The sequence below is a fragment of the Chiloscyllium plagiosum genome, unplaced genomic scaffold (assembly GCF_037043375.1).
Source record: "Chiloscyllium plagiosum isolate Xiang-an unplaced genomic scaffold, Cpla_swu_hap1 HiC_scaffold_1, whole genome shotgun sequence".
Classification (NCBI taxonomy): Eukaryota; Metazoa; Chordata; class Chondrichthyes; order Orectolobiformes; family Hemiscylliidae; genus Chiloscyllium; species Chiloscyllium plagiosum.
This window is the reverse complement of record NW_028270139.1, coordinates 157234122-157378300: the sequence shown is the minus strand read 5'-3', so window position 1 is coordinate 157378300 and position 144179 is coordinate 157234122. Positions and strand designations below refer to the sequence as shown.

Here is a 144179-nt window from a genome sequence, read left to right as displayed (position 1 = left end):
GAGGTGTAATGGTGGAGGTGAGGGGCAAATGGGAGAAGGTGAGGAAAAAGAGGTGAGAAGGGGCTAGTCTGCCCAGATGGAGGGGAATGAGGAAGCAGGGCATTAAGGAGGATGTAAGAAGAGGAGAAGAAGTGAAAGCTGGCAAGAGGGGAAAATTACAGCAGGACAAAAGCCCAAAAAACAAGTTAGATAAAATAATGATCTAGCGTCATACAGTCATAGAGATGTACAGCACGGAAACAGACCCTTCCATCGAATTCGTCCATGCTGACCAGATATCCCAACCTAATCTAATCCCACCTGCCAGCACCCGGCCCATATCCCTCTAAATCCTTCCAATTCATATACCCATCCAGATGCCTTTGAAATGTTGCAATTGTACCAGCCTCCACCACTTCCTCTGGCAGCTCATTCCATACATGTACCATCACCTGTGTGAAAATGTTGTGCCCTTTATATCTTTCGCCTCTCACCTTAAACCAATATACTCTAGTTCTGGACTCCCCACCCCAGAGAAAAGACTTTGTCTATTTATCCTATCCATTCCCTTTATAAACCTCTATGAGGTCACCCCTCAGCCTCCGGCGCTCCAGGGAAAATAGCCCCAGCCTGTTCAGTCTCTCTCAGTAGCTCAAATCTTCCAAACCTGGGAACATCCTTGTAAATCTTTTCTGAACCCTTTCAAGTTTCACAACATCCTCCAGATAGGAAAGAGACCAGAATTACACGCAATATTCCAACAGTGGTCTAACCAATGTCCTGTACAGCCGCAACATGACCTCCCAACTCCTATACTTAATGCTCTGATTAATAAAGGAAAGCATACCAAACGCCTTCTTCACTATCCTATCTACCTGCGACTCCATTTTCAAGGAGCTATGAACCCACACTCCAAGGTCTCTTTGTTCAGCAACACTTCCGAGGACCTTACCTTTAAGTGTATAAGTCCTGCTAAGATTTGCTTTCACAAAATGCAGTAGCTCACATTTATCTGAATTAAACTCCATCTGCCACTCCTCAGCCCATTGGCCCATCTGATCAAGATCCCACTGTAATCTGAGGTAACGTTTTTCGCTGTCCACTACACCTCCAATTTTGGTGACATCTACAAACTTACTAACTATACCTCCTATGTTCACATCCAAATCATTTATATAAATGATGAAATATAATGGACCTAGTACTGATCCTTGTGGCACTCGACTGGTCACAGGCCTCCAGTCTGAAAAACAACCCTCCACCACCAACCTCTGTCTTCTACCTTCTATATGCAATGGCTAGTTCTCCTGTATTCCATGAGATCAAACCTTGCTAATCAGTCTCCCATGGGGAACCTTGTCGAACGCCTTACTGAAGTCCATATAGATCACATCCACCGCTCTGCCCTCATCAATCCTCTTTGCTACCTCTTAAAAAAACTCAATCAAGTTTGTGAGACATGATTTCCCACGCACAAAGCTATGTTGACTATCCCTAATGAGTCCTTGCCTTTCCAAATACATGTACATTGTGTCCCTCAGGATTCCCTCCAATAACTTGCCCACCACCGACATCAGGCTCACTGGTCTATAATTCCCTGGCTTGTCTTTACCGCCCTTCTTAAACAGTGGCACCACATTTGCCAATCTCCAGCCTTCCTGCACCTCACCTGTGACTATCAATGTTACAAATATCTCAGCGAGGGGCCCAACAATCACTTCCCTAGCTTTCCACAGAGTTCTTGAAGCAGTGCAAAGAGCTAATATATCAGAAAAAAATGGAAGCTGCTGGAAAAGCTCAGCAGGTCTGGCAGTATCTGTGGAGAGAAATCAGAGTTAATGTTTTTGGGCTGAGTGACCCTTCCTCAAAACTTTTCTGATGATAGTTCAGAAAATGTTGGTGCAAGCTGGAAGAACAGCATCTCATTTTCCGCTTGGGCACCCTACATTCTTCCGGACTCAACATTAAGTTCAACAACATTAGGGCTTGAGCTCTCCCATGTCCTTACCCCAATCCCTACACACCAGGCCTTGTTATCACATAATCTGCCATTACATACTGTCTATTGTTAGCCACTAATGGTCTCCATTAACACCAACCACCCTCCTAGCCAGATCATTATCTACACCATGGTCTGTCCAATTGTTCTTCCCTCTCTTTGGGCTCTATTCTCACCTATCATTTACTCCTAACCTCCTCCCCCTTATCCCCCTTCCCACCCCCCATCTGATCTTCTGCATATAAACCAACAGTGTTCTAGCTATCATCCATTTTGAGGAAGGGTCACTTGATTCGAAATGTTAACTCTGATTTCTTTCCACAGATGCTTCCAGACCTGCTGAGCTTTTCCAGCAATTTCTGTTTTTGTTTATGATTTAACAGCATCTGTAGTTCTTTAGGCTTTTACTGAGCTAATGTGGTAATTAAAGAGCTGAGATCCTCCAGTGATAGGTTGGCACTTCCAGATTACGGAATTGCTCAAGTTGACCTTATACAAAGAAGGATTAGCATGGGGGAATAAAAAATAGAAAATACTGGAATTACTCAGCAAGTAGCAGTTCACACTAACAATGTGGTTATGCAACTAGATTAATAATTTCGACAGGTCAGGCAGCATCTGAGGATCAGAAGAATCGACGTTTCGGGCATAAGGGCTTATGCCCAAAATGTCGATTCTCCTGCTCCTCGGATGCTGCCTGACCTACTGTGCTTTTCCAGTGCCACACTTTTCAACTCTGGTCTCCAGCATCTGCAGTCCTCACTTTCTCCTAATAATTTCGACAGGCTGGTTTCTGTTCCAGAGTCATGAGTTCAAGCCACACTACATCATCTGAGGAATTGCACTTTTATGACTTAAGTAAGTCTGGAATTTTAAAAGAAGTCAAGGAGTATCAGTAATGATGAACCTGAACAGTAGTTTGTTCATTGTCACTGGAATTTCTAGTGTCCCTCAGAGAATGTGATCAAGGATAGTCAGCATGGTTTTGTGAAGGGCAAGTCGTGCCTCACAAACCTTATTGAATTCTTTGAAAAGGTGACGAAGGAGGTTGATGAGGGGAAAGCGGTAGATGTGGTATATATGGATTTTAGTAAGGCGTTTGATAAGGTTCCCCATGGTAGGCTACTGCAGAAAATACGGAGATATGGCATTGAGGGTGAGTTGGAGGTTTGGATTAGAAATTGGCTGGATGGAAGAAGACAGAGGGTAGTAGTTGATGGCAAAGTTTCTTCATGGAGTGCCGTCACTAGCGGTGTTCCGCAAGGATCTGTTTTGGGACCATTGCTGTTTGTCATTTTTATAAATGACCTGGAAGAGGGGTTAGAAGGTTGGGTGAGCAAGTTTGCGGATGATACGAAAGTCGGAGGAGTTGTTGACAGTGAGGAAGCATGTGGCAGGTTACAGCAGGATATAGAGAAGCTGCAGAGCTGGGCAGAAAGGTGGCAGATGGAATTCAATGTAGCTAAGTGTGAGGTGATTCACTTTGGGCAGAATAACAAAAAGATGGGGTACTGGGCTAATGGTCGGATACTTGGTAGTGTGGATGAGCAGAGGGATCTTGGTGTCCATGTACACAGATCTCTGAAAGTTGCCACCCAGGTAAATAGTGCGGTGAGGAAGGCATATGGCGTACTGGCTTTTATTGGTAGAGGAATTGAGTTTCGGAGTCCTGAGGTCATGATGCAGTTGTATAAGACTCTGGTACGGCCGCATCTGGAATATTGTGTGCAGTTTTGGTCGCCATACTATAGGAAGGATGTGGAGGCATTGGAACGGGTGCAGAGGAGGTTTACCAGGATGTTGCCTGGTATGGAAGGAAAATCGTATGAGGAAAGACTGAGGCACTTGGGGCTGTTTTCACTAGAGAAAAGAAGGTTTAGGGGTGACTTGATTGAGGTGTACAAGATGATTAGGGGGTTAGATAGGGTCGACAGTATGAACCTTTTCCCGCGTATTGAGTCGGGTATTACAAGGGGGCATAGCTTTAAATTAAGGGGGGGTAGATATAGGACTGATGTTAGGGGTAGGTTCTTCACTCAGCGAGTCGTTAGTTCATGGAATGCCCTGCCAGTAACAGTGGTGGACTCTCCCTCTTTATGGGCATTTAAGAGGGCATTGGATAGGTATATGGAGGATAGTGGGTTAGTGTAGTTTAGGTGGGCTTGGATCGGCGCAACATCGAGGGCCCAAGGGCCTGTACTGCGCTGTATTCTTCTATGTTCTATGTTCTATGTTCTATGTAATGAAAGCAACGCCAACACCTGATCTGTTCCACAAATTACCACAGACTGAAAACAATGAAGCTGCTACCAACAGCTGAAATTTCTTTCCTGGCATTCCTATTCATAAAGAAGATGCCTTATCCTCATTGAATGTTTTCAAAGCTAAGATAGATACTTTTTTTGGACAGTAAAAGAATTAAGGGTTATGGTGAGCGGGCGGGTAAGTGGAGCTGAGTCCACGACAAAATCAGCCCTGATCTTATTGAATGGCGGAGCAGGCTGAATGGGTGAGATGGTCTACTCCTGCTCCTAGTTCTGCATATTCTGCCCTAACCATGCCTCCCCTCCCACTGCAAGTCCTAACAAAGGGGAGGTGTTATCGCTGGACTATTCATGTCAAAATGAGGGTGTGGTGCTGGAAAAGCACAGCAGGTCAGGCAACATCCGAGGAGGAGGAGAATCGACGTTTCGGGCAAAAGCCCTTCTGCAAGGATGAGGCTGTGAGCCAATGGGGTGGTGAGATAAATGGGAAAAATTCTGGGAGAGTGTGGCCCTCAGCTGAGACAGGGCTGACTGTAGAGGGAGTAAGTGGCAGCACACGGCTGTGAGTGTGGAGCGAAAGATCCGGAAAGAGAACCTTTTCTGGAGGTTTTGAATTCGTACTATGTGCGGTTGTCCTGTTCAGATCCAAATGGTGTTGGTCTGAATGTAGTCTGGAGTCCATGAGGGATCAGTCGGTTCTGTAGGCAGGTGATGAGGAAGGAGATGTGGCTGTGGTAATGGGTCTGTTACAGGACGTGGCTGAAGACCTTCAGGGCAGAGGAGATGACCTGGGGGGTGCAGTGAGAGAGAGAGACTCACTGAGATCCTTGTAGAGGGAGGAGGAGAGCTTCTTTAATGTAGGCATCCTCGGAAGAGGCTTCGCAATAAGGTTACAATCAACTCGGTGAAAGTGAGGACTGCAGATGTTGGAGATGAGAGTTGAGAATGTGGTGCTGGAAAAGCACAGCAGGTCAGCCAGCATCCGATGAGCAGGAGAATCGATGTTTTGGGTAAAAGCCCTTCATCAGGAATGAGGCTGTGAGCCAAGCTGTCAGATAAATGGCAATCCGGAGACCCAGGGAATATCCTGGCAACCCAGGTTAAAATCCCGCTAAAGCAGATGGTAGAACTTAAATTCAATAAAATTCTGAAATTAAGAGTCTAATGATGACCATGAATCAGGACAAAACTCATCTGGTTCATTAATGTCCTTCAGAGAAGGAAATTGCCATCCTTACCTGGTCTGGCCTACATGTGACTCCAGATTCACAGCCATGTGGTTGACTCTTAACTGCACCCTGGACAATTAGGGATGGGCAATAAATGCTGGCCTAGCCAGTGACACCCTCATCCTGTGAATGAATAAAATAAATTGCCTAACTTCCAGGTGGGATTCCTTCAACTTAGTTCTACAGCTGTGGCGTTAGTGAAAGTGCAGAGTCCTGTTACTGAAAGGGTTTTGCTCAGTTATTGAATTTTCGACAGACTGGTGGTGGATCTTGAGAAGGGGGTGAGCGTGGTGGCTTGCCCTGTTAGGAGAAATCTTACTTCTTATCATTCACCGCTGGGATGTGGGCATCGCTGGCTGGGCCAGCATTTATTGCCTGCCCCAAATTACCCTGAAGAAGGTGGTGGTGAGCTGCCTTCTTGAACCACTGCAGTCCATGTGTTGTAGGTAGACCCAAAATGCCATTAGGGAGTGAGTTCCAGGATCTTGACCCAGCGACGGTGAAGGAAAGGCGATACTTTTCCAAGTCAGGATAGTATATGGCTTGGAGGAGAACTTGTAGGTGGTGGTGTTCCCATATATCTGCTGCCCTTTTCCATCCAGATGACAGACGTCCCACAGACAAGTGTATAAGATACACGTAAAAGAGTATATGGCTTTGAACCTTGAAAAAGAGCAGGATAGTTCTTCTCAAAATTACACCGCTGTGTAAGATTGCACTCTTAAGTATGAGCAGATGTAAGTCAGATTTCCATAAATCGGGAACACCCCCATACTCAAATTCACTTGAGATCCAGCCCAGATTAATGTACTGCTATCTCTGGACTTGAACACAGAACTTTTTAGATGTAAACATGAGGGTGCTACTGAGTGGCAACCAGCTTTTGGTAATTTCCCATTGTTTGGTAGCTCCATAGTCAAACTTGACAAACTTTCCCATTCATCTGAGTGAGAGAGAGAGAAACAAAGTGCTAAAGCTATCTGGGTCGATGGAGTTTGATCGCTGTAAAAGGATCTCACATGGTTATACTCTGCCATCTAGTGTTCACTGGGAGAATAGGATGATGTGAAGTGCTAAAAATGTGTTGCTGGAAAAGCGCAGCAGGTCAGGCAGCATCCAGGGAACAGGAGAATCGACGTTTCGGGCATAAGACCTTCTTCAGGAAAGGCCAGACCAAGTAAGGATGTGAAGTGACCAATTTGGTTCAGGATGATCCTTTGGTGGGTCAAAGCTGTGGACAGCCCCCTACCTTTAGCACATTCAGGGAATGACCACCAGTAAGGACAGATTTGGACATAAACACAACCCTCAACAATAGGGAGAATGGAGTCACCCACTTATTAAAAGAAAAGTGGACATTCGATATCTGGAAATAATTGGAGGGAATGTCATGAATGGGGTGCTGTCAGGGCTGGAACAGAGCGGAACGGAGACAGTATGTGTGATAGGGGTATGTGTGTGTGGGGGGGTGGTGAATGGAATAGGCTGAGATTGGGGTAAAGCCGGAATTCTGTGAGAAGAGGAGGTGCTGGCATAGCGAGCAGGTGGGATGAGAGGTGGATGGGCCAGGCAGGGGATAGGGGATGAAGCAGGATGGGGGAGGAAAGGAATGAGCTGAAAATGTGTTGCTGGAAAAGCGCAGCAGGTCAGGCAGCATCCAAGGAACAGGAAAATCGACGTTTCGGGCATAAGCCCTTCTTCAGGAATGAAGAAGGGCTTATGCCTGAAACGTCGATTCTCCTGTTCCTTGGATGCTGCCTGACCTGCTGCGCTTTTCCAGCAGCACACTTTCAACTCTGATCGCCAGCATCTGCAGTCCTCACTTTCTCCTCGAGAAAAGGAATGAGGCAGGAAGGGAGTGAAGCAGGAAGTAGGTGGAGTAGTGTTGCATCATATTTATGGGGCATAACTTTAGCAAGTGCCCAATGTTCCTGAGTCCATGGTACTTTCTGTGAGAACTCTTTATTTACACTGTGTTTGCTACTCTGGTTGTCAGGCCAAACATCGCCACTCACTTCCCACCGCTTACTGCTTCTCTAATCACAGATTGTACTTCTCTGACATTGACTGCGGAAGGACTCTGCCATGTCTGGGCCTGGGGCGAATTTACAACGAAGTCAGGGATTTGAACCACACTGGGTCTAAATAGCAAAGTGTAGGCGGAGTCTGTAATATGGATAGAAGTGGGAAACTAGTTGAGAGGGCAGCCTCTTAATCATGCATAAGTAAGATCGGAGTCTGATACTTCTCAGACTACCATGTATTGAAGAATTTACTACTAACAATCAAGATTTCTAAAGAAGCCTGCATCTGTAGACAGTCCTTCACCTTGCTTTCCCCTTCACCAAATCAGAAGCCACATGACACCAGATTATAGCCCAACAAATTTATTGGAAATCAGAAGCTTTAGGAGCACTGCTTTTTCAACATCCGATTTAATCTGATGAAGGGACAGCACTCCGAAAGCTTATGGTTTCAAATAAACGTCACAGATGTACAGCACAGAAACAGATCCTTTGGTCCAACTCATCCATGCCAACCAGATATCCTAATCTAATCTAGTCCCATTTGCCAAGCATTTGGCTCTTATCTCTCTTAATCCTTCTTATTCATATATCCATCCAGGTGCCTTTTAAATGTTATAATTGTACCAGCTTCCACCACTTCTTCTGGTAGCTCATTCCATCCATGCAACCCCCTCTGCATGAAAAAGTTGCCCCTTAGGTCCCTTTTATATCCTTCTCCTCTCACCCTGAGCCCAACCTGTTGGACTATAACCTGATGTTGGGTGACTTCTGACTTTGTCTACCCCAGTCCAACACTGGCACCTCCACATCATGGCTTCCCTTCACCAGTATGACCTGAAACTAAACCCATGGATATGAGCATAAAATCACACAATAAAACTGGCTCTGTATGAGCCTCCCAGTCGTGGAAAATGCAGAAGACTGATTTATTCACAGCTCTGTTAAAAACACTGGGTGTGCCAGGCCCCCTCCCTATGGGGTTAGTGGGGCTGGAAAAGCACCGCAGTTCAGGCAGCATCCGAGGAGCAGTAAAATCGACGTTTCAGGCAAAAGCCCTTCATCAGCCCTCCAATCCCTCTGCTCCAATCCCGAACTCACCATCAAGCCAGTAGATAAAGAGGGGGCAGTGACAGTCTGGCGCACTGATCTCTACACCGCTGAAGCCAGACGCCAACTCGAGGACACCTCTTCCTACCGCCCCCTCGACCATGACCCCACCCCCCATCACCAAACCATCATCTCCCAGACCATACAGAACCTCATCACCTCAGGAGATCTCCCACCCACAGCTTCCAACCTCATAGTCCGGGAACCCCGCACTGCCCGATTCTACCTCCTTCCCAAGATCCACAAGCCTGACTACCCTGGCTGACCCATTGTCTCAGCATGCTCCTGCCCCACTGAACTCATTTCTACCTACCTCGACACTGACCTATCCCCCCTAGTCCAGGAACTCCCCACATACGTTCGAGACACTACCCACACCTTCCACCTCCTCCAAGACTTCCGTTTCCCCGGCCCCAAATGCCTCATCTTCACCATGGATATCCAGTCCCTTTACACCTCCATCCGCCATGACCAGGGCCTCCAAGCCCTCTGTTTTTTCCTCTCCCGACGTCCCCAACAGTACGCTTCCACCGACACTCTCATTCGTTTGGTCGAACTTGTCCTCACCCTTAACAATTTCTCCTTCGAATCCTCCCACTTCCTCCAGACCAAAGGGGTAGCCATTGTCACACGTATGGGCCCCAGCTATGCCTGTCTCTTTGTTGGCTGCGTAGAACAGTCCATCTTCCGTAATTACACCGGCACCACGCCCCACCTCTTCCTCTGCTACATTGATGACTGCATCGACGCCACCTCGTGCTCCCGCGAGGAGGTTGAGCAATTCATCAACTTCACCAACACATTCCACCCTGACCATAAATTTACCTGGACCATCTCAGACACCTCCCTCCCCTTCCTGGACCTCTCCATCTCCATTAATGACGACCGACATGACACCGACATTTTTTACAAACCCACCAACTCCCACAGCTACCTGGATTACACCTCTTCCCACCCTACCTCATGTAAAATGACATCCCGTATTCCCAATTCCTCCGCTTCCGCCGTATCTGCTCCCAGGAGGACCAGTTCCACCACAGAACACACCAGATGGCCTCCTTCTTTAGAGACCACAATTTCCCTTCCCACGTGGTTAAAGATGCCCTCCAATGCATCTCGTCCACATCCCGCACCTCCGCCCTCAGACCCCACCCCTCCAACCGTAACAAGGACAGAACGCCCCTGGTGCTCACCTTCCACCCTACCAACCTTCGCATAAACCAAATCATCCGCCAACATTTCCGCCACCTCCAAGAAGACCCCACCACCAGGGATATATTTCCCTCCCCACCCCTTTCCGCCCCTTTCCGCAAAGACCGTTCCCTCCGTGACTACCTGGTCAGGTCCACGCCCCCCTTCAACCCATCTTCCCATCCTGGCTACTTCCCTGCCACTGCAGGAATTGCAAAATCTGTGCCCACACCTCCTCCCTCACCTCCATCCAAGGCCCTAAAGGAGCCTTCCACATCCATCAAAGTTTTACCTGCACATTCACCAATATCATTTATTGTATCCGTTGCTCCCGATGCGGTCTCCTCTACATTGGGGAGATGGATGCCTTCTCGCAGAGCGCTTTAGGGAACATCTCTGGGACACCTGCACCAATCAACCACACCGCCCTGTGGCCCAACATTTAAACTCCCCCTCCCACTCTGCCAAGAACATGGAGGTCCTGGGCCTCCTTCACCGCCGCTCCTTCACCACCAGGCGCCTGGAGGAAGAACGCCTCATCTTCCGCCTCGGAACACTTCAACCCCAGGGCATCAATGTGGACTTCAACAGTTTCCTCATTTCCCCTTCCCCCACCTCAACGCAGTCCCAAACTTCCAGCTCAGCTCTGTCCCCATGACTTGTCCTACCTGCCTATCTTCTTTTCCAGCTATCCACTCCACCCCCCTCCCCCCGACCTATCATCTTCATCCCCTCCCCCACTCACCTATTGTACTCTATGCTACTTTCTCCCCACCCCCACCCTCCTCTCATTTATCTCTCCACCCTTCAGGCTCTCTGCCTGTCTGTTCCTGATGAAGGGCTTTTGCCCGAAATGTCGATTTTACTGCTCCTTGGATGCTGCCTGAACTGCTGTGCTTTTCCAGCACCACTCTAATCTAGAATCTGATTTCCAGCATCTGCAGTCCTTGTTTTTACCCCTCCCTATGGGGCCATAATTTAGAAAATCCTGCTGGATGTAAATAGGGTTAAAATGGGAGAGATGATGGTCTCATATTCCATAAGTCCAGATAATGTCTGCGGAGCTGGATTCATAGCAGCTGGTGGAATTTAGATTCTATAATCTATTGATTCAAGAGTCTAGTAATGACCATCAAACCATTAGCAGGACCAACATGAGATGAGACACTGGATTGGTTAAGACTATATTTATTGGGGTTTCGAGGAATGGGGGAGAAAAAGCCTATAAAGTACAAACACGAATGCAGGAAAGGTGTTCCCAACGATCTGGAAGTCCAGAACCAAGGAGCACAGTCTAAGGAAGTGGGGTGGATCATTTAGGACTGAGATGACAATAAAACTCTTTACCCAGAGAATGGTGAGCCTGTGGAATTCTCTGCCAATAGAAAGCGATTGATGCCAAAACATGAATAAGGAGCAGTTAGATATAATTCCCAAGGTTGAAGGGATCCCAAATCTCTGAGGAGAGAGCTGGAACAGTGTACTGGGTTCGATACTGATCATGGAGCAGACTTTAAAAAGGCTGAGTAGCTTACTCCTGCTCCTCGTTATTATGTTTCTCCATCTTAGTCCAAAAACAAAGGAAATAAAAGGATGCAGTCTTTACAGACTTAAAACATTTATTCAGGCACCTTTCAATCTTGTAGCCATAAGTCTAAAACTTTGGGTTGTCTTTACTCTTTTCATGTGTTAAAACTTTGTCAAATGAAGCTAAGTAAAAGTCACATGATGTTAGAATATCAAGATCTATATTGTCTTTACTTAAGCAGACTCTATAACCTCAGATCATTCAATGAATTTGTTGATTATGTGATTATAACCAAACAAAAGCAATCATAAAATGTTAGTTTAAAATATTAGTTTCCTGACAAATCCTACACATATTATGATCACTCTTCCCCCGAGCTTTGCACAGCTAGATTACTAATTATTCCTGTCTCACTACACAATATTCAGTGTCTAATGGCCTGTTCTCTATTTCGTTCCTCAACATATTAATCCAGACAACCATCTTGTACAACTTCAGGGATTCTACCTTTATGATGTTGTTACTGATTTGACTTGTCCAAATCTATATATAGATTAAAGTTGCCCATAATTCAGCTGTACCTGTTATGGGATAAACTGATGCTAACTGTTATAGGGTAAACTTATAAACTATTATTGCAATACCTCTGTTCTCTGCAGTAGTGAGGATTCAGAGTGACCTCACTGAAGTGTTTAAGAAAAGTAAATGAGTTCATCAGATACACAAAGAGAAACCATTCTGTTTGCTGGGACAGTCTAGACCAAGGTAGTATGCATTACTCTGAAATTTAAAATTAGGCCATTGAGGGGTAACATCAGAGCACAATTCTTAACAACAAAGAATAAGGGGTATCTGAAATTCGCTCCCCCTGGAGGACAGACCTCAGTTAGGTTGTCATAAATTTGGTAGGAATAACAGTAAAAAGGACTACTACTTGATTGGTAAAGAATTACAGCACGCCGCTGTGCAGAGGGACCTCGGTGTCTTTGTGCATGAATCACAGAAGGTTGGTCTGTAGGTGTAACAGGTAATTAAAAGGGCAAATGGAATTTTGTCCTTCATTGCTAAAGGTTTAGAGTTTAAAAACAGGGAGGTTATGCTGTAGCTGTACAGGGTACTGGTGAGGCCACACCTGGAGTACTGTGTAAAATCTTGGTCTCCTTACTTGAGAAAGGATGTACTGGCACTGGAGGGGGTGCAGAGGAGGTTCACTGGGTTGATTCCGGAGTTGAGGGATTGGCTTATGAGGAGAGGCTGAGCAGACTGGGATTATATTCATTGGAATTCAGAAGAATGAGGGGGGATCTGATAGAAACATATATAGTTACAAAAGGATAGATCAGATAGAGGTAGGGAGGTTGCCTACCTGTCCTAGTTGCACTGGCAGGTGAAACTAGGACAGGAGGGCACAGCTCCAAAATTAGAGAGAGCAGATTTAGGACTGAATTGAGAAAGAACTTCTTCACCCAGAGGGTTGTGAATCTATGGAATTCCCTGCCCAGTGAAGTGGTTGAGGCTTCCTCAGTAAATGCTTTTAAGGCTAAGATGGATCATTTTTGTACAATAAAGGTATTAAGGATTATGATGAGAGGGATAAGTGGAGCTGAGGCCACGAAAAGTTCAGCCAGCATCTTATTAAACGGTGAGAAGGCTTGCTGGGACACATGGCCTCCTCCTTTTCCTAATTCTTATGGTCTTATGTTTTTTCACAAGGTCTCACATGGCAGACTGGTTCAGAGGCTAAGAGCCCATGGCACTTTGGCACATTGGATCTAGAATTGGCTTAGAGGAACCTCGATTATCAGGTATTCAATTAACCGAATTTCAGATTATCTGAACAGGATTGCAAGGTTCTGATGCTTGGCTAACTATGTTATCCAGCATTTGATTATTTGACATTTGATTAACCGATCAAAATACTCCCTGATCGTGTCCTTCGGAAAATCGAGGTTCCTCTGTAGTAGGACGTGGAGAGTTAATTGTTGCAGGGGTTTTGTCACTAAAAGCTTGTTTCCAGTGGCATATCACAGAGGCCGGAGCTGAATCACTTTTCATTTTTAGCGTATGTTATTGATCTCGTCAGTAAGTTCCCAGATGATATAAAAAATTGGTTCTGTGGTAGAGTCATGGAGACAAAGACATGCACAACACATAAACAAACCCTTCGGTCCAACTCAGCCATGCTGACCAAATATTCTACATTAATCTAGTCCCACCTGCCAGCACCCGGCCCATATTCCTCTAAACCCTTCCTATTCATATACCCATCCAGGTACCTTTTAAATGTTGCAATTGTACCAGCCTCCACCACTTCCTCTGGCAGCTCATTCCATACACGTATCACCCTTTGTGTGAAAAAGTTGCCCCTTAGATCCCTTTTAAATCTTTTCCCTCTCACCTTAAACCTATGCCCTCTGGCTTTGGACTCCCCTACCCGGGAAAAGACCTTGTCTATTTACCCTATCCATGCCCCTCATGATTTTATAAACCCCTATGAAGTCACCCCTTAACCATTGACACTCCAGGGAAAACAGCCCCAGACTAATCAGCCTCTCCCTATAGCTCAAGCCCTCCAAAGCTGGCATCAGTCTTATAAATATTTTCTGAACACTTTCAAGTCTCATAATATCCTTCCGATGGCAGGGAGAACATCACAGCACATAGTATTCCAACAGTGGCCTAACCAATGTCCTGTACAGCCACAATATGACCTCCCAACCTCTGTACTCAATGTTCTGACCAATAAACGCAAACATACCAAACACCTTAATCACTATCCTATCTCGCTGTGACTTCACTTTCAAGGAGCTATGAAGCTGCACTCCAAGGTCTCTTTGTTCAACAACACTCCCAAGACCTTACCATTAATTGTAGATGTCCTGCCCTAATTTGCCTTTCCAAGATGCAGCACCTCACATTTACCTAAATTAAGCTCTATCTGTCACTCCTCAGCCCATTGGCCCATCCGATCAAGATCCTGTTGTACTCTGATGTAATCTTCTTCGCTGTCCACTTCACCTGCAATTTTGGTGTCATCTGCAAACTTACTAACCGTACCTCGTGTATTCACATCCAAATCATATAAATGGACCCAGCACCAATTCTTGCAAACACTGCTGGTCATTGGCCTCCAGTCTGAAAAGCAACCCTGCATCCCCAACCTACTTTCGAGCCAATTTTGCATCCAAATGGCGAGTTTTCCCTTTATTTCATCTGATCTAACCTTGCTAACCAGTCTACCAGTAAATAGCAAGGAGGACAGCCTTAGAGTACAGAACAATATGGAAAGGCTGAACAGTGGTCAATGGAATTTAATCAGGAAAAGTGCGAGGTAATGTATTTGGAGATGATTAATAAGGCAAGGAGTATATGTTGAATGTTACCAGCCTACAAAACATAGAGGATCAGTGGAACCATGATGTGCATGTCTATTGACCCTTGAAGATAGCAGGACAGATAGATAAGGTAGTTAAAAAGGAATATGATATATTTGCCTTTATTAGTCAAAACACTAATTTCCAAGAGTCCGATTATACCGTGTTAAGGGGCCTGATGGCTTGGGGAAGAAACTGTTGCACAGTCTGGCCATGAGAGACCTGATGCTTAGGTATCTTCTGCCAGATGGCAGGATGGAGAAGAGTTTGAGTGATGGGTGTGTGGGGTCGTCCACAATGGTCTTAGCCTTTCGGATGCAGAGTGTGTGAATAAATAATAGTAGTTAGGCCATAGCTGGAGTACTGTGTGCAATTCTGGTTACCACACTGTAAGAAGGATTTGATTACACTCGAGAGCGTACAGAAGAGATTTGTCAGAATGGGTTAGAATGATTCAGTTACTAAAAAAATTTAAAACATAAATGAGTTTTTTGAGGAAGTAACAAAGAGGATTGATGAGGGCAGAGCGGTAGATGTGATCTATATGGACTTCAGTAAGGTGTTCGACAAGGTTCCCTGTGGGAGACTAATTAGCAAGGTTAGATCTCACGGAATACGGGAGAACTATCTATTTGGATACAGAACTGGCTCAAAGGTAGAAGACAGAGGGTGGTGGTGGAGAGTTGTTTTTCAGACTGGAGGCCTGTGACCAGTGGAGTGCCACAAGGATTGGTGCTGGGTCCTCTACTTTTTGTCATTTACAAATTTGGATGCGAGCATAAAAGGTACAGTTAGTAAGTTTGCAGATGACACCAAAATTGGAGGTGTAGTGGACAGCGAAGAGGGTTACCTCAGATTACAACAGGATCTTGACCAGATGGGCCAGTGGGCTGAGAAGTGGCAGATGGAGTTTAATTCAGATAAATGCAAGGTGCTGCATTTTGGGAAAGCAAATCTTAGCAGGACTTATACACTTAAAGGTCAGGTCCTAGGCAGTGTTGCTGAACAAAGAGACCTTGGAATGTAGCTTAATAGCTCCTTGAAAGTGGAGTTGCAGGCAGATAAGATAGTGAAAAATGCTTTTGGTATGCTTTCCTTTACAGGAGTTGGGAGGTCATGTTGCGGCTGTACAGGACATTGGTTAGGCCACTGTTGGAATATTGTGAGCAATTCTGGTCTCCTTCCTATTGGAAGGATGTTGTGAAACTTGAAAGGGTTCAGAAAAGATTTACCAGGATGTTGCCAAGGTTGGAGGATTTGAGCAATAGGCTGAGGCTGAACAAGCTGGGGATGTTTTCCCTGGAGCGTCGGAGGTTGAGGGGTGACATTATAGAGATTTACAAAATTATGAGTGGCATGGATAGGGTAAATAGGCAAAGTCTTTTCCCTGGGGTTGGGGAGTCCAGAACTAGAGGACATAGGTTTAGTGTGTGAGGGGAAAGATATAAAAGAGACCTACGGAACAATGTTTTCACGCAGAGGGTGGTACATGTATGGAATGAGCTGCCAGAGGAAGTGGTGGAGGCTGGTATAATTGCAACATTTAAAAGGCATTTGGATGGGTATATGAATAGGAAGGGTTTGGATGGATATGGGCCGGGTGCTGTCAGGTGGGACTAGATTGGGTTGGGATATCTGGTCGGCATGGATGGGTTGGACTGAAGGGTCTGTTTCCGTGCTGTACATCTCTATGACTCTATGACTCTATATGAACTAGGAGCAGGAGTAGGCCATCTGGCCCCTCGAGCCTGCTCCGCCATTCAATAAGATCATGGCTGATCTTTTCATGGCCTCAGCTCCACTTACCCAACCTCTCACCATAACCATTAATTCCTTTACTGTTCAAAAGATTGTCTATCTTTAAAGGTAAGAATGATTCAGTTATAAATAGACTGGGATTGTTTTCATTATACCAGAGAATGTTGAGGGAATACCTCATTGAGGTGCACAAGTTGTGAGGGACATAAACAGGGTAGATAGAGAGAAATCTTATACTTTTATCTTGGGATTACTTTTATCTTGATAAAAAGAGCAGGAAGTTTAGTCAGCTTCACAGAATCAGGAAAGAGATCACATCGGGAGTGAGGCGCAGCCTGAGTAAGTGAGTATTTCTGGGAGTTTGGTGTCACGTCGGGAATTTGGTGCAGAGAGCAAGAAGTGCTTTTGTTTGCTTTTTTGGCTCCTTGTTTGGAAAGCCTTGTTATCAGGATAAATTAAAGCTCAGGAGGGGGCCCAAAACAAAGAATAACATCATTGGTTGATAAGAGCTGCTAATTTGACTATCTATTATAAATTACTTACAGATTAAAGGTAAATAGAAGAAATATTTTCCAGATTAAAATCTAAAAGGCTCGTAGAAGTTATTTTAAAAAGTACATAAGTCAATAACAAATCAAATAAAATAGAAATGCAGGACAGGCATTATGTTGTACCTGCACAATATGGGAGCTGGTAGACCCCATTTTGGTTCATAGTGACCTCATCTATAGCAAGTGCTGGTTGCTTGACAAACTCTGGCTGAGATTTCATGAGCTAGAGTCTGAGCTTTGGATACTGCAACACATCAGGGAGGGGGAAGGTTACCTGTTCATTGTGTTTCAGGAGGCAGTCATACTCCTTAGATTAACTAAATCGAATTTGGTCATTGGACAGGGACAGGAGGGTGTGACTGTAAGTGAGGTAGATAGAGGAATGCAGGAGGTAGTCCTGAAAAAGCCTCAGCCCTTGAGCTTGTCTAAAAGGTTTTAAATTCTTGCTCGCTGTGTGGATGAGAGCAAGGGTTGTAGGGAGGATGAGCAAACTGACCATAGCACTGTCCTATAGGAAGACATTCAAGAAGGAATGGAGTTATAATTAAGGACAGTATAGTGAGGGAATTGGAACACTCTTTTCTGTGGCTAGGATCAGCATCCTGAAGGCTTTGTTATCTGCCGGGTGCCTGGGTTCAGGATATCTCATCTGTGCTGCAGAGGAACTTCAAGTGGGAGGGGAAAGATTCAGTTGTCACTGACCGTGTAGGTATCAACGATAATGTTAAAAAGAAAATGGTGTTGTGGGAATATGAGTAGCTAGATACTAAATTAAGAGGCAGAACCAAAAAGGTTCTGAATCACTATCTGAGCCACAAACTAATTGGTATGGGGACAATAAGATTAAAGAGATAAATACATGGCTTAAAGATTAGTGTGAGAGAAACAGGTTCGAATTCATAGGACATTGGTATCAGTACTGGGGAAGGAGGGAGTTGTTTTTAATGGGAAGGGCTGAATCATGCTGGGAACCAGACTCCTAGGGCATAACCAGGGATGTGGATAAGACTTTAAACTAAATAGTGGCGTGTAACAGGGGAAAAGGAGAAAATGAGGACTGCAGATACTGGAGATCAGAGTTAAAAGGGTGGTGCTGGAAAAGCACAGCAGATCAGGCAGTATCTGAGGAGCAGGAGAGTCAACTTTTCAAGCATAGGCTCTTCCTGATGAAGTGCTTATGCCTGAAATGTCAACTGTCCAGGTCCTCAGATGCTGCCTGACCTGCTGTGCTTTTCCAGCACCACCCTTTTGACTCTGCAGTGGCGGGAAAGTTCATTAGCATGGACAATTAGAAACTCAAAGTAAAGGAGCAGATAGGATTGCAGGTAGGTGATGGGGCTAACTGTTACCAGAAAATAAAAAGAAGGGACAGAATGTGTGAATGTCATATTGTACCAAGGAAACATAAAAGTGCAGAGACATTTCAGAATAAAACAAACTTAAAGGCTTTGTATCTGAATGTATGAAATATCGGAGTAAGGTAGACAAACTGATGTTGCAAATTAAGGGAAATGACTGTGATCTCATTATATAGACATGACTACAAGGACATCAAAACTGAGAGTCTGGGATTTTTAACCTTTCAGAGAGACAGGTGAGTAGATAAGGTGAGGGGTAGCACTCTGAGTAAGGGGTGAAAGGAGGATTGTTGTGAGAGATGATCGAAGCTTGGATGATGTAGAGTTCATTTGGATGGAGGTAAAAAAAACAGTAAGATAAAGAAGACATTGGTAAGAGCAGTGTACAGATCCCCAAACAGTAGCCACTCTGTAGGAAAGGTTATAAATCAACAAATCATTGCAGCATGTGAAATGAATAGCAGAATAATTATGGGTGATTGTAATGTTCATGTTGATTGGGTTAATCAAATTGAAAAGAGTAGCTATGGCAACAAATTCATAGAGTGCAGTTTTATAAATACAGAACAACCTTGGTTATCCGAACATCAATTGTCCGAATTTCGGATCATCCGACCAAGATCTCAAGGTCCCATAAAAATACTATCCGAATAATCAGATATATGAACAATCAGTTATCTGAACAAAATACTCTCTGCCCATCTCATTTGGATAATCGAGGTTGTTCTGTATTCATTCATGGAATGAGGGCATTGCTGGCTAGGCCAGCATTTGTTGCCCGTATAAAGTGGATAGTGTAGAGGATAGCCATGAGCTCCAAAATGATCTAGATTGGTTGGGAGAGTGGGCAGGAAACTGGCAGATGGAATTCAACTCTGGTAGGTGTGAAGTCAAAAGGGAATATACAATAAATGGGAACATACTGAGTGGGGTAGATAGAGAATCATACAAAATGGAAACAGTCCCTTCAGGCCAACTTGTCCATGCCGACTAGACATCCCAATCTGTCATAGTCCCATTTGCCACGTTTGACCTATTCATATACCCATCCGGATGCCTTATATGAAGTGAGAGATGCACAGATCCCTAAAGGTAACACTGCAGGTAGGTAAGGTTGTAAAGAAGAAGAGTCCTGAAAGTTATACTCAAAACGTTGACTTCTCCACCTCCTGATGCTGCCTGGCTTGCTATGTTCTTCCAACCCTCTGCCTGTCTAGCCAGGTTATCAAGAAAGCATTCGGAATGCTCTCTTTCATTGGCAGAGGTATAGAATACAAAAGTAGGGATACAATGATGAAAGGAGGCCACCATTGGAGTACTGTGTGGAGTTCTGGTCACCAGGAAGGATGTAATGGCTCTTGAGAGAGTGCAGAGCAGATTTACCAGAATGTTGCCAGGGCTGGGTAATTGTAGCAATGAGGAGTGATTATGGGTTAGAGTTGTTTTCCTTGGAGCAGAGAAGGCTTAGGGGTGACATGATTACGGTACATAGCCTGTGAAGAGTTGAAATAGAGTAGACAAGAGGAACCTGTTTCCATTGGTAGAGGGTTCAAAAACCACAGGTCATAGATTCAAGCTAAGTGGCAGAAGGATTAGAGGTGACATGAGGAAAAATGTTTTTACGCAGAGTGATGGGTGTCTAGAATCTGTTGCCTGAGTTGATAGTGGAGAAAAAGATCCTAAACTCTTTTTAAAAGTACCTAGATCCACACCTTAAGTACTGTAAGCTGCTGTGGGCCATGGGCAGCAAGATTAATTAGAAACAGCATCTGGACATAGCTGGATCAGCATGGATAAGGTGGGCCGAATCTGTACCATGACCAGTGCCTGTTTACCATCTATCTCCAGAATGGCCTGCAGCTGCTCTGTGACATCCCTGACCCTGACACCATGGAGGCAAATACCATCCTGGATTCATGTCTGTGGCAACAAGCGCACCTGTCTGCACTTCTTACTCTTTAACTCCTTATCACTATAGCCCTGCCACTCATTTTCCTCCCCTTCTAGGCAACAGAACCACCTATGCAGCCATGAACTTGGCTGATGCTGCTTTACATGACCATGGGGGAACTCCTGCACTTTGTTTCTGAGCCTTACTTTATCTGATAGTCACCCATTCCCTTTCTGCCTGCGTAGTCCCCACCTGCGGTGTGACCACCTCACTAAATGTACTGTCCATGACATTCGCAGCATCGCAGATGCTCCACCGTCAGTCCACACACAGCTCCAGCTGTGAAAAGCAGTTACCCAATAGCTGCAGATGGACACACTTCCTGCATACGTAGCCATCAGGAACACTGGAAGGGCCCCTTATTTCCCACATAGTGCAAGAGGTTCACACCACAGGTCTCCTGCCATAACTTTTCTCTAGATTAAGCTAGTTACCCCATAAAAGAATTTAATTGAGCTTGGGACTTTCCTTCATTTTGAGCATTTCTTTAATAGTAGAAAGTCTCTTTGTTACTTAATCATGTGCTTTAAAAACTGTGAGCAAATACTCTGCAGGTATCACATATCAATTGGGATCTTCTTTTCAGACTATGTCACTTTCTAAAACTGCCTGGACTGTGACTGTGCACTGCATTCAGTCTTTCAGCTTCACCTACTCCCTGTCTCATGTCACTCCCTGTTCTCCCCCAACTCCAAAGCAGTCTTGATGAAGGGCTTTTGCCTGAAACATCAATCTTCCTGCTCCTCGGCTGCTGCCTGACCTGCTGTGCTTTTCCAGCACCACACTCTCGACTCTAATCTCCACCATCTGCAGTCCTCACTTTCATCCAAAGCACTCTTGTTCAGCTAAGCAGCACTCACATATATATCAATGACTTGGATGTACTGTCACCAAATTGCAATTGTCAATAAAAAGGATGGAAGGTCAGGTTGCGAGAGAGATACAGACAGTTCACAGAGATTGATTTGGAGATGCCGGTGTTGGACTGGGGTGTACAAAGTTAAAAATCACACAACACCAAGTTATAGTCCAACAGGTTTATTTGGAAGGACACTAGCTTTTGGAGTGCTGCTCCTTCATCAGGTGGTTGTGGAGTATAAGAGTGTAAGATACAGAATTTATAGCAAAAGTTTACAGTGTGATGTAACTGAAATTATATATTGAAAAATACCTGGATTGTTTGTTAAGTCTCTCATCTTTTAGATTGACCATGTTGGTTTCAGTTTAATTCATATGTAAATTGCAGAACTTTTTTAAAGTTACATTCTCAAGTGAACTTTTAACAATTGGTGTCATGTTGGCCCAAATAATGCATTTAACGTGTGAGGTGTCCTGTGTGAGACTGTCTGTGCCACAATGTTCAGACTGATTCTAATCTAAAAAAAATAGATTTACATAATCTTACATGGATTCATGCAATTTTTGAGCAAAATAAAATGTAATTCTGCAAGTATAAATTCATGCCACAAAGTTATATGTGTGTTTGTGTGTGCATGTATGGGGGTGTTATGAGTGTCTGAGAGACAGTGTGTATATGTGTGTGAGTGTGAGTGTAAAGGGGTATAAGTCTGTGAGAGGGTGCGTGTATGCATGTGAGAGTGGGAGTGTATGTGTGAGCATATGAGAGAGCTTGTGTACGAGACGAGGTCTACGTGAGTGTATGGGTCTGTAGGAATGTGTGTGTGTCTATAGGAGTGTGTGTGTGTGTAGGTAATGGTATATTATGGTGGTTGGGATTCAGGCAGGTTCTAACCTCACACCTTGATATATTGTCTGAGCTGAGATGTCACTTTTTTTTAATAAAACCTTAAGTTATCTTGACAATGTAACTTTAAAGGAGTTCTGGGATTTACATATTAATGAACCTAAACCATTCTAAAAGATGAAAGATTTAACAGCAATCTAGGTTTGTTCACTATATTGTTTCATTTGCATGACACTGTGATTTTTGCCATAAATTCTGCGTCTTATGATCCTGCCCCATTAATTATATGATAAAGGTTCAGCGCTCCAAAAGCTATTGCTTCCAAATCAACCTGTTGGACTGTAGCCTGGTGTTGTGTGATTTTTAACTAAACTCCGCCCCTTAGCCCAAGCCACGCCCCTCAGCCCAAAGTGCCTCCCCCTTGGATCCCTACGGCCGTCTCGGGGCGGCGGCAGCCAATCAGCGGTGGCCGAGGGCGGGGTCAGGCGGGCACTTCCTGGATAGAGTTCAGGGAAAAATGGAGGAAGTGAGCGGCCTGGGAGAGTGAGTGACACAACAGAAGCAAAGAAAGTGCACAGAGAGAGAGAGAGAATAAGAAAGAAAGAAAGAAAAAAAAAGAGGGAACGAGGAGTGAGGCGAGGGAGTGTGAGTGAAGGGAGAGAGAAAGAGTGAGTGAAGGGGGGTGAGAAGAGAGAGAGAGAGAGAGAGAGTGGGAACTGAGGACAGAGAGAGAGAGACAGTGGGAACTGAGGACAGAGAGAGAGAGAGAGACAGTGGGAACTGAGGACAGAGAGAGAGAGAGAGACAGTGGGAACTGAGGACAGAGAGAGAGAGAGACAGTGGGAACTGAGGACAGAGAGAGAGAGAGAGAGAGAGACAGTGGGAACTGAGGACAGAGAGAGACAGTGGGAACTGAGGACAGAGAGAGAGAGAGAGACAGTGGGAACTGAGGACAGAGAGAGAGAGAGAGAGAGACAGTGGGAACTGAGGACAGAGAGAGAGAGAGACAGTGGGAACTGAGGACAGAGAGAGAGAGAGAGAGAGAGACTGTGGGAACTGAGGACAGAGAGAGAGAGAGAGACAGTGGGAACTGAGGACAGAGAGAGAGAGAGAGACAGTGGGAACTGAGGACAGAGAGAGAGAGAGACAGTGGGAACTGAGGACAGAGAGAGAGAGAGACAGTGGGAACTGAGGACAGAGAGAGAGAGAGAGACAGTGGGAACTGAGGACAGAGAGAGAGAGAGAGACAGTGGGAACTGAGGACAGAGAGAGAGAGAGAGACAGTGGGAACTGAGGACAGAGAGAGAGAGAGAGACAGTGGGAACTGAGGACAGAGAGAGAGAGAGAGACAGTGGGAACTGAGGACAGAGAGAGAGAGAGAGACAGTGGGAACTGAGGACAGAGAGAGAGAGAGAGAGAGACAGTGGGAACTGAGGACAGAGAGAGAGAGAGAGAGACAGTGGGAACTGAGGACAGAGAGAGAGAGAGAGAGACAGTGGGAACTGAGGACAGAGAGAGAGAGAGAGAGACAGTGGGAACTGAGGACAGAGAGAGAGAGAGACAGTGGGAACTGAGGACAGAGAGAGAGAGAGACAGTGGGAACTGAGGACAGAGAGAGAGAGAGACAGTGGGAACTGAGGACAGAGAGAGAGAGAGACAGTGGGAACTGAGGACAGAGAGAGAGAGAGACAGTGGGAACTGAGGACAGAGAGAGAGAGAGACAGTGGGAACTGAGGACAGAGAGAGAGAGAGAGACAGTGGGAACTGAGGACAGAGAGAGAGAGAGAGACAGTGGGAACTGAGGACAGAGAGAGAGACAGTGGGAACTGAGGACAGAGAGAGAGACAGTGGGAACTGAGGACAGAGAGAGAGACAGTGGGAACTGAGGACAGAGAGAGAGAGAGAGAGAGACAGTGGGAACTGAGGACAGAGAGAGAGAGAGAGAGAGACAGTGGGAACTGAGGACAGAGAGAGAGAGAGAGAGAGACAGTGGGAACTGAGGACAGAGAGAGAGAGAGAGAGACAGTGGGAACTGAGGACAGAGAGAGAGAGAGAGAGACAGTGGGAACTGAGGACAGAGAGAGAGAGAGAGAGACAGTGGGAACTGAGGACAGAGAGAGAGAGAGAGACAGTGGGAACTGAGGACAGAGAGAGAGAGAGAGACAGTGGGAACTGAGGACAGAGAGAGAGAGAGAGACAGTGGGAACTGAGGACAGAGAGAGAGACAGTGGGAACTGATTGAGGACAGAGAGAGAGAGAATGCAAAACAAGACTGAGTTATGAATGTGGGATTTTTTCAGAACAAAACTAGGCAGAGAGTGTCAGGCATTTACAGGGCAGAGGTGGCAAGGTGGGTGGGGTGGCCGGTGAGTACACATTATCTGCTGGTACAGACAGCACTGGGGATTACAGGCTTTGAGTTGCCTGCTCAGTGCTCACAAGAACTCCCAGTGTGATAGCTACCCGTGCTAGCCCAGTAATCAAGTAACAGGTTACGGTAAATTGGCCAAGATGCCTTTTGTAGAAACCCTGGCGAATGTGGCTCTGCGGGTGCCCAGTGTCATGCTGCTGGACCTGCTTTACAAATGGGACGTTGGTCACTTTGCTGAACAGATCCGAGCCAGGAATGAGGAAATGCACATCAAATATAAGTATGTTTTGTGGAATGCATACTATTTGGGTAAGGCTTTCTACAATCTGTCCTGTCTTGCAAAGTATAATTTTCAATTATTGAGATTTAGAGTGGGTATCGTCACTGATATGGACATTACTGTTAAGACTGGCACTCATTTTCACACAGGTTGCTGTACAAGTAGTGTTCCTGAACTGTTGCAAGGCTGTTTGGGGAAGACGTGATAAAACTGAGTGAGCTGTTTAGCTTAGGACTTGACCATGTAGGATCTGGGACTGGAGTCATCTATACTTTCAGCCAGGAGGTAGGACAGCAACCCATTCACCGGTATCTTTGGAGCATGTGGGTCTTGAGCCTGGTCCTCCTGGTCCAGAGGTATCGGCAGTACCACTGCACTATAGGATGGATGTGATTGCACTGGAGGGGGTGCAGAGGAGGTTCACATCATGAGGGGCATGGATAGGGTGAATAGCCAAGGTCTTTTCCCTGGGGTGGGGAGTCCAAACTAGAGAGCATAGGTTTACAGTGAGAGGGGAAAGATTTAAAAAGTACCTGAAGGGCAACTTTTTCACCCAGAGGGTGATATGTGTATGAAATGAGCTGCCAGAGGAAGTGGTGGAGGCTGGAACAATTACAACGTTTAAAAGGCATCTAATTGGATATATGAATAGGAAGGGTTTAGAGGGATATGAGTCAAGTGCTGGCAAATGGGACTAGATTAATTTCGGCTACCTGGTCAGCATGGATGAGTTGGACTGAAGGATCTGTTTCCGCACTGTGTATCTCTATGACTATATGACTTTTGATTCACTAATACCTAATCATTAGTCCACTAAAGAAAACTGTGACCCTCCCATGGTCTGGCCTACATGTGGATCCAGAGCAATAGCAATGTGGTCAACTCTTAACTGCCACCTGGGCAATAGATGCTGGTCTGGCCAGCGATAATGAATAAGAACACACACTCCCCACCAGCCGCATGAAAGCATCTAAGACGTAATCCTCCTAAAAATTCAACACCGTCCCAATACTTGTGCGAACTGGAGCCCGACAGGCTGGGTCATTGCACCAAAACTGTTTTCTGTTTGCTTTCCCTCCACAGATTGCTGCCAAACCTGCTGAGTTTTTCCAGCAATTTCTGTTTTGTATTCCTCCTCTATCTTTCTCGCTGCAACACCCCTCCGCATATCCGTGAAGCTCTTCTCCAGGGCAAGAGGGAGATGCTAAAACCTGCGTGCTGAAGTCCAGAACCAAGATAGCCCCAACCTTCCTTGTCAAGCTGCAATATACAAACAAAACCACTAGTCCATTGCCTCTCCTCGTTTCTTTTCGTCTTCCCCATCTTCTTCTAAGAGGATTTTGTCAATCAAGAGGCACAGTGGACTTTATTTTCACGGCAAGCATGGTCCAAGACCAGTGTGGAGCAGCAGCAGCACCCTTTGACCTCACACAGACCTTTGACCCTTTCAAACTTGAAGGATTATGGAGTGTTCTCCTGGAACGTGGTTGCCTGTGGAAATTCTGCCTCATGGGGGAGGGTGTGTGTGTGTGTGTGTGTGTGTGTGTGTGTGTTCAGAGTCCAAGCTCCAAGCAGTTGTTGATGTGTTCGTATAGAGAGAATGGGCCTCAGTCTATACATCCAGAAGACAATGGTCCTCTACTCGCCAGCCCCTATTCTACTACCTCTCAAGATCCACAGTGAGCTGCTGGACAATTTCCATACCTTGCGAGTGTCCTTTCAGGGAAGGCAGGTATCAATGGCAAAATGCACCATCATCTTCAGTGTGCCCTTACAGCCTTTGGCCATCCGAGGAACACAATGTTTTGCTGACAAAGGTTTTAAATCGGCCACCATGGCTGTGGACAACAGAACTGCAGTGTTCCCAGCTCTCTGGTATGCCCCAAAGACGTGGACCATGTGCGGCAGAAGTATCACCAGCAATGCATCTGCCAAAACCTGCAAATCCACTGGCAGGTTCAGTGTCCCCTCTCTGGCCAATATGCCCTGCATTGAGGCACTGGATGTGGTCAGTCGGCTGCATTGGGCAGCTCGTGTTATCCACGTGTTTGACACAAGACTCCAGAAATGAACTGTTTATCAGGAACTTCATCACGGCAACAAGTTACCAGGAGGGGAGAGGAAATAAGGATTGAGGTTGTCCTCAAAGCCTCCCTGAAAGATTATTACAAATTCCCCATTCATTCATGGGAATCTCCTAGCTCGAATCTGCCTGAACCAAAGACGCAGCTCTCTTTCCCCCCCCCCCCACCCCCGCCCACCCCCCCCCAACCCACCCCAAAAAAGGTGTCGGTCATTCTGAGAGTCTCCAACAGGCCCAGGTGGATTTGAGAGTTTGGTGCTGGGAAAGCATAGCAGGTCAGGCAGCATCCAAGGAGCAGGAGAATCGAAGTTTCAGGCATAAGCCCTTCATCAATTCTCCTGCTCCCCGGATGCTGCCTGACCTGCTGTACTTTCCAAGCAACGCACTCTCGACTCTGACCTCCACCATCTGCAGACCTCACTTTCTCCTAGGCCCAGATGGAGGCCAAGCTTAGACAACAGAAGAAGTGAGTGAAAATCCGAGCACACCATCCACCCAGGGGTTTATGAGACTCGTCACCTCTGGATCCACAAGTGTGGAGTGGAGGAAGGTCATTTTTGATCCCAAGGGATTTCCCAAGAGAAGCAAGGATTGGATGTAGGGAATAGTTACAGCCGAGATCTTTGCAACTTCAGGAAAAGTTAGGTAACCATGAGATACACATCTATGAGCTGAGGACAGTAGGATTCATTTTGGGTTGCTCCAGTAAAGAGCAAGGAAGGCTGCATGGGTCTAAGGGCAGAAATTTCAAGTCATTACAGGGATTCTAACTTTGTACCTCCTAGCCAGAGTACGCACGGACTGAGCTGTCAGTTGAGTTTTTTTTTTTTGAACACTCTCATTTTCCTTTTGCGTTAAAGGCAACAAATTCATCGCGCCTCCATTTGTACTGAGCTCTGCTACACTTCTGCTTCACAGGTCATCTTCTCAGTGTGTTTGTGCTTGTGTTGCCCCTCCAGCATTTGGTGAAGCTGTACCTGTATTTACTGACTGCCTCATTGCTGTACTTGGGACACCAGACCTGCAGGTGAGTGTCGGACAGGTTTGTGGTTCAGCATTGCCTGCTCTCCTATTCCTTGCCTCTTGTTCCAGCTGAGGAGCTCAGTGAAGTTTAATCTCAGCAGGTGGATAAAATGGGGAGCATGAATTTGAACAGCTGGGGTGGGGCTTTCACAGTAGGATTAGCGTCTGTGGAATTTAGCCCCAAGTGCATCCTGCTACCTTGAGTGCTTGGCACCATTTTGCAATATTGATTGATTTATTGTTGTTATGTGCACCAATTTACAGTGAAGAGTCATCGTATAATCATATTTTCTTGTGTTTTGTCAGAAATTAAATGTGAACCTCGAGCTTTGCTATTGCAGGTTCATTTCTCATCCAGCAGAGTTTGACATGGGGGCAGAAATATTACTGTGGTGCCTTTCACCGTTTCAAATTCGGTAACGTGTGCTGCAAAGTAACTGGTCATTTACCCAATTGATTCAATCACTTAATTGACACCCTGTCTCCCACCTTCAGCATTCACCCCTGTCACCACAGGCACACGGGTGGCAGTATATACCATCTGGAAGGTGTTTGCATGCATCACCAATGGTCCTTCCCAAGCCCAAGAATGACAAGGGCAGCAGATATATTGGAGCATCGTGACTTACAAGATTCTTTCCAAGCCTCACGCCACCCTGACTAGGAACGATACCATTGTTCCTTCGTCTTGCTGGGGTCTAAATTCTGGAAGACCCTCGCTGATGGCATTGTGGATTTACCCACGCCGAAGGGACTGCGGCGCTTCAAGATGGCAGCTCATGGCCTCCTTCTCGAGAAATTGGGGATGGCCAACCAATCCTAGCAAAGCCAGAGGCACCCATGCCCTTTGAAAGGATAAAGAAAATAAAAATCTATTAGAGCGTTTACACTCCACAACAGTCTCCTCTTATAGAAGTGATCACAGTGCAATAAGAGGCCATTCCGCCTGATGTCGATACTGGCTCTGTAAGAGGAGCTCAGCTTGTCCCATTTGTGTACCCTCTCCCTGTAACTTTGCAGCTTGTTCCCTTGATGTAATGATTTGATTCCATTTTAAAAGTCACTATTGAATCTGCATCCACCATGCACACTCGAGGAGTGCAGTCGGTGTTCTACACAATTGCTAAGCTTTTTTTTTTAAAAAGGGTTATCCTCATGTTACCTTTGGCAATCACCTTTGATTCAGTTCCCTCTGTTTCATGACCCTTCTGTGAATGGGTGCAGTTGCCCCCAATCTACACCGTCTTGACATACCCGACTTCATCCCGTTCAGCGTGCAGATCAATAGCTGCAGGAAGTTCCACCACAGACAGTGCTTGAGACAATTTTACTTCATAATCGTGGAGATAGTGAGGATTGCAGGTGCTGGAGGATTGGTGCTGGAAAAGTACAGCAGTACCTGAGGAGCAAGAGCTTCGATGTTTCGGCAGGACCCTTCATCAGACCCTCCTCCTCAGATGCCGCCTGATCTGTGTTTTTTCCACCGGCGCACTCTGCCCACTTCGTAATTGTCAATGACAAGGCCAGCATTTGCTGCTGATCCCTAACTTACCCTGGAAATGAGTGACGTGTTAGGCCATTTCAGAGGGTAGTATAGTATCAGTCTATGGATCTGGAGTCACATGGAGGTCAGACCAGGTAAAAACAGCAGAAGGAAGTGAACTGGATGCTTTTTTAAAAAATGATAATCAGAAGTGAACAAAACACAGTACAGCACAGGAACAGACCCTTTGACCCACCAAAGCAACACTGATACATGATACCTTTCTCAGCTGAAAACCTTTACATGGTCCATATCCCTCTATTTCCTGCCTATTCATGAATCTGCCGCTTAAATGTTGGTATTTAAGCTGTATCTGCTTCTACCACATCCTCTGACAGGGCATTAGCAGCACCTACCACCCACTGTGTAAGAAAAACTATTATAAACAACAGGGGTCCCAGCACTGATCCCTGCAGACCACCAGTGGTCACAGAGCTCCAGTCAGGAAAACACTCCTCTACCTCTACGCTCTGTTCTAAGATCAAGCCAGTCTTTCCAGCTCCCTGCGGATGTGACTTCATCTCATGTATCTGCTGGCCATGAGGGACCTTGTCAAAGGCTTTGCTAAAGTCCATGTGGACACCATCCACTGATCTGCCCTCATCAATCATCTTTGTCATTTGCCGAAAGAAACTCGATCACGTTTGTGAGATGTGACCTCCGCCCGCACAAAGCCATGCTGTCCATTGCTAATTCTCCATATTTTTCCAAATGTGAGTTTACCCTGTCCCTAAGAATCTTCTCCAATAATTCCCCTACTACTGTTGTTAGGCTTGCTGGCCTGTAATTTCCTGGGTTATTCCTGTTGTCCTTAAACAAAGGAACAATGTTGGTTCTTCTCTAGTGCACTGAGTGCTCTCCTGTGACTAACAGGAACACAAGGATTTCATACGTGATCCCAACAATTTGCGCCTTTGCCTTCCTCTGTATTCTGGGATAGATCCCATCAGGTCCTGGCAAACTGTCTACCTTTAATGCCTTTCAAGGCGCCCAACATGTTCACCATTAGATTAGTTTTTAATTCCATGTTTTTATAGCATTTAAATCTCACCAGCTGCCATTTGAACCCCAAAACCACAGAAATTCGGATGAGCATTTGGACATATCTCCAAATAATATAGAATGGTATAGATTCAATTAAGAGGAAGGTCAATAGGTGCTTGAGTGAAAAAGAATTAGGAAAATGAAGTGCTTTTGGAATACTACAACGTGACATGGACTATTGGCCCAAATAGCATGGTATTTTATGCTGATTTCTATCTGGTCATTATTTGGAAGCAGTGCAGCAAGTTGCGTCAAAATTAGTATTTTGGGAGTCAGATTAATTTTATTTTTTTTCATTCCTGGAATGTGACTATCACTATCAAGGCCTGTCATTTTTTTTTAAATCAATTAATTGCCCTTGAGAAGATGGTAGTGAGCTGCCTTCTTGAACCATTGCAGTCCACGCACTGTGGGTTGACCCGCCAATGCCCTTAGGGAGTGAGTTCCAGGATTTTGACTTGATGACACTGAAGGAGCGGCGATATGTTTCCAAGTCAGGATGACTGAAAGTGATGGATGACGTGGTACACAAGTGAGTTGCATTGTCCAGGCAGTGCCAAGTCATTGAGGGTTTTTGGAGTTTCCTTCCAATCTGGGGAGTGCTGGATGCTACAGATGGTCTGGGCCCTGATGACATTCCAATAATACAACACCAAACTTGTGCTCCAGCACTTGCTGCTCCCCTAACCAAGCTGTTTCAGAACAACTAGAACACTTGTCTATCTGACAATGTGAAGGATTGCCCAGGTGTGTCATGTACATGAAAAGCAGGACAAATCCAACCCTGCCTAATCTGTGGCACCCACATCATATGAATGAATGAATAAAGAAAACAAAATGGCATTCAGGCAGTTAAATGGATTCCTGGGAAACTGTGGTTGTCTAATTCTCTGGTGTTTTCTTTCCTTCAAAGGAGCTACATTCTCAAAGAACTTGAATCTGGGTACGACGGAGCAGTGTATTTTGACTTAGTGGCACTTCAGCGTTTTGTAAGTGCTCTAACAGGTAAGGAAGAAGGTATCCTCTATCACTAAGCGGAGAGGCCACATCTCTTTCAGAAATTGGAATGTGTGTCTGTAGTTACGCAAGGAACCATTGGCTCAGTTGGAGGCCATTTGACCCCTCATGCTAGGGCTGGCTTTTTCCAAAGGTTTTCCATGAAGCTGTGCTTCCTGAAAGCCAGATCCCAAATGCTAGATTCCCAGTGTTGACCCCAAACCATCCTGAGCTCCTCAGTAACATTCATAATCTTTTTTTTTCTTTAAATACTGATCTGTTTTGATGTCTGTTGTTTTCTTTGCTTTATTAGAAACAAGGGAGGGCTGTTAGTCCCAGGAAATGAACCCAGGCTTGTAGCCCTCCATTGTCTCATAATCCTGCCCTCTTTCACATCCCGGATCATCATCATTCCTTGATTGGTGTCCATATCATCAGTCGTTTTGGATCTTGGGTTCTGGAAATCCTCCCTTTCAGACATTGCTAATCCAGCCTAATGTTAAGCATGAAACCCGAATGGCCTTCAGGGAAGGAAATCTGCCATCCTTATCTAGTCTGGCTGCAGACTTATAACTGCCCTCTGAAATGGCCGAGCAAGGCTATGGAGTTCCAGGACAGTTAGGATTGGATAATATATGGTGACCTAGCCAGTGACACCCAAGTCCTGGGCATGAATTGACAGACATTCACGTCTCCCCCTCGCTCTCTGACTTGGGCATTTCTTAAAACCTATCTTTTTGACCCAGGGTTTAGTAAGCTACTCTAATGTCGTCTTACGAGGCTTAGTGTCAAATTTGTGTTAGACAACACTCCCGGTGAAGCCCATTTGTTCATTTGGGGCACAGCATAAATAGAGGAATATTTCCAGTGTTGGCCTACCACAATAGCCTTGAGTGCAGAAAAAATAAAAGAAAGATCTGTGGTTGCTGAACATCTGAAACAAAACAGAAATTGCTGGCAAAACTCAGCAGATCTAGAGATGAAACAGAATGAACGTTTTGAGACAGAGTTGTACAGTTAGGAAATAGAACCCTCGGTCCAACTTGTTAATGCTGACCAGATATTCTAAACTAATCTAATCCCATTCGCTAGCATTTATCATATATACCTTGAAAGCCTTCCTATACTTATACCCATCCAGATGCCTTTTAAATATTGTAATTGTACCAGCCTCCATGATATTCTCTGGCAGTTCATTCCATACATGCACCACCCTCTGCGTGAAAAGGTGGCCTCTTTTAAATCTTTCCCCTCTCACCTTAAACCTATGTCCTTTTCTTTTCGACTCCCTTGCCCTGGGAAAAATAGACCTTGACTTTACCCTGTCCATGCCCCTCATGATTTTATAAACATTGACAAAATCATCCCTCAGTCTTTGACGCTCCAGGGAAAACAGCCCCAGCCTATTCGGCCACTCCCTATAGTTCAAACCCTCCAACCCTGGCAACATCCTTATAAGTCTTTTCTGAACCATTTCAAGGTACACAACATCCTTCCTATAGCAGGGCGACCAGAATTGTGTTCAGTATTTCAAAAATGGCCTAACCAGTGTCCTGTACAGCTGCAACATAGACATTTCTTCAGGACAGTAGGCCAGTGACAACTTGCAATTATGTAGAATCTCTAACACTCCAGAGCTCGTGATGACCATCAAACAAAATTTGTCAAATAGCCTCATGTGGGGAGATTCGGCCAGATGTTTAGTCAAGGAGGCAATTTTAAGGAACCACTCCAAGGCAAGAAGCAAAGTAGAGCGATGGAGCGTTTTAGGGAGGGAGTTACCAAACGTGGGCCTTCAACAATTAAAGGCAGAGTCATCACTGGCCTGGTTGGGAAATTATGGATGTAGGAAAGGACTGTAGAAATCTGAGGGTAACAGAGGAGGCTGTAGAGATGGGAAAGGGCAGGCTGTGGAAGGGTTTGATTACCAAGATATTTTTTGTGTATTGAGAAAGCCATCTATGTGTGGAGGTTTTTCTTTTGGGTCAGAAATGTTCCTCATGCTAAACTTTGAATGTTTTCCATTTCCCGCAGCTCAACTCCTGGTCTTGTCTCTCAGCTCTTTCTTCATGAGGCCCAAGCCATTCTGGTTGTTCTCCGCTCACCTGGTCCCTTTGCTCGCCAGGCTCTTTTTGGTGCCCCTCACTGCCCTCCTCATCCTCAACAAGTTGGCCATCATCTTCACCAGCCTTGAGGTGCTCTACTTCCTGTTGTGCAACATGTTTGTGCCCTACAACCTGGCCAAGTCCGCCTACCGGGAGATTGTGCAGGTAGACCTGTTCCAAACAGCATTCAAGTTAAGGCTAGATTGCCGCGCCATGTCTTCTGGTGGGGGAGTGCCACAGTAAGGGGTGGCACAAACATTGAGGTTGATAGTGGTGCTGGAAATTCAGGATTCTGCCATCAGTGGCAGAGTACAGCATCCTGACTGTGGCAAAACATCCCAAAGTGCTTCCTTTATCCGACAAGCATTGACACAAACATACCAGGCAGATGACTGAAAGCTTAGACACTGAGAGTAGACTTAAAGGATGAGGAGAAGCTGGGAGATCGCGGAAGAGAATTCCAGAGCTCAAAGGATCAAGTTGTTTTTAAAAAAAACTTGAGGCCAAAGGGAGCGGGAGTGGGGAGGAATGAACTAAGAATATCACAACTGCGCTTGAGAGTTGTTTTTCTAGATAGGGGTACTATAGATTTTGCTAGATAGGGGTATTACAGAATTAAGTTGAATAAGAACATGTTATGGATTGAGCAGCTGAGTTGAATGTTGGAACAGGATTGAGGGCTGACTTTTTAAAACAAAAATTATTGTTATGATTTGTTGCCTATCTCTAATCACCTTTGAACTACTAGACTTGCTAGTCCATTTCAGGGGGCAGTTCTGAGTCCAGCATAACCTTGAGAATCTGGAGTCATATCTAGGCTAGACTGGGTAAGGATGGCAGATTTTCCTGCTAAAGGAGATTGGTGAACCCGATGGTGTTTCTTTTAAATTCATTCTTGAGGTGTGGGTGTTACTAACTCAGCTAGCATTTATTGTCCATTCCTAATTGTCCAGAAGATAGTTGACCGCAGACCCACTTTGCTGTGGGTCTGCGGTCACATGTAGGCCAGACCAGGTAAGATTTCCTTCATTAAAGGACATTATTGAACCAGATGTGTTTTTCCCGACAATCCACAATGAATTGAATTTATTGTCAGGTGTACCGAGGCACAGTGAAAAGCTTTGTCTTGCCAGCAATGCTGGCAGATCACAGAGTTAAATAGCATAGATAGTAAATAATAGATAAACAGCGGCAAAAACAAAAACACAGGTACAGGCGAATGTTAATAGATTGTGAGTCCATTTAGTATTCTAACAACAGTAGGGTAGAAACTGTTTTGAAACCGTCTGGTGTGTGTGTGTTCAAGCTTCTGTAACTCCTCTTTGATGGTAGAGGTTGTAGAAAAGCATTGCCAGGGTGGGATGGATCTTTGAGAATGCTGGCGGCCTTTCCTTGACAGTGGGCCTGGTAGATAGATTCTGTAGTTGGGAGGTTGGCCTTTGTGATTGTCTGGGCTGAGTTCACCACTCTCTGTAACCGTCTCCAATCTTGAATGGTACAGTTGCCATACCAGGTAGTGATACATCCAGCCAGAATGCTCTCGATGGTGCACCTATAAAAATTGGCAAGGGTATTCGCCGTCATGCCACATTTCCTCTGTTGGGCCTTTGTAACCAGTGCGTCCACATGAAGACTCCAAGAAAGCTTGTTGTGGATGACCACTCCCAGGAGCTTGAGTGGGGTGGGGTGGCGGGTGCATGAGTAACATCCTGCCGAAAGTCAATAATGCGTTCCTTGGTTTTGCCGGCATTGAGAGCTAGGTTGTTCCCAGTGCACCATTTTCCCAGGTCTTCCACCTCCCGTCTGTAGTCTGTTTCATCGCCATCTGAGATTCGACCGACTATGGTGGTGTCATCAGTGATCTTGTAAATGGCATTAGTCTGGTATTTGGCAATGCAGTCATGGGTTTACAGTGAGTACAGTAGGGGACTGAGTACGCATCCCTGGGGGTGCTCCAGTGTTGAGTGTTACTGAGGATGAAATATTGTCCCCAATTTTCACTGATTGCGGCCTGTGGGTCAGGAAACTGAGGATCCAGTTGCAGAGAGTGAGGCTTAGTCTGAGATCACTAAGTTTAGTAATCAGTCTCGAGGGTATAATAGTTTTGAAGGTTGAACTGTAGTCACTGAGTAGGATTCATATGTAGCTGTTCTTGGTGTCAAGATGTTCGAGGGCGGAGGGTAGAGCAAGTGATATGGCATCTGACATGGATATGTTCGTCTGATAGTCAAATTGGAGTGGGTCAAGAGTAGTGTGGAGGCTGGTGTTGATTAATGCCATGACCAGCCTTTCAAAGCACTTCATGCCCACTGAAGTTAGGGCCACTGGGCGGTAGTCAGTGAGACATGCTGCATGAGCCTTCTGAGGCACAGGGATGATGTTGACCCTCTTGAAACATGCAGGGATAGTGGCCTGCTGCAAGGAGAGATTGCAAATGTCAGAGAAGACCTCTGCCAGTTGATTTGCGCATGCTCTGCGTGTATGGCTCGGTACTCCGTCTGGTCCCATCGCTTTCCTTGGATTCACACGAAGGAAAACTGATCTGACCTCTGATGCAGTGACTGTTGGGATAGGTTCGTAGGAATAGGACTTGTAGGAATAGGTGTTACCTCTCTGCTGAAATTCTACTCAGTGAGCATAGAATGGTTGGAGTGTGGCGCTGGAAAAGCACAGCAGGAGAATCGACGTTTCAGGCATAAGCCCTTCATCACTCTTTGACTCTGATCTCCAGCATCTGCAGTCCTCACTTTCTGCTAATCTGCAATGCCATGACGAAGTGGAGGAGAGTTGTGTGGAACATAAGCACCAGCATAGATTGTTTGGGCTGAATGGTCACTGTACATTGTTTTATAAGTACACCTACATATATACCAGTTGTTGTGTATGTAATACTGTAGGCCCTATTGTGTCTGAAGGGAACTTCTGTTAGCTTAGGGTAGGTGAGATTGCTGCAGTTAGGATCACTCTTGGTCACTGGTCAGTGAAAGGGAGGGAGGTGACTGTTATGGACTAGGCAAGATCACTCTTAAGCAGGCTGCCCAGACTGTAACTTTGCAATTTGTTTCGGTAAGTGTACAGTGAAAATTACCCGGAGTAAGTTAACGAGGTTGACTACCAGGTTTTAAAACAGACAAAATTTGATTCACGAACTTACACAATGAAACACAAAGAACAGAATAAAGAGCCCCTACAGAACTCAGCCTATCCAAACAAGACTTAATGGTGCTGTTCTGAATATATACAACAGTCGGAATAAGCAAACCCCCTGAAAACACAGTTTTAAAAAAAAATGGAACTGATGCTGACAGGTTGAAGTTAGAAGGACAGCAAGAGAGAGCCTGTTCACACAGTCCACTCGACTGAAGGAATGGTGACCACTCCCTTTCATTATACAGGTCACGTCTAAAACATAGGCGAAAGTGAGGACTGCAGATACTGGAAATCATAGTCAAGATTAGTGTGGTGCTGGAAAAGCACTGCAGGTCAGGCAGCATCCGAGGAGCAGGAAAATCGACGTTTCGGGCAAGAGCCTTTCGTCATCTGCCCGAAACGCCAATTTTCCTGCTCCTCGGATGCTGCCTGACCTGCTGTGCTTTTCCAGCACCACTCTAATCTCCACTTCTAAAACATGACCACTTTGGCCTGAAGTCTCATCTGTTTGCAGGGGAACCTCGATTATCCGAACAAGATGGGTGGGCACTGTTTTGTTTGGATAATCGATTATTCGGTTAATCGATTAAATGCTTTTTCTCTGGGGCTCGGAGCTTTTAAAGTCTGCTCCCTGTTCAGGAGACTGCAGCAGCACACCGTATGTGAGTCCCTGCCCCCAACACGATCTCCTCAGCACCACCTCCCAACCGCGACCCCAACCCCGTACAACACCGTCCCCCCGACTCCAACATTGTCCGCTGACTCCAACCCTGTCCACCTCTGCCCCCTCTCCGGGGCAGCCGGACTGAACCAACAACAAGACTGCTGCTGCCTTTGTGGGGTAAGTCTCCAAATAGCGCGCACGCACACAGCCACAGAGCCACAACCACAGCCCCACACACAACTTTTTACTGCAACTTTTTGATAGGTTCCACGTTTGTCCTGTACAGGACACTAGGAGAGATTATTTGGGGAAGGGGGGGCTTTCCAGGAAGAGTATGGGGAGCGAGAGACAGGGCGGGAGGTCAGTCGTTTGGCGACGGTGCCTGTTTAATCACTTTAAACATCACTGCTGGAAACACGTCTTTGATGTAATGTTTCCATCGGCACCTCGAGATCTCCTTCAGATAATCCAATTTTTGGATACTTGGTATTCAGATAATCGAGGTTCCTCTGTAAATATGAACAAAAAGGCCTCTCAATACCCTCTAATCTCTGTACCAGAATAGTCCAATCGGAGCCTGGCCTGTTTACGACCCCTCTGAAAACAAAAAGTCAAGGACCTTGAGAAAAGGAACAGCTTTTAGAAAATAGGGACCAGCTTTGTGACAACCCCCCCCTTAAAAAAAAACATCAGTAACAAAAGATGGCTTCCTTTTTAAAACCAATAAAAAAACCTGGTTAGTAGTCTAAAAACACATACACACTATACTAACTACACACATGCAAACGTGCACTATCACGTGCAAATTCAGAAATTCCCTAATTACTTTTGTTTTTGCATTCTGTGGGGCCATTTATCCGTGTCCAATAAAATGGCCCAGGAAGGTGACTTGGGCTTTGGCAAATTCACTTTTAGCTAGTTTTATCACCAAGCCTACTTTCCGAAGTCGATCGAACAAGACCAATAAATGCTGTAAATGTTCCTTCCATAAGTGACGAAGAATCACCAGGTCATCAATATACACCACACAGTTGGGTAATCCGGCAATGACCTTATTAGTCAGTCTCTGAAAAATGGCTGGAGACGATTTTCATACCAAATGGCATGACTTTGAACTGATTTAGTCCATTTGGTGTTTCAAAGGCCAAAATTGCCTTTGCTGTTCCTAACAGAGGTACTTGCCAGTAGTCTCTGAGCAAGTCCAACTTAGTAAGTTGCTTGTCCCACTTTTTCAACACAGTCCTCCAACCATGGAATTGGATATGTATCAGTCTTTGTAACGGCGTTGAATTTGTGATAGTCCACACATAACCGTTGGGTACCATCTGGCTTTGGCACCATGACTATGGGTGAGCTCCAGTCACTGTAACTCACTTTGATTATGCCATCTTCTTCTATCTCCTTCTGAACCTGTGCCAACTTTAGAGGGTTATGCCAATAAGGATGTTGCTTAATCGGAACAGCATCTCCTATATCTGCATCATGCACAATTAGGTTAGTACTTCCCAGTTTATTTCCGCATATCTCCCCATGTGATAGTAATAACTCTTTCAAGTCATTTCAATTTTCTTGTGGAAGGTAACTCAATGATTTATCCCAATTTTTGACAACTTCCTTATTGTCCAATTTGATTTGAGGAATGTCCAATTCAGAATCCTCTGAACTTGGTTCTTTCTTCTGTGCTGTAATCATTACCACATTCTCCTCTTGCTTTCCCTCCCTATTAAAATACCTTTTGACCATATTTACATGACACACACTGAGATTTCTCTCTGTCTGGAGTCCTTATCAAGCAGTTTACCTCAGTCAATTTCCTCTCGATTTGATACGGTCCACTAAACTTTGCTTTTAAGGGCTCACCTATTACTGGAAGTAATACCAATACCTTATCCCCAATTGCAAATTTGTGATTTCTTGTCCACTTCCTGTTTCATTGTATGCTGTGATACTTTTAAATGCTGTCAAGTGAACTCTCCAGCTCCCTTTAATCATTCTCTAAAATTTGACACATAGCCCAAATGGGTGGTTTCTGAATTCTGACTTAATGGTCCTCTAACTTTGTGCCCAAAAATTAATTCAAATAGACTGAATTTGGTCGATTCATTTGGTGCATCTCTGATCGCAAAATGTACAAACGGAACTCCCTTGTCCCAATCATCTGGATAATCCTGACCATAAGATCTCAACATGGTCTTTCGTGTTTGATTCCATCTCTCTAGCAGTCCCTGCGATTCGGAATGGTACGCAGTCGATTTGAATTGCATTATTCCCAAGTTATCCATAACCACCTCAAATAGTTTGGATGTGAAGTTTGATCCTTGATCTGACTGGATCTCTATTGGTAGTCCATATCTAGTAGAAAAAAATTAAGTAATCTTCTACAAACTTTTTTGCTGTGATGTTGCGTAATGGGATTGCCTCTGGAAATCTAGTCGACACATCATTGTTGTTAATAAATACTTATTCTAACTTTTTGTTTGAGATAGGGGACCTATGCAATCAATCAAGACCCTGTGAAAGATTCCTCAAATGCTGGAATAGGTAGTAAAGGTGCAGGTTTTATTGCTGCCTGTGGTTTTCTGATTAGCCGACATGTATGACATGTCTGGCAAAATTCAACTGCATCCTTGTGTAGTCCAGGCCAGTAAAAATGTCTTTGTATTTTAGCTTGTGTTTTACTCACCCCTAAATGATCTCCAAGTGGTTGCTCGTGCTCCACTTGTAGCACCTTCTTTCTATATCCTACTGGCAAAATAGTTTGACGAATCTCTGCCCATTTCTCATCTCTTTGAACGTGTGATGGTCTCTATTTCCTCATTAAGACATCATTTGTTAAGTAATAACATGCAGGGATGCGTTAACTCTCCTGTGTGTATGCCTTTTGATACAACTGTTTTAAGTTCTTATCTTACAGCTGTAGCTCAATCATGTTTACCTAGTTGCTCCTGCTCTGTACCACTTATCTGATAAAGCTATGTCAGCTTCCTTATCTGTGCCTTTTGATCTCTCCTGCTTCAACTTGTGCCTCTGTGCTCTTGTGATCACACAATCTGGGAAAATTCCTGGATAAACATTCTTCATTTATTTAGCTGTCTCCACTGGCTTTTCAACTAGTGTAGGCAGCACACCCACTGGTGAATCAGCTAAATAATTTGAATTGCATTTGAATTTATTGTCATGTGTAACGAGGCACAGTGAAATGCTTTGTTTTGCGAGCAATGTAGGCAGATCACATAGTAAAGTAGCATAGATAAGTAAATACTAGGTAAACAGCGGCAAAAGCAAAACACAGGTACAGGCGAATGTTAAGAGTTTGAGTCCATTCAGTACTCTAACAACAGTAGAGTAGATAAAACATAGTTATTAGTAATTTTAAAAAGCATTCTATTAAGTTTAAAGAGTGTAGAACGATTGTAGGAAATAGGAAACTAAGATCTGCATGCAGAAGCTCACAAGGAGTAGGCCATATCCGGTGCCATTTTGAATGCATTTTCAAGGACAAATTGTATTCCTGGAGCTGAGATTTGTCCAATACTCCTCCCACAAATTCTCCACTCTTCTCTGGACTTTCGAGCCTCACTTTACACAATTGAGCTCTTTTTGTCTCACCATGAATTCCAGTTACCAGTACCTTTTCTGGCAATAGTCCTTCAAGAGTACATAGTCTGTAATGCTGAGGGATGAGGAGATGAGAGGATCCTGCGTCCCTTAATATTGTGACCTCTTTATCTGCTACTCCTGGCCTATGTGAATAAACTTTACCCTTGCATGTATATTTTTTTTAAGCAGATCTGGCACTTCCTCCTTAATCAACCTCTCGTCATTTTGTACACTCTGAGGCAGTTGTCTAGCTTCCCTTGTGCTTTTTGTTATCAGTTCAATGAAACTTCCAGGCTTGTCTGGTTTTCCTACATCTGGCTTTCTCCTGGCCCACTAACACTGTGATTTCATGTGGTCTACTTTATTACAGTGAAAATACCGGAGTTTTTTAATTTCTTTGTTCCAATCAATGGTTTCATTTTTACCCTGTGGTAGGTTATCCTTATGATCTTCACTGAGATCGATCTTTTACTTTCCACGTGAGGATTTCTCTTTGCCCCAATTTCTATCCCTCATGGACTGATATTGATTCTGGAAGCCAAACTGAGTTTTATGGACCAGCTCATATTCATCATCCACTTCAGTTGCTAACCTTGCTATTTTAACTCTGTGCTCTTTCACATGAGTTTGCACTCATTTTTGCAGTGAATTTTTGAATTCCTCAAAAATAATTACCTCTGAAAGGGCATCATAGGTTTGCTTGATTTTTAAAGCTCTTATCTATCGATTGAAATTACTCTGTTTGATCCTTTCAAACTCAATATAGGTTTGACCTAAGTCCCTCTTTAGATTCCTGAAACGTTGTCTATAGGCTTCAGGTACAACCTGATATGCACTTAAAATGGCTTTTTTTTACCACCTCATTCTCCTCAGATACCTCCTCTGATAGTGATGCGAATACCTCACCCGCCCTACCTACAAGTTTTGTTTGGATCAACAAAACCCACATTGCCACTGGCCACTGCATTTGTTTAGCCACCTTTTTAAATGAGATGAAAAAGGCTTCCACATCCTTCTCATCAAATTTAGGCAATACTTGACCATACTTAAACAGTTTCTCATCGGGCTTTCGCCCACCATGGGTTTGCTCATCCCCACTCTCCTCCTCACTAGACTTGTCTTCAGCCTTCATCTCCATCCTTTTAAGCTGACTTTCCTTTTCAAGTGTCAGTTTCTGAAGTTCAAAAAGTCTCTCTCTTTCTTTTCTGCTTTTAACCGTAACTCAAATGGTTTCATTTCTGCTGCCCTTTCCTTATCTCTCACCTCTAACTCAAGCTGTTTCATTTGCAATTGAATTTTTGCCATCTCTACAGATTCTGTCAGTTTCTCCAGCAACTCTAATTGCTGAGTTACTGCTGTAATTATCTCTCCTTTCCTCACAGAAGCAGGTAAGTCCAACCCCAGCTGGTCTGCTAATTCCTGCAGCTTGGTCTTATTCACCTTGTGCAAAACTTCCAAAGTTACCACATCCACTTCCAGAAAACGTTTGGTGATTGAAAGAGCCATTACTGCCCCATGCTTTATCTACCCAACCAAACCAACACTCAAAATGAAGACACTAGCACCTACCACTCAATGCTTAAGATCCCGCAAAGAGCCCCCATTCTGTTATGGACTGGGCCAGACCACACAAAACATTCTTAAGCAGGCAGCCTAGACTTTGCAATTTGTTTCGGTAAGTGTACAGTGAAAATTACCCAGAGTAAGATAGTTAGGTTGACTACTAGATTTTAAAACAGACAGAAAATTATTCACAAAATTACACAATAAAACACAAAGAACGGAATAAAGGACCCCTACAGCACTCAGTCTATCCAAACTAGACTTAATTATGCTGTTCTGAATGTACACAACAGTCCCAAAAAGAAAATCCATTTAAAACACAGTAAAAGAAAGGAACCGATGTTTACAGGTTGAAGTTAGAAGGGCCGATGGAGAGAGAACCTGTTCACACAGTCCACTGCTAAACTCCCAACTAGTTCTGGATTGAACTACTCAGTTAGAGAGCTGATCACTCCCCTTTCACTATATAGGTCACATCTAAAACATGACCACTTCGGCCGGAAGTCTTATCTGTTTACATGTAAACAAAAAGGCGCCTCAATATCCTATAATCTCTGTACCAAACCAGTCTAATCGGAGCCCAGCCCATTTATGAGTCCCTCTGGAAAAAAAATCAAGGACACAGTATCCTCGAGAAAAGGAACAGGTTTTAGAAAACAAGGGATTTGCTTTCCGACAGTGACAGATGAGAGATGAGGAGGTGGGGAAGGTGAGGTATGGTTTGCAGATGGGCGCGTACGCTTGGACTGATGATGAAGGGAATCTTGGGCTGTGGGTCGAGGGCTGGCGGGATGTTGGCTATGAAGAGGCAGTGCCTGGAGTTGACTTGTCATGGCTGGCTTGTGTGTGTTTTTTTTCCGGTGTGTGTATACACAGGAGAGTGAGCTGTATGGAGTGCTGGGCCTAGGCATGATGCTGTGGAACCAGTTTGCGGTGCCAGCCCTCCTCACCACTTTCTGGCTGGTCCTGTTTGTCACAGAGATCTACTTCTACTTCAGTTCGCACCGCCAGCAGGGGGCATCACAGGAGGGGCTGGACTTCGCCTTCCTCACCAGGTACTGTTTGCGATCAGCTGAAGAGAATTTCAAAGACTTCTAACGTTTTTTGAAAAAAAAGAGTGACAACAAACCTCGTCCATCACTTACAATTTGCGGATTCACTGATTAATTTTTCTCGGGAAAGAACTGCATTTGTTTGACCCAGTTTCCATGTCCCAAAGCAGTTTGTGGCCAATGAGGTCACTTTGGAAACGGGGTCTCTATTGTAGTTGAAACATAAGGAATATGAGCATTTCATAAGGAATATGAGAATTACAGCATTCAACCCCTCAATCCTGCTCCACCATTCACTATGACAGTAACTGCTCTTCACCTTCCTATCTCCTGAATTCCCAGAGAGATCAAGAATCTATCCATGCTGGCCCATGATATACACAATGATACAGCATCCATCATTCTCTGGGCTGGAGAATTCCAAAAATTCATAAACTTAAGTGAACAAATTACTCGACAAAAGTGAGGACTGCAGATGCTGGAATTCAGAGTCTAGATTAGATTGGTGCTAGAAAAGTACAACAGGCCAGGCAGCATCTGAGGAGCAGGAAAATCGATGTTTCTGGAAAAAGCCCTTCATCATTGGCCCAAAACATCGATTTTCCTTCTCCTCAGCTACTGCCTGACTTGCTGTGCTTTTCCAGCACCATTCTAATCGGAACAAATTACTCCTCATCTTTGTCCTAATTGATTGGCCACTTATCATGAAACTGTACTTCAGTGTTTTTCAATTCTGTCCTGAGGGGAAACTGTTTTGTGGCCTTAGTTCCACACCTTGCCCCTTGAGAAGCTTATTTGCTTCAGTGAGATTGTGCCTCTCAGCTCCAGGAACGTTAATCTCGATTACCCTAATGTATAGGCCGTATTGTGGTGCAAGTGAATGCTTTCACGTAACGATGCATAAGAACGTAAGAAACAGGAGCAGAAATTAGGCCATTCAGCCCATCGATTCAATCCTGGCTGATAAGTCTCTCAACCCCATCATCCCACTTTCTCCCCCTTGATACTCCAGAACCTATCTATCTCAGTCCTACATATACTCAATGACCTGGCCTCCACACCCTTCAGTGGCAGTGAATTCCATAGATTCGCCACTCTCTGTTAGAAGACATTTCTCCTTATCTCTCAGGGAATTCGTGATTTGATTGAACGTGTCACCTTCAGGGATTTTTGTCTCTGAACTCCCGAGGTCTCCTTGTAATCCCTCTTTAAAATATGTACATTAGGAGAAGTTGAGGCCATTAGACCCCTCGAACCTGTACTGTCTTTGGTTAATGATGTGGAGGTGCTGGTGTTGGACTGAGGTGGACAAAGTCAGAAGACACATGACACCAGGTTGTAGTCTAACAGGTTCATTTGAGAGCACAAGCTTTTGGAGCACCGCTCCTTCACCTGACGAAGGATGATGCTGTCCCTTTAACAAGGTTATGGTTTTTTTCGCTTTTTCAAAAGGGAGTTGTAAAGGCAGAGGTTCTGATATGTCTGGAAATAGCCACTTGAAAACAATGCCAGGGGAGTAGCCAGTTCTCCCAGTTCAAGATTTTTTTTCTAGTTTGGTTTAGTTTTTTTCGCAAGCAATCAAAATGTTGCTGGGGACCCAGAGAAGCAGCTACAGTGAAAAGAGGTTCCATGATTAGCAGAGGTCTTGCCTGGATCTTCTCTCTGAAACCTCTTCTGTCTGTAAGAACCCGTGTTTGAATATACCTTTTACTAAGGGCTGTGTTTATAGGATGTTGCGGGGATTTAAACAGCTCCTTTGTTAAATTGCGATAGAATTGATTGGGTTATCAAATAAATTAAGCTATTCTAAATTCTGTTTTCTTTTGTTTGAGTTTCATCCGTGATGTTGAAATAACTCTGCTTTGTTTAAGGTTGAGTAGTTTGACCAGCTGCATCACTCTTGGGATATCCAGTTTTAATTTTTTTTGGACAGATGTAAAGTCAGGGTCTGGGCTACCTTCTTAAAATGTTTTGAGATGGGGTGGTTGTGAGGGAAGGTTTGGGGGGGGGGGGGTGGGGGGGGGTGGTTCCGGCCTGGTCGATAATACCTGAAAGCTTATGATTTCAAATAAACGTGTTGGCCTATATCTTGGTGCCGTGTGACTTCTGACTGACTTTGTCTTTGGATAAGATCAAACATAATCTGATTAGTGGCCTCAACCATCTTGCCTGCTTTACCATCACTACCCTCAATGAATATCTTTTTCAGCGTGGCATTGTTGGAATCCAAATATATTTGATGGGTTTAAGCAAAAGCATTGTAAAACTCCAGCATGCGTGTTTCTCTCTTGCCTATCCGATGCTATCAAGTATTCGCCTTGTCGAATGTTCAATGCCCTTTTGACCTCCTGCCTTTGACCTCTTGCAGCGTAGCTGGGTGCTGTGTCACTCCGTACTCTCTGGTGGGCCTGACATTCACGGTCTCCCGTCTGTCGCTGGGCTTGCTCACTCTGTGCAAATTTTACCTTCAGGGATATTCAGCTTTTGCGAATGGCAACCTCATGCACAGGTAAGGGAGCTTCAGTGACCCGATCCACGCCCTAAACCAAGCAACAAACAAACAGTGGAAGAACTTGCCCTGTCTACTGAGCCTGTCACCACACCCCCCTCCCTGTCTCCCTCTTTGGGCATCATAAAACGTTTTACAGCCAAGCCTTTTTGAAATGTGGTTTCTGTTATAATGGGAGAAGCCATTACCAATTATCCCACCATACAATTCCCAAAACTCAGACAATGTGGAAATGATCATCGAGTGCTGCTGCTCTATAGACTGAGAATGAGGAGTTGGTAGTCGATAGTAAGGAAATGGAGGATGAGATAAACAATTGATTTACTTTTGTCTTCACTGTAGAGGATATTAGAAACACTTTCTGGCAATAGTGGAAAGGGGAAAGAAACTTGGCGAAATTGCAGTCACGAGAGAAATCGTGTGGAGCAAAGTTATGAATTTGCAGGCTGGCAAGTCTTTGCCTTGAGGTGTTAAAAGAGTTGGTTAATAAAGGTAGTGGATGCTCTGGTGTTAATTTACCAGATTCAGGAAAGGTTCCATCAGACTGGAAAATAGTAAATACATTCAAAAAGGGAAAGACGCAGCAAATGGGTAACTATAGGTCACTTGATGTCCATTGTGGGGAATTGATCAAATCATTTATTAAGGTGTTTTTACAGGTTTTTACTGATTTCCAGCATCCGCAGCACATTACTTTTAAAGCGGATGTGGTCCAGATCTTGCTGCATCTTTCTTTAGTCACTTGAGATCACATTGACTGGCAGAGTAAAGCCTGAGGGATGACGCGTTTGGCAGACACCTCCAATATCTTAGTTTTCAACCTTCTCTGTTAATGCCCTTTTCCTGAAGTTTTCAAACAATAATACCACAAGTGGGTCTGATGTTGGTTTTTATCCTGCAGTAATTTTGTTCTGTGCACAGAGGTGTGACCGAAGGGGTGACCTTTCTGCTGCTGGCGCTACAGACTGACCTCATAGACCTGCATGTCCTGCAGCGTACCTTCCTGCTCAGCATCATCTTGTTCATCATAGTCGCCTCCATCCTCCAATCGATGTTGGAGATCACTGACCCCATCGTGCTTGCCCTGGGAGCTTCCCGGAACAGGTGAATGATAGGACGGGGGTGGGGGGAAATGGGAGTGGTGGGGAGTGGGTGTGGAGGAGTGGTTGGGGGGAATGGAGGAATGATGTAAGGTTGGCGGAGTAGTGTGGGGAGGCGGAGTAGTGTGGGGAGGCGGAGTAGTGTGGGGAGGCGGAGTAGTGTGGGGAGGCGGAGTAGTGTGGGGAGGCGGAGTAGTGTGGGGAGGCGGAGGGAAATTGTGGGGGTGGGGAATACCCCTTGCCCCCAGAATTGGAGCATGCCCCTGTTCATTTCCCTGAGCCCCTCTCTATTTGCCCGCTGCGTGCTGAGCTCTGCTTCCCAGCCTATGGAGCCAAACGTCTGTCTCATTTCACCTGAGCTTCAGCAGTGAGGCAGGTGGATTACTAGGGACCTCGCCCCCAGGGCTCGACCCCCTCCTGGCCTTGGCTGCCTCGTCGGCCGGTTGGGGAATGGCTGGTAGCGATAGCAGCTCGGGCTGCTCACTCTGTGATCCCCTGCCCAGCTCCTGTCCTTGCCCACCAGACACTGAGGCCAGTTATAGGCTGGTTTGCCCGAATCATCAACTCTCCTGCTCTTCGGATGCTGCCTGACCTGCTGTGCTCTTCCAGCACCACCCTTTTTGACCCAGTTGTAGGCTTGTCTCACACTCACCTGAGACCGAACCTGGAACTTTTGTCGAGACTTAATGGTTCTGCAGAGACAATTTACGGTGATTGTCTGATTTTGGAGTATGTTCATCAGTCATGGGAGGTTTCCAGCATGATGGTGACCCTTCCACCCATCAATTCTGTACTGACCCTTTCCTGCAGGAATGAAAAACTATCCCATTATCCTGACTTGCGTATCAGCTTCTGTTTCAAACCATCATTCGTTTATCCCTTGAAAGATGGAATGTTCTCCATTTCCGAAAACACCCTTTGGCAAAATAATGGCAGAATCCCTACGGTGCAAATAGAGTGGTGTGGGACCATTCAGCCCATCAAATCTGCGCCCCCTTTAAAGGACATCCCAGACTCACCTTCCACAATGCCCCCCAGCCCCACAAACGCTGCATTTCCTATGACCAATCCATCTAACCTGCATATCTATGGACTGTGGGAGGAAACTGGAGCACCCGGTGGGAGCCCACACAGACATGGGGACTTTACACAGACAGTCACCCAAAGCTAGAATCGAATCCAGATCCCTGGCATTGTGAGGCAGCTTGTGCTAACCACTGAGCCACCTTAATGACCGGGATGTCCTTCTGGGAACCTTGCCCATTATCTACATCACTCCTTCAAGGACCCAGCTAAATCCCGGGTTATGCTGTATGGTAGGAGTGGAGCTTGACAGGCCATATCACCCATTTCTACTCACGTTCCATATCTTTATGTGCTTTCTGATTGTTTAGGAGTTTGTGGAAGCATTTCCGTGCCATCAGCATGTGTCTTTTCCTGTTGGTCTTTCCCAGTTTCATGGCCTATAGGATTGCACAGTTTTTCAAGATGGACTTCTGGCTATTGATCATCATCTCCAGCAGTGCGCTGACCTCTCTCCAGGTAGGAGGGCACTGTTTGTATCAGGTCATGAGTTGGGTGAGGTGGACGATGTTTGAGAGGTTGCAGATGGCGCAAAACTTGGAAATGCCGTCAGTAGTCAGGAAGATCTGTAGCAGGATTGAGGATGCAGAGACAGACTTGTGGTATGTGAGTGAGTGCTGTTTCTGGGTCAGAGTCCTAGAATTCCCTCCCTAACTGCATTGTGGGTGTCTCTACCCCAAATGGACTGCAGTGGTTCAAGAGGCAGCTCACCAGTACCTTCACAAGGGGCAACTAAGGATAGGCAAATAAATGCTGTCCAAACCAGCAAAGCCCACACCCCTGAATGAGTTAAGACATAAATACCATGGCATACATAAGACTGTAACACCTTGAAGTAGACTGAGGTAATTTGGCCCATCGTATCTGCTCCGTCATTCACTGGGATAAGAACAGGTAGTTGGTTTGTTTTGACTGGCTTTTCTGTGCTGGAGATCTCTATGACTCAGTGAGATCATGGCTGATCTGATAATCCTCTACTCCACTTTGCTGCTTTTTCCCTTCATTCCCTTACTGATTAAGAAGCTGTCTGTTTCAGCCATCACTCAGACTCACTCACCTCTGTGGTAAGGAATTCCCCGCATTCACCATCCTTTGAGAGAAGTTGGCCCTGGGTGAGTTTAATGGGACAGTATGGAGGGATCTAATCCAGTGCTGTTCCTGCCCTGCAAGTATTTGATGGGGTCTTTTCTTCTATTCGATGTGGGCTTTGTTGGCTGGCACTGAATTTATTGTCTACCCCAGTTACCCTTGGGAAGGTGGTGGAGAGCAGCCACGTTGAACAACTGCCATCCATTCGATGTAGGTGCACCCACAATATGTTTAGGGAAAGCATTCCAGGGTTTGGACCCTGTGATACTAAAGGAAATGTGGTATATTTCCAAGTCAAGGTGATGTGTGGTAAGAGAGGAGCTTTCAGGTGGTGGTGCTCTCGTGTATATGTCCATATCCTTCTCGATGAAGTTGGTCGTTGGTTTAGAAGGAGCTTGGTGAATTTCTGCAGTGCATCTTGTAGACAACAGAACATTGACTTGGTGGATCTGGTGCCAATCAAGTGGGCTGCTTTGTCCTGGATGGTGTGAAACTGCTTGTGGTGTTTCATCTGCACCCATCATCCATCAGACCCTGAATTGTGCCTTGTAGACGGTGGACAGGCTGTGGGGGGGGTCAGGAGATGAGTCACTGACTACAGCATTCCAAGCCTCAGACCATGTTTTTGTAGTCGTTGTATTTATATGGCTAGGCCAGTTCAGTTTCTGGTCAATGGTATCGTCTAGGATGCTGATAATGGGGGATTTCAGTCATGGTTTTAACACCATTCAATGTCAAGGGGCAAAAATCAGGTTCTGTCTTGTTGGAGATGGCCATTGTCTGACACTTGCATGACGTAAATGTCACTTCCCACTTGTCAGCCCAAGTTTGGACATTGACAAGGTCTTGCTGCATTTCGACATAGACTGCTTCAGTGTCTGGCGAGTTGTGAATGATTAGATTAGAATGATGCAGATGCAATCATCAGCAAACATCCCCACTACCCTGAAGAAGTCCTGCAGCTTGGATGATTGACCTCCAATGAAGAAGGACATCTTGCTTTGTGCCAGGCATGATTCCAGGGGAAAGTTCTCCTGATTCTGTTTGAGTTTTGCTTGGATTCCTTGATGCCACACCGGATCAAAAGCAGCCTTGATGTCAAGTACAGTCATTCTCCCCTCTCCTCTGGAATTCAGCTCTTTTGTCCGTGTTTGAACCAAGGCTGTGATGAGGTCAGGAGCTGAGTGGCCCTGGCGGAACCCAAATTGGGTGTCACTGAGCAGGTTATTGCTGAGCTGTTTGTTAGCACTGTTGAAGACACCTTCCATCACTTTACTGATGACTGGAGCAGGCTGATGGGACAGTAATTGGCTAGATTAGATTTGTTCTGCTTTTTGTGTACATATCTGGGCAATTTACCATACTGTTGTGTCGGGTGATACAGAGGCTCAGTGGTTAGCACTGCTGCCTCACTATACCAGAGACCCGGGTTCAATTCCAACCTCAGGTGACTGTCTGTGTGGAGTTTGCACATTCTCCCCGTGTCTGTGTGGGTTTCCTCCGGGTGCTCCAGTTTTCTCCCACAATCCAAAGTTGTGTAGGTTAGATGAATTGACCATGCTAAAGTGCCTATTGTGTACAGTAATATGTAGGTTAGGTGCGCTAGTCAGGAGAAACAGAGGAATAGGGTAGGGGAATGATTCTGGGTGAGAGACTCTTCGGAGGGTCAGTGTGGACTTATTGGGCCAAATGGCCTGTAGGGATTCTCTAATACCAGTATTATAGCAGTACTGAAACAGCTTGGCTAGGGATGTAGCAGTACTATTGCTGATTATTGACAGGGCACACAGCTTTTGCAGTATCCAGTGCCTTTAGCCGTTTCTTGACATTATATTGGAGCGAATTGAATTAACTGAAGGCTGGGATCAGTGATTCTGAGGACCTTCAGAGTAGGACAAGATGGATCATCCACTCTGTACTTGTAACTGAAGATTGTTGCAGTTGTTTCAGCCTTATCTTTTGCACTAATGTGCTGGGCTCCTCCAACATTGATAGTGGAGATATATGTGGAGCTACCTCCATCAGTGAGTTCAATTGCCCACCACCATTCACAACTGAATGTGGCAAAATTGCAGATCTCAGATCTGCTCCGTTGGCAGTGCAATCGCTGAGCTCTATCACTTGCTGCTTGTGCTGATGACACACAAGTAGTCCTGTGTTGCAGCTGCATCAGCTTGACTCCTCATTTTGCTGCTGGTCCTGGCATTCCCTCCTGCACTCTTCATTAAGATAGGCTAGATCTGCTCATTCGCTGGCAATAGTAGAGTGAGAGATATGCCAAGCTGTGAGGCTGTAGATTGTGCTGGAGTATGAATCTGCTGTTGCTAATTGTCCACACTGTCTCGTGGATGCCCAGTTTTGAGTTGCTAAATCAGTTTAAAGTCTGTCCTGCTCAATACTGTGATAGTGCCACACAACATGATATAAAGTACTACCAATGTAAAGATGGGACCTTGTCTTCACAAGGACTGTGCGGTGGTCTCTCTTTGCGATGCTGCGATGGACAGATGTATTTGCAGCTGGCAGATCGGTAAGGATGAGGTCTGATATGATTTTCCCTCTTGTTGGTCCCCTCACCACCTGCCGCAGACCCAGTCAAGCAGCTATGTCGTTTAGGACCCGACCAGCTCGATCAGTAGTGCTGTTGCCGAGCCACTTTTCATAGAATTCCTACACTGTGAAACAGGCCCTTCAGTCCAACAAGTCCATACCAATCCTCTAAAGAGTAACCCACCCAGACCCATTTCTCCTACCCTATGTATACCCCTGACTAACGCACCTAACTTACACATCCCTGAACACTATGGGCAATTTCCCATGGCCAATTCACCTAACCTTCACATCTTTGGACTGTAGGAGGAAAACGGAGCATCCAGACATGGGGAGAATGTGCAAGCTCTACTCCTGAGGTGGAATTGAAGCCAGTCCCCTAGCATTGTGAGGCAGTAGTGCTAACTACTGAACCACCATACTGCCCTAGTCTGGGGGTGGTGAACATTGAAATCCCCCACTCAGAGTGCATTTTGTGTCCTTGCCTACCTCAGTGCTTCCTCTAAGTGCATTTCATAATGGAGGAAGATTGATTTGTTGGCCAAAGGGATTGACATGTTAATCAGCAGGAGGTTTCCTTGCCTATGTTTAATCTGATGCCACAAGACCTCATGGCATCCAAAGTCACCATTGAGGGTTCCCAGAGCAGCTGTGCCCCGACTGTATGTCAGTGCACTGCCATTTGTGTCTTGTCAGTGGAAGAGGACCAAAGATGGTGACGGTGGTATCTGGGATGTTGTTAGAATGGAGGGAGCTTTACTCTGTTTATAACTCATTCTGTACATAACCTTGAGTGTTTGCTGCGACAGTATAGAGTGATCGTTTCTCTGTATCTGATCCTGTGCTATACCTTCCCTCGGAATGTTTTGATGGTAAGGAATTATCATGAGCGAAGATGTGGGTCATGTGGGTTAGGCATGGGAATGTGAAGCATTATTAGATTCGACAGTAGTGATGTCAAGCTAAGGCAGTGAGAGCTTTATCTGGTAACTGTTGTATTCACTGTGAAAGATCAATGAGTATTGAACGGTAACAATGTATACACAAACTCGATGGATAGATGTGGTAACAATGTAGTGTTAGACAAATGTTAAAACAAATTATATCAAATAGATGGAGATAGAAGCCACTGATGTGATGGCATATTGTGCAATGTGTACAGGGGAGGTCATTTGGCCCCTTGTGCTGGTCATCTACGGGGAGAAAGTGAGGACTGCAGATGCTGGAGATCAGAGCTGAAAATGTATTGCTGGAAAAGCGCAGCAGGTCAGGCAGCATCCAAGGAACAGGAGAATCGACGTTTCGGGCATAAGCCCTTCTTCAGGAGAAGGGCTTATGCCCGAAACGTCGATTCTCCTGTTCCTTGGATGCTGCCTGACCTGCTGCGCTTTTCCAGCAACACATTTTCAGCTCTGGTCATCTACGGAGCAACCTTACTCTCTCACTACTCCTCTATCACTTAATTCCCTTTATTGTTCAAAGATCTGTAAACCTGGACTGTGCTCTGAATGAGCATCTCTGGGGTGGAAAATTTCAAAGATTCACAATCATGAGTGAAAAAATTTCACCTCATCTTATTTTAAGGGGAAATGATGGCCTAGTGGTATTATTGCTGGACTGTTAATCCAGGGACCCACGTCATGTCCTGGGGAGCTGCGTTTGAATTGTTGATTGTCGGAAAAAAACCCATCTGGTTCACTAATAGCCTTTAGAAAAGGAAACTGCCATTCTTAGCTGGTCTGGCCTACATTTGATTCTTAACCCACAGCAATGCGGTTGACACTTAACGATTAGATTAGATTAGGTTAAGGATGGGCAATAAACACTGGCCCGGCCATTGATGCCATTATCCTATCAGTGAATTTAAAAAAAAATACTGTGACTCCCTCATTTTTGATTCCCTGGATGGACCCTGTCAGACACTGGAGAATTTTATGTGTTCCAATCAGATCCCCTCTCATTCTCCTGAGCTCCAGAGAGTATGGGTTCAGGATGATGTTGATGAGAGACGATTAATCTCTTATAGCTATGGTCCAGCAGGTCTCAGAGACGCTTTGCCCTCGTCTTGTATTGATTAACAAGAACAATGTAGACAACACTGTTAACACGCGTGTGTGTGTGTGTGTGTGTGTGTTTGTGTGTGTGAATAATGAATGAATCATTGAATCCTGACAGTGTGGAAGCTGGCCTTTGGCCCATCAAGTCCACACTGCCCCTCTAACGATCCCACCCAGACACATTCCCCCATCCTATCCCTATAACCTTGCATTCCCATGGCTAACCCCCACAGTCTGCACATCCCTGGACACTATGGGATAAATTAGCATGGCCAGTTCATTTAACCTGCGGATCCTTGGACTGTGGGACGAAACCAGACAAAACACATGTAGACACAGGGAGAATATGCAAACTCCACACAAACAGTCAGCTGAGGCTGGAATTGAACCTTGGTCCCTGGTGTTGTGAGGCAGCAGTGCTAACCACTGAGCCACCATCCCTCATGGCTGGCTAGTCAAGAAAGTAAGAGCACATGGGATCCAAGGAAAAGTGGATCCAAAATTGGCTGAGAAGTAGAGAGAGTGATGCTAGAGGCTTCTGTGACTGTAAGGCTGTTTCCAGTAGAGTTCCACAGGGTTTGGTGTTGGAGCATTGCTGTTTGTAGATTTTGGATTTGAAGTACAACAAAGGGTGAGATAAAAATTGATAGAGTGGTACACAGCGAGGAGGATATGGACGGACTGGTCAGGTGGGCAAAGCAGAGCCAAATGGAATTCATCCTGGAAAAGTGAGAGATGATGCACTTGGGTAAGGCTAACAAGCAAATTACATTGAATGGTAGGATCCTGGAAACGACAGAAGATCAGAGGGATGTTGGTGTGCATATCCACAGATCCTTGAAGCTAACAGGGCAGGTAGTTAGGATTCTTGGGATATTAGTCGAGGCAGAGAATCAGCAAGGAGATTGTGCTGGAAGTGTATAAAACATTGCTTCGGCTACAACTGGAGTACAGTGTGCAGGCCTGGTCACCACATTATAGGGAAAGATGAGATTCTACTGGAGAGGGTGCAGAGGCAAGTTACCCTCTCAAGCTGCCTGGGCTGAACAGTCTGAGGGAAGATTGGAGAGGTTGAGGTTGTTGTCCTTGGAGCAGTGAAGGTTCAGATGGGTGATGATGGAGGTGCATGAGATTGAGAGTGGAGTAGAAGCTACTTTTTCCACTCGTCGAATGGTCAATAACCACGGGCCATTGATTTAAAGTAAGCGTAGGATATAAGGAAAGATGTGAAGAAATATTTTCACTTTAAGGATGGGAGGGGTCTAGAACTTGCTGTCCGAAAGACCCTTGTAACATTTAGATATTCACTTGCATTGCCATAGCCTCCAGGGCCATGCTAAATTGCCCAGTAGTGTGTAGTCCAGGTGAATTAACTACAGTAAATGTGGGGTTACAGGTGTAGGTTGTTCTTTGGAGGGTTGGTGCAGACTCGATGGGCTAAGTGGCCTCTATCTGTACTGTAGGGTTTCTGTGATTCCAAGGCTATGGGCCAAAAGCTGGAAGATGTGGTTAGTGTCGTCAGACTTTTGTTGGCCTGCACAAACGCGATGGGATGAATGGCCTCTTCTGTGCTGTAAGCACCTATGAGTATATGGGAAATAGGAGCAGAATAGGCCATTGTACCCCTCGAGGCTGCTCTAACATTCAGCAAGATCATGGCTGATCATCTCTCTCAGCACTATTTTCTCACACTATCCCCTTACTCTTTAAATTCTCAATCTATTGATCCTTCTCTTGAACATACTCAATGACTGAGCCTCGATCAGCCTCTGGGGTCACGAATTGTAAAACGTCACCATCCTCTGAGTGAAGAAATTTCTCCTCCATCCAGCTCTCAATGGCTTGCCCATTATACTGAGTCATAGTCATTTAGCATGGGAAATAGACCCTTCAGCCCGACTCATCCATGCTGATTAGATTTCCTAAACTGACCTAGTTTCATTTGTCTGCATTTGGCCCATATCCCTCCCAACCTTTCTTATTCATCTACCTGTCCAAAAGTCTTTAAATGTTGTAACTGTACTTGCATCTACCACTTCCTCTGGCAGCTTATTCCACATACGAGCCACTGTCTGTGTGAAAAGGTTGCCCCTCAGGTTGTCATTCCATTCCCCCCCCCACCCTCAGTCGAAGCAAAACGCTCAGAGACAGAGTTGTTTTGCCTCCTTCATCTTTACTCCGGGCCCTGGAGGAGGAGAGAATGATCGCCCATATGCACAGGGACATGAGTTCATAGTCTTCTCTGGAACAGCAGTTTCTCAGTGAACTATATAGTCATTATACAGGGAGGAGCATCCAGATAAGGCAACATACATATTATTTGGGTGACCGTTACAATCAGCAAGTGTCAATAGTAAAGGTTAAGCTGTTTGCTGTTACAACTGACTTCACATAATGAATACGGTGCGGTGGCTCAGAGCTTAACACTGGTGCCTCACAGCACCAGGGTCCCAGATTGGATTCCAGCCTCTGGCGACTGTCTGTGTGGAGTTTGCACATTCTCCCCGTGTCTGCATGGGTTTTCTCCCACAGTCCAAAGATGTGCGGGTCAGCTGAATTGGCCATGCTAAATTGCCCATAGTGTTAGGTGCATTCGTCAGAGGGAAATGGGTCTGGGTGGGTTACTCTTCGGAGGGTCGGTGTGGACTGGTTGGGCCGAAGGGCCTGTTTCCACACAGTAGAGAATCTAGTCTAATCTAATACTTTTCACCTTGTTAACTGACCTTACATACTGAATGCTACTTCATCTTGTTAAATGGCTTTACATAATGAATGCTTTGCCACCTTGTTAACCCATTACCCTTGCCTCCAGCACCCCATTGTTAGCTGTAAGTTCTTATGATCTGAGTCATGCTCAGCTAAACCTCTTGTTTCACTAAATTCAAAACTTAACTCTTTCCCTGCCTGCTTATACCCTATACACGTTCTCATTCCCTCCTTTTATCATTCATGATAACCACCAAGATGGCATTACCAGCTTTTATAAGACTCTGGCAGCCAGCATTTAAGCAAGACACAGCATACAATGATTATAACAACAAAATTACAAATCCGCTACAGTAAATAGAATTTGAAGAATCCTATGTGGGAAAAGAAAATCCACCAGTAAAGTTCTTCAATCCACAGTCCTTAGTGACCACTCCATCCCCTCCAAATCGAGTGGAAATTAGCTGATCTCCAAAATCTCCTTCAGTAAAGTCCAACCTGAAAAAACATCAGTCTGTTCTTGCGTCACTCCTTGGAGAAATCTGAATTCTTGGATAAGGGCAGTTAAATGCTTCACAAAACTGACGAGACCTCCGTCCTTCCGGAGATGCTTCAGATGGAGGATACCAGCGCATCTGAGAGTGCAGTACTGCAGCTGCAGGCTAGATAAAAGCAATATCCTTTTGCTTTTGGGAGACCCCAAAATTGTACATAGCCTGCCAGGTATGGTCTCACCAAGCTCTATACAATTAAAGTAAGGTATCCCTACTCCTGTACATGAATCCTCTTGCGATAAAGGCCCACATACCATATTAAGCATTGCGACAGAGTACGTAGGAGCAGGAGCACGCCATTCTGTCCTCAGAGGCTGTTCTGCCACTTGGTATGATCATGGCTGATCATCCAACTCAGCACCCTGTTCCCACTTTCTCTCTTTCATCCCTTTACTCCAAGAACCTTATCTAACTCCTCAAAAATGTTCAATGTTTTGGCCTCAATGTGCTGCCTGCATTGATTACTGTACCTGTATGGGAGCCTTCAGTGACTTGTTAAGCCCCTGTCTAAGGAAGGATGTGTTGGCCTTGGATGGGGTCTGGAGGAGGCTCACAAGACTGATCCCAGGAATGAAGGGCTTGTCATATGAGGCGTGCTTGAAGACTCCGGGTTTGTACTCGATGGAATTTAGAAGAATGAGGGGGAATCTGATTGAAACATAGAGAATACTGAGAGGCCTGGATAGGCTGGATGTGGAGGTGATGTTCGCGCCCTCCCCACCCCGCTCGCGCCCTCCCCACCCCGCTCGCGCCCTCCCCACCCCGCTCGCGCCCTCCCCACCCCGCTCGCGCCCTCCCCACCCCGCTCGCGCCCTCCCTCCCCCCGCTCGCGCCCTCCCCCCCACCACTGACCCCGCCCTCCCGCTCACGCCCTCCGCCTCCCACCCCTCCTGCGTACGCCCCCCCACCCCCCTGCGTACGCCCTTCACCCCCCCGCTCACGCCCTCCCCCCCCACCCCTGCTCACGCCCTCCCCTCCCCCCCCGCTCGCGCCCTCCCCCCCCCGCTCGCGCCCTCCCCACCCCGCTCGCGCCCTCCCCACCCCGCTCGCGCCCTCCCCACCCCGCTCGCGCCCTCCCCACCCCGCTCGCGCCCTCCCCACCCCGCTCGCGCCCTCCCCACCCCGCTCGCGCCCTCCCCACCCCGCTCGCGCCCTCCCTCCCCCCGCTCGCGCCCTCCCCCCCACCACTGACCCCGCCCTCCCGCTCACGCCCTCCGCCTCCCACCCCTCCTGCGTACGCCCCCCCACCCCCCTGCGTACGCCCTTCACCCCCCCGCTCACGCCCTCCAGCCCCCCCCGCGCACCCTCCAGCCCCCCCCCCCCACTCACACCCTTCTCTCTTTTCCCCCCCCCCCCACCCCATACCCTCTCCGCGTTTGCCCCCTCACTGGTGGATTATGCCATATTATGACTGGAACTCCTTCCTCCAGGTTACTGGGACTATATTCATCTACGGGCTGTTTGTGACTGAGGACCTGAGGGGGGAGCCCATCGAGAACCTGGAGGACGTCATCTACTACGTCAACAGCTCGTGCCGGGTCCTAGAGTTCCTTGTGGCAGTGTGCGTCGTGGCCTACGGCGTGATGGAGTCCATCTTCGGGGAATGGAGCTGGATGGGCGCCTCGGTCATTGTCGTGCACTCTTACTTCAACGTCTGGCTGCGCGCCCGCGCTGGCTGGAACAGCTTTGTCCTCCGCAGAGAGGCCGCCCGGAAGATCAGCTCTCTGCCCCGCGCCTCCCAACAACAGCTTGCTGACTACGCTGATGTGTGTGCCATCTGCTACCAGGTAGGTCTCTGCACCTCCAATGGGCTGGGGAGTGGGGTTTCGGGAAGACGATGCAAATGGTAGGATAGTGAGGGCAAATAGGATGTTGAGGAACCCAATACACAGGATTACTTGCCGTTGGGTGGTTAGCACTGTTGCTTCATGGTGCCAAGAACCCGGGTTTGATTTCACCCTCTGGCAACTGTCTGTGTGGGGTTTGAACATTCTCCCCATGTCTGGGTGAGTTTTCTCCCATAGTTCAAAGATGTGCAGGTTAAGGGGATTGGTCATGCTAAGTTACTCAGTGTCCAGGCCTGTGCAGACTCAGTGGATTAGCCATGAGAAATCCAGGCTTACAGGGATGGAGTAAAGGGGTGGGTCTGGGTGCTCTTTGGAGTATTGGTGTGGACTCGTTGGGTCGAATGGCATGCTCCCACACTGTAAGGATTCTGTGATTTATGTCGCTTCATGTGCCAAAACAATCCACAGCCAGTTAACTTGCTTTTTTTTTTAAAAAAAAGGGCAATGTAAACAACATGTGGGGGGCAGGGCGCGATGGCTTGGACTGTTAATCCAGAGACCCAATGAGGACCTGGATTCGAAACCTGTCACAGCAGATGGTGGAATTTAAATTCAGTAAAAATCTGGAATTAAGAGTCTAGTGATGACCAGGAAACCATTGTTGATTGTTGGAAAACCCATCTGATTCATTATTGTCTTTTTAGGGAAAGAAACTGCCATCTTTACCTGGTCTGGCCTACATGCGGCTCCAGACCTACAGCAATGTGGCTGACTCTTAACTGTCCTTTACCCATGTCCTGTTGACAAGCATGAAAGAAAATGCTTCCTGGTTCGACAGGGTGGCTCAGTGGTTAGCACTGCTGCCTTACAGTGCCAGCGACCCGGGTTTGATTCCAGCTTCGGGCGACTGTTTGTGTGTAGTTTGCTCATTCTCCCTGTGTCTGCGTGGGTTTCCTCCCACAGTACAAAGATTTGCAGGTTAGGCAAATTTGTCATGCTAAATTGCCCATTGTTTAAAGGTAATTATAGGATAATCGGGTAGGGGGTGGGTGGGTTATTCTTCAGAGGGCCGGTGTGGACTTGTTGGGTAGAAGAGCTTGTTTCCACATTGCAGGGATTCTCTGGTTATATAACTAGGTCCCACATGCAAGTTGATCGTGTTTGGAAAGCCTTTTTGTTTTAGCGATGTTGGTTGGGACGAATGTTGGGGTGGAAGAAACTCAATCTTACATCAGAACTCAAAACAAAGGTGTGGAGGAACTAAGCAGGTCAGTCAGCACCATGGAGAGAAATAGAGTTCATGTTTCCAGCCCAGTGATCCTTTAGCAGTTCTGGAGACTGAGGTGGGGAAACGATGGGTGTAATGCTAAGAAAAGGCAGGAGAAGCAAGTGGAATGGAAAGGAAGGGTTAGCGACTGAGGGAGATTGGAGATCACAGGCATCACAGAACAACTGAGGTGAGGTCATCTTCACTTTCCCTACAGTCCACTTCAAACCCAAATATACCATCTTCATACGTAACCTTTCCAGCTGATTCCGAGAATGCTCAGGACTGATGTATAAAGAGAGACTGGATTGGTTAGGACTATATTCTCTGGATTTTTAAAGAACAAGGGGCAATCTCATTGAAACCTATATGATTCTAACAGGACTAGACGGGTTAGGCGCACAAAATATGTTCCCAGTGGTGGGGGGGCCCCAGAACCAGGGGTCACGGTCTAAAGGTAAAGAATAGCCATTTTAAGACTGGGATCAGGAGAAATGTCTTCACCCAGAGAGTGGGGATCCCGTGGAATCTTCCACAGTGGAGAATGGTTGAGGCCAAAATGTTGAAGGTTTTCAATAAGGAGTTAGACATAGTTCTTAGGGAGTTTTGAGAAGATTTATAGCTCAGTTTGATGAAAAGTCTGTAAGTTATTTCGCTGAGCTTGAAGGTTTGTTTTCAGACATCTCGTTACCATGATTAGTGGTAACATCATCAGTGAGAGTCTCTGGAAATGACATCACCTACCTTAAGAAACCAAGACCGATAAATAGAGAGATGGGACATACCACCAGCGCTTCACCAGATGATGTTACCTAGTATGGTGACGAAATGTCTGAAAACAAACCTTCAAGCTCAGTGAGCTAACTTACATACTTATATTTCTTACGGCTAAAGGTATCAAAGGATATGGGGAGCAAGTGTGAGAGACGTTTTGCATGATCAACCATGAAGGCCACTCCTGTTCCTGTTTCCTACGTTCCTGTGTTCTCAATCTCAGCATCACAGTGAAGGTGCGCCTAGAGTTCTTTGTTTTCTTGGGGATTGGGAATCACACGTGGGGCTGTCCCTAATTGCACTTGAGAAGGTGGTGATGAGCTGTAGGTTGACCCACATTCCTGTTGGGCAAAGTTGGGGGGATTCCAGGGAGTTTGACCCAGTGACACTGAAGAAATGGCGATATATTTCCAAGTCAGATGGGGAGTGGCTCCGAGGGGAACCTGCAGCTGGTAGTGTTCCCGTGCAACTACTGCCTTCGCCCTTCTTGATAGTAGAGTTTGCAAGTTTTGAAATAATTAATATATTACGCCAAGTAACTTTCAAAATGATTTGGTTACCTTGTCCAACAACCTGGTACCTGTCTAATGTAAGCAAATGCCCTGAACAAGTTTAAATGCTACTCTATATCATTGCTGATGAGATGGTTGAAAGTACATTCCATCGAGATAATAGTTATAAATCTAACTTAAAAAAAAATTTGAAATTCTAACAGTGGTTATCTGTAGCTTATACAGTAATACTGTGTGTGTAATCTTCCAGTTAATAGGAACCACATTTTTGTTCCATCGCCCATGCTTTGAGTAGCAAAAGATTATGAGACAAATATTTCTGTTTGGAAACATTCCCTAGTTTGCATACCAGTGAGTACAGGATTTGTTATGATCTTATGGTGCTGTCGAAGGATCTTCAGTGAGTTGCTAAAGTGCATCTCGTAGATGGTACACACTGTTGCTACTGAGCATTGGTGCAGGGTGTGGAGGCTAACGTATTTGTGGCGGTTATTGTTGGATGTTGATTGCTGTTTGTCTCATTTCCATTATTTTTTTTCCCCGCTCAGGGCATGAGGGCTGCTGTTGTAACAGTTTGCGGACATTATTACCATTCATCGTGTCTCCGGCGCTGGCTGTATGTCCAAAAAACGTGTCCCATGTGCCATCAATTCATAAAGCCATCGCCCCCTCCATCTGAACCTCCTCAGCAGACCGAGGAGGAGGGACAGATTCATGATCAACAACCAGTCCTTCAGGGAGACAATGAAGCCACTGGGACAGCAGTGCCTTTGGGAGGTGATGAGGAACAAACCGAGACCTCAGACTTTGGGCCTAGCTCCAGTGGAGATGGCGAACTGCAGTGTGAAGGTCAGGGAAAGGTCACAAGCCAGGTCGAAGATGAGGATTCTTACCAGAGGGCAGAACCTGAAAAGTCCCAGACTCCAAAGGGAGGCTGGCATCTTGGAATTCCAGAATTGGAAGAAAACAACTCCGCGGACGGAATGGACTTGGTTGAAATAGAGAGAGAAAATGAAAAGGAGAGCCCGGTCTGTGGGAAAGCTCCTTCCAAGGAACTAAGCCTCCTGCCTAGCGCAGGCGGAGAGAGTGAACAGGACACTCTGTGCAATGAGTCAGCAAATCGAGATGTTAAACCTCTTCCAGACAAAGCAGGGGCGCCAGCAAACAGCAGGGATTCTTCACCAATCTCCACAAGGAACCAACCCTCAGGAATAGAACTGACTTTGCATGATGAAGAAAGTTGACCTTGTTACGACTTGGCAAGACAGGAGAGAATGATAGGATATAAACTATGTTCCTGTTAAAACAGAATTGGTTTGTGTTGCCATTCAGCTTGTCCACTCAACATGTGTGTACATATATGCATATATATCTATAAAAAATTGAACTCTGACCTTTGACTGTCCTTCGGTGGCAGCTATCTTGGAAATCCCCATTTTTCAGAGAAGTCAGGAAAGGGTCAAAGTTGATCGAACCTGGCCTCATTCAAGTGAACACAATGAGAAGTGTTTCACCCAGGTTACTGTTGGTTGAAGGCTTACTGGTAGTCCAAGCTACCAAGGAGTGACCCAGCAAAAGTAGGTGTCTCCACTACTAACCCTGTGCTCTTGGTTTGATTTTATTTGTTTGTGCAGTTGGGGATCATTGGTAGGGCAGGCATTCATTGCCCCATCCCTAACAGTCTTTGGTAAGATGGTGGTGAGTGGCCATCTTGAGTAGCTGCAGTCCTTGGGCATTTGAGCACACTCAGTGCTGTTAGGAAGCAAACCCAGGGTTTTGACACAGCGACAGTGAATGAACAATGATATTTATCCCAATGTATACCATCTACACGATATATTGCAGAAATTCACCAAAATTCCAGGTGCCTTTTCAAGGTTGCAATTGTACCAGCCTCCACCACTTCTTCTGGCAGCTCATTCCATGTACACACCACCCTCTGGGTGAAGAAGTTACCCCTTAGGTACCTTTTAAATCTTTCCCCTCTCACCTTAAACCTGTGCCCCCTAGCTTTGGACTCTCCAACCCCAGGGAAAAGATCTTACCTATTTACTCTGTCCCCATATTCCTTGTGATTTTATAAACCTCTATAAGGTCAACCCTCAGCCTTCAATGCTCCAGGGAAAATAACCTCACCCTATTCAACCTCTCCCTACAACTCAAATCCTCCAGCCCTGGCAACATCCTTGTTAATCTTTTCTAAACCCTTTCAATTTTCACAAAATCCTTCCTATAGGAAGGAGACCAGAATTGCATGCAGTACTCCAAAAGTGGCCTAACCAATGTCCTGTGCAACCGCAACTCTCTTTCCCTGTCGTAACCCTCGATTCCCTGACTGACTGACCGACAGAGCTGTGATAGACAGAATTTTAATGATGTTAAGTAAAGGCTAGCTCTAGAAAGTAGATACCCTGGCCCAACCAGGAGCTGTATTTGTAAAGAATAGGAGTAGTGGTTATGAACTGGAGTTGTTGCGCTATCTTGAATGTGTCAGGATGTAAAGTCCCTCACTGAGTAACGAGGCACTAACCTTCAATTTTCCTTGAGCTTCTTTGAGGGGAGTGGGAAGTGAAAGGTGGGCAAGGGTGGAGCTAGTGCTATCTGCAGCCAGGTTTGCTCCCTCTTCCCGATACTCTCCAACTTCACTTGATTTCCATCCACCTCCACCCTTTCACAAACTCTCCCCGACAATGCTGAAAACCCTCCGAGAGAGGAAGGGGAAGAGGCCTGCGCTGCTGGGCATTTAGATGGCTGCCAATCTGTGTTTTGAGTCCACCTTGGATGCCGTAACCCTTTACCTCTCCACCTATTGGAAAAACCTGCCTATCCTCAACTTTGATATCTTCAATTGACCCCACCCAGAGCCCCGGATGAGCTTTGGGGGGAAATGGAGGGGGTGAATTATCCAGGGGTGTCCTCAGGAACAGTGTAAGAAAAAGTTTAATGGTGCTGTGAATAACTCGGGGGAGAAGGGTTGTAGCTGCAAGGATGCTTTCTTCAATTTGATTTTGTTTATTTACATGCATATCCAAATGAGGAAAGAGGTTATTTGACAGACTGACAATCATCTAGTGGATAATGGTTGCATGCTCGGACTAATAATTAGGGAGGGGAAGGCGGTAGTTGACAGATCAGGTGACTAACGGCAGGATGGGTGAGGTGGTTGGAGGTCATGTGACGAAATCTCCTTGGAGATGCCCAACCAGAGTTGACAGCCCTACTGCCTGACCCTACCAACCCAGTTAGTTATGTCCATTTGTTGCTCTGGCCAGATTGTCTCAAAGGAAGAGTTGGATTGTATTGGGTCAAGGGGATGGGGGAACATTGTGCATTGCCCCTCCTGCTGACCCCATCATTATTCTCCTGCTCCGGCCTCCAAACTACCACGAGGAGAAGCATCATAGTCAAGGAAAGTTCTGGAATTATTACCATTTGTCATCCAGGTCCAGAAGGTCTTGGTGAGGTTGTGATCATTGATGTTTGAGATGCAGCAATTCAGTCATCATTTAGCTAAAGGACACCACATTGTGCCTTTGTCCTGTCTCCTCCTCCTTCTCTGCCTTGTATTCTATAACTTTAAATGAAGGTTTGATCTGTGTGAGCCTTTGGCAATTTGAATTGAACTGAAAGTTTTATCTCAGTTCGAGTTGTGGCTGTGATTCATTCCTCCTGTTTCCAGTTTTGCATTCCAGCAGATCCTGCGCTGGGTCAGACGCAAACTCCATCAGAGTATCCTGGAATTACCCTGCGAGGGCATTTCGTGTAACTCTGGCTATTTTCCCGATGACTGTTGGACAGGGCTTCTCAAAGTGGAGGGGTGGGGTGTGCAGGACCCCAAGTGGGGCAATGGACACCATCGAACTCTGGCTAACTATTTTCCTTCATTTGTTCATGGGAGTGTGGACATCGCCAGCTTGGGCCAGCATTTGTTGTCCAGAAGGGGTCAACCACAGTGCTGTGGGTCTGGAGTCACATATAGGCCGGACCAGGTAAAGATGGCAGATTTCCTTCCCTAAATAAAATTGGTGAATAAGGTTGGGCTTTCTGACGATTGGCTACGGTTGACATTGGAGCAGTCTGTAGTTTGGTTCCAGAATTTTATTAAATTCAAATGTCACCATCTCCCTTCGTTGGGACTCGAGCTAGTCCATGGGTATTACCTCCAAGCCCCCACCTCCCCACCGTGACTCCAAACTGCTGCACTCCTACTTGTGCAGACAGCTCCCCTGCCCCCAACCACCCAATCTTGGGCTCCCCACTCACATCTCTGAGTGCTAGTGACAACTTTGAAGCCTTGAAATGGGATAGTGACAGCGTTTGAGAAGTGTTGATGTAGCAGGTTCCAGGGGTATAAGCTGACCGAATTGTTAAATTGTTGAAAATTATCAATGTCATAGATAAATAATTTTCTCAATAAGGAATTGAGAACAAAGATTATTAATTTAAAACTATTGCTGAGCTGTTCAGGAGAGGGGGACTGTTGTCTAAAATGTTTTAAATTCATTCACGGGATGTGGGTGACTCTGGTTGGCTCAACATATTGCCCATCGGGCAGTTAAGAATCAACTACATTCCTGTGGGTCTGGAGTCACGTGTAAGTCACACCAGGTAAGGATGGCAACTTTCTTCTCTGAAGGATGTTAGTGACCCAGATGGCAGGATTTGGACCCAGGTCCCCAGAACATTTCATTGGTTCAGTGATCATACCATTAGGCTATTGCCTCCCCTTAAAGTGGAGAGGAATGAATGCGTGTTCAGGCCAGTGCCAGAAAATTGAATTGTCTAGCCATTGCAGTCTGACAAAAAGCAATGAGAACTCGTATGAAAATTGCAACACTGAAACTCAGAAGTAGAGCACTGGGATACCAAATGCTGGGAGAGTCAGCCTCTGTATTTTTTGTACCAGACTGTCCATTAACCTATTACCAGCATCAACCAAATGGAGAACTGGCCATTATCACAAAGGAAGTTAGTTTCAATGACGGACTAAATGAGACTAGAGATATGCAGGACATCAGAATCAGAGGAATACAGGTATCTCGGAGCGCTATGGGACAGGAGGTCATTGCTGAAATGGAGAATGAGCAGGACAGTGGAAGGGAATACACGGGGTTGGAGAATGTTAAAGTTTAAAAGAGGAGGAGTTGGGACAGAAGGCTGAGAGGAGATCTGATTGAGGTATTCAAAATCACGAGTGAGCTGGATGGGGTGAACTTTTTCTCACCCAAAAAAGAAACAAGGGGAGAGGGCATGGCTTTAACATAATTTGCAAACAAAGTAAGGTGTGGGTGTAGGTTTGCTCGCTGAGCTAGAAGGTTCATTTCCAGACGTTTTGTCACCCTACTAGATAACTTCTTCAGTGAACCTCCGGGCAAAGCACTGCTGATGTTTGCTGCTTTCTATTTATGTGTTTGGCTTTCTTTGGGTTGGTGATGTCATTTCCTGTTCCTTTTCTCAGGGGGTTGTAGATGGGGTCTAACTCAATGTGTTTGTTGATAGAGTTCTGGTTGGAATAGCTATACACACCTTAACGTATATTCAAAAAGAACGGATACCCAATGAACACAACCTCAACCTGAGCTACAAATCTTCTCAAAACTCACTAAAGTAAGGTGTTGTGAGACAAAAAAACTTTTCTGTTGGTAAGTAGTTAGTGTACAGAATGAGCCATGCAGAAATGTAGGGAAGACAGGTTCAACTGAGGCATTCAAGAGGGGCACTGGATGATTATTTGGATAGCAATGATGTTTGGGTATGTAGAGGTCGGTACAGGATAATCGAGCCAGTGCAGGCATGATGGAGCGAATGGCCTCTTTCTGCACTGTAATAATTCTGTGATTCTGTGAAAGATTGCAGTGTTTCTTGATCAAGAATGTACTTAAGATCAATAAGGGAACCCATGACAATGACATCTGCCAAAGAACTGAAACTTGCTGCATGGTCTACTGGGGAAGAAAGTCATGATCTGCAATGGAAACCATGTACAGCAGACACCAGAAATGGCTTGACAAATATCACTCCCATTGATGACGATGCAAAATCCTGCAAAGGCACTGGCTTGAGAGATTCTCCAATGTCAGAGACCTCTCCCTGACCAATGTTCCTAAGGCACTTATTACAATCAGACAGCAGTGTTGGGTAGACATCGTTGACCATGTGCCTGACACAAGGCCCACACAACAGGCTGTCTACTCTGAGCTATGTTATGACAAGCGGTTACCAAGAGGGCAGAGGAAGTGCCTCAAGGACATCCTCAAAATTTCCCTGGAAACATGCAACATCCCCAGCAACTGGCGGGAATCACTGCTCCGACTGGAAGGGGGTGAACCACTTTGAGCGGCTCAGACAGCCTGGATGGAGGCCAAGTGCAAACAGCGGAAGGAGCATGTGATAGCCCTGGAATCCCACCCACCCACTTCAGCAAGCAGCCCTCCAATCTGCCTGTAGCAGGGTTTGTGGGACTCGACACCTTAGGATCCATAACTCCAGGGTGGAGGAAGGTCATCCTCAATCCTGGGGGTCTGCATGGGAAAACGATGACGGCTTGGTGCGAGATTTGGATGGTTTTGAGTTTAGAGAGGGTGGAAGATGGAGGTCCGGTCAAGAGTGTGTTGATCCTTGGATTATGGAGACTACCACAGGTTTAGAAAACTGTCAGTGACAGGCCTATTCAAAAGAGAGGGAGGCAAAGATTGGCATCACATCTATTATTGAAAATATTTTGGAATCAATTATTAAGGAAGTAATAACAGCATATATGGAAAATCATAATCTAGCCAAAGAGTCAGCATGGTTTGATGAAAAGAAACTTGTACCTGACAAAAGATTAAGTCATAAGGTAAGAGCCCACCGTGTTGGAGGTGGGTTATTGGCATGGATAGAGAATTGGTGCATGGGCAAGATTCTGGGTAATCCAAGATGGAGGAACGGGAAAAATTTCTGGCTGTAAGAGCTGCTGATTTTTTGAGGTATTTTAGGTGCTGGAGGTGATTTCTCGTATTCCAGGAACAGCAGTTACTGTTTCATATGCTGTTGCATTGTTTTGGAACTTTTGAAAAAAAAGTCTAAACAGCAGCAGTTTTAAAAGGGGAGAAGAAGAGACAAAGGAAGCACATGGTGAGGTCAGTGCAGGAGAGAGAGAGAGAGAACCTGCACTGTTACCGCCTTTGCTGTTTGAATTCGTGTATCACTGGACATTGTGCATCTGGGAAAATTATCAAACAGTGAAATTCACAACTAATCTTGGAGGATGGAATGAGTTGCCAGAGGAAGTGGTGGAGGCTGGTACAATTGCAACATTTAAGAGGCATTTGGATGGGGAGATGAATAGGAAGGGTTTGGGGGGATATGGGCCGGGTGCTGGCAGGTGGGACTAGATTGGGTTGGGATATCTGTTCGGCATGGACGGGTTGGACCGAAGGGTCTGTACATCTCTATGACTCTATGAGCAACAGGGGTGGTTTTCTTCAGGTTGCCATCCTGTGAACATTGGGTTTCTACAGGGATCAGCCCTCTAGCCACAACGGTTTACAATATATATTGTTTTACGAGAACGAGGGTAGGTCCGATCAAGGACAGTAGTGGGAGACTGTGTATTGAGTCGGAAGAGATAGGAGAGGTCTTGAATGAGTACTTTTCTTCAGTATTTACGAATGAGAGGGACCGTATTGTTGAAGAGGAGAGTGTGAAACGGACTGGTAAGCTAGAGGCGATACTTGTTAGGAAGGAAGATGTGTTGGACATTTTGAACAACTTGAGGATAGACAAGTCCCCCGGGCCTAATGGGATATATCCGAGGATTATGTGGGAAGCAAGAGAGGAAATTGCAGTACCGTTGGCAATGATCTTTTCGTCTTCACTGTCAACGGGGGTGGTACCAGGGGACTGGAGAGTGGCGAATGTTGTGCCCCTGTTCAAAAAAGGGAATAGGGATAACCCCGGGAATTACAGGCCAGTTAGTCTTACTTCGGTGGTAGGCAAAGTAATGGAAAGGGTACTGTGGGATAGGATTTATGAGTATCTGGAAAGACACTGCTTGATTAGGGACAGCCAGCACGGATTTGTGAAGGGTAGGTCTTGCCTTACAAGTCTTATTGAATTCTTTGAGGAGGTGACCAAGCATGTGGATGAGGGTAGAGCAGTGGATGTAGTATACATGGATTTTATTAAGGCATTTGATAAGGTTCCCTATGGTAGGCTTATGCGGAAAGTCAGGAGGCATGCGAAAGAGGGAAATTTGGCCAATTGGATAGAAAACTAGCTAACCGGTCGAAGTCAGAGAGTGGTGGTAGATGGCAAATATTCAGCCTGGAGCCCAGTTACAAGTGGAGTTCCGCAGGGATCGCTTCTGGGTCCTCTGCTGTTTGTAATTTTTATTAATGACTTGGATGAGGGAGTCGAAGGGTGGGTCAGTAAATTTGCAGACGATACGAAGATTGGTGGAGTTGTGGATAGTGAGGAGGGCTGTTGTCGGCTGCAAAGAGACTTAGATATGATGCAGAGCTGGACTGAGGAGTGGCAGATGGAGTTCAACCCTGCCAAGTGTGAGGTTGTCCATTTTGGAAAGACAAATAAGAATGCGGGATACAGGGTTAACGGTAGGGTTCTTAGTGAGGTGAAGGAACAGAGGGATCTTGGGGTCTATGTTCATAGATCTTTTGAAAGTTGCCACTCAGGTGGATAGAGCTTGTAAGAAGGCCTATGGTGTATTAGCGTTCATTAGCAGAGGGATTGAATTCAAGAGTCGTGAAGTGATGTTGCAACTGTACAGGACTTTGGTTAGGCCACATTTGGAGTACTGTGTGCAGTTCTGGTCGCCTCACTTTAGGAAAGATGTGGAAGCTTTGGAGAGGGTGCAGAGAAGATTTACCAGGATGTTGCCTGGAATGGAGAATAGGTCGTACGAGGATAGGTTGAGAGTGCTAGGCCTTTTCTCATTGGAACGGCGAAGGATGAGGGGTGACTTGATAGAGGTTTATAAGATGATCAGAGGAATAGATTAGAGTAGACAGTCAGAAACTTTTTCCCCGGGTACAACAGAGTGTTACAAGGGGACATAAATTTAAGGTGAAGGGTGGAAGGTATAGGGGGGATGTCAGGGGTGGGTTCTTTACCCAGAGAGTGGTGGGGGCATGGAATGCACTGCCTATGAGAGTGGTAGAGTCAGAATCTTTGGTGACCTTTAAGCGGCAATTGGATAGGTACATGGATGGGTGCTTAAGCTAGGACAAATGTTCGGCACAACATCGTGGGCCGAAGGCCCTGTGCTGTGCTGTATTGTTCTATGTTCTATGTTAATGTTTGGAAAGAAGGAAGTGCAAACAACACAAAATAAGTGGGAAGGCAAGTTGTAAATGGGATTAAAAACAGTTCATTGAGAGATATATTGATATGTTAAGTAAGTATATAGGAGCTGGGAGGTCATGTTGCGCTTGTACAGTCATTGGTTAGACCATCTTTGGAATATTGCATACAATTTTGGTCTCCCTGCTACAGAAGGTGTGGCCAGACGGGCTGCCTAAAAATGATGGATTACGGAAATGGGCAATAATAAGGATCGGTGCAGGGTTCTCTACTTTTTGTCATTTATATAAATGATTTGGATGTGAGCATAAGGTACAGTTACTAAGTTTGCAGATGACCCCAAAATTGGAGGTGTAGTGGACGGCAAAGAAAGTTACCTCAGATTACAGCGAGATCTTGACCAGATGGGCCAATGGGGTGAGAAGGGGCAGATGGAGTTTAATTTAGATAAATGCGTGGTGCTGCATTTTGGGAAAGCAAATCTTAGCAGGACTTATACACTTAATGGTAAGGTCCTAGGGAGTGTTGCTGAACAAATAGCTCCTTGAAAGTGGAGTCGCAGGTAGATAGGATAGTGAAGAAGGTGTTTGGTATGCTTTCTTTTATTGGTCAGAGTATTGAGTACAGAAGTTGGGAGGTCATGCTGCAGCTGTACGGGACATTGGTTAGGCCAGTGTTGGAGTATTGTGTGCAATTCTGGTCTCCTTCCTATCGGAAAGATGTTGTGAAACTTGAAAGGGTTCAGAAAAGATCTACAAGGATGTTGCCTGGGTTGGAGAATTTGAGCAATAGAGAGAGGCTGACCAGGTTGGAGCTATTTGCCCTGGAGCACCGGAGGCTGAGGGGTGACCATATAGAGGTTTATAAAATCATGAGGGGCATGGATAGGATAAATAGACAGTCTTTTCCCTGGGGTTGGTGAGTCCAGAACTAGAGGGCATAGGTTTAGGATGAGAGGGGAAAGATATAAAAGATATCTAAGAGGCTACTTTTTCGCACAGAGGATGGTACATGTATGGAATGAACTGCCAGAGGAAGTGGTGGAGGCTGGTGCAATTGCAACATTTAAGAGGCATTTGGATGGGTATATGAATAGGAAGGATTTGGAGGGATATGGGCCGGATGCTGGCAGGTGGGACGAGATTGGGTTGGGATAGCTGGTTGGCATGGACGGGTTGGACCGAAGTTTCGTCTTCCGTGCTGTATATCTCTGACTATGACTCTATAACTGAGGCATGCTGAGAAATTGAGACAAGCCTTGACCAAAGTGACTGTGCTAATGAACATGCTGCAGAATCCAGACAGGCTATAGCTACAGATGTACAGTATGTAATTGACCCAGAAGCTGCAGACAGTACAATATGCACTCTAATTGGAATTGAATATAATCAGACTAAATGCGATCTCCAGGATAATCGAACCTCGGGTTGTTTACCAGACCCGGCGAGGGGGATGGGCTCACACCCTTATTTGGAAAGGGCTACCTAACCTCCGTGCTCCCAACACCACCAGGAATGGATGCCCAAGGACCACACTGCCATCGAAACATTCCACACCTGGTTGGGCCTATCAATCAAGGTAATCAAGCCCTGCTGTCTATGTTGGAGGACATTAAAGATCCTCCCAAAAGAGCTGGAACAACTGCTAAGTATAAGAATCGTCGCAACACCATCCTCAGGAGCAGTACGTCGAGAGCAATCACTGCGTGAAGAAGATAGCCCAGGACCACTGGGAGAAGACGATGAGACAGTCATTGCCACGTGGATCAAGTCCACAATGTAGTGTGGTGGGATATGCTCATCCGGAGGTAAGTTAAAGCACGAGATAGTTGATTAGATTTATAGTATAAATTATTGGTTTATTGTATATATTGTTATAGTATTAATTGTGTTAAATATTATTGTTTATTAAGAGTTGACTCAGTTTCTTTGCTCGATATGAGTTAAACACACTGTGTGACAGGTGCAACAGAAGGATGTTATGAAATTTGAAAGGGTGCAGAAAAGATTTACAAGGAAGTTTGTGCTAAGGGAGAGGCTGAGTTTATCTTCTCTGAAGCATCAGAGGCTGAGGGGTGACCTCACAGAAGTTTACAAAGTTGTGAGGGGCATGGATAGGGTGGAGTCAAGGTCTTTTCCCTGGGGTGGGGGGGGGGAGTCCAAAACTAGAGGGCATAGGTTTCAGGTGAGGGAGGAAAGATTTGAAAGGGACCTAAAGGACGACCTTTTAATGCAGAGGGTGGTGTGTGTATGGGATGAGCTGCCAGACAAAGTTGTGGAGGCTAGTACAATTACAACATGTAAATGGTTAAATGATTAGGAAGGATTTAGAGGAATATGGGCCAAATGCTGGCAATTGGAATTAGATTAATTGAGGAAATCTGGTCAGCATGGATGAGTTGGAGCAAAGGGTCTGTTTGCATGCTGTACATCTCAAAGTGGACAAAAGTTGGCAAATGGAGTATGTTGGGAAAGTGTGAATTTTTCATGTGGGAGCGAGAACCAAAAGAATAGAATATTATTTAAATAAGGAAAAGGTGTAGAAAGCTGCAAAAAAATGGGGGTTACTTGTACATGAAACATGGGAAGATAGCCCACAGGTGCACTAGGTTATCAGGAAGACTAATGAAATGTTAGGAGGAGAAAGTGAGGTCTGCAGATGCTGGAGATCAAAGTTGAAACTTTATTGCTGGAACAGCACAGCAGGTCAGGCAGCATCCAGGGAACAGGAGATTCGACGCTTCGGGCACAGGCCCTTCTTCAGGAAATGAAATGTTAGCCCTTATTTCAAGGGGGTTGGAAGTACAAGCGTAGGGAAGTCTCACTGCGACTGTGCAAGGTGCTGGGGAGACCAGCTCTGGAGTACTCTGAACAGTTCTCTCCTTATCTCAGGAAATGCATTATTTTATTGGAGGGAGTTGACCGAAGATTCACTAGGATGATCCCTAAGTAGGCAGGGTTTGTCCAATGAGCTAAGATTAAACCATTTGAGACAATACTGACTGGGGTTTAGAAGAATCAGAGGTGATCTCATTAAAATATAACGGATTCTGAAGGAGTTTAACAGGGTGAATGCTTCCCCTCCCCCTGGGAGAGTCTAGGACCAGGTAGCATAGTCTCAGAATAAAGGTACATCAGTTAAGGTGAAGATAAGGAATAATTTCTATTCTTTACAGGGTTCTAAGCATTTGGAATTCCTTGTCATAGCTGTGGAGGCAAAGTCCTTATTTATATTTAGGGCTGCGATAGATTTTGATCAGTAGGGAAACCTAGGGTAAGGGGGAACAGACAGGAAAGTGGATGTGAGCAATATCGGATTAGACATGATCCTACTGAAAGGCAGAGCAGGCTCGAGGGGGCCAGATGGTTCCAATTTCTCATGGTCTTTTGGAATAGTCCAGCCTCAAGGTAACAAAGAGCTGGGTGAGGATTGTGGAGCGAGAAGATCTTGAAGCTGAGTTGGTATGGTACTGTGCCACAGAGGTAGGATCACATGGTCTTGATGTTGGAGAATGACTGACTAATGTAGGAATCTCAGCCCTAGTTTGAGTCATTGTCATTGACTCATAGAGTCCTACAGCACAGAGACAGGCCTTTTGATCCTAACTGGTTCATAGCGACCAAAATGTCCATCAACGCTAACCTCATCTCTCTACACTTGGCCCATATTCTTCTCCACCCTGGAGGCTTCCTGCCTCCATTCCTGATGAAGGGCTTTTGCACAAAACGTCAATTTTCCTGCTCCTTGGATGCTGCCTGACCTGCTGTGCTTTTTCAGCACCACTCTGATCTAAACCCATATTCTTCTCAACCTTTCCTCTCTGTTGTATTGATGAATGATCTGTGACAATGATCAGGGAGGGCAAGTCTCCACATTCTTAAGTTCTACTGACTGACGGAGGCCTAGGAATATCCTGAGATTGAGGAAAGAGGGGAAGGTACATCAGCGGATGCTCACACTGCATGTCCCAATCCAACAAAGGTTAATCGGTATTGTAATATATTGGAAGGAGCTTTGAGCTGAGAGGTGATTGTTTGAAAGTTTCTACACTGTCCACTAGATGGAGCAACTGAACCAGGATTTGGTTCTCCTTGGGCAGAGAGTGACTATAACCACAGAGTTAAACAGAATCTCTGCCACAAACACCCATTCAGTTTAAATTCTTAATCACAAGCTGCAGTTTTGAGGAACTTGTGATGCTCTAATCAAATATACAAGTTGAATAATCTCCAAGGTTTCTAAGGTTTTTGGGTGAGGTGTCAGCTCAAGATGTCCTCAACTGAATGTGAATGATTTCAGGGCAAGTTTTGATGAAGAACTGTGAATGTGTCAATGTTTATTGCCAACAAATGTGCCCTGGCCTATGTTTATCTTCCTCCGGCATTACCGAAGCATTTCTGTACTGCCTCTGTGAAAACAATGTAGTCTTCCCATATCCGATGTGCTTTCTCAACCTTTCTAGCGTTTTTCCCCTCTCCCCCAACACCACCACTCAAACAGATGGAGCCGTCAATTATGTCTGGGGACTCTGTTCTCCAAAACCTCTACCCTCCCTTCCTTCCAAAAAGCAGGAATGAGTACTCCTTATCCTCACCCTTGGAATTTGAAAGTGGACTCGCAGGTAGGATAGTGAAGAAGGCATTTGGTATGCTTTCCTTTACTGGTCAGAGTATTGACTATAGGAGTTGGGAAGCCATGTTGCTGTACAAAACCTTGGTTAGGCCACTTTAGAATACTGCATTCAATTCTGATCTCGCTGCTACAGGAAGGATGTTGTAAAGCTTGAAAGGGTTCAGAAAAGATTTGCAAGGATGTTGTTCAGGGTTGGAGAGTTTGAGCTACATGGAAGGGCTGAGTAGCCTGGGGCTGTTCTCCCTGGAACGTCAGAGGCTGAGGGGTGACCTTATAGAGATTTTTAAAATCATGAGTGGCATGGATCGGATCAATAGACAAGTTCTTTTCCCCAGGGTAAGGAAGTCCTAAACTTGAGGGCATAGTTTGAAGGCAAGAGGGGAAAGATTTAAAAAGGACATAAGGGGCAACTTTCTCATGCAGGAGGTGGTGCGTGTATGGAATGAGCTGATTGAGGAAGTGGTGGAGGCTGGTACAGTTACAACATTTAAAAGGCATCTGGATAGGTATATGAATGTGAAAGGTTTAGACGGGTATGGGTCAAGTGCTAGCAAATGGGACTAGATTAATTTAGGATATCTGATCAGCATGGACGAGTTAGACTGAAGGGTCTGTTTCTGTACTATACATCTCTGTGACGCTGCCAGGCCTGCTGGGCTTCTCCGGCAAATTTCTGTTTTCCAGCATCTGCAGTTCTTTGTTTTGCTTTGGAGTGTTGTCAGATCAGGAGAAAGTGAGGTCTGCAGATGCTGGAGATCAAAGTTGAAACTTTATTGCTGGAACAGCACAGCAGGTCAGGCAGCATCCAGGGAACAGGAGATTCGACGTTTCGGGCACAGGCCCTTCTTCAGGAATGAGCAGAGAGTGTTCAGCAGGAGAAGATAAAAGGTAGGGAGGAGGGACTTGGAGGAGGGGCGTTGGAAATGTGATAGGTGGAAAGAGGTCAAGGTGAGGGTGATAGGTCGGAGTAGGATGGAGGCGGAGAGGTCAAGAAGAAGACTGCAGGTCAGGAAGGCGGTGCCGGGCTGGAGGGATTCGGCTGAGACAAGGTGGGGGGAGGGGGGATGAAGAAACTGGTGAAGTCCAAGTTCATCCCCTGTGGTTGGAGGGTTCCCAGTCGGAAGATAAGACGCTCCTCCTCCGACCGTCGGGTTGTTGTGGTTTGGCGGTGGATGAGTCCAATGACCTGCATATCCCCGGTGGAGTGGGAGGGGGAGTTGAAATGCTGTGCTACAGGGTGGTTGGGTTGGTTCGTCCGGGTGGCCCAGAGGTGCTCTCTGAATCGCTCCGCAAGTAGGCGGCCTGTCTCCCCAATATAGAGGAGGCCACACCGGCTGCAGCGGATGCAGTAGATGATGTGGGTGGAGGTGCAGGTGAATCTGTGGCGGATATGGAAGTTTCCTTTGGGGCCTTGGAGAGAAGTGAGGGGGGATGTGTGGGCGCAAGTGTTGCACCTCCTGCGGTTGCAAGGGAAGGTGCCGGGAGTGGAGGTTGGGTCGGTGGGGGGTGTGGATCTGACAAGGGAGTCGCGGAGGGAGTGGTCTCTACGGAAAGCTGATAGGGGAGGGGAGGGAAATATATCCTTGGTGCTGGGGTCTGTTTGGAGGTGGCGGAAGTGACGGCGGATGATGCGCTGTACATGGAGATTGGTGGGGTGGTAGGTGAGGACCAGTGGGGTTCTGTCCTGGTAGCGGTTGGAGGGGCGGGGCTCAAGGGCGGAGGAGCGGGAAGTGGAGGAGATGCGGTGGAGGGCACCGTCGACCACGTCGGGGGGGAAATTGCGGTCCTTGAAGAAGGAGGCCATCTGTGTTGTACGCATTTTGAACTGGTCCTCCTGGGAGCAGATGCGGCGGAGACGAAGGAATTGGGAGAATGGGATGGCGTTTTTACAGGGGGCAGGATGGGAGGAGGTGTAGTCCAGGTAGCTGTGGGAGTAGGTCGGTTTGTAGTAGATGTCCGTGTTGATTCGGTCGCCTGAGATAGAAACAGAAAGGTCTAGGAAGGGGAGGGAGGAGTCCGAGACTGTCCAGGTGAATTTGAGGTCGGGGTGGAAGATGTTAGTGTAGTGGATGAACTGTTCAACCTCCTCGTGGGAGCACGAGGTAGCGCCGATACAGTCATCAATGTAGCGAAGGAAAAGATGGGGGGTGGGGCCAGTGTAGTTGCGGAAGATGGATTGTTCCACATACCCTACGAAGAGGCAGGCATAGCTGGGGCCCATGCGGGTGCCCATGGCTACTCCTTTTGTTTGGAGAAAGTGGGAGGATTGGAAAGAAAAGTTGTTCAGGGTGAGGACCAGTTCAGTCAGTCGAAGGAGGGTGTCGGTGGAAGGGTACTAGGTGGTACGGCGGGAAAGGAAGAAGCGGAGTGCTTTGAGTCCTTCGTGATGGGGGATGGAGGTGTACAGGGACTGGATGTCCATGGCGAAGATGAGGCGTTGGGGACCAGGGAAGCGGAAATCCTGGAGGAGGTGGAGGGCGTGAGTGGTGTCACGAACGTAGGTGGGGAGTTCTTGGACTAATGGGGACAGGACCGTGTCGAGGTATGCCGAGATGAGTTCGGTTGGGCAGGAGCAGGCTGAGACGATGGGTCGTCCGGGGCAGTCAGGTTTGTGGATTTTGGGCAGGAGGTAGAAACGGGCGGTGCGGGGTTGTGGGACTATGAGGTTGGAGGCGGTGGATGGGAGGTCCCCTGAGGTGATGAGGTTATGGATGGTCTGGGAGATGATGGTTTGGTGGTGGGGGGTGGGGTCATGGTCAAGGGGACGGTAGGAGGAGGTATCTGCGAGCTGGCGTTTGGCCTCAGTGGTGTAAAGGTCGGTGCGCCAAACTACTACTGCGCCTCCCTTGTCAGCTGGTTTGATGGTGAGGTTGGGGTTGGAACGGAGGGAGTGGAGGGCTGCGCGTTCCGAGGGTGGGAGGGGTGTGGGAGTTCAGGTAGCAGTTAATATCGCGGCGGCAGTTTGCTATGAAGAGGTCGAGGGCAGGTAGGAGGCCAGCACGGGGTGTCCAGGTGGACGGGGTGTGTTGGAGGTGGGAGAAGGGGTCGTCAGAGGGTGGGCGAGAGTCTTGATTGAAGAAGAAGGCATGGAGGCGAAGGCGGCGGAAGAATTGTTCGATGTCACTCCGTGTATTGAATTCATTGACCCGAGAACGTGTGGGAACGAAGGTGAGACCTCTGCTGAGGACTGATCTTTCATCCTCAGAGAGGGGCAAGTCTGGAGAGATGGTGAACACACGGCAGGGCGGGGAGCTAGGACCTGGTGTGGGACTGGAGCTGGATGTGGGGGCGGGGTTAGGCCTGGGGGCGGGGACAGAGGTCGGCGTGGGGGCGGAGTTGGACATGGTGATGGAGACCGGCGGGGGGGGGCGGGGTTAGGCGCGGTGGCAGAACGCGGGGTGGGGGCGGGGTTAGGCGTGGTGACGGAACGCGGCGGGGGGGCGGGGTTAGGCGTGGTGACGGAACGCGGCGGGGGGGGCGGAGACACATGCGGCGATGTGGTCCAAATGTAGGTTGCTGACGTCACTGGGGGCGGAAGTAGCTGCGGCGACCACGGAGACAGAGTTCTTCCCCATAGCCGCGGAGGTCGCCAATCTGTTGGCGATTGTCTTCATGACGATCGCAGAGCAGGTTGTCTGTGCGGCGATCCCGGAGGCGGTTGTTTGGGCCGCGATCATAAAGGTTGCGAGGTCGGTGGGGGCGGAAGTGACGTCATCGTCGGCGGCGTCTGCCACAATCCCATTAAATGGCAGAGAAGACTTGATGGGCTGAATGGCCTACTTCAGCTCCTATATCTTACAGGCATTGTGAGATGGAGGATGGACACGGGATGAATTTGCCAACCATACATTTCACCGTCTCTGGGGTTATCCTGCATTGCTCCCATTTGATTATGCTATTGGTGGCTGTTTCATTAACATGTATACAAGCCCTTCCAATATTATTTTTCATTCATTGATGGGAGACAGTCATTGCTGGTTCAGCCATCATTTATTGCCCATCCCTAGTTGCCCATCCCTAGTTGCCCCTTGTGAAGGTGGGCGTGAGCTGCCTTGAAGAACCACTGTAGTCTACCTGCTGTAGGTTGATCCACAATGCCCTTTAGAGAGGAATTCCAGGATTTTGACCCAGTGATAGTGAAGGAATGGCGATATATTTCCAAGTCAGGATGTGTGTGGCTTGGAGGGGAATTTGGAGGTGGTGGTGTTCCTATAGAATTCCCTCCCTAAACAAATCCCTCCCCACCCCTCTCACACTTCTTTTAGGCAGTCCCTAAAACCCCTTAAATCAAGAATTGGTAAACTCTGTAAACAACTCTGTCTTTGGCTTGTCTGACTCTGTAAAGTACCCCATGTTGGAAGTTGTTCTTTCTGGTGTGTTTGAATCATAAAGCCATAGAGCTGTACAGCACAGAAATAGACCCTTCAGTCAAATTTGTCCATGCCTTCCAGATATCCTAACGTAACCTAGTCCCATTTGCCAGCACTTGGCGCACATCCCTCTAAACCCGTCCTATTCATATACCCATCCAGATGCCTTTTAAATGTTATAATCGTACCAACCTCCACCACTTCCTCTGGCAGTTCATTCCATACACGTACCACCCTCTGTGTGAAAAGGTTGCCCCTTAGGTCCCTTTTATATCTTTCTCCTCTCAACCTAAACCTATGCCCTCTAGTTCTGGATTCCCCCACCCCAGGGAAAAGACCTTGCCTATTTACCCTATCCATTCCCCTCATGATTTTATAAACCTCTATAAGGTCATTCCTCAGCCTCCAAAGCTGCAGGGAAAATAACCCCAGTCTATTCACCCTCTCCCTGTAGCTCAAACCCTCCATCCCTGGCAACATTCTTGTAAATCTTTTCTGAACCCTTTCAAGTTTCACAACATTTTTTCGATAGGAAGGAGACCAGAATTGAATGTTGGGTGGGGTCATGCCTTGGCTCCCATGTGAATCCCTCCCCTTCCTTCATGGTTCAGTCCACATCCCAAATGGATGCCTAGAAGTAGTTATGCCCAAAGGTGTCAGAAAGGCTAGTTTCCTGGACCTGCTGTTCCTGGAAAAGCCACACAGTGTCACTGTTGAACTGCAAATGGCCTTTTTTGCCTCCCCCCATTTCCCACACCCCCCCCCACCCGTCCCCACCACTACAATTCTTCCACACACTCCACTTTGTATTGTTAAAAAAAACTCCCCAGCAAGGTAAACTGCTCACTCGAGGTAAAAACACAAGGACTATTAATGAAAATATGTAACTGAGAAAGACCCATTCCATCAAATCTTTCATCAAAGATTTATTTGTTTGCACATTGGCATTTCTTGCATACACCTCGATGGACACAAAATCGAGGTACAGGCATAGAGATAAAAGGCCTTGAACCCATCAAGTCTGTGCTGGTCAAAAGTGGCCAACTAATTACATGTTTCGGCATTCGACACAGCCTTGTATGCCTTGGCATCATAAGTGCACATTTAAATACTTAGAATCGTAGAATTGCTACAGTGTGGAAACAGGCCCTTCAAGTGACCTTCTGAAGAGTAACCCATCCAGACCCATTCTCCTACCCTATTATCCTATGTTTTCCCCTCACTAATGCATCTAACCTACACATACCAGAGCCCTATGGGCAATTTTAGCATGGCCCAAATCACCCTAACCTTCAGAGCTTCGGATTGTGGGAGGAAACTGGAGCACCCGGAGGAATCCCATGCAGATACAAGGAGAATGTGCAAATTCCACACAGTTTCCTGAGGGTGGAATCGAACCTGGATCCCTGGCAGCAGCATGAGCCGCCATGCCACCCCCTCCTTCAATGTTATGAGGGTTTCTGTCTCTCCACCCTTAGGGGCAGTGAATTCCAGATTTCCACCATCCTCTGGGTGTAAAACTGTTTCTTACAATCCCTTTAAACCTCCTGCCTCTTTTTTTTTCCTCAGATGGTTTGGCAAAATGTATCTTTTTCTGCGCAATGTTATTTATTAATGCCCTCCTTGTTCACTCGGTCTCTGGATAAGTCAATGTTCCACTGTGAACCAGAATTCTGCCTGAGTTTGAGGTTTTCCATACATTGTGTGAAGGCACGGCGTCAGCTCCACCAACTGTCTCCTGGGTGCCAGTGATGTGACCTTGGTTGATGTTTCATTCCTGAAAAGGTAAGCAAAAATTTCTGGAAATACTCCCAACGAGTTCGGAGGACTGAGGGAAAAGCAGACGTTTCAGATCGATGACCTTTCGTTAGACTTGGAAAACAGTGAAACAGCAACAGGGTGTGAGCAAGTACAGAGATGAGGAAAGAGGGCAGAGCATAGGGACACAAGAACGAGGAGCAGGTATAGGCCATCTGACCCCTCGAGCCTGCTCCACCATTCAATAAAGTCATGGCTGACTTTTTCATGGACTCAGCTCCACTTACCCGCCCGCTCACCATAACCCTTAATTGTGCTGCTCATAATGTGATCTCCTCTATGTTAGGGAAACAAAGTATAAACTGCGTGACTGCTTCACAGAACAGCTATGTTCTGCCCTCAAAGGAGACCCTGAGCTTCCAGTTGTCTGCCACTTTAACACACCACCCTATTTTCTGGCCAACATCTGTGTCCCAGTCTTGTTGCAGTGCTCCAGTGAAGTTCAGCGTAAGCCGGTAGAACAGCACCCTATTTTCCACCTGGGGACCCTGCAGCCCTCTAGACTCAATATTAAGTTTAACTTTCGGGCCTGAACTCCCCCCATGTCCTAGCCCCCTGCCACACACTCCAGGCCTTGTTATCAGATACTCTGCTATTACACACCACCCATTGTTAGCCACTAACCATCTCCATTAACAGCGATTCACCCTTGCCAGATCGTTATTGACTCCTCTGTTTGGTCCAACTTTTCTTCTCTCTCTTTGGGCTATATCTCCACCTATCATTTGCTCCTTAAGCCCCCTCCCCACCTTATCTTCTGTATATAAATTGACATTTTCCTAGCTACCATCAGTTCCGAGGGAGGATCTCTGGACCTGAAGCGTTAACTCTGATTTCTCTTCACAGATGCTGTTAATCCTGATGAGCTTTTCCAGCAACTTCGTTTGTCATTTATAACCCTTAATTCCTTTACTGTTCAAAATTATACCTATCTTTCCCTTAAAAACATTCAACAAGATAACCTCAACTGCTTCACTAGAATCCCTACAGTGTGGAAACAGGCCCTTTGGCCCAACAAGTCCACACCAACTCTCCAAAGAGTAACCCAACCAGACCCATTCCCCGAACCTATTACTCTACATTTACCCCTAACTAATGCACCTAACCTGCATATCCCTGAACACTCTGGGCAATTTAACATGGCCAATTCACTTAACTTGCACATCTTTGAACTGTGGGAGGAAACCGGAGCACCCAGACGAAACCCACGCAGACACGGGGAGAATGTGCAAATTCTACACACACAGTCGCCCAAGGTTAGAATATTCCCTGGTCCCTGGCACTGTGATTTCCGCTGGGCATGGATTTCTGCAGATTCACAACCCTTTGGGTGAAGCAGTTCCTCCTCAACTCAGTCCTAAATCTGCTCCCCTTTAATTTGAGGCTATGCCCCCTAGTTCTAGTTTCACCCACCAGCAGAACACAAGGGAAGGTCGGGGTGGAAGGCAGGGAGATCCCAGCTGTGTTTTTAGGTTGGTGTCTCTCAACTCCTCCCTCTGTCAGAGGAAATGGTCTCTCTTTGTTTCCATCTTAAGATAAATAAAATCATTCACTTTGGGTTCCCTGCCTTTAGATAGTGTCGTATACAACCTTAGGATGTTCCATAATGCTTTACAGATGATGGAGAAGTTGTGGAGTGCAGCTACTGTTGTCATGTAGGGAGCTCAGCAACAGCCCAGGATGTGAAGGTTTCCGGAACTACTTTCTGGTAAGGACAATGTGAAGGAGGGTGTTTGGTTGAGGGGTTGATCCTGCTCAGGATACCCAGGAGATCCCTCGCCTGCTCTTCTTCAAAAAAGACCAAGGGGTCTTTTCCACCTGCCTGAGTCAGCAAGGAAAAGGCTTTGTGTAAACAACTCATCCAAACAGTGCAGCACTCCCTCAGGGCAGCATTATTCTACATTTTGTGATATCCAGCATGTTCTCCCTCAGCATTTAGCATGGTACCCACTGAGCCATAATCACCAGCTGATTCAGTTAAAATAAAAGCAATATGGAACAACGGATGGTTCAGATACTGAGGCTCAGGTCAAGAGTAAGAAGGAAGCATAAGTTAGGTGTAGACAACTGGAATAGAGTGAATCTCTTGAAGGGTATAAGGTGTGTATGGCATTCTTAAAAGGGACGCCAGGAGGATCAAAAGGGGATATGAGATAGTCTTAGCAGATAAGGTTAAGGATAATCGAAAGAGATTCTGCAAGGACAATAGGAACAACTAGGCAGAGAACAGGGCCTCTTAAAGATCAACAAGATCATTTGTGCATTGAACCACAGGAGATCAGAGGAATACTTGACAAATATTTTGCTTTAGTGTTTACTGTGGAGAAAGAAATGGTGGCTAAAGAACTCTGGGGAAATAAGTTTGGATGTCTCAAAATTATAGAAGAGGTGCAGGAGGTCTTAAAAAACATAAAGGCAGATAAGTCTCTGGGATCTCATCAAGTGTATCCCAGGACATTGTGGGAAGCTAGGGAAGAAATTGCAGGATCCCTTGCAGAGATATTTGTATCATCTACAGCCATGGGTGAGGTGCTGGAGGACAGAAGGGTGGCTAATGTTGTGTCTTTATTTAAGAAAGGAAAAACCTGGAAACTATAAACCTGGGATCCTAAGCCTCTCATTAGTGGTGGATAAATTGTAGACATAGGATTTACATGCATTTGGAGAGGTAAGGAATGATTAAGGATAGTCAGCATAGCTGTGCATGGGAAATTGTGGCCCATTGAAGACAGAGTAGATGTAAAGTATTCAGTCTGGAGCTCAGTGCCAGTGGTGTTCCACAGGGATTGGTTCTGGGACCTCTGCTCTCTGTGATTTTTATAAATGACTTGGATCAGGAAGTGGAAGGGTGGGATGCTAAGTTTGCCGATGACATGAAGTTTGGTGGGGTGGTTGATAGTGTGAAGGGCCGTTGTAGGTTGCAACAAGACATTGACAGGATGCAGAGCTGGACTGAGAAGGAGTGCAACCGAGAAAAGTGTGAAGAGGTTTAATTTGGAAGATTGAATTTAAATGCTGAATACAGGGTTAAAGTCAGGATTCTTGGTGGTGTGGAGGGACAGAGGGGTCTTAGGGTCCACGTCCATAGATCCCTCAAAGTTGCCACCCAAGTTGATAGGGTTGTTAAGAAGGCGTATGGTGTGTTGGCGTTCATTATCAGGGGGATTGAGTTTAAGAGCCACGAGGTTATGCTGCAGCTCTATAGAGCTCTGATTAGACCACATTTGGAATATTGTGTTCAGTTCTGGTCGCCTCATTAAAGGAAAGATGCGGAAGCTTTAGCAAGGATGCAGAGGAGATTTCCCAGAATGCTGCCTGGACTGGAGGGCATGTCTTATGAAGAAAGGTTGAGGGAGCTAGGGCTTTTCTCATTGGAGCAAAGAAGGATGGGAAGTGACTTGCTAGATGTGTACAAGATGATGAGAGGCAGAGATAGAGAGGATAGTCAGAGAGTTTTTCCCAGGGTGGAAATGGCTATCACGAGGGGACATAATTTTAAGGTGACTGGAGAAAGATTTATGGGACATGTCAGAGGTAGGTTCTTTACACAGAGAGCGGTAGGTGTGTGGAATGTACTGCCAGCAATGGTAGTAGAGTTGGAGACATTAAGGACATATAAGCGACTCTTAGATTGGCACATGGATGATAGTAAAATATAGGGTATGGGGTTAGTCTGATCTTAGAGTAGGATAAAAGGTTTCAGGTTTTTCTTTGAGGATATAACCAAAAAGATTGATGAGGGCAGAGCAATAAACATTGCCTATATGGACTTTAGTAAAGCTTTTGACAAGGGTTCGCATGGTAGACTGGTTAGTAAAATTAGATTCATGGAGAGCTTGCCAATTGGATAGAAAATTGGCTTGACTGGAGGAGACAGAGGGTTGTTTCTTGGACTGGAGTCTGTGACCAGCAGGTGTTCCACAGGGATTGGTGCTGTGTCCACTTTTGTTCTTCATTTATACAAACAATCCTATACAATGATAAGACAGCAACAATGATCCCCATGAGAAGCGAGAGTGACAGTGCAGTTGTTATGGGGTTCTTTAACTTTCCCAATATTGACTGGGAATATTATAGTTCAAGTACTTTAGGTGGGTCAGTTTTTGCCCAATATGTGTAGGAAGATTTCCTGATACAGTATGTAGACAGGCCAACAAGGGGCAAGGCTGCTTTAGATTTGGTACTGGGTAATAAACCCAGCCAGGTGTTAGGTTTGGAGGTAGGTGAGTACTTTGGTGATAGTCACCACAATTCAGTTATGTTTTCTTTAGTGATGGAAAGGAATAGGTATATACCGCAGGGCAAAAGCTATAGCTGAGGGAATGACAATTACGATGTAATTAGGCAGGATTTAGGATGGGGCAGAAAACTGCAGGGGATGGGCATAGTTGAAATGTGAAGCTTATTCAAGGAACAGCTGCTGTGTGTCCTTGATAAGTATGTACCTGTCAGGCAGGGAGGAAGTTGTCGAGCGTGGGAGCCATGGTCTACTCAAGAAGTTGAATGTCTTGTCAAGAGGAAGAAGAAGGCTTATGTTAGGATGAGATGTGAAGGCTCAGTTAGGGTACTTGAGTTACAAGTTAGACAGGAAAGACCCAAAGAGAGCACTAAGAGGAACCAGGAGGGACATGAGAAGTCATTGACAGATAGGATCAAGGAAAATCCTAAGGCTTTCTGTCGGTATATCAGGAATAAAAGAATGACTAGAGTAAGATTAGGGCCATTCAAGCATAGTAGTGGGAGGTTGTGCATGGAGTCAGAGGAGATGTGGAAGTGCTAAATGAATATTTTTCGTCAGTATTCAGACTAGAGAAAGACAACGTGGTCGAGGAGAATACGAGATACAGGCTACTAGACAAGATGGGATGGAGGTGCATAAGGAGGAGGTGTTAGCAATTCTGGAAAATGTAAAAATAGGTAAATCCCCTGAGTCGGATAGGATTTATCCTAGGATTCTCTGGGAGGCCAAAGATTGTAGAGCCTTTGGCTTTGATCTTTATGTTGTCATTGTCTACAGGAATAGTGCCAGAAGACTGGAGGATAGCAAATGTTGTTCCATTGTTCAAGAAGGGAGTAGAGACAACCCTGGTAATTAGAGACCTGTGAGCCTTACTTCAGTTGTGGGTAAAGTGTTGGAAAAGGTTATGAAAGGATTTATAATCCTCTACAAAGGAATAAATTGATTAGGGATAGTCAACACGGTTTTGTGAAGGGTAGGACGTGCCTCACAAACCTTACTGAGTTCCTTGAGAAGTTGACCACACAAGTGGATGAGGATAAAGCAGTTGATGTGGTGTGTATGGTTTTCAATAAGGTATTTGATAAGGTTCTCCATGGTAGGCCGTTGCACAAAATATGGAGGCATGGGATTGAGGATCATTTAGTGGTTTGGATCAGAAAGAAGACAGAGGGTGATGGTTGATGTGAAATATTCATCCTGGAGTTCAGTTACTAGTGGTGTACCGCAAGGATCTGTTTTGGGTCCATTGTCTGAAAGGTAGAAGACAGAGGGTGGTGGTGGAGGGTTGTTTTTCAGACTGGAGGCCTGTGACCAGGGGAGTGCCACAAGGATCGATGCTGGATCCTCTACTTTTTGTCATTTACATAAATGATTTGGATGTGAGCATGAGCGGATGATGCCAAAATTGGAGGTGTAGTGGACAGCAAAGAAGGTTACCTCCGATTACAACAGGATCTTGACCTGATGAGCCAATGCGCTGAGGAGTGGCAGATGGAGTGTAATTTTGATAAATGTAATGCATTTTGGGAAAGCTAATCTTAGCAGGATGTACACACTTAATGGAAGGGTCCTAGGGAGTGTTGCTGAACAAAGAGACCTTGGAGTGCAGATTCATAGCTCCTTGAAAGTGGAGTCACAGGTAGATAGGATAGTGAAGAAGGCATTTGGTATGCTTTCCTTTATTGGTCAGAATATTGAGTGCAGGCATTGGGAGTTATGTTGCGGCTGTACAGGACATTGGTTAGGCCACTTTTGGAATGTTGCGCGCGATTTCGGTCTCCTTCCTATCGGAAGGGTGTTGTGAAACTTGAAAGAGTTCAGAAAAGATTTACAAGGATGTTGGCAGGGTTGGAGGATTTGAGCTATAGGAAGAGGTTGAATAGGCTAGGGCTGTTTTCCCTGGAGTGTCAGCGGCTGAGGGGTGACTTTATAGAGGTTTATAAAATCATGAGGGGCATGGATAGTGATAAATAGGCAAGCACTTTTCTGTGAGGTGGGGGAGTCCAGAACTAGAGGGTGAAGGTTTAAGATCAGGGGGGTAAGATATAAAAGAGACCTAAGGGGCAACCTTTTCACACAGAGGGTAGTGCGTGTATGGAATGAGCTGCCAGAGGAAGTGGTGGAGGCTGGTACAACATTTGCAACATTTAAAAGGCATCTGGATGGGTATATGAATAGGAAAGGTTTGGAGGGTTATGGCCAGGTCCTGGTACGTGGGACTAGATTGGGTTGGGATATCTGGTCGGCATGGACGAGTTGGACCAAAGGGTTGGTTACTGTGCTGTACATCTCTATGACTCTATGACTCAATGTTGTTTTATAAATGACCTGGATGAGGGTATAGAAGGATGGATTAGTAAATTTGCGGATGACACTAAGGTCAGTAGAGTTGTGGATAGCGACGAAGGATGTTGTAGGTTACAGAGGGACGTAGATAAGCTGCAGAGCTGGGCTGAGAGGTGGCAAATGGAGTTTAATGTGGAAAAGTGTGAGGTGATTCACTTTGGAAGGAGTAACAGGAACACAGAGTACTGGGCTAATGGTAAGATTCTTGGCAGTGTAGATGAGCAGAGAGATCTCAATGTCCAGGTACATAGATCCTTGAAAGTTGCCACCCAGCTTGATAAGATTTTTAAGAAAGCATATGGTGTGTTCACTTTTATTGGTAGAGAGATTGAGTTTCGGAACCATGAGATCATGCTGCAGCTGTACAAAACTCTGGTGCGGCCACATTTGGGGTACTGCATAAAGTTCTGGTCACCGTTTTATAGGTCAGGGGCAAGGACACTACTACGGCACTACAAGAGACCTCGTGTTCTGCTTTAATTTTCTTTGCATCTGTGAGGCAGAAGGGCTATCACACAACTGAGCGACTTTACCCTATCAAAATCACCTTTCAAAACACTAGCCACCACCAATAAAACCCACGTGTAGCCAATTAAATTTTAATATACAAAGTCCACCAAGGGCTGGGTCTGCTTTTTTTTTTAAAGTCGCATTTTATCAGCATTTATGTTATGGACTAAAAACAGTTTTCTAAATTATACAATGTTTAAACATGGTTTGACTTGGCTTTAATTTTGATTGTCTTGATGTTGCTGATTATCAGCGCTCAGTTTTAAATTTAGAATTAGATTTTACTGCCGTGTGTACTCAAGTACAGGAGTACAGTGAAAAGTGTATAATGTCGTCACCCACGACACCATCTTAGGTACAAAGGTCCCTCCGTACAAAAATCTCGGGTACAAAGTAGTAAAATAAATAAAGTCAAAAAAGAAGCATTACCTTCATAGATACAGGAATAATGTAATAATTAACATAGGTTCAGGGTGATATAAAAGGGACCTAAGGGACAATGTTTTCACACAGAGGGTGGCGCGTGTTTGGAATGAGCTGCCAGAGGAAGTGGTGGAGGCTGGTACAATTACAGCATTTAAAAGGCATTTGGATGGGTACGTGAATATGAAGGTCTTAGAGGGATATGGGCCAAGTGCTGGCAAATGGGACTAGATTAGGTTCGGATATCTGGTCACTATGGGTGAGTTGATCCGAAGGGTCCAGTTCCAAGCTGGTACATCTCTATGACTCTACGACTCTAAATCATTATTTTATCTAACTTGTTTTTTGTGCTTTTGTCCTTCTGTCATTTTCCCCTCCTGCCAGCTTTTGCTTCTTCCCCTCTTCTTACATCCTCCTTAATGCCCTGCTTCCTCATTCCCCTCCATCTGGGCAGACTAGCCCCTTCTCACCTCCTTTCCTCACCTTCTCCCATTTGCCCCTCACCTCCACCTTTCTATGCTGTACATCTCTATGACTCTATTAAGGTCCTTCTTAATAAAAGAAGGAATCAAGCTAAAATGTTCAGCAGTCCTTGATGAATCCTCTGCTTAACTTGCTCCCTGGGAGACTTCAGCTGCCTGTGCTCGACACTGCCACCATAGATATAGGGAGACCTCCCTCACTGTTTGCTCTTTCAGCACTGGGGCATGATGCTATCACCATCGCTGAAACTCTGTATATAACTTGACAAGACACTTTGGCATCCTCCAGCGTGAGCTTGCTGCTTTCTTCACAAATGAGCCACTTGTCCTGGGTATAATGGTGTTGCAAAACACAGATTGATCCTCTGAGCAAAGCCTTTGCTCTTTAATCTTATATTGAATCCCTTTCAGCATCCACGAGGGCTTGTGAGAAGGACACAATGGTATTTATGGGTGATTTGAAAATGCATATTGACTGGATTAATCAACTTTGCAACGTCAGCCACAGAAAAAGACTCCTGGAGCGTATGAGGGATTATTTCTTAGAGCAACATGTCATGGAGCTGACCAAGCTACTTCAGATCTGATGTTACATAACAAGAAAAGATTGATAAATGGTCTTGTAGTTACAGATCCTCTTGGAAGGAGTGATCACAACATGCTAGAGTTTTAAATTCAGATCGAACGAGTGAACACAGAGTCACATACAAGAATGTTAGCGTTAGGCAAAATTAATTATACAGGTGTTAGTTGGCCCAAGTGGACTGGGCTAGAATATTAAAGGGCAGGACAGTTGAAGAACACTGGCAAATACTTAGGGAAATATTAAATATCTTTCAATTCTAGGATATACTGGAGAGGAAGAGGAATTGTGAAAAGTCACCCACGGCTTAACAAGGAAGTTCAAGATAACATATAGGCAAAAACTAGGGCTTGTCATACTGCACAGGTTAGTGGGACTCTGGGGGATTGGGAGATCTGTACACATCAGCAAAGGGTTACTCAAAACAAAATCAAAAGAACTAAGATGAACTATGAAAGGCAACTAGCATAAAGTATAAGCACTGATCCCACAAGCCTCTACAAGTAAATAAAAAGGAAGAGAATAGCAAAAGTCAATGTTGGTCCTTTCGAGGTAATAATGAGAAACTTGGAAAGATAGAGACACTAAACCAGAAATTTGTCTCTGCTTTCAGAGTGGAAGTTAGTCATTTCTTCCCAAAACCAGCAGTTACTACAGAAGAATTATAACGAAGGGGAAGGTATTAAGTAAACAGATGAGATTAAAGGCGGATAAGTCCCCAGAGCCTGCATCCTTGGATATGAAAGGAGATGGCTGCAGAGATGGTTGATACAATAGTTATGGTTTTCCAAAATTCCCTGGATACTGGAAAGGTATCAGTGACATTCTTATTCAAAAAAAGAAAAAAGAGCAGTTAGTTTGAAATCTGCAGGTGGGGAAGTTGCTGGAGTCCGTCAGAAAGGAAGGGTTAAGTAAAGATTCGGGCGGGGGGGGAAAGACAAAGCTGAGTTCAGTATAGTTTCATGAAGGACAAGTTGTGTTTGACAAACTTGCTGGAGTTCTTTGAGGATGTAACTAGCAAGGTGAATAATGGGGATCTGGAGAATGTGGTATATCTGGACTTTCAGAAGGCATTTGACAAAGTTTCATATAAGAGACTAATGCAGAAAGGTAGATTGGGGTGGGGGGTGGTGTTAAGTATTGGCTTGGCTGAGTGAATGATAGCAGAGGGTTGGGATGGCAAACTGTAACTAATGGTGCTGCAGGGTTCAGTTCTTGGACCTCAACTATTTACAATCTATATAAATGATCTGCAAGCCAAGTTTGTGGGTGATACTGAAATAGATGGGACAGCAGGCAGTGATGATGAGACAGTTTACAGATGGATATTGATAAATTGGGAGATTGAGCCAGAATCTGGCAGATTGCGTTTCATGTGGATAAGTGCGAGGTTATCTACCTTGGCTGGAAAAATAAAAGGGCCAATTATTATTTAAATGGGAAACAGATCCAAAGTGAGTCAGTGCAGAGGGATCTGGGAATCCTTGTGCATGAATCGCAGAAAGTGGGTATGCAGGTACAGCATTGAATAAGAAAGGCAAATGGAATCCCAGCATTTATTGCAAAAGCACTGGATTGTAAAAGTAAAGAAGTGTTATTACAATTATATAAGGCATTGGTGAGATCACACCTGGAATACTGTGTTTAGTTTTGGTCTCCTTACCTGAGGAAGGATGTGGTGGCACTGGAGACGGTTCAGAGAAGATTCCCCAGGTTGATTCCAGGGATGAAAGGGTTGGCATCTCAGGAGCGGTTGAATAGCTGGGGCTTGTACTTACTGGAGTTCAGAAGAATGAAGTTGGGGGGGGGGGGGGGGGGTCTGACTGAGGGATATAAAATGCTAAAGGGGATTGATAAGGTAGATGCTGAACAGATGTTTCCCCTTGTGGGAGAGTCTCGAACAAGAGGTCACAGATCTCGAGTGAGAGGAGGGAGCTTTGAAACTGAGATGGGGAGAAACTAGTTCCCTGGGAGCGTTGTGACTCTGTGGGACTCACTGCCCCAGAGTGCAGTGGAGGCAGAATCAATCAACAGCTTCAAGACAGAAATAGATGTAAAAGTAGGATAAAGGGCTACGGGGAGCAGGCAGGAAGGTGGAGTTGAGACCAGGGTAAGAACAGCCATGATCATGTTAAATGGCTGAATTGCCTACTCCTGCTCTTGATTCCTCTGTTATCCCTCTTTTATCCCTCTTTTGTTCTTTACTCACTGAAGCATCTGCAAGCTGGCTCAGAAAATCAACTAACAACAGGCCCTCACTCTCGCCCATGGCGATAGACCTCCAACCGACTCACACCTGGGAATGTGCGGGCATCCAACACCCTGGGGCCAGACCCTTAGTCTGCTTTAGAAAGGGCTCAGGCGCTGAGTTCTCGCTTCATAGGCCGTTACCAAGGGGAGCTCATCCTCCATGAGATCCACATGGAAATGAATTAGCGATTGCCTATGGGCCCTGCCAGGGCTGTCTGTTCTCACACTTTCCCCAAAGTCACTCTCTTTGGAAAGATGAAGAAGGTGAGGTGGGAGGTTCCAGAGCATTGAACTGAGATGATTGAAGACACAGGCGCAATTGTGCACCACAAGAGGCCAGAGTTGGGGGACGCAGGGATCCCAGATTGGATTTCAGTCTTGGGTAGAGGTTGTCAGAGGTTAGAGGTGGGTGGGGAAGGAGGAGGAGGAGGCAATGGCAGCATTTGAACATGAGGAGACGAGCCCTCAACAAGTCCATTCTGTTGTCAAAATGAAATCTTCTGTCTGTGTTTACAAAGTGGCAAAGTACAAAAGACAGATGAAGCCAGTGATCCTCCTCCCTCCCTCCACTCCTGGGAAAAGTTAGAAGCCAAGCCTAGAGTCAGCAAGTATCTGAACCAGAGTGGATCCACTCAGAATGCATCACTGCATTTGACCCTTTGTTTTGGTCCCACTGCACATCCCTTCACGAAGAAAATAAAGAGAGTCTCCTTGCCGTGGGTGTGTTGCCTTGGCAGGCACCAGGAGCGAGTGCTTTGCTCGGTTTCCACATGTCTGATCTTTTAGGTGGTCCTCTGACTCCGGCCAACGTTGCTGCATCTGTCTCGGCGGTGGTCCAAGACCCGGTGAATGCAATCCATCTGCTGTTGGCTTCTAATCTCTGCCTCTGTGTTTTCCACCACGTCCTGGCTGGAGTATTTATCCGCCTTGTCCAATCTCCACTGAGTCCTTCCTCAGGAACCTGCTTAACCCTTGGAGCCATGTTGCTCTTACTTTGAGCAGCCCAACTTCAAGTAAAATTTGTTTTTAGATGCTCCTTTCCTTTCCCTGAAAACCTTTTAGAAAATCACCGCTTTAGAAATCATTGTGTGTTGTTCCAAAGGACAGAGTGGTCCAATGAGATTAAGCTGTCAACTGTGGCTCTGGGGAACACTCTGGCCTCTCAGTAAGTGGCTTTAGTTTCTAAGGCCTGACCATCTGACCAAGGCTGATGTTCCTTACGGCAGTACTGAAGGAGAGCTGCACTGTCGGAGAAACGTGCTTAGTCCCAAGGCTCTGTCTGTTCTTTCAGATTCGAATGTGAATTAGTGAATGGGATATATGCTCAGTGCACTACCCCAGCACTTACTTCTCAACCCCAAATCACTAAAGGAGATTACCCAATTAGAGAACAATTGTCCTCAGCTCTTTTGCTCACTTTATTGCCTGGGCATTTTCTCTTTGAATTACGCATGAATCATAATGGTCAGCATTGCTGCCTCACAGTGCCAGGGACCCAGGTTCAAATCCAGCCTCAGGCATCTGTCTGTGTCAAGTTTGCATATTCTCCCCATGTCTGTATGGACTTCCTCTGGATGCTCTGGTTACCCCCCACAATCCAAAGATGTGCAGGTTAGGTGAATTGGCCAATGCTAAATTCCCCCATAGTGTCCAGGGTTAGGTGGATTAGCAATGGGAAATGTAGCAGTGCAGGGATTGGGCTGGGGGTAGGGGGTGGGGGCGGGGAAGGTGGGACGTGAGTCTGGGTGGAATGTTCTTTGGAGAGCTAGTGAGGATTTGTTGAGCCAAATGGCCTCCTTTCGCACTGTAGAGATTCTATGATCCATGATAATTTAAGGGAAGGGAAAGGCCTCATGGTATGATGGGCAAATTGTTAATTCAAGTGACCCAGGTAATAATGTGGGGACTCAGGTTCAAATCTTACCACAGGCAGATGATGGAATTTGAATTCAATAAAAGTCTGGAATTGAGAGTCTGATGATGACGATAAATCCATTGTCAATTGTTGGAAAAAACTATTTGGTTCATTAATGTCCTTCAGGGAAGGAAACTGCCATCCTTACCTGATCTGGCCTGCACGTGACTCCTGAGCCATAGCAATGTGGTTGATGCTTAACTGCCCTCTGGCAATTAGGGATGGGCAATAAATGCTGCCCAGCCAGTGACACCCTCATCTGTGATTGAAAAAATTCCAAAAATGTGGGCAAGAGTAGTTTCCTGTTGCAGTTTCCATGGCAATGCTTTGGCCAATCAGAGAGGACTTTCCAACTAATCAAAATCAAAGTTCTCAAGCAGTATAAGTTGTTTTCCCTTTGAAATTTGGCATTCTTGCATGTGTCCTGACAAGTGCTGGAATGAACATTTTTCATTGAGACTCAATATTTATCTGGTTAGTCCTTTACGGTTGTGTCCAGAAATTGTGTCAGGGCTTTTGAGAGTGTGCAGAAGAGATTTACTGGATTGGGTATGAGGGATGAGAGATTCCAGAAAAGTGGAGAGACTGCAGAAAGTGGGATTATTCTCCTTAATCACTGAAATCCCAATTATGCTTTCCATTAAAGTTCTTCCAGAAGAAAGAGGGCAGAATAGGAACAAAAGCCGGTGAATGTATCAGTGCCAAACCTCACAAAGGTGCTAAGTTTGAACCAAAACAAGACCTTAATAAATAAGTGGGAGAACAATAGGAAGTCTGGAACAAATTGTGAAAACAGACAACTTTTCCAGGGGGCGCTGATGAGTTCAGCAGGGAGCCGGAGAACTACTGTAAGGAATTTTGTAATCTGAGAGTCCAAAAGTGCGGAATGAATAATTGCAGATCTGATTTCTTTATATCCTTTTAGTTCTGTTGACCTTTTGTAACCTTGCAAGAATCAAAACAGGTAGACCCTTCCTCTCCATCTGGTTTAAAGATAATTTTCATGCACCAATATCATGTATTTCAATGGTCACTGGGGGACTTCCAGGCAGCATCAGTCATATTGAGAGCAACAATATTACCATTGTCTGCCTTTCAGCACAGTTCTGGTAGTGAGGAGTGTTATTGATGAGTGAGTGGAGGAAGTGGGATGTTGACACGAACTGGCAGACGGTAGACTTTTCCAGATGTCTTTAGAACAAAGCCACACTTAAACCAGTGGGAGGGAGAGAGCTTTTTTTTATCCTTTCGTAATGAAGTGTTTTAAGCTCTCCATCAAAGCTCTTCCAAGACTGTGTGTGTGTGCGCGTGTGTGTGAGAGAGAGAGAGGTCGGGGGAGGGGTGGTGGTGGTGGAGGGAGGGGGTGGAAGGAAATTAAGCCTTGGGTATTGCAGTTTGGCCAAAGAATGTGACAATAGCTATTCAAGATAACTAAAGCCATAAGTTTAAACTGAAATCAGGGATTAATAAATGTGAGTGATGTTAATGAAATAGGGTGTGATCATATGATCATGGTGTTGGCAGTGGGTTTAATTCACTCTTGGGATGTGGGCATTACTGATAGGGCCAGCATTTATTGCCCATCCCTAACTACGTTTGAGAAGATAGTGGTGAGATTCCTCCCTGAACCACTTCATTAAGTAGATCTACCCATTGTGTGGAACACAGAACGAGACTATTCAGCCTATTTATGCCTTCCCAGGCTTTAAAAAGGATTCCCTGTTCATTTCTATAGCCCCTGCAATTTATTCCTATTGAAGGGTATACCAAGGCATGAATAAATAAGAGGTGGAAACTCTGGAGCAACATTTGAAAGCAACTAATTTTTTTTCAGAGGATGCTGCTGAGTTACGACAGGAGAACTACCTGAAGGAATTTTGTAGTGCGTAAATTTGAAAATGTAAAGTGAAGAATTAGAGTCTGATTCTTCTGTGTACTGTCAGCTCTGTTGACCCGTTGTAACCTCATAAGAATCCAAACAGGTAACAAGTTACCATTGACACTGCGTCTACTTGCTTTTCTGACACTGCATTCCAGATTGGAACTCTGTAAAATATTTTCATCTCCACCCTTGTTCTTTGTCCAATTATCTCTGGTTACCAATTTTCCTGCCAATGAAAACAATTTTCCTTCTTTACTGCATCAAAACCCCACTTGAGTTTGGATGCCTTTAACTTTCTCTGGTCTCAGGGTGACAAGTATGGCTTTTTTAGCTCTCCTCCACCCTATGCTGAAGACCCACCTTCGAGTCCTGCTACGATTCCACTCAATCTTCCTGTACTCCTCCTCCTCCTTAAAGTGTCCAGAATTGGGTGGAATAATAGAGCTGAGATGCAAAGTCAGTGAGTTAGAAAGGCTTTCGTGTAACTTCCTGCTGCTGACCATTCTTATCCTTATAGCTATATAACATACCGTGTAGCCTATCTCAGATGGGTGGAAAGCAGAAAGTGAACCACAACAAAGGATGAGAGAAGCAGGTGATGCCACTTAACTCAGTCTTCCGACACATTAGTGTAGTTCTGTCCAGGTGTGGATTTCCCCAGGGTTGACACAGCTTGCTTACATCTCTGACAATAGCTTCTCAGGCTTGTTGTTGCTGTTCCTCACCTGAAGTCGCAGCTGATTTCCTCCCAAACGGCACCTTCCACCCTCCACAGAGATCAAACTTTCACCTTTTTTGATTGCAGTCAGTGGAAAAACAAAGCGGTGTAATTGCATATATTTTCTAATCAACCTGCCCGGAGACATTAATATAAATCTCTGGAGCAGATAAGGTTTCGACTCTGTCAAGAGAGTGGTGCTGGATGAGCAGAGCAGGTCAGGCAGCATCCGAGGAGCAGGAGAATCGACGTTTCATGCTTCAGCCCTTCATCAGGAATAAGGCTTGTGGGGCCGGGGGGCTGAGAGATAAATGGGAGGGAGTGGGGTTGGGGGGAAGGTAACTGAGAAAGCGTAGGTAGAAGAAGGTGAGGGAGAAGGTGATAGGTCGGGGGGGGGGAAGGTGGAGCGGATGAATGAGAAAGGTGATGGACACCTCAGGAGGGGTATGCCGAGTTGGAGGCTTGGGACTGGCATAATGTTGTGGGGGGGAGGGGGGAAGAAATGAGGAAACTGTTGAAATCCACATGCATCCTTGTGGTTGCAGGGTCCCAAGGTGGAATATGAGGCGTTCTTCCTCCAGGCGTCGGGTGGTAAGGGTTTGGTGGTGGAGGAGGACCAGGACCTGCATATCCTTGACAGAGTGGGAGGGGGAGTTGAAGTGTTCAGCCACAGAGTAGTGGGGTTGGTGGGTGCAGTCCTGACTCCTGACCTGCCCATCCATCTGCTCCATCCTATCATTTTCTCCCTCACCTTCATCCACCTATCGTTTTCTCAGCTACCTTACCCCTAACCCCACCCCCCTCCCATTTATCTCTCCGGCCCACAAGCCTCATTCCTGATGAAGGGCATTTGCCCAAAATGTTGATTCTCCTGCTCCTTGGATGCTGCCTGACCTGCTGTGCTTTTCCAGCACTACACTCTTAACTCTGGTCTCCAGTATCTGCAGTCCTCACGTTCTCTAAAGTTTAGGCTCTGGTCTCCTGGGCCAGATGTAGAGACACTACTACCACACCACAGAAGCCCCCAGATTAATCATGATGCCCATTTTCTAATCAACCTGTTCAGTCTCTGAAACATAGAACATAACACAGGAGTGGGCCCTTCAGCCCATGATGTTGAGGTGAACATGATGTCAAATCCCTCTGCCTACCCATGGCGCATTTCCCTCCATTTCTTGCATATTCATGTGCTTATCTGAAAGTCCATTTCATGCCCCTATCATATCTGCTTCCACTACCACCCCTGGCGGTGTGTTCTGAACCCCGACCACTGTGTAAGAAATTTGCCCCTCATATCTCCATCAGAGCTCTGACGAAGAGTCATCTAGACTAGAAACGTTAGTGTGCTCTCTCTCCACGGACACTGCCTGACCTGCCGTGATTTCCAGTATCTTTTGTTTTCAGTACAGGTTCCAGCATCTGCAGTATGTTCATGTGCTCCTCTTACGTTCATAAGGGGTGACTGAGGGGCTGATCAAAGCCTGGGGTTCTTCGTATCGTCTTTGAGGAAGAGAGGGATGGTGGAAACGCAGTGAGTACTAGGGAGCTTCTGCCTTACAGCTGAAAGTGCTCCCATGGAGGGATATTAAAGATTCTGCTGGTTTGGAGTACTACCGTATAAGGAGACTCTCAGTTACCCAATTCCCTCCGCTTAGCCTCTCCAAAGTGGTGATCTCTCCTTTAATTCACTGTGAAAAATCACATGGTAACAGCACATATGTTGCAACTTCACCCTATCTTCAGGTGTTACATGATCAGATCAGAACTTCTGTCAATGTGCATCACCTGACAGAATGCAATAACAGTTAATGTGCTGCAGAGTAGTGTGGAAGCAGGCTGGGTCTGAAGTGTAGACAGCGGTTAATTCTAAATTCCACACTCCTGGCCTGTTTTGGGTTTGCTGGTCTCAGACTGATTATCAGGCTCAAAGCAAGTTTTAGCTGAGGAGCGCTAACTAAAGGAGGACTTTAAATCCTTCATGACCTCCAAGATGTCCCAATGGCCTCTGTGACCAAGTTAATTGTGAGAAAGAATGGAAGGTTTGTAGAGAATATAGGAAATAGGAGCAGGATGAGGCCATCCAGTTCATTGCAACTGTTCTGCCATTCATTAAGATCACCACTGATAGAGCAGCATGGAAAAACAGGCACATGAGTAGGCAATCCAGCCTCTTGAGCCTGCTCCACCATTCAATATAGGTAAGCAGGAGGCTGGAAGAACACAGCAAGCCAGGCAGCATCAGGAGCTGGAGAAATCAACATTTTGGGTATTAGCCATTCCTTAGGACGCTGCCTGGCTTGCTGTGTTCTTCCAGCCTCCTGTTTGTCTACTTTGGATTCCAGCATCTGGAGTTTTTTTTTGTCTCTGATTATCGCCTTAACTCACTTAACTCTGATCGTAGAATTAATGAATCGTTACAGTGTAGAAAGGACCATTTGGTCTTTGGAATCAACTCTGAGTAATGGTCCCCTTTCACATATGACCGAGGCAACAGATGTTGATATGGAAAAGGAAGAATCAATTGAGACTCACCACTACTTAAGCACTACTGTCCTGGCCTATACCTATCCATCAATCAAAGTCACTGAAAGAGTTCATCTAGTCGGTGTCACATTGTTGTTTGTAGGAGCTTGCTGTGTGCTTCTGACAATGGCCTCATCTCAAAAGCAGCCAAAATGGAATAGATTAGAATAGCTGTTATTATCCCATGGGGTGGAATGAATACAGTCAAAAGTTTGTAATGTTGTCTCTGGCACCGTCAGAGGTACAGGTACTGAAGTACAGATGCTTTAAGCATTGTTACAGAATTGAAATAGTTAAAGGAAAAGACTAGTGTGGGAATACAGAGTTTAAAAAATTCAGAATGAGAATTAAAAGTACATTCAAAGCACTCAAGTTATAGTCCTTTTCCACTGAGTCTGTACTCACCGGGCTTCAGAGCATGAGGCCTCGCTATCTCCACACGCAGGCCTCTGTCCAGGATTTGCCTCCAGGTCTCATCCTCCTGGTCGGCCTGGGCTGGCTCTGCACCTGCTTTAGTTGCAGCTTATTTCCCGAATTTAGACTCACTTTGAGTCGCTCTTAGATCATGTAAAGCTTTTTAGTAATGAAGATTCTTCCTCTTTTCAACCCAGGAGTTTGAGTATGTGTGGAAAACTGGTTGGGGGGATGGGGAGGGGGTGTTGGGAGTTGGGGTTGGGGTTGGGAATATGTGATTCCTGGGGAAAGCCACTGGTGTAGCTCTAACATCACTGGAATTAGTATTCAAGAAATCCAGAGGCGATGTTCGGGGAACATGATTCGTATCCCATCATAGCAGCTGGTGAAATTCAATTATCTGAGGAAAACAAAGTGCACTGGAATTGAAAACTAATCTCAATAATGGTCACCGCAAAACGATAGCTGATTTTCAGAAACAGCTCTCTGCTTCACCAATGCCCTTTTAGGGAAGGAAGTCCCTTTCCTGGTCTGGCCCACATGTGATTTTAGACTCCATAGTGGTCTCTGTTGTGTTTGTCACATTGTCAGTAAATTGCTAAAAGACATACTCAAGGCAACTCACTGCTTTGGATGGCACAGTGGCTCAATGGTTTACACTGTTACCTCACAGTGCCAGGGACCCTGGTTCAATCCCACTCTCAGGCAACTATCTGTGTGGAGTTTGCATGTTCTCCTCATGTCTGCGTGGGTTTCCTCTGGGTGCTCCGGTTTCCTCCCACTGTCCAAAGATGTGCAGGTTGGGTGGATTGGCCGTGCTAACATTGCCTGTAGTGTCCAGGGCTGTGCAAGCTACATGGATCAGCCCTAGAAAATGCAGAGATTGGGTGGGATATTTTTTGAAGTGTTGGTGTGGACTCGATGGGCTGAATGGTCTGCTTCCGTACCGTAGGGATTCTGTGTATGATAGCATATGGAGCCAGACTCTTTGGTCCAACCAGTCTATTCCAAACACAATCCTAAACTAAACTAACCTGCAGCTGGCCCATATTCCTCCAAACCTTGATGTATTTCTCCAAATATCTTTTAAACATTGTAACTGTGCCCACATCCACCACTTTCTCAGGAAGTTCACTCAACATGCAAACTACCCCAAGCGTAAAACATTTGACCCCATGTCTTCTCTCCTCTCACCTTAAGTAAGTGTCCCTTAGTCTCCATCTTAACTCAGGCCACTTGAAGCAGGACATGCTGATGGCCAGAGTGGAAAGAGGTCAAGAGTGAAATAGGGCTGTGCAGAATCGCAATCTGATCAAAATGCAAAGGGCGAGCTTCACTCCTCAATCAGAGGCAGTGTTGGTGCCTTGGGCTTGTGTTCCTTTACTTTGATCCAGGGCTGAAACTTGGGATGCTAATTCAGGGTGGAGCTTCTGCCAAAGCCCTACCATCCTGCCTGACATGTCCGCTCTCACAGTGCACTGCCTCCCAACACCTCATCACCCATTTGGCTGACTGAGGAACAATGGTTGATTGGATTTTCTTTGCCTGTGCCTGATAGTCTTATAACTGGCAAAATGATTGAAACAAATTAAAAAATATATAATTTTCCTTCATTGCTAAATTCTATTCACCCGGAGGTTTCTCGCGACAGAATCCGGGTAACTAATGTTTCTGTATCTGGTGACTCAAGGGCAAACCTGGAGGGTTGGCACCTCTCCCATTACCCCTATAGGGGGAGCAGTCGTTTGCATCTTCCAGTATTGGAGCCGTTGTCCTCTATGCAACCACAGGGAACCCTTCTGTAAATGTCGCATATTGGTATATAAAAGTAAGGTAAGATTATTAAAGATGCCTTTAGAGACTCATTTAAACAGAGCCATGTAACCACAATGAATCCCAGGGTAGAAATATCTACAACTACTGCAGAGCCAAAGCAAAATGGCTGACAGCAAAGAAAGGCTTCCCTTAGTTAATGTGTGCTGACTTAGCATCAAAACACAGGCAGGATCAAGCACTCACAGAGCAATCTGACAACAGATACACCGTGTCATATTTAAGAAGCTGTGCTATTCTTTAAATTCCACTGCATTCCCTTCTTCCCGAATAAAGAGGAAAACAAAGCACGCACACGCACACACACACACACACACAAATTAGCTAATAGGGCAGGCAACTCACAACCCTAGGGAGAGGACGCAAGAGGAAGGAGAGAAACACAGCCTCCTTGCCTCCTGTGTGCCACAGCTGAAACAGAGGAACAGATGGGCCTGCCTTAGGGGAATATTTACCAATCGAGGCAGCAATCTTTAACACACAGTATCGGCTGGCTAAGTGTGTAAGGATCAGTGATTGTGCATTCTGTTTCAAAACTGCAGCTGTCTACTGGCTTAATGAAGGGAGGGTGAATTAAAAGAATCCTTCAGTTCATTCCTGTTCAACAAGTTCTCTCTTTCTGTTTCTCCCTGTCTATTTCTCTCTCTTCCTCTCTTTGCCTTTTTCACACATCTGTCGGCCTTTGGTTTCTTACTAGTGGGCAAATTATTCCAATGTATAGCTATCAATTTGAGCTTGCCTGGTTGGATTAGCATGTGTGAGTGATAATTTGTGGGTGTATTGTGTGTGGATGTGGCTCCATGTTTACTTTACATTTGTGCGTTAATATCAATGTACATTAATGGCCAGTGTGTGTGGTTATGTGTATATGTCTGTGTATTTAAATTTCTCAATAAAAGGCAGTGCTCCCATATTTGTTGGTACCCATCTTCTGGAGTAAGGTCCTGGTGTTCAGTTCTGGCCGCTCTGTTATAGGGAACTTATAAGTAAGCTAGAGAGGGTTCAGAAGAGATTTACCAGGATGTTGCTGGGAATGGAAGGTTTGAGTTATAAAAAAAGACTGGATAAGCTGGGATTTTTTTCACTGGAGCTCAGGAGGTTGAGAGGTGATCTTGTAGAGGTTTATAAAATCATGAGCAGTATGGAAAGGGTTAATGGTAGGCATCTTTCCCAAAGGGAATTCAAGACGAGGGGATATATTTTAAAGGTGAGAGGAGAGAGATTTAAAAAAAGATGAGAGGGGCAAATCTTTTACACACAGAGTGGTTCACATGTGGAATGAACTTCCTGAGAATGTGGTGGATGTGAGCACTGTTACAATGTTTAAAAGACACCTAGATAATACAGGAGATGAGGGAGATACTAAATGAGTATTTTGCATCAGTATTTATCATGGAAAAGGACATGGAAGATATAGAATGTAAGGAAATAGATCGAGACATCTTGAAAAATGTCAGTATTACAGAGGAGGAAGTGCTGGATGTCATGAAATGCATAAAAGTGGATAAATCCCCAGGACCTGATCAGGTGTACCCTAGAACTCTGTGAAAAGCTAGGGAAGTAATTGCTTGGCATCTTACTGAGATATTTGTATTGTCAATAGTCACAGTTGAGGTGCCAGAAGACTGGAGGTTGGCTAACGTGGTGCCACTCTTTAAGAAGGGTAATAAGGACAAGCCAGGGAACTATAGACCAGTGAGCCTGACCTCAGTGGTGGGCAAGTTGTTGGAGGGAATCCTGAGGGACAGGATGTATGTGTATTTGGAAAGGCAAGGACTGATTAGGGATAGTCAACATGGCTTTGTGCGTGGGAAATCATGTCTCACAAACTTGATTGAGTTTTTTGAAGAAGTAACAAAGAGGACTGATGAGGGCAGAGCGGTAAATTAGATTATTTACAGTGTGGAAACAGGTCCTTCGGCCCAACAAGTCCACACCGACCCGCAATCCGCCCAGACCCATTCCCCTACATTTACCCCTTCACCAAACACTAAGGGCAATTTAGCATGGCCAATTCACTGAACCTGCACTTTTTTGGATTGTGGGAGGAAACCGGAGCAAACCCACGCAGACACGGGAAGAAGTGCAAACTCCACGCAGTTCGTCGCCTGTGGCAGGAATTGAACCCAGGTCTCTGGCGCTGTAAGGCAACAATGCAAACCACTGTGCCACCCTGCCGCCCAGTATATGGACTTCAGTAAGGCGTTCGACAAGGTTCCCCATAGGAGAATGATTAGCAAGGCTAGATCTCACGGAATACACGGAGAACTAGCCATTTGGATACAGAACTGGCTCAAAGGTAGAAGACAGAGGGTAGTGGTGGAGGGTTGTTTTTCAGGCTGGAGGCCTGTGACCAATGGAGTGCCACAAAGATTGGTGCTGGGTCCACTAACATTTCATCATTTTATGTAAATGATTTGGATGTGAGCATAAGACATATAGTTAATAAGTTTGCAGATGAAACCAAATTTGCAGGTGTGGTGGACAGCAAAGAGTATTACCTCAGATTACAACAGGATCTTGACCAGATGGGCCAATGGACTGAGGAGTGGCAGATGGAGTTTAATTCCGATAAATATGAGGTGCTGCATTTTGGGAAAGCAAATAGCAGCAGGGCTTATACACTTAATGGTAAGGTCCTAGGGAGTATTGCTGAACAAAGACACCTTGGAGTGCAGGTTCATAGCTACTTGAAAGTGGGGTCGCAGGTAGATAGGATAGTGAAGAAGGCATTTGGTATGCTTTCCTTTATTGGTCAGAGTATTGAGTACAGGAGTTGGGAAGTCATGTTGCGGCTGTACAGGACATTAGTTAGGCCACTGTTGGAATATTGCGTGCAATTTTGGTCTCCTTCCTATCGGAAAGATGTTGTGAAACTTGAAAAGGTTCAGCAAAGATTTACAAGGATGTTGCCAGGGTTGGAGGATCTGAGCTACAGAGAGAGGCTGAACAGGCTGGGGCTGTTTTCCCTGTAGCGTCAGAGGTTGAGGGGTGACATTATAGAGGTTTATAAAATCATGAGGAGCATGGATAGGATAAATTGACAAAGTCTTTTCCTTGGGGTGGGGGTGTCCAGAACTAGAGGGGATAGGTTTAGGGTGAGAGGGGAAAGATATAAAAGAGACCTACGGGGCAACGTTTTCACATAGAGGATGGTAGGTGATGAATTGCCAGAGGAAGTGGTGGAGGCTGGTACAATTGCAACATTTGGATGGGTATATGAATAGGAAGGGTTTGGAGGGATATGGACCGGGTGATGGCAAGTGGGATTCGATCGGGTTGGGATATCTGGTCGGCATGGACGAGTTGGGCCAAAGGGTCTGTTTCCACGCTGTATATCTCTATAACTCTATGACCTGAATTTCATAGGTGAGGTGAGTGACTATCAAGGTTGCATTTGACTGAGTGTGGCATTACAGAACCCTACAAAAACTGAAATCAATGAAAATCAGAGGAGAACCTTTCTAGTGTTTAAATTCATTTTTGGAAGGTGGTTATGATTGTTTGAGGTCAGTCACCTCCGCTGTCGGATATCCCTGCAGGATTTCCTCAGGCCCAAACCAGCTTCAGCTGCTTCATCAATGATCTTCCCTGTGTCATAAGGTTCAGAAGTGGGGATGTTCGCTGATGATTGTGCAATGTGCAGCACCATTTCTGACTCCTCAGGTACTGAAGCAGTCCATGTTCAAATGCAGAAAGGCCTGACAATATCCAGATTTGGGCTGACATGTGGGAAATTGCATTTGTGCCGCACAAATGCCAGGCAATGATAATCTCCATCAAGAGATAATCTAACCATAACTGGCATTCAATGGCATTAACAACCCTGAATCCCCTAATATCAACATCCTCGGGGTTACCATTGATCAGAAATTGAACTTGACAAGTCACGTTAAATACACTGGCCACAAGGCCAGGTTAGAAGCTTGAAATACTGCAGTGTGTAATTCACATCCTGACTTCCCAAAGCTTGTCCATCATCTGTGAGGCACAAGCCAGGAATGTGATGGAATGCTCCCCACTTGCCTGGATGCATGCACTTCCAACAACACTCAAGAAGCTTGACATGATGTGACAAAGCAGCTGACTTGATTGGCACCACATCCACAAACATCCATTCTCTCCGGCACTGACACTCAGTAGCAGCAATGTACCTGTCTACATGGTGCGCTGAAGAAATTCATCAAGGCTCTTTCGACTTACCCCTCCACTATAATTAAGTGGACAAGAGGAAGGTCTTTTTGAGTCAGATCCCAGTGAGTCTCCATTGTTCAGTGTGATGTAAGACATGCACTTGCTATATATTAGAATATTATTTATTTTGGGTTTGGGTTTTTGAATTTGAACTAATGGTATGTGGGGTTTTCTATGTGTCTGAAAGGATTTAATAATTAAATTGTTAGTATTTCTGTACCCCTGATGATTTTTTTTTATAAAAACACAATATGAAAGAGAGATTTCTTGGTGAGTAACAGAATTATTCAAGATGGCGGCAGCAGGGTAGGATATGCTTGGGCTCCTGGCCTGTCTGTTTCTATCACCAGCCCTGCTACATCCTTTTTCTAACATTTTTTTTGTAACATCAAGTTCATCTGTGGATGTAGTAAGAACTTTGCATACTGCTGCATGATGGGATACTTGACCAAGGTAAAAGGCGTCTTGGCTCTCAGCTTCTCACTTTAGAAGGAAAATACTACTGGAGATAAATACTGAGGTTATGTAATTATAATTTGACCAAACATAGGCATTATATCGAATGCTTGTTAGTGGGGGTGCTTCTTGAGTCTATTAGCTTCTCTGTCCTTGAGCAACAAGGCGATAGCCGCACTGTGGCAAAAGTGAGGACTGCAGATGCTGGAAATGAGAGGTTAGATCAGAGTGGTGCTGGGAAAGCACAGCAGGTCAGGCAGCATCCGAGGAGCAGGAAAATCGACGTTTCAGGCAAAAGCCCTTCATCAGATATCCGCACTGTGCTTTCCTTTATCTTGAATTATTGTAAAGTGCAGAATGTAAGTAAAGTTGTTTGTGTCATTGTATAAGTATAGGCTAACCGTTCACCTCAGGAGAGTGCTGTGGGACAGTGGAGACAGTGTGGCATCCTCTCTGTGAATTTATTAAAAATTAAAACTTCTTGAAATGACTCAAAGTCTCAGATTAAGTACTTACCTTGACATTATCTTGGCTTCGTGTAAGGAAGGAGCTCCGAGAAGCAGCTGCAGTGGAGAATGCAGGGTGGATGAGGCTGTTCCTCCTAGCTGTGGCCTGGTGGGACCTTCGACTAGGCCGCTTTGGCGGTGGTGTTGAAAACTGGCTCAGACCCAGGATTCCTAGGACCGGTCTGGGACCCCATTCGGCAGAATTGGTGGTGGTTTTTGTTGGCATTGGTCTATGACACTACGTGGTGTTTTCTTCGCCATTGTGGAACGCCAACCCACGATTCCAAAGGTGGGGGAAGGGATGGGAGGTTTCAGTCCCCCAGCCCAGAGACATGAAATGGACTAAGATGGACTTTGTCTTAAATTCTCTTTTTTAAAAAAATTATTTTTTTCTAATATACTTTTTATCTCTTTATTTTTTCTAATTTATTAATTTGATTTTCTACTTTTGAAGATCTGTAATGCTGAACATTTTATTTCTTTACTTTTCTACTTTATTTCTCCCTAAGAATTGGTACTCAAGAATCTGGACCCAGGTACCTTAGTACTTAGGATGGCGACTTGTCAACTTTTCACTGTATTCACATGAGTACGTGTGACAATAAAGTGAATTCTAATTTTTTGTTTACATTGGGAGAGTTTATGAGTGAAGAAAGTAAGCAGTATATTGTGGGAGAATCGACGTTTCGGGCATAAGTCCTTCTTCAGGAATGAGGAAAGTGTGCCAAGCAGGCTAAGATAAAAGGTCGGGAGGAGGGACTTGGGCGAGGGGCATTGGGAACGCGATAGGTGGAAGGAGGTTAAGGTGAGGGTGATAGGCCGGAGTGGGGGTGGGGGCGGAGTGGTCAGGAAGAAGATTGCCGGTTAGGAAGGTGGTGCTGAGTTCGAGGGTTGGGACTAGACAAGGTGGGCATGGCCAATTCACCTGACCTGCACATCTTTGGACTGTAGGAGGAAACCGGACCACCCAGAGGAAACCCGGGCAGACAAGGGGAGAGTGTGCAAATTCCACACAGACAGTTGCCCGAGGCTGGAAACAAACCTGGGACCCCGGTGCTATGAGGCAGAGTGCTAAACACTGAGCCACCGTGCCACTGCTGTTTTATTGTTAAAACAGAATCAGCAAAATTGTACGCTTACTTTTCAGTGAGAGACCACCTTGTTAGAAAGAAAAGAAGAAGCAAGACATGATCTGTGAAGCCAGACTTCAATCTGGGATCTGATTTGACCAGCAATGACATCAGCTGGAATCATAACACAGTGCAATTAGAGTTCAGATGGAAACCAGGTGGGGAGATGATACGTAGCGGAGAATCCAGGTTCCCAGATGTTCTTCCCTATGTTTTTTTTCTCTCACTAGGATTCATATCGTCATTCTCTGAGATCAAGAGTCATCCCATGACCTCTCTGAGTGTCTTTCTAGGACTTCCCCTCGTGCCCTAATCAACCATCCCTCCTCAATCAATTGTATCAATACTGGTTATTCATTACAGTCTCGTGTACAGCACTCTACTGAGTCTGAACAGCTATTGTGTTTTCCCTTAATAATTACCACACCCTACAATAATTTGTTGTGATGCGGAGATGCCGGTACTGGACTAGAGCGGGCGAAGTCATAAGTCACACGCCATCACCTGACAAAGGAACCACACTCCGAAAGCTGGTGATTTCAAATATACCTGTTGGACAATAATCTGGTGTTGTATGACTTCTAGTTTATTGTGTGTAGAGGGTTTTATAATGTTTCTGATGCATGTGTCAAATTGTGATGTTCTTTCAGAAAGGGAAGATTATGTGGAATGGGGGCAAAACAAATATTTTTCTTAACAATTTAAGGTTACAGTCCTTCCAAATAGAGGACACTTCGATTTTCTTTTGAAGCACTTAGTGTATAATAAATTCACACCGTATGTGCTTCATAATCAGGAGAAAATCTTCAGATATTACACAGTGTGTAGACACATGTACCATAGAGAAATGACTAAATATCAAAAAGACCAGAGCCTGTAAAAGCAATGGTGCCCCATGTAAGCCCTCAGAGGTTAGTCTTGTGAAGAGTTATTTTCCCGACTGTAGATTGGAGAGATGAATAAGTGAATATAGTGACTGAAAAATTCCATCAGTCCAACCTTAATTGCAAGTGAAAGCACATGCACTATTCTCAGCTAATTAACAGATTGTGTTGTTAAATGATTAAAAAGTCAGAGCTAATACAGGTATTTTTTTTTGTTCATCATTTATTTAAGGGAAGGCAGCACTTTGTACTACTCTGTGCCAGGAGTAAATTAATTTAAACCGATTAGCAAAAGCTGCCATCATGAATCATTGTCTGAATTAAGTGTCACATAATTGAGATTGTATGTTGGATTGTTTCCTTGAGTTAAATGCCCTTCCTTCTGTCTAACCATTCTTTTGTTGGATACAAATTTGGATCCACCCAATTGTGCTCCATTCTCAGAATATCTCACATTTGCCCAAGTCTGTTCATGATCCTGATTTCAAATTCATTCCACACCGTGAAGAGATGTTCAAAAAGATGAAAGAATTTGTGTTTATATAGACCCTTTCACATCCTCAGCAAATCCTAAGTGCATTCAATGAAGTACGTTTGAAGTGCAGTGTAGGAACCATCATACAAACACAGTGCATGGCGGGCTCCCATTAACAATGCCATGATAAGGACCAGGTCATTTATAATTAGTGACGCTGCTTGAGGGATAACTATTGGCCAAGAATTTGGGGAAAACACCTCCAGTTCTTAGAATTCTAGAATCAGAGCACCCCTATCGTGTGAAAGCAGGCCATTCAGCCTATCAAGCTGATACTGATACTCTGAAGAGCATCCCATCCTGACCCACCCCACTACCCAATGCCCATTTTGTTTCAGAGTCATTACTCTCTTCAAAATGTTGCTATAGGGTCCACTTGTAAAGATCTTGGTTGAGCATTTTATTGGAACATCCTACTGGCTCTAACAGTGTAGTACTCCCAGATATTGTCCTAAAATATCAGATTTGTTTGTGCTTCAGTCCCTAGATTGGGAATTGAGAGTGAAGTGTTAATATTCTGACTCATGGGCAAGACTTCTACTAATTGAGTCATTGGATCTAATGTCCCTTTTCCTTTGTGATTCCATTCTAGCCCTGTCTGTTAGTTGTCCGTTTTCCATCATTCTCTTTTCTTCATCTTTCTCCTCTTTGGGTGGGGATTTCAGGGAGTTCTCTTTGTTGCGTTATGGAATAAATTTCAGACAAGTCAGGCAATTACATTATGTTCCAGTATAAAGGTACCCAATTTGCCTTTAGTCATGTGCTGTCTGTGCAAAGCAGTCAGTGTAGTATCTTCATTCATTTAGATTCATGTATGTTGCAGTAAAATCAGTAAGCACAGAACACAGATTATGTGTGTAAATCTGTGATATTGCAGCAGCGTATATAGTTAGTGTCATAAATAAACTTCAAGACATCTGTCTCAAAAGAACCTGACTCTCTGCAGCATATGTTTTGCAGACTAAAATACAGAAACCCACAAAGCCCATTGTTCTTTATAGGTCTCAAGTGCATTCACAATCATAATTGATGGCTGTATTTTCACTTGTCTAGTCCCCATGCTCTGGAATTCCTCCCTACATGTCTCCCTTTTGCTACCTCACTTTATTCCTTTCAGAAACCTATTAAAACTTACATCGTGGACTAACATTCTCATCATCTAACCTAATATCTCCTTCCGAGCAGGAAAGTCGGTGTTTCGGGCAAAAGCCCTTAATCAGGAATGCTTTTGCCTGAAACGTTGATTTTCCTGCTCCTTGGATGCTGCCTGATCTGCTGTGCTTTTCCAGCACTACACTCTTGACTCTAATCTCCAGCATCTGCAATACTCATTTTTCCCTAATATCTCCTTAAATAATTCAGTGTCATACTTTGTTTTATAATGTTCGGACATTTATAGAGTCATAGAGCTATATGGCATGGAAACAAACCCTTCGGCCCAACTCGTCCATGCCAATCAGATATCCTAAATTAATCTAGTCGCATTTGCCAACATTTGGCTCACATACCTCTTTTCCCTTCCGATTCATTTCCCCATCCAGATGCCTTTTAAATGTTGTAATTGTACCAACTTCCACCACTTCCTCTGGCAGCTCATTCCATGTACTACCCTTTTCCCTCTCACCTTAAACCTATGGCCTCTAGTTTTGGACTTCCCTACCCCGAGGAAAAGACCTTGGCTATTCACCCTATCCACACCCTTCATGATTTTATAAATCCTGATAACGTTACCCCTCAGCCTCCAACACTTCAGGGAAAACAGCGCCAGCCTATTTATTTTCAGCAGCGGTGGGAGGGGTGAGAACGAGCAGCTGAGTGGGAGCGGTTGAATTAACTCTGGGAAGGTGAGTGAACTGATATATTTGGGCAGTGGCTACATCTGTATGGTCTATATCTGGGACGGACTGGAACCAATGTCCTAGGGAGTGCTTTTGCTAACGCTGTTGGGAAGGGTTGAAACTAATGCGGCAGGGGGATGGGAACCAAATAATGAGGTCAGTGAACAGTAAGGAGGTAGTAACTAAAGCCTGTAAGGAACTAGATCATGACCTCAGCTTGACTAAGGGGAAGAGTAGCCAGGGAGCAGATGATGAATGCAAAGGGATTGGTGGCCTGAGGTGCCTTTGTTTTAATGCAAGAAGTGTAGTAGGAAAGGCCTTGGATTAGTTCCCAGGAGTATGATGTTATTGCTATTAACTGAGACTTGGTTGAGGGAAAAACATGATTAGGAACTAAATATCCCAGGATATAGATGCTTCAGGCAGGAAAGAGCATGAGGTAAAAGGGGTGGAGGAGTTGCCTTACTGGTCAGAGAGGATGTCATAGCTGTGCTGAAGGATGGCACTATGGAAGACTCAAGCAGTATGGGCAGAGCTCAGAAATAGGAAGGGTGTGGTAACAATGTTGGCAACAGCGAGCTTTAGATAGAGGTACAAATATGTAAACAGATCATGGAAAGATGAAGGAGCAACAGGGTGGTGGTAGTAGAAGATTTTAATTTTCCCAACATTGACTGGCATTCACTTAGTGTTAGAGGTCTAGATGGAGCAGAATTTGTAAAGAGCTTCCAGGACGGTTTTCTAGACCAGTATGTAAATAGTCCAACTCAGGAAGAGGCCATACTGGACCTGATGTTGGGGAATGAGCCCGGCCAGGCTGTTGAAGTTTCAGTCAGGGATTAATTTGGGAATAGTGATCATAATTCTGTAAGTTTCAGAATACTCATGGACAAAGACGAGAGTGGTCCTAAAGGAAGAGGGCTAAACTGGGGGAAGGTTAACTCTAGCAACATTCGGCAGGAGCTGGGGAATGTAGATTGGGAGCAGCTGTTTGAAGGTAAATCCACATTGGATATGACAATAGACAATAGATAATAGACAATAGGTGCAGGAGTAGGCCATTCAGCCCTTCGGGCCTGCACCGCCATTCAACATGATCATGGCTGATCATTCCTAATCAGTATCATCTTCCTGCCTTATCTCCATAACCCTTGATTCCACTATCTTTGAAAGCTCTATCCAACTCTTTCTTAAATGAATCCAGAGAGTGGGCCTCCACTGCCCTCTGGGGCAGAGCATTCCACACAGCCACCACTCTCTGGGTGAAGAGGTTTCTCCTCATCTCTGTCCTAAATGGCCTACCCCTTATTTTTAATCTGTGTCCTCTGGTTCGGGAATCACCCATCAGCAGAAACATGTTTCCTGCCTCCAGAGTGTCCAATCCTTTAATAATCGTATACGTCTCAATCAGATCCCCTCTCAGTCTTCTAAACTCAAGGGTATAAAAGCCCAGTCGCTTCAGTCTTTCAGTGTACGGTAATCCCACCATTCCAGGGATTGACCTCGTGAACCTACGCTGCACTCCCTCAATAGCCAGAATGTCTTTCCTCAAATTTGGAGACCAGAACTGCATGCAGTACTCCAGGTGTAGGCGGCACGGTGGCACAGTGGTTAGCACTGCTGCCTCACAGCACCAGAGACCCGGGTTCAATTCCCGCCTCAGGTGACTGACTGTGTGGAGTTTGCACGTTCTCCCCGTGTCTGCGTGGGTTTCCTCCGGGTGCTCTGGTTTCCTCCCACAGTCACAAAGATGTGCAGGTCAGGTGAACTGGCCATACTAAATTGCCCGTAGTGTTAGGTAAGGGGTAAATGTAGGGGTACGGGTGGGTTGCGCTTCGGCGGGTCGGTGTGAACTTGTTGGGCCGAAGGGCCTGTTTCCACACTGTAATGTAATGTAATGTAATAATGTAATCACCAGGGCCCTGTACAGCTGCAGAAGCACCTCTTTGCTTCTATACTCAATTCCTCTTGTTATGAAGGCCAGCATGCTATTAGCCTTCTTCACTACCTGCCGTACCTGCATGCTTACCTTCATTGACTGGTGTACAAGAACACCCAGATCTCTCTCTACTGCCCCTTTACCTAAATTGATTCCATTCAGGTAGTAATCTGCCTTCCTGTTCTTGCCACCAAAGTGGATAACCATTCATTTATCCACATTAAACTGCATCTGCCATGCATCTGCCCACTCACCTAAATTGTCCAGGTCACCCTATAATCCCCTAACATCCTCATCAAATTTCACCCTGCCATCCAGCTTTGTATCATCAGCAAATTTGCTAATGTTATTGCTGATACCATCTTCTATATCATTAACATATATTGTAAAAAGCTGCGGTCCCAGCACGGATCCCTGCGGTACCCCACTGGTCACTGCCTGCCATTCCGAAATGGAGCCGTTTATCACTATACTTTGTTTCCTATCAGCCAACCAATTTTCAATCCAATCTAGTACTTTGCCCCCAATACCATGCGCCCTAATTTTACTCACTAACCTCCTGTGTGGGACCTTATCAAAAGCTTTCTGAAAATCCAGGTACACTACATCTACTGGATCTCCCTCGTCCATCTTCATAGTTACATCCTCAAAAAATTCAAGAAGATTAATCAAGCATGATTTCCCCTTCATAAATCCATGCTGACTCTGTCCTATCCTGTTACTACTATCCAGATGTGCCATAATTTCATCCTTTATAATAGACTCCAGTATCTTTCCCACCACTGAGGTCAGACTAACTGGTCTATAATTTCCTGCTTTCTCTCTCCCACCTTTCTTAAAAAGTGGTATAACATTAGCCACCCTCCAATCCTCAGGAACCGACCCCGAATCTATCGAACTCTGGAAAATAATCACCAACGCATCCACGATTTCCCGAGCCACCTCCTTCAGTACCCTGGGATGTAGACCATCAGGCCCCGGAGACTTATCAACCCTCAGACCTAACAGTCTCTCCAACACCAAATCCTGGCAAATATAAATTCCCTTAAGTTCAGGTCCTTCAGCCAATGTTACCTCAAGGAGATTGCTTGTGTCTTCCCCAGTGAATACAGATCTGAAGTACCCATTTAATTCCTCAGCCATTTCTTTGTTCCCCGTAATATATTCCCCTGTTTCTGTCTTCAAGGGGAGAAAGTGAGGATTGCAGATGCTGGAGATCAGATCTGAAAATGTGTTGCTGGAAAAGCGCAGCAGGTCAGGCAACATCCAAGGATGCTGCCTGAACTGCTGCGCTTTTCCAGCAACACATTTTCAGCTCTGTCTTCAAGGGCCCAATTTTAGTCCTAACCATTTTTTTGCCCTGCACATACCTAAAAAAGCTTTTACTATCCTCCTTTATATTATTGGCCAATTTACCTTCGTACCTCATTTTTCCTCTGTGTATTTCCTTCTTAGTAATCCTCTGTTGCTCTTTAAAAGCTTCCCAGTCCTCAGTTTTCCCACTTATCTTTGCTATGTTATACTTTTTCTCTTTTAACTTTATATGTTTCTTAACTTCCCTCGTCAGCCACGGCCACCCATGCCTCCTCCTAGGATCTTTCTTCCTTTTAGGAATGAACTGATCCTGCAACTTCTGCATTATACCCAGAAATATCTGCCATTGTTCCTCCACTGTCATCCCTGCTAAGGTATTGCACCATTGAACTTTGGCCAGCTCCTCCCTCATAGCTCCATTGTTCCCTTTATTCAACAGAAGTACTGTCACTTCCGACTGTACCCTCTCCCTCTCAAATTGCAGATTGAAGCTTAATGTATTATGGTCACTACTTCCCAATGGCTCCTTCACTTCGAGGTCTCTGACCAATTCTGGTTCGTTACACAATACCAGATCCAGAATTGCCTTCTCCCTGGTCGGCTCCAGCACCAGCTGCTCTAAGAATCCATCTCTGAGGCACTCCACAAAGTCTCTTTCTTGAGGTCCAATACCATCCTGATTCTCCCAGTCTACCTGCATGTTAAAATCCCCCATAACAACTGTAGTAACATCTTTGTGACAGGCCAATTTCAGCTCCTGATTCAACTTACATCCGACATCCAGACTACTGTTTGGGGGCCTGTAGATGACTCCCAAGAGAGTCTTTTTACGCTTAGTATTTCGCAGCTCTATCCACACTGACTCTACATCCCCTGACTCTAGGTCCGCCCGCGCAAGTGACTGAATATCCTCCCTTACCTACATGGCCACCCCACCCCCTCTGCCCATCAGTCTGTCCTTACGATAGCACGTGTAGCCTTGAATATTCATTTCCCAGGCCCTGTCCACTTGAAGCCACGTCTCAGTTATCCCCACAATATCATATCTGCCAATTTCCAAAAGAGCCTTAAGCTCATCCATCTTATGTCTAATGCTTCATGCATTCATGTATAGTATTTTTAATTTGTTACTGCTCTCACCCTTCCCATCAACCCCATTTCACTCAACTTTACAGCATGATCCCTTTCCGAATTTTCTGCCTCATTGATACAGTTGTCTTTCTTGACTTCGCTTGTTCTAACTTTCCCTTCAATTTCCTTTTTAAACATCCAGTTTGTCCCCTCCCCCCCGCTACTTAGTTTAAATGTAGCGGTGCTGCAGTAGAAAAACTGCCTGCCAGAATGCTGGTCCCTAACTTATTAAGGTGCAAACCGTCTCTCTTGTAGAATTTATGCTTACCACAAAATATACCCCAGTGATCCAAGAACTTAAATCCTTGCTTCCTGCACCAGTTCCCCAGCCACATGTTCAAGTCCATTATCTCCCTGTTTCTGGCCACACCAGCCCGAGGAACTGGAAGCAAACCGGAGATAACCACCTTGGACATCCTGCTTTTCAGCCTTCTTCCTAGTTCTCCAAAGTCCCGCTGTAGTATATTCCTCCTTTTCTTCCCGACATCATTTGTGCCGACATGTACCACCACCTCTGGCTCTTCACCCTCGTCCTTGAGGATTTCCTGCACTCTGTCCGCGATGTCTTTCACCCTGGCACCAGGAAGGCAACACACCATCCTTAAATCCCGTCTGCTGCCACAAAAACCCCAATCAGTTCCTCTCACGATGGAGTCCCCTGTTACCACAGCTCTGTGCGATGTCCGACTCTTCCGCTCTGCCTCTGCGCCAACTTTTGATTGACAGACCTGGCCGCCTTGCGAACTGGCAGTGTCATCAGTCTCTACTGTTTCCAAAAGCTTCAACTTGTTCCTGACAGGTACTTCTCCCAGGGTCTCTTGCACCTGTCTCCTCTCTGTCTTCCTCATCGTCTGCTCTCTTCTGGCTTGATTGGTGTAATAACCTCGCTGAAGGTCTTATCCAGAAAGATCTCATTCTCTCGAATGAGCCTAAGGTCCTCGAGTTCTTTCATCAGCGCTGCAATATGCTCTGTCAGTAGTTGAATGTGCACACACTTTCCACACATATACGAGCCAGACACACCAGAGTCATTGACCTCCCACATCAAGCACGTAGTGCACTGAACCAACTGGGCAGTTATGTCTTCACCCTCTTCAACTGTGGCGTAATCACTTCACTCAACCTCCTTGTCAAAGAGTCCTGAGCTGAAGCCTCACTCTTCGATCCAAACTTCCTTAGACCCTCTTTTTGTGGCAAGTCTGTGGACTCTTAATTTAGGTTAGAGGAGGAGGGAGGGAGGGAGACCTTACTTTGTAGGACCTGGGGTTTAGAACTCACCCTCTCTAATAGCAATCACTTACCTTCCCGACCGGCTTTGCGCTCCGCCTGAACTTCCGCCCAGCTCCCGCCGCTCTCTGCTGCGAAAAGTCGGAGGCTTTTAAAGAGAGGTTGATTAGAGTACAGGACAGAGAGGTAGAAATGACAAGATTAGGGAAACATGGATGACAAGTGAAATTGTGAGACTAGCTAAGAGGAAAAAGGATGAGTACATAAGGTCTAGGCGACTGAAGACAGACAAAGCTTTGGAAGAATATCGGGAATGTAGGACTAATGTGAGACGAGGAATTAAAAGGGGTCATGAAATATCTTTAGCAAAGAGGGTAAAGGGAAATCCCGAAGCCTTTTATTCATATATAATGAGCAAGAGAGTAACTAGAGAAAGAGTTGGCCCACTCAAGGATAAAGGGGAAAAGTTATCCGTGGAGTCAATGAGTGAGATTCGAAATGAGTATGTTGCATCAGATATTCACCGAGGAGAGGCACATGACGGACGTTGAGGTTAGGGAGAGATATTTGATTACTCTAGGTCAAGTCGGCATAAGGAAGGAGGAAATGTGTATTCTAAAAGGCATTAAGGTGGACTCGTCCCCAAGTCTGGATCGGATCTATCCAGGTTAATAAGGGAAAAGAGAGAGGAAATAGCTGGAGCCTTAACAGATATCATTGCAGCATCCTTGAACACGGGTGAGGTCCCAGAAGACTGGAGAATTGCTCATGTTATCCCCTTGTTCACGAAGGATAGCAGAGATACTCCAGATAATTATAGACCGGTGAGCCTGATGCCATTGGTAGAGAAGCTGCTGGAAAAAGTACTGAGGGATAGAATCATTCCCATTTGGAAGAAAATGGGCTTATTAGTTTTGTGTGGGGAAGGTCATGTCTTACTAACTTAATAGAATCCTTTGAGGAAGTGACAAAGTTGATTGATGAGGGATGGGCTGTAGATGTCATATACATGGACTTCAGTAAGGAGTTTGATAAGGTTCCCCAGAGTAGGCTGATAGAGAAAGTGAAGTTGCATAGGGTCCAGGGTATACTAGCCAGATGGACAGAGAACTGGCTGGGCAACAGGAGACAGAGAGTAGTAGTGAAAGAGAGTTTCTCAAAATGGAGACCTGTGACCACTGGTATGCCAAGGGATCCATGCTGGGACCACTGTTGTTTGTGATATACTTAAATGATCTGGAGGAAGGTATAGATGGCCTGATTAGCAAGTTTGTTGTTGACACTAAGATTGGTGGGGTAGCAGATAGTGAAGGGGACTATCAGAGAATATACCAGAATATGGATAGATTGGAGAGTTGGGTAGAGAAATGGCAGATGGAGTTCAATCCAGGCAAATGTGAAGTAATGCATTTTGGAAGATCCAGTTCAAGAGTGAACTACAGTGGAACCTTGATTATCCGAATATCAATTATCCGAATATCGGATTATCCGAAGGAGATCTTGAGGTCACGACATTATATCAAAGACGTGTTTCCAACACTGATCGTGTCTTTTGTTTACTGTGATTAAAAGTGAACTCAATGCTACTGAGAACAGTCCTGGATTGATGGGAGCACAGGTACTGTCTCTAAATGACTGACTTCCCACCCCCCTCTCTCTCCTCCCACACTTTCCCTGGAGTTTTATATAAGGGTTAACCCTAAACTCTCCTTCCCCAGATAATCTCTCCAACATTGTCCAGAACAGGGCAAAGGTGGAACCTGTCAAAACGTTGCTGTAAAAAGGTGTGTGTGTGTCTGTGTGGGTGTGTGTCTGTATCTGTGTCGCTGTGTGTGTGTGTGTGTGTGTGTGTGTATCTGTGTGTGTCTGTATCTGTGTGTGTGTGTATCTGTGTGTGTGTGTCTGTATCTGTGTGTGTGTGTACGCACGCGCGTGTGCTATTTGTAGACTCACCCCCCAAAAGGCAGTAGCAGCAGCAGCAATCTTGTTGTTGGTGTCCAGTCTGGCTGCCCCGGAGTAGGGTCAGAAATGGACGGGGGGGAGGGGAGAGCGCACAGTGGAGTGGGGGCAGACGGGGGGGGCAGTGTCAGACAAGATTGGGGAGTGGATGGGCGCGTGGGCGGGGGCCGTGTTAGTGGGCGGGTGGGGGATGGTGTTGGATGGAGTTTGGGGTCGGTGCTGGACAGGGTTGGGTGGGGACGGGACGGTAGAGGTGTTGGGGGCGGGTAGAGGGGTTGGTGTTGGATGGGTGCAGGGGAGAGGCGGGCGGACGGTGCTGGATGGGGTTTGGGGTGGGCAGGCGGTGGGGACTCCTGCACAGTGTGCTGCTACCTAGTCTGAACAGGGAGCAGACTTTACAGAAAATTCTGAGCCCCAGAGGAAAGGCATTGAATCGATGAAACGAATATCTGAACGAAATAGTGCCCGCCCATCTCGTTCGGATAATTGAGATTCCCCTGTATACAATAAATGGAAAAGCCCTAGGGAAGATTGATATACAGAGAGACCTGGGTGTTCAGGTCCATTGTACCCTGAAGGTGGAGAAAGTGAGGACTGCAGATGATGGAGATCAGAGCTGAAAGTGTGTTGCTGGAAAAGCGCAGCAGGTCAGGCAGCATCCAAGGAACAGGAGAATTGACGTTTCGGGCATAAGCCCTTCTTCAGGAATGAAGGTGGCAATGCAGATCGATAGACTGGACAAGAAGGCATACGGCATGTTTTCCTTCATCGGAAGGGGTATTGAGTACAAGAGTTGGCAGGTCATGTTACAGTTGTATAAGATTTTGGTTCAGACACATTTGGAATATTGCTTACAGTTCTGGTTGCCACATTACCAAAAGGATGTGGATGCTTTGGAGAGGGTGCAGAGGAGGGTCATCAGGATGTTGCCTGCTATGGAGGGCGCTAGCTATGAAGAGAGGTTGAATAGATTAGGATTATTTTCATTAGAAAGACAAAAGTTGAGGGGGAACTAATTGAGATCCATAAAATCATGAGAGGTATCAACAGGGTGGAATAGCAAGAAGCTTTTTCCCAGAGAGGGGGACTCAATTACTAGGGGTCATGAGTTCAAAGTGAGAGAGGAAAGGTTTAAGGGAGATATATGTAGAAAGTTCTTTACGTAGAGGGTGGTGGGTGTCTGGCACACGTTCCAGCGCAGTACAAGCCCTTCTTCCCTCGATGTTGCGTCCACATGTGAAACCAATCTGGAGCCCATCTAACCTACACTATTCCATTTTCATGCATATATTTATTCACTGACCATTTAAATGCCCTTAAAGTTGACAAATCTACTACTGTTGCAGGCAGTGTGTTCCACACCCTTACTACTCTCTGAGTAAAGAAACTACCTCTGACATCTGTCTTATATCTATCACCTTTCAACTTAAAGCTATATCCCCTCATGCTAGCCATCACAATCCGAGGAAAAAGGCTCTCACTGTCCAAACTATCTAACCCTCTGATTATCTTTTCTGTCTCAATTGAGCCACCTTTGAACCTTCTTCTCTCTAATGAAAACAGCCTCAGTTCCCTCAGCCTTTCCTTGTAAGACCTTCCCTGCATAACAGGCAAAATCCTAGTAAATCTTCTCTGAACCCTTTCCAAAGCTTCCACATCCTTACTTTAGTGCGGTGACCAGAACTGTACGCAACGTTCCAAGTGTGGCTGCACCAGAGTTTTGTACAGCTGCAGCATGACCTCATGGCTCTGAGACCTAGTCCTTCCACTGATAAAAGCTAACACATTGTATGCCTTATTAGCAACCCTATCAACCTGGATGGCAACTTACAGGAATCTATGTACATGGACACTGAGATCTCTCTGCTCATCTACACTACCAAGAATCTTACCATTAGCCTAGTACTCTTTATTCCTGTTGCTCCTTCCAAAGTGAATCACCTCACATTTTTCCACATTAAACTCCATTTGCCACCTCTCAGCCCAGCCTTGCAGCTTATCTCTGTCCATCTGCAACCTGCAAATTCTTTCAGCACTATCCACAACTCCACCAACCTTTGCATCACCTGCAAATTTACTAACCCATCCTACTATGCCCTCATCTAGGTCATTCATAAGAATGACAAACAGCAGTGGCCCCAAAACAGATCCCTGTGGTACACAACAAGTAACTGAACTCCAGGATGAACATTTCCCATCAGCCACCACCCTCTGTCTTCTTTCTGATCCACACCGCTAAATCACCCTCAATCCCATGCCTCCATATTTTGTGCAATAGCCTACTGTGGGGAACCTTATCAAACACCTTACTGAAATCCATGTACACGACACTAACCACTTTACCTTCATCCATCTGTTTGGTCACCATCTCAAAGAACTTAATAAGGTTTGTGAGGTATGACCTATTCTTCACAAAACTGTGTTGACTATCCCTAATCAACTTATTTCTCTCTAGATGATTATAAATCCTATCTCTTATAATCTTTTCCAACACAACCGAAGTAAGGCTCACTGGTCTCTAATTACCAGGATTGTCTCTACTCCCCTTCTTGAACAAGAAGACAGCATTTGCTATCCTCCAGTCTTCTGGCACTTTTCTTGTAGACAATGACGACATAAAGATCAAATCCAAAGGCTCTGCAATCTCCTCTCTGGCTTCCCAGAGAATCCGATGATAAATCCCATTCAGAACATTATCTATTTTCACACTTTCCAGAATTGCTGACACCTCCTCCTTGTGAACCTCAATCCTGTCTAGTCTAGTAGCCTGTATCGCAGTATTCTCCTCAACAACATTGCCTTTTCCCAGTGTGAATACTGACAAAAAATATTCATTTAGCACTTCCCTTATCTCCTCAGACTCCACACACAACTTCCCGTTACTATCCTTGATTGGCCCTAATCTTTCTTTAGGTCATTCTTTTATTCCTGATATACCTATAGCAGGCCTTAGGGTATTCTTTGATCCTATCTGCCAATAACTTCTCATGTCCCCTCCTGGCTCTTCTTAGCTCTTTCGTTAGGTCTTTCCTGGCTAACTTGTAACTCAAGAGCCCGAACTGAGCCTCATCCTAACAAAAGCCTTCTTCTTCCTCTTGACAAGAGCTTCAACTTCTTTTGTAAACCACAGCTCCCTCGCTTGACCATTCCCACCTGTCAGGTACAAATATTCCTCCTTAACCTCTACATGATGATTGTCATTATGGAAGAGACCCCAGCTCATTGTACATATGTTGGTTCTCAGAAAGAGTTATCCAAATTAGGCCCCACATACTTTCGCTAAAAAACTGATAATTTTTTTACTACATCTAGAGTACAAACAATTCTCTTTTGAAAGTTACTTCCATCCATCACCTTAATAGGCATCACATTCCAGATCATGACAGATGCATTAATAAAAATTTCCACCCTCCCTCTCAAATTCATTTGCAATAGCCTGACATCGTTTGCTCCATCTAGGTCAGACAATCTATGTCAAAATTTAAGAATGATTAAAGATTTAAAACAAAGCTGTTAAGTCCAACAAGCTAGTCCCTCATGTAGAGATCAGTTCCCTCTCTTTGTCATCACCATAATCCCTTAGCCCCTTCTCCAGCTCCAGAAATGCATCTAATTATCTCTTGATACATCAACACTGTGCATCCAGCTGTTTCTACTTGTCTAGTGCTTTTTCTGTCTGTGTCTGCTCTGGCTCAGATAGTGATACCCTCAGCCAGAAGTTGTGTTTTCAAGCCTTTCCCTCTCTGTGAACTTGTACAAATAAACAAACAACAACACTAGCACTCCAAGTGAATGCCTTATTTGAAGGTGCCATCTCCAAGGTGTGATGTGAGCCAAAGCCCTTTCACTGGTGGTCATCAAGCATGCCTATTTTGAAACAAAAGCAGAAATTGCTAGAGAAACTCAGCATCTGTGTGAAGAAAACAGAGTAAACGCTTTGAGTCTGGTACCTCTTCATACCAATGGAGTTTTCTTCCCATGTCCTGGCCAATGTTTACCTCTCAACCAATACCATTGAATAACAGAACACTTGGTCATTATCAAGCTGCAGTTTAAGAAAAAGTGCAGCGCACAGATTGGCTGCTGCATTTTCCTTCTTACAAAGTGAGCACTCTTCCAATGTGTTTGAATGTACTCTGGTGGTGAAAGGTACTTTGTAGATTCAAGCCTTTGTTTCAGTGAAATAATTTGATCTCCATCAAAAATGTTTTAAATTAACCCGTTCACACATGTTATCGTACACATTTGGAGTAAATGGGACTGAAACCCACTTTATCGAGACCAGAGAGAGGAACACTGCCACTAGATCTTTGAGCAGAGCATTGTATTTACAGTAAGTACCTAACATTTACCAGTCCTGGAAATGTTAATCTGCCTCAGCATTCATTACCCAACCCTAATTATGTTTGAGAAAGTGGTGGAGAACTGCCTTCTTCAAATGCTACAGTCCTTTAAACCCACAATGCTGTTTGGGAGGGAGATCCAGGGTTTTGACTCAGTGACACTGAAGGAACAACAATATATTTTCAGGTTTAAAGTCACAAACAGTCATGAAATCATACAGCAGAGAAACAGGCCATTCAACCCATCATGTCTATGCTGACCAACAAACACCAAACTATTGGCTTTACGCAGGGGAGGTCTTGTCTCATAAACTTGATTGAGTTTTTTTGAGAAAGAAAACGAAGATAAGTGGGTGAGGGTGGGGCAGTGGATGTTGGCTACACGGACTTTACTAAAGTATTTGACAATGTCCCCCATGGTAGGCTGGTTCAGAAGATTAAGTCACATTGGATACATAGTGAGTTGGCAAGTTAGATACAAAATTGGCTTGGTCATAGAAGACAGGGGGTAGTTGTGAAGGGGTGTTTTACTGACTGGAGGTCTGCAACTAGTGGTGTTTGTGAAGATCAGTGTGGAGACTTCTGTTATTTGTAATATATGTATAAATGATTTGAATGAAAATGGTGGTGGTCTGATTATTATGTTTGCAGACAACATGAAAATTGGTGGAGTTGTGGATAGTACGGAAGGTTATCAAAGAATACACCAGGATGTAGATCAGTTGGAAACTGGACAGAAAAATGGCAGATGGACTTTAATCTGGTCAAGTGTGAGATGATGCATTTTGGGAGGCGAAATCAAGAGGAAAGTATCCAGTAAATGGCAGGACTTTTAGGAGCATTGATATCCAGTGGGGCATAAGTCCATAGCTCTCTGAAAGTGGCAACACAGATGGAAAAGATGATAAAGAAGGCATATGACATTCTTCCCTTCCTCAGTCAGGGCATTGAGTATAAAAGTTCACAAGTCATGTTGTAGCTGTATAAGACTTTGATCAGGCCACATTTGAAGTATTGCGTGCAGTTCTGGTCACCATATTATAGGAAGGGTATGGAAACTTTGGAGAGGATGCAAAATAAGTTTATCATGATGTGTCTAGACTGGAGAGTTTTAGCAAAAGGAAAATTTGTACAAACCTGTATTATTTTTGCTAGAACATCACAGGCTGAGGGATGATTTAATTTGATTTGATATATTGTCATGTGTGCCTAAGTATAGTTAAAAGCTTTGTTTGTGAACAGTACAGGCAGATCATAGTAAGCAAGGACATACAGGTCATAGGCCGAAGAAAAACACCTGGACAGAATAAGGCATACAGGTTACACCACATAAGACGTGCGCTAGGCAAGATTAGCATTAACAAGATCAGCATTACTTTAAGTGAGAGAGTCCATTCATCAGTCGAATAAAACTGGGGAGAAGCTGTTCTTGAACCTGTTTCTGTATCTTCTGCCTCACAAAGAGGTTGTAGGAGATCATTACTGGGATGTGATGGGTCTTTGATGATGTTGGCAGCCTTTCTGTGGTTGTGAACCATTTAAATGGAGTCCATGGATGGAAGGTTGGCTTCTGTGATGATCAGGGCCGTGCCACCACCTTCTACAGTTTCTTATGGTCCTGGGCAGAGCGGTTGTCATACAAGGCTATTATGCATCCAGACAGTATGCTCTCAATGGTGCATCTTTCACACACATACACACACACATGCACACCTGTAGGATGATTTTTCATTTGCAAATTTGTACTTCCAGATACATTCAACTTTGTTCAATAAGCATACAATCTGTACGCAGTCAGTCCATGTGACTATTTATAAATTCCTACTTTGGAAATAGAATCAGTCTGACTCAAGGTTGGGATACAGCCAGACTCTAACCCACACCTTTATTGGATGAGCTGAGATGTCACCTTTTTTTTTGTAAAACCTTAAGTTATCTCAGGAATGTGACTTGAAAGAAGTTCTAGGATTTACATATTAATCAATCAAAACCTGCATCCCCATTTTAAGTGATAAAATATCTAACAGAAATCTAGGTTTGTTCAATACATCACATCAGTTATATGACACTTTGATCTTTTAGTATAAATTCTGTGTCCTACGATCCTGCCCCACTAGCTACCTGACAAAAGATCAGCGCTCTGAAAGCTTGTACTTCCAATAAACCTGTTGATCTATAACCTGGCATTATGCGATTTTTAACTCTACCCTTATTAGACCTCCCATTGTACTTATCATAATTACATTCCCTCTGCCATTATTCTGTCCAATTTCCCAGCTTATCAATATCAGACAGTAACCTGAGACCATCCTCCTCACTATCAACAATATCCCAATTGTTGTGTCTCTGCAAACTTATTAATTATATCTTCCACATCTGATTTGTTAATGTACATAACAAACAGCAACGATCCCAGTTCCAATCCTTGTGATACACAGCTGGTCACAAGCTTCCAATCACAAAAATAATCACCATTACCCTTTACCTCGTATTTGCAAACCAATTTTGGATCCAGTTTGCCAATTTGCCTTGGATCCCATGGATTCATATGTTTTGGACCAGCCTTCTGTGTGGGAAATTGTCAAAGGCATTGTTAAAGTAAACCACATGAACTGCACTATCCTCATCAATATATGTACTTGCCTTTTCAATAGCTCAATTAAATTTGTCAGGCAGGATCTCTCTCTAACAAATCTGGGCTGACTATCCCTGATCAGCCCTTGCTTTTCCAAATATTGTTTAATCTTGTCGTTCAGAATTTCTTCCTACCTTTGACGTCAGTCCAACTGGTCTGTAATTAATTGTCCTATTCCTGTTTCCCTTCCTGAGCAAAGGAAACTACACAAAGTATCCTCCAATATCTGACACTTCATCTGTGGCCAGCTAAGCATTAACAATCTCTTGTTGTATGGTTGATCCAATTTAGTTTCTGGTCAATTGTAATCCCCAGGATGTTGATAGTGGGGGATTCAGTTCTGGTATTACCATTTGAATGTTAGATTCTCTCTTGTTGGAGATGGTCATTGCCTGGCAGTTGTGTGGTGCAGATGGCATTTTTCAACATAAGCCAGGACTTTGCACAGAAATTGGTGCATTTTGGCATGGACTGCTTCAGCAGCTGAGGAGTCACAAATGGTGCTGATCATGGTACAATCATTGACAAACATCCCTAATTCTGGCCTTATAATGGAGGGAAAGTCATTGAAGCAGCTGAAGATGGTTGGGCTGAGGACACTATCCTGAAGAACTCTTGCAGATATGTCCTGGAGCTGAGATGACCAACCTCCAACAAACACAACCACCTTCCTATGTGCCAGGTATGACTCTAATCAGCAAGAGTTTTATCATGGTAAAAACAATGACTGCAGATGCTGGAAACCAGATTCTGGATCAATGGTGCTGGAAGAGCACAGCAATTCAGGCAGCATCCGAGGAGTCCTTTTACCTTGATGTCACTTTTACCTCACCTTCATCTCTGGAATTCAGTTCTTTTGTTCCTGTTTGGACCAAGGCTATAGTGAGGTCAGGAGCTGAGTGGCCCTGATGGAACACAAACCGAGCATCAGTGAGCAGGTTATTGTTGAGCAAGTGCTACTTGATAGCACTGTGAATGACATCTCCCATTAATTACATGGACAATTTTCCACATTGGTGGGTAGATGCCAGCTTTGCAACTGTACTGGAACACTAATTATCTAAACTGCATTTTTATAAACTCTTTCACTGTCCTTTGGTGTCCATGACATTAATTGAAACTCAGATGCAATGGCAGATCTACTGCACGATAATAGCTCTCAGACGATAATCTTTCAAAAGGTCTAAAGTCATTCAGCTGGTATTTTCCCTTTGTTTCTATGAAATGAGAGAGCTCGGTATTTGTGAGCAGAGATTCTGATTCTGAGATCCTTCAGCGGTGTAAGAGGAATGGGGTTAGCACGGAGGCAGATTAGGTCAGGAGCAATGAATTTGAGGAAAAGGGAAGTGGGTCCAATGCAGGCATAGATGTTGTCCAGCGTGGGCTGGTATTATTGAGTTTCAGGCAGAGAGAGGGAGGCTGGTTTCAGATCAGGGGCTTTTTTCTTTGTTCTCTTGTGGGACGTGGTTGCCACTGGCTGGGCTAGCACTTATTGCTCATCCTTACTTGCCCTTGAGAAGGTGTTGGTGAGCTGCCTTCTTGAACTGCGGCAGTCTACCTTCTATAGCTTGATCAACAATGCCACTAAGGAGAGGATTTCGGGATTTTCACTCAGCAACAGTTAAGGAAGGAAACAGTGAAGATTCCTGATGAATGGCTCCTGCCCGAAATGTCGATTTTCCTGCGCCTCGGATGCTGCCTGACCTGCTGTGCTTTTCCAGCATCACTCTAACCTTGACAGTGAAGGAACATTGATATATTTCCAAGTCATAGAGTCATACAGCACAGAAACAGATCCTTCAGTCCAACTCATGCATGCTAACCAGGTTTCCCAAACTAAACTAGTCCCATTTTCTTGCATTTGTCCTCTATCCCACTAAACCTTTCCTATTTATAGACCTGTCGAAATGTCTTTTAAATGTTGTAACTGTATCTGCATCTACCATCTCCTGTGGCAGCTCATTCCAAATACAGGATGCACTCTGTGTGAAAATGTTGCCCTTCAGGTCTCTTTCAAATATTTCCTCTCTCACCTTAAAATCTTAAGCTGGAATTACATCTATCCCGGTATTTGGAAAGTATTCCTGACTTGACTATTGTTGATAGTGATCAGACATTGGGGTGACAAGAGGTGAGTTAAACACCAGAGAATTCCTTGCCTCTGACCAGCTTGTGTAGCCACAGTATGGAGCATTTGTATGACTGGTCCAGTTGAGTTTCTGGCCAATAGTAACCCCAGGATGTTGATAGTGAGAAATTCAGCAACTGTATTACCTTTGAATGTTATGGGGCGCAAGCTAGATTCTCTCTTGTTGGAGATAGCAATTGCCTGGCACTTGTGTGGCACAAATGTCACTTTTCAGTTATCAGCCCAAATCTGGATGTTGTTTGGATCATGCTGCTTATGGACATAGGCCACTTCAGTATCTGAAGAATTACAAATGGTGCCGTACATTGTGAAATCAGCAGAGAACACCCCATTCTGCCCTTTTGATGGAGGGGAGATCGAAGCAGCTGAAGATGGTTGGGATTGGGATATTACTCTGAGGAAATACTGCAGTGATGTCTTGGGATGTCCAACAGCCACAACCCATCTTTCTTTGTGCCATATGTAACACAAATCAGCACCCCTTATTTTCCAGAGACTTCTGTTTTGTTTAGGCTACTGAATTCCAAACTTGATCAAAAGCAGATTTGATGCATAGGGCAGCCACTCTTACCTCCCCTCTAGGGTTCAACACTTTTGTCTCTGAGTGGACCAAGTCTCTAATGAGGTCAAGAGTTTACTACCCTTGCAGGAAATTAAACTGAACATTTTATTCCTTTGCAGTCGCCGTTTGATAGCACTCTCATCACTTTACTGATGAACGAGAATAGACTGATGGACCGGTAATTGACTAGGTTGGATTTGTGTTGTTTTTTGTGCACAGGGACATACCTGGATAACTTTCCACATTGTCAGGTGTATATCTTGGCTAGGAATATGGCAAGTTCTGGAGGACATGTGTTCAGTACTAATGCCAAAATGCTTTTGACAACATCCCACGTTTGAGACTGATAAAGAAGGTAAGAGCACATGCAATCCAGGGTAACTTGGCAAGTTGAATCCAAAATTGGCTTTGTGGTAGGAGGTGGAAGGCTGTTGGTGTGAATAGAGGCCATTGTCCAATGGTATTGCACAGAGATTAATGGTGGGTCCCTTATTGTCTGTGATGGACATAAACAATGTAGATGAGAGTGTGGGGAAGATAACTCAGTTTGTAGATGACAGAAAGATTGGCCAAATGGTTGATGGTGTGGAAGAAGGTCTTAGGTTACAGGAGGATATAAATGGATTGGTCAGATGGTGTTAGTGATAGATCAGTGGCAGATGAAATTTAATCCTGAAAAGTGTGAGATGATGCATTTTGGCAGAGGGAATAAGACAAAGGAGTACTTAATGAATGGTAGGATATTAAACAGCTCAGAGGATCAGAAGGATCTTGAGGTGTTTGTCCAAAAATCCCCAAATGTGGTAAAGCTAGATAATAGGGTAGTTAAGAAGGCAGATGGCCACTGGTGGAACAGATTGTCAGAGTAAGGAAGTTATATTGGAGTTGTACAGAAATTTGTTTAGGCCATAGTGGAGTACTGTGTGTCGCTCTGGTCTCCACACTACAGGAAGGATGTGATTGCATGGGGGGGGAGGGGGGAGCGCAGAGGAGATTCACCAGGACATTGCTTGGGATGGAGCAATTTAGCTATGAAGAGAGGTTGGATAAGCTTAGTTAGTTTTCTTCGGAGCAGGGAAGGCTGAGGGGGGGATCTGAGGGGAGATCTGACTGAGGGGCACGGAAAGGACAAATAGAGTGTGGCTGTTCTCCCTATTCAAAGGATCAATAATAAGGGGTCATCATTTTAAGGTGAAAGGCAGAAGGTTTAGAGGGGATTTGAGGAAAGCATTTTTCACCCAGAAAGTGATGGAGGTCTGAAATGCACTGTCTGGGTGGGTAGCTGGGGCAAATAACCTCACAGCTTTTAAAAAGTATTTGGATGAGCTCTTGAAATGTCATAACATTTGTGGTTATGCTGGGCCATGGGGTTACTGTTACTAAATACAATTGTGCCTCAGATGGCCCAAAGCTTCCCAAGGTTGCCCAGGTTGGAGTTACCAAATCTGTTCGAACTTTGTCCCTTTTAGCACAGTGGTAGTGCCGCACAACACAACGGAGGGTATTCTCAAAAAGGACTGTGCAGTGGTCACTGCAATCGATACTGTCATTGTCAGATGCATCTTCAGCAGGCAGATTGGTGAGGATGAAGTCAACTAGATTTTTCCCCTCTTGTTGGTTCCCTCAACATCTGCCACAATCCCAGTCTAGCCGCAATGTCAACTAGCTCAATCAATAGAGGCACTGTCGGTGGTAGATTTTGAATGTCCCTATTTAGAGTACATTCAGTGCCTTTGTCACCCTCAGTGCTTCCTCTAAATGCTGTTCAACATGGAGCATACGTAGTAACCAGCAGGAAGTTTCCTTGTCTATGTTTGTCCTGATGCCATGTGAATTCATGGTGCTCGGAGTCAATGTAGAGGATTCTCAGTGCAATTTCTTCTGGTCTGAGTATTACTGCACTGCCAACCTTAGACTACCTACAGTGTGTAAAGAGGCCCTTCAGCCCAACAAGTCCACACCGACCCACCGAAGAGAAACACCCCCCCTATATTTACCCCTGACTAATCCACCTTACACTATGGGCAATTTAGCATGGCCAATTCACCTAAGCTGCACATCTTTGGACTGTGGGAGGAAACCAGTGCACCCGGAGGAAACCCACACAGACGCGGGGAGAATGTGCAAACTCCACACAGACAGTTGCCCGAGGCGGGAATTGAACCCGGGTCCCTGGCGCTGTGAGGCCGCAGTGCTAACCACTGTGCCACCATGTCGTTCTGGTGGGACAGGACATATCCTAGCATGGTGATGGTGTGTTGTCTGAGACATTATCTGTAAGGTATAATCCCATGAGGATGGCTATTTCAGGCTGTTGCTTGACTAGTCTGTAGGACAGCTCTCCCATTTTTGACACTAGTCCTCAGATGTCAGTAAGGAAGTCTTTGCAGGGTTGATCGTGTCTGCTTGTACCATCACTGTTTCCGGTGCCTGTGTTGATGCTGAGTGGTTCATCTGGTTTCCCTCAATTTTTTTTAGGCTTTGTAGTGTTTTGATACAACTTTGTGGCTTGCCAGACCATTTCAGAGAGCAGAGCTTACTGTGGGTCTGGAGTCACATGTTAGCAAGATCAGGTGAACACAACAAACTTTTAGCCCAATAGACATTAATGAACCAGTTGGCTTTTTACAACAATGGACAAGTGCTTCATGGTTGAAATCAGGCTAGCTTTTAATTTCAGATTCTTACTGAATTCAAATTTTGCCATCAGGTGGGATTCTGGTAACCCCAGAATATTTACTGAGAGTTCTGGTTTGCTCATTCAGTAACATTACCATTACACAATCACCTCTCCACTTGTGGTCAATGGTGTTGACTACAGGTGATTCATCAATGACAATGTCATTGTATGCCGATTGGCAATGGTTAGATTGTCTCTTGTTGGAGATGGCCATTACCTGGAACTTGTGTAGCATGGATTTTACTTGTCACTTGACAACCTAAACCTGGACATTGTCCAGGTCTTGTTGCATTTGAAATTGGACTGCTTCAGTATCTGATGAATTGAAAATGGTGCCAAACATTGTACAATCTTAAACAAACATCTCCACTTCTGACCTTAGGATGGAAGGAAGATGATTGATGAAGCCATTGAAGATAGTTCGGCCTAGCACACCTCTGACTTAAAAATATTTGATAACCCTGCCTCCATCCCCATCTGGGGAAGAGAACAGGTTTCTCCCTCTCACTCTGAATCAGTCAATGTTACATTGCAACCTTCTGTTCCCATCTTCATGACTGACTGTCTCACTTAATGTCACCAAGCTTGCTACCATTACTGCAATCTTGGTCCCATCATGAGTTAGCATCTTCACAAGCAAGGGGAGAAAGGGAAGAGAATGGGCCAAACTTAAAAACAAGAAGTTCTCTTTAAGAAAAGATAAAATAGCAAGCGCAAACAGGGGAAATTATGCTTCCTTTATCTGGCAACTTTCTCTTTTGGCAGCTATCTCAATACCCGGCTCACTTTTTGTCTTCTAACCGTGTCTAATGCTAGGTTATTTGGCTCGACTCTTTCATTTGCTTCGCCTCATCTCTAATAGACTGGTTAATGTTGCGAGGAAGTGCTTCTTTCCCCTTGATCGGTGGCACTTGTGAAGCAACATAAAAGACTTCACATGGGAGATATTAGTCAAAACAAAGTCTTGCTCCCGTTATCTGAAGAGGAAAAACATGTCCCAAGTATTTGGTGACTAAGGACTCAGGCTGATTGTCTCTGCACCTGGACTCTATTTCTTGGCACTTACGTGCATGCAGTGAGTGAGAGCACGAGATTAATTCCTCCCTGCATCATTAAGCACTGACAAAGCGAGGAATCAGAGCAACGAGCCAAATGAACTGGAATCAGTGATAGTTGAATAGCAAAGAGAGCGTAAAACACTAAAGAGTGTGGACAGAAAGCTAAAGCCATCAAACAAGATACAAAGTCATCCTGGTCATCAGCACAAATCAGGCGATGGTGCACCCTTAATGCTTGCCTGGTTTTCTTTCCCAATATATAGAAAAGGTCGGTAGACGGCCTGACTGCTCTCTGTCTCAGCTTCGACCCTCATCATGCCTTCATCACCTCAATAGTATAGGAGAGTAATTTATTAGATTAGATTCCCTACAGTGTGGAAACAGGCCCTTCGGCCCAACCAGTCCACACTGACCCTCTGAAGAGCAACCCACCCAGACCCATTCCCCTACATTCACCCCTGACCAATGCACCTAACACTATGGGTAATTTAGAACATAGAACATAGAATATTACAGCGCAGTACAGGCCCTTCGGCCCTCGATGTTGCGCCGACCTGTCATAACAATCTGAAGCCCATCCCACCTACACTATTCCATGTACGTCCATATGCTTGTCCAATGACGACTTAAATGTACTTAAAGTTGGCGAATCTACTACCATTGCAGGCAAAGCATTCCATACCCTTACTACTCTCTGAGTAAAGAAACTACCTCTGACATCTGTCCTATATCTACCATCCCTCAATTTAAAGCTATGCCCCCTCGTGCTCACCGTCACCATACTTGGTAAAAGGCTCTCCCCGTCCACCCTATCTAACCCTCTGATTATCTTATATGTCTTTATTAAGTCACCTCTCAACCTTCGTCTCTCTAAGGAAACAGCCTCAAGTCCCTCAGCCTTTCATCGTAAGACCTTCTCTCCATACCAGGCAACATCCTAGTAAATCTTCTCTATACCCTTTCCAAAGCTTCCACATCCTTCTTATAATTCGGTGACCAGAACTGTACACAATACTCCAAGTGCGGCTGCACCAGAGTTTTGTACAGCTGTAGCATAACCTCATGGTTCCGGAACTCGATCCCTTTATTAATAAAAGCTAAAACACTGTATGTCTTCTTAACAACCCTGTCAACATGTGTGGCAACTTTCAAGGATCTGTGTACCTGGACACCGAGATCTCTCTGCTCATCTACACTACCAAGAATCTTACCATTAGCCCAGTACTTTGCATTCCGGTTACTCCGACCAAAGTGAATCACCTCACACTTGTCCGCATTAAACTCCATTTGCCACCTCTCTGCCCATCTCTGCAGCTTATCTATGTCTCTCTGTAACCTACAACATCTTTCGTCACTATCCACAACTCCACCGACCTTAGTGTTATCTGCAAATTTACTGACCCACCCTTCTACGCCCTCATCCAGGTCGTTTATAAAAATGACGAACAGCAGTGGACCTAACACTGACCCTTGATGAACATTTCCCATCGACCACCACCCTCAGTCTTCTTTCAACAAGCCAATTACTGATCCAAACTGCTATTACTCCCACATTAGCATGGCCAATTCACCTGACCTGCATATCTTTGGACTGTGGGAGGAAACCGGGGCACTCGGAGGAAACCCACGCAGACACGGGGAGAATGTGCAAATTCCACACAGACAGTTGCTTGAGGCTGGAATTGAACCTGGGTCCCTGGCACTGTGAGGCAGCAGTGCTAACCACTGAGCCACCATGCATTTCTGAAAACACTGTAAAGTGTGAATAAGTCACCATAATTAATCCAGTGCCCGGTTAATTACATAAATTATTTTTTTAAAATGCGAAGTTAAGACAACTTTCACTTTTTGTTCCAATCATGACTTCTTGATTTCACAAGTGGCTACAGGACACTCCTTACCCTCACAGCGGCCAAAGCTGTCCCTGAGGTCACAACAGCAAGAAGGTAGCAGGCTGAAGCAGCCCCCTCCACTGATGACCAGACTCAGAATGTCACCTCTGCCAAAGCCTCCTCATTACTGCTGATACTCCAGCCGCCGCTATAGTCTAGACACTGTCCCAGCTCTCAAGGAGTGGGCCCATCTCAACTTTCGAGAATCACTTGACCTAACTCCCAAGGATGGAGGGATCATTCACTCCACTGCTTTTGCAAATGCCGCTGAAACGTCGAAGGAGAGGAACGGACCGTGATCCGTTGACACTGGAACAGATGCTAATACCTGGATTGCTATGGCCACGAGTTATAGACCGGATCCACTGCCCAACGGCTCCCCGCAAACTCTCTCCACCATCACAGGAAGAACAAAACATGAATATTATTCAAAAGTTGAATGAAGAAAAATAAAACTTAAAAAAAACGGGTGCGGAATGGTCGTGCGAGAGGGAACGGATGAGCCAGGAGCCCGAACACCTCCTACTCTGCTTCCTCCGCCATCTTGAAATGAAAAAGACTTAACAATTCGAATGCTCTTCGGATTGGACTCCCTACCTCAATAAATTTTAGATCAACAAAAATCTCTATTGCCTATGACTTAATTTGCACCATCACCCGGTCATCTGTTGCCTGAGTGCTCGATGAACTGCAATGCCTCTTCATCAATCAACACCTTGATTTCATATCTTGTACCCTATCAAATCTCTTGTTGGCCTCACCCTTCACTATCTCCTCTCCTTTATACCCACAACTCTCTGAGATATTTGTGCTTCTCTAACTGGGGCCCATGGAATTTCCTGCAATGCATTCGCTCTACCAATAGTGTCCACACCTTCACTTGCCTCGGCCCCAAGCTCTGAGGTTTCTCTTCTAACCATCTACACCTCATTTTCCTCCTTTGAGACACTCTCAAAATCTGACCTTATTGAGCTTTTGGTTATCTGATCAAATAGTTGCTTACATTTCTCTAGCGTGTCTTGGAATTGTATATTACATTCATTTTTAAAATTTACTCACTGGATGTGCTGTCGGGGCCAATGTTTATTGCCCGTCTCTAGTCACACTAATAATTTGTTGTTGTTGTTGATGTAGGGTTAAGTAGAAATAAAGTGTCAAACTGGTAAAGCTTGAAAACCGAACTCCTTGCGTGCCAAACGGTCTGAGTAGAAAGCGATTGATAACTAAGCAATTCCAAAACCAATGGACCAGACCTAAGATCTGCAGCCCTGCTACACCCAGTCATGAATGGTGGTAGAAAGCTAAATAACTGACTAGAGGAGGAGATTTCTCAAGCACCCCCATCCTCAAAAATGGGAGAGCCCAGTGCATCAATGAATAAGATATGGCTGAAGCAGTCACATCCAGAATTGCTGACTGGATGATCCATCTCAGCTTCCTCTGGAGGTCTCCAGCATCAGGGATGCCTGACTCCAACCAAATAGTTTCAGTCCACATGATATAAAGAAATGGTTGAAGACAATGGGTATAGCAAGGGCAATGGACCCTGATAATATTCTGACAATGGTACTGAGGAATTTTGCTCTAGAGTTTGCTGCTGCCAGTACAGTTACAGCACTGGCATCTACCCAACTATGTTAAAAATTGACCATGCACTTCCTGTATGCAAAAAGCAGATCAAATCCAACCTGGCCAATTACCTCCCCAGCAATAACTTGCTCAGTGACACCCAATTTGGGTTTGACCAGGGCCCACTCAGCTCCTGAGCTCAGTACAACCTTGTACAACAAAAGAACTGATTTACAGAGGTGAGGTGAGAGTGACTGCTCGAGGTATCAAGGTCACATTTGACTGTGTGTGGCATCGAGGAGCTCTCTAACAAAAGAAAAGTTAATGTGAATGAGGGAGAAAGACTCTCTGCCCAAGTTGGAATTGTACCTGGTACATTTGAAGGTGGTTGCTGGAGTCAGTCATCTTTGTTCCAGGCTGTCTCTGCAGGGATTGCTGTTGTGTCCTAGGCCAACCATCTTCATCAATGACCTTCTATCTATTACGAGGTCAGAAGTGCAGATGGTCGCTGATGATTGCACAGCAATTGTTCAACACCATTTGTGACTTAGATACTGAAGCAGGCCCTATATATGCAGCAAGATCTGGACAACATCCAAACAGAGGTTCAAAGTGAGAATAGAAAAGGTAGTCAAGAGCAAGTCAGAGAATGAGATAACTCTGAAGAAATAAACTGCATTTATTTCAATGTAAGAGGTCTTATAAGTAAGGTTGATGTACTCCGGCCATGTATGGAAACGTGTGACTGGAATGTCTCCAGAAATTTGGCTGAGGAAATGACAGGATGGGTAGCTCAACGTTCTGGGTTAGATACTATAGGAAGGATAGAAAGGGAGGAAAGAGGGGAAGGGGAGTGGTGTTTTTGAATTAAAGAAAACATTACTACTGTAATTAGAGAGGATTTTTCTGAGGAATAATCCAGTGAAACTCTACAGGTAGAAGTTAGAAGAAAGAGATGATCACCTCAAATGGCTTCTATTATCGGGCTCCCAATAGTCATAGAGTCATCAAGATGTACAGCATGGAAACAGACCCTTCAGCCCAATCCGTCCATGCCAACCAGATATCCCAACCTAATCTAGTCCCACCTGTCAGCACCCGGCCCATATCCCTCCAAACCCTTCCTATTCATATACCCATCCAAATGCCTTTTAAACGTTGCAATTGTACCAGTCTCTACCACTTCCTCTGGCAGCTCATTCCATACACGTACCACCCTCTGCATGAAAAAGTTGCCCCTTAGGTCTCTTTTATATCTTTCCCCCCTCACCCTAAACCTATGCCCTCTCGTTCTGGACTCCCCAACCCCAGGGAAAAGACCTCGCCTATTTATCCTATCCATGCCCCTCATAATTTTGTAAACCTCTATAAGATCTCCCCTCAGCTTCTAACGCTCCAGGGAAAACAGTCCCAGCCTGTTCAGCCTCTCCCTGTAGCTCAAATCCTCCAACCCTGGCAACATCCTTGTAAATCTTTTCTGAACCCTTTCAAGTTTCACAACATCTTTCAGTGGGATATTAAGGAACAAGTATGAAGAGATATCTCAGATATATTGGATCCAGGTCGATGTGCTTGTTGATTGAATCTGATTGAATACTGGCCACTGAAACGGACAGCTGGAACTGACAACCGGAAGCGGCAGATTCAAACCACTACAAATGCCGGAGGAAAGATCACAGAAGCGCTTCACAGGAGGTTCCCAAGCACTGAGGATGTCACCTAGACAGGCGACGAAACTTCTGCAACACAAATTCCCAGCTCGGCGAACAGAACCACAACAATGAGCACCCGAGCTACAAATCTTCTCACAAACTTTTTGAACAGTGTTAAAGGCTTAGATGGTGGGGAATTTTTAAAAATGTGTCCAAGAAGATTTTCCTTATCAGTATGCAAACATGCCTACCAGAAAAAGAGCAAAACTTGACCTTCTTTTGGGAAATAGGGCAGGGTAAGTGACTGAAGTGTTAGCAGGGGAACACTTTGGGACTAGTGATCATAATTCTGTTAGTTTTAGCATAGTTACAGGAAAGGATAGGCCTTCTATAAAACTCAATGCTTTTAATTTGAGTAAGGCAAATTTTAATGGTATGAGACAACATCTTTCAAAAGCTGATTGGAGAAGACTGTTCACAGGCAAGGGGACATCTGACAAGTGGGAGACCTTTCAAAAGTATGATGTGGAGGTGCCAGTGTTGGACTGGGGTGGACAAAGTTAAAAAATCACACAACATCTGGTTATAGTCCAACAGGTTTATTTGGAATAACTAGCTTTTGGAGCGCTACTTCTTCCTCAGGTAACTAGTGGGGCAGGATCATAAGACAGACTTTATAGCAAAAGATCACAGTGTCATGCAATTAAAATGATATATTGAACAAACCTAGATTGCTGTGAAATCTTTCATCTTTTAGAATGGGTTGCAGATTTTGGTTCATTTATACGTAAATCCCAGAACTTTTTTTCAGTCACATTCTCGAGATAACTTAAGGTTTTATTAAAAAAGATGACATCTCAGCTCAGACAATGCATTAAAGGTGTGAGGTTAGAGTCTGTCTGTATCCTAATTTTGAGTCAGACTGGTTCTATTTCCAAAGTAGAAATTTATAAAATGTTATATGGATTGATTGCCTGTATTGACTACCTGCAGGTTGTGTGCTTTTTGAGCAAAAATAGAATGTGTCTACAAATACAATTCTGCAAATGCAAATTCACTCCATAGGCATGTGTGTGTGTATATGAGGGAGAGAGAGAGAGAGAGAGACAGAGAGACAGAAAGAGTGCATGTGAGTATGTGCATGTGAGTGCGTGTGAGAGAGTGTGTGTCTCTGTGTGTGTGCGTGCTTGGCAGAATGTGTGCATGAGTGTGATGGAGTGTGGGTGTGTGTGTGGGTGTGAGTGTGGGGGGTATATATGTGTGTGTGTGTCTGAGAGAGAGTGTGTGTTTGAGAGAGGGTCTGTGTGAGTGTGTGAGTATGTAAGAGTGTGTGTGTATGTGTGCTTGTGTGTGTTTGTGAGTGTGAGAGAGGTATAGTGCAGTGGGGTCATCTGTAGTGTGACATGAACCCAAGGTCCCGGTTGAGGCCATCCCCTTGGATACCGAACTTGACTATCAGCCTCTGCTCGGCCACTTTGCGTTGTTACATATCCTGAAGTCTGCCTTGGAGGATGGTCACCCAAAGATCCAAAGTCAAATGTCCCTGATCACTGAAGTGTTCCCTATGTGGGAGGGAACAGTCCCGCCTGGTGATTGTTGTGTAGTGCCCATTCATCCATTGTTGTAGTGTCTGCTTGGACTCGCCAATGCACCATGCTCGGGACATCCTTGCCTGCAGCGTATGAGATAGACAACGTTGGCTGAGTCACATGAGTACCTGCCGTGTACATGGTGAATGGTGTCCCCATGTGTAATGGTAGTATCTATGTTGACACTCTGACACGTCTTGCAGTGGCTGGCATGACAGGGTTATACTGCGTTGTGGTTGATATTGTACTGAAGGCTGGGCAGTTTGCTGCAAAAAATGGTCCATTTGAGGTTTGGCGATTGTTTAAAGTGAGAAGTGGAGGCGTAGGGAAGGTCTTGGCGAGGTGCTCATTCTTATCAATTATGTGTTGCAGGCTGCGAAGAGCTTGGCGTAGTTTCTCCGCTCCCAGAAAATACTGGACAAACGAAGGGTGCCCTATCGGTCGCATCATGTGTCTGTCTCCTGAGGAGGTCATTACGGTTTCTCACTGTGGCACATCGGAACTTGTATCTTATCCTGTTCTAATGAGGTCGATAGTAGTCATGATTTGGAGATGCTGGTGTTGGACTGGGGTGTACAAAGTTAAAAATCACACAACACCAGGTTATAGTCCAACAGGTTTAATTGGAAGCACACTAGCTTTCGGAGCGACGCTCCTTCATCAGGTGATAGTGGAGGACTCGATCATAACATCAGAATTTATAGCAAAAATTTACACTGTGATGTAACTGAAATTATATATTGAAAAATTAATTGTCTGTTAAGCCTTTCATCTGTTAGAATACAGTGATAGTTTCACTTCTTTCATGTGTAAATCACAAAACCTTTTTTTTAAGTTGCATTCTCGAGTTAGCTGTTAACAATGGTGATAGCTAGACAATATGTTGAAGGTGTTAGCCCCCTGTGTTCTCTGTCTGTGACCTGATGTTTAGATTGATTCTAATCTAAAAAGTGAGATAACAGGGTTTTACATAAATTCATGCAGTTTTTGAGTTCAGAGTTCTACATGAATGTATGCAGTTTTTGAGCAAAATACCATGTAACTCTGCAAGTACAAATTCACCCCACAAAATATATGTGTGTATGTGGGTCTTTGTCTGTCTGTGTGTGTCTGTCTGTCTGGGGTGGGGGTTGTGAGTGTGGGAACGTGTGTGTGTTTGTTCCCACACTCACAACCCCCACCCCAGACAGACAGACACACACAGACAGACAAAGACCCACATGCACACATATATGTTGTGGGGTGAATTTGTACTTGCAGAGTTACATTGTACTTTGCTCAAAAACTGCATACATTCACCTAGAACTCTGAGCTCAAAAACTGCATGAATTCATGTAAAACTCAGTTATCTCACTATTTAGATTAGAATCAATCTAAACATCATGGCATAGACAGAGAACACAGGGGGCTAACACCTTCAACATATTGTCTAGCTATCACCATTGTTAACAGCTAACCCGAGAATGCAACTTTTAAAAAAAAGGTTTTGTGATGTACACATGAAAGAAGTGAAACTATCACTGTATTCTAACAGATGAAAGGCTTAATAGACAACCAATTTTTCAATGTATAATTTCAGTTATATCACACTGTAAATTTTTGCTATAAATTCTGTGTTACGATCGAGCCCTCCTCTCACCTGATGAAGGAGCATCGCTCCGAAAGCTAGCGTGCTTCCAATTAAACCTGTTGGACTATAACCTGGTGTTGTGTGATTTTTAACTTTGTTCTAATGAGGGCATCCTTCAGCATGCTCCTCCTCATCTGAATAGATCCTGTGTATGTGTAGGGCTTGTCCGTAGGCTGTTAGAGTGGAAGCTAGAGAAGTGTGGCATCGTGAGCTTATATGTGGGTTTGCGGTAGAGTGAGATACTGAGGTTCCCATCCTTGATGGAGATGCCTGTGTCCAAGAATGAGACTGATACTAAACAGTAATCCATGGTGAGTCTGATGGTGGGATGAAACTCATTGATATCATTGTGCAGTTGTTTCAGTGACTCCTCAACATGTGCACAGAGGAAGAAAATGTCGTCAGGTGTATGGTGTTGGTTGGAGGTCCTGTGCAGCAAAGAGGTCTTGTTCAAACTTGAGCATGAAAATGTTGGCATATTGGGAGCAAATTTGGTCCCCATGGCTGTCCAATTTAACTGAATAAAGAACTGGTTGTCAAAGCTGAAAACGTGGTTGAGGATGAAGCAGATGAGTTGTAGGATGGTGCTCGGAGATTGGCAGTTGTTGATGTCGAGTACTGAGGCTGTTGCCGCGATGCCATCATCATGGGGGATGCTGGTGTAGAGTGCCGGAACGTCCATTGTGACAAGGAATGTTTCCAGTTCGACTAGTCTGGGGGTGCTGAGATTCTGTAAGAAATCTGCAGTGTCATGACAGAAGTTGGGGGTCACTTGTACAATGAGTTTCTAGATGTCCTTGACATAACTATGGAAGTTCTCACACAGAGTCCCATTGCCTGACACAATGGGATAACCATGGGTGTTGGCTTTATGTATCTTTGGAAGGCAGTAGAAGTCCTCTGTGTGAGAAATACATGGGATGAGACTTCATAGAATGCCCTGAAGGAGTGGATCAAAAGTCTTGATCAATCTGTTCAGTTCACGGGTGTGTCCTTTGGTTGTATCGGCTGGTAGTTGCCTATAGTGTTCCTGGTTGGTCAGTTGTTGTTAGATTTCCTTACAGTAGTCCATTCTATTCTAAATGACAATGACTCATCGTTTATCCTATATATCCTGTTGCTTCTACTGTGACTAGCTCATGGCGCTGGTAGTAAGCCTGAGATAACTACCTTTGAGGGCCTACATGACATCACCACAGGAAATGACATCACCAACCCAAAGAAACACATAAATAGAAAGCAGGAATTATCAGCAGTGCTTCGCCTGAGGCCATCTGAAGATGTTACCTATTAGGGTGATGAAACATCTGGAAATGAACCTTCCAGCTCAGCGAGCATACCTACATCCAGGACCTACATTTCTACTTTCTTGCTAGTTCTCTATATTCTGCTTTTAGGATCTCATCCCCTTTTTTCAACCAATGTCATTATACCAATGTGTAACACGACCACTGGCTGTTCCCCCTTCCCCTCCAGAATGTCTCGCAACCGCTCCAATGCATCCAGGACACTAGCACCAGAGAGGCAACACACCATCCTGGGCTCTCACTAGCGGACACAGAAACACTTATCTATTCCACTTATGATTGAACCCCCTATAACTATAGCATTTCAATGCCTACTTCTCCCTCCCTCTGCAGCAGACCCAACTGACAATAATTTTGTGCTCACTATTAGACTCTTAATAGTCGATTTTTAAAAATTGAAATCAAATTCCAACATCTTCCTTGGCAAAGTTTGAACCTGGGTCCCTAGAATATTACCCATGCTTTGGATTAACAGTTCAGCAGTAATACCTCTATCACCTCTCATAGCAACAATGGGCAAGTGTTGACCATGCATGCTCTTGAACTATATCCATGGCTGATCTGTAATTCAACACATCTGATCACCTTTGTTCTCTAAGTGTTTATTTTCTTGCCAAATAAAAATTTATTAATCTTAATTTGTGACTTTTCAATTGCCATCCAGCTTTTTGGTGGATATTGTTCCAAATATCTTCTATCCTATATGTGAAGAAGTACTTCCTCACATCTATCTGAATAACCCAACCCTAAATTTCTCCCTCGTTCTCAGCTCTGTCAACTCCTTTAATCATCTTAAACTCAATTGGACATCATTTAAACACAAGAGGAAATCAGAGGTTGAGAATTTGCAACAACTCGCCAAGGCTCCCTCCATACTTAGGTCCACTACCACACCAATATCTCTCCCTCAATGTCAGCAGAATGAAGGAGCTGGGCATTGATTTCAGGAAGCGGAGTCTGTATCAATGATTCTAAGGTGGAGGTGGTTGAGAGCTTCAAGTTCCTAGCAGTAAATATCACCAATAATCTATTCTGATCCATCCTGGGCAACGCTACAGTCAAGAAAGCACACCAATGTCTCTACCTCCTCAGAAAGTGAAGAAAATTCAGCGTGTCTATAATGACTTAATAATCTTTATATATGCACCATACAAAGCATCCTATCCAGATGCATCTCAGCTTGGTACAGGAACTGCTCTGCCCAAGACCACATGAAATTACAGAGAGTTGTGAACACAGCCCAGTCCATCGCACAAGCCAGCCTTCCATCCATTGGCTTCCTGCTGCCTCGGGAAAGCAGCCAACATTGTCAAAGACCCCTCCCACCCCAGCTATATTCTCTTCCACCCTCTTCCATTGAACAGAAGATACAAAAGTTTGACAACATATACCAACAATTCAAGAACAGCTTCTGCCCTGTTGTTAGCAGACTCATGAATAGAACTGGAATATATTAAAGTTAATCTTTCTCTGTACCTTCTCTGTGGCTATAACACTATATTCTGCATTCTGTTGTATTACCCTGATATATTTATGTAAGGTTATGATTTGTCTGGATAGTATGCAAAACAATACTTGTAACTGTATCTTGGTGCATTTGACAGTCATAAAATTTAATCAAATTAAACCTAGAATGATAAAGGCAGGAGATATATGGGAATATCACTGCCTGCACGTTCACCTCCAAGTGAAACATCAAACTGACTTGGAAATTTATTGCTACCCATTCACCACCCTCGGGTCAAAATTGCTGGTTCTACCTTCCAGACAAATGCAGCTATTTCTTCCTCACCCTGCCTGTTGACTGCAGGGAATCACAATAGCAGGTCTCTACCAGCTATTCTCTAATGCAATGATGCATTGACAACAAATGGCTCGCATTGCTCACACACCATAAAGGAATTTAAGAAAAAACACCTCAATGAGGTCACTTCTTAAACTCTCATGCCCAAGGGAATACAAGGTCAGTGTATTCCACCTGCCTTCATGCTTTAATCCTACTGATCATTACTTAAGCAAACACTTTGCACATTTATCTGTTAATCACACTCAGGATAAAGGAAGTCGAGAGCACAGCAGGTCTAGCAGCGTTCTCCAGCTCCTCGGATGCTGCAGGACATGCTGTGCTTTACCAGCACCACACTCACGACTCTGATCTCTCCAGCATCTGCAGTTCTCACTTTCACTCAATATAAAGGAACACTTCCTGACGTTTACCTTAGATTTTCCATTCATATTTTGACAGAGAATTCTTTTTCATCAGAACGACCCAGAA

The 144179-nt window shown here is 45.2% G+C and overlaps 1 protein-coding gene across 2 annotated transcripts; it reads left to right on the top strand.

Annotated features, from left to right (window-relative positions):
• Positions 1–24178: 24178 nt before the first annotated feature.
• On the top strand, positions 24179–62876 carry LOC122551799 (RING finger protein 145-like). Of its 2 annotated transcripts, none has more exons than XM_087991780.1 (10): positions 24179–24701; positions 27674–27782; positions 31279–31370; positions 33396–33631; positions 43320–43498; positions 45864–46004; positions 46926–47108; positions 48559–48646; positions 58574–58930; positions 62032–62876. In XM_087991780.1, the coding sequence occupies exons 1-10, from the start codon at positions 24533–24535 to the stop codon at positions 62725–62727; spliced, it is 2250 nt and encodes a 749-aa protein (XP_087847906.1). In that variant the 5' UTR covers positions 24179–24532; the 3' UTR covers positions 62728–62876. The 2 variants fall into 2 exon arrangements, with proteins under 2 accessions (XP_087847906.1, XP_087847902.1); XM_087991776.1 differs by having other exon boundaries at positions 24182–24701; positions 48499–48646.
• Positions 62877–144179: the final 81303 nt, after the last annotated feature.

Excerpts from the sequence above, each read along its gene's own strand:
- LOC122551799 (XM_087991776.1), top strand. The coding sequence starts at position 24,533 with ATGCCTTTTGTAGAAACCCTGGCGAATGTGGCTCTGCGGGTGCCCAGT. Across the intron at positions 47,109-48,498 it reads CTGGGAGCTTCCCGGAACAG|GAGTTTGTGGAAGCATTTCC; the intron begins GTGAATGATAGG and ends CTGATTGTTTAG. Across the intron at positions 48,647-58,573 it reads GTGCGCTGACCTCTCTCCAG|GTTACTGGGACTATATTCAT; the intron begins GTAGGAGGGCAC and ends TCCTTCCTCCAG.